Here is a 144,179-nt window from a genome sequence, read left to right as displayed (position 1 = left end):
CCCTATAGACTAATGACCTATAGCAGAAGATGCAAACTCAGATACCCTACTGGGACTGGATGTGTAACGTACATAGTGAAGTAAGCAGGCCAGGTGAGAAATGGGTAGGTAGAGGCTGGTGATCTAGAAATTTGCCTCTCAGCCCTACCTGTATGTAAGATGGCTCACCACTCTAAATTCCAAGGAATCATTGTTAAGGACAGGCTTAAGCCTACACCTCACTAACCCTGGACATGAATTTGACTACTTGTGCTGGGGAGTGGGATAAAGTCCAGTTGCACCTGTGGCATTTGGAATGATTGGCAGCAGATTACTGAATGGCAAATTTGCAGAAATAATTTTGTCAAATGGAATAGGTCATCAGTCAATCAATCATACCTTTTTTTTAAAACATATTTTTAACTTCAGTATCTCTTTGATGAGCAGGTTATGTGCAAATAATTTGGTCCGTTCTTCAGAAATCTTCCTACTTAAAAAAATGTGTTACTGAGCTTTATTTGTAATAGTGAACACTTGAGGGCAGGGGGGCCTGCCCCCAGGGTACCCTAGAGTCACCAGCAAGAGATGAAACCAATACTTAATTATGCCATTTGGACAAATTGTTTTCAATGAAATCATATGGAGTCATTATTTCCCATATCACTCTGTCCTTTCCCTCCCCCCCTCCCCCGGAAAACCCCTCTTTGGGTCTTTCCCAGGAGACTCAGAAAGCATTCGGTTGCTAGGGCAGCAGGCAGATGCCACGTAAGCAGAGCAGTTTGCCTGCGGATTACAAGCAGGTGCACATTTCAGGAATCATGGAGGACTCTGCTTGTAGCCAGAGACAGCTGACATAGGCCATCCTGGTGACTTCAGAGCTATAGAAGCTTGAGTCCTCATAGCAGATGTCCTAATACAGCAAAGACCTGTCAATGACACCTCCGATGCTAGATTGGATGGGAGGGACTGGGGGAGGAGGGGAGAGCAAAGTGGCTTCTAAACTGGTCCTTCCCCGATATGGAGTGCATCTGCTGGGGGCAGCCCACGGCCAGTGACTACTAGCTGCAGGGGTTTAAAAGCCAAACTCAGCACACTTCTCACAGCCCTCTGAGCTCCAGACCACATCTCAGCTGGACCTTTCACCCTGCCCATCTCAGCCCTTCTCCTCCACGTCTCTTCCCCTGGTGTTGGCCAGGTGTTGGCCTGAGAAACCTCCTGTGCTGCATCCTGTAACATTACTTCAAAATCAGCTTCATGACCTGATGCCATGATACTTGGGAGAGAAACAGAGGGTCAGGTCTGCGGAGAAGATGCAGGTAGATATTTGTTGCATCAGAAACAATACAACACAAAACAACACAAAACAAAAACCTTGAGAAGCCAGGAAGGGGGCATAAATGATGAAGGCACTCTGCTTCTAACCCAACAGCGAGGGACACTGTTTGCACTTGCCTGGAGGGCCCATGCACCATAAAGGGGCAGCACCAAACTCATCTCCAGCCTATTTCTGCATCAGGACTGATGAGGTCTCGTGGTGATGGTGAGGTTTGTGGGGTTTGGAGCGGACAGCCAGAAAAAGAGTTCTTGAGGAAGTCTTGGGTGCAAAAATGGTGATTTTATTAAAGCACCGGGATAGGACCTGTGGGCAGGAGGAGCTGGGCTGGGGTTGTGAAGACCGACTGGTTATATACTACAGAACTGGAGGAGGTAAAGACTGGAGGGAGGCCTCCAGAGCGACTTTGATATGCTAAAGAGGATATCCAAAGATACCTGAGGCTTTGCTATTGTCAGCCAAGGTTCATTTCCCTCTAGTAAGGCATTAACAGGAGGATGGCAGGGGGTTCCTAGAGAAAAGTTCTAGTATGTATTTGCCTCAAGTGTTTGTCAATGGGCTGCGGGTTATAAGGAAATTTAATTTTACCTGTCATTTCCTTCTTGCTTTTGTTCCCCCACATCCCTATGGAGGGGAGGGTGATATCAGGGGCTCCAGGAAACTGAGTCTATAGGTTTCAGGAGATTAGGTTATTGATAAGATTGCCTTTTTCTTATAATTTACTAAGATTTTTGTAAACTGATGGAGACTCGTGTCCTGTATGACTGTGATCTCTATCAGTTTACCATTTGTTTTCTGTCCTTTCCTTTGTTCTTGGGCAGCCAGGAGAGTCTGGGGAATATCACACATATCCCAGGGGTGGGTGGGGAGAGGGATGTGCTAGCTTGTGCTTTGCCCCCCAGCTTGCCTTATGGTCCCTCATCAAGGACCACTGATCCCGTTGTTTCCAGATCTTCTGGAATAAGAAGCCAAAACTTTATTAATGTGAAATTTTCTGATTCTTGTAAGTGTGCGGGTTAAGAGAAAGTGATCAATTTTTGTCTTCCTTTCTAATGTTTTTCTGTCCCATGGGTGGGTGGGTTGAGGGATGGTCAGAGCATGGCAGTGAGGCACAAATGTGCCCTCATCTTGCCAAGGGGAAGAGATGATCAGTGATTGTATACCAGGAGCAACGCAGTCTGATTTGCCTGTAATGCATACTTCTCTTTCTCTTTGCTGCTTGCTCTCTGAAATGCTTCAGCTCATTTTGGGATAGTGTTTGTGCAGCAAACTCGGCATGAGATGAGCTATTTAGAGGATTTTAATCCGATTACTGGCAAAAGTTGTGAGTATTTCCATCTCGCCCTTGGATAGGGTACGAACTTGGGAATCCAATATGTGGAAGGCAATGAAATATACAATTCTGAGTACATAAAAGAACGGTTTTTAGGGGAATGGTGAATTCACTTAGTTTTCCCATAAAATCAAGAGCAAAAGGATGAGAAATGGGGAGTGGATTTTCTGCAATAGTGGGAACAAAGGCATCTCCTTTGCCTGAACTCCAGGATTGTTATCTAAAAGTAGGTTTCTGGGGCGCCTGGGTGGCTGGTCGGTTGAGCGTCCGACTTCGGCTCAGGTCATGATCTCACGGTCTGTGGGTTCGAGCCCCGCGTCGGGCTCTGTGCTGACAGCTCAGAGCCTGGAGCCTGTTTCAGATTCTGTGTGTCTCCCTCTCTCTGTGACCCTCCCCCGTTCATGCTCTGTCTCTCTCTGTCTCAAAAATAAATAAACATTAAAAAAAATTAAAAAAATAAATTAAAAAAAAGTAGGTTTCTACATATTCATGAACCCGGCTCCGGGGCCAGTAGGTCCATTTGTATATTCTGTCATCCTCTGGGCACCTACCTGTCTACCTGTTACACCTCTGGATCAGACTCATGAAGGAATTTTTACTGTTGGGTGTTTCCTAGACCCCTACACATGCCAACACTACTTGCTGTGACCTTGAGGGCTTTGTTGAAAAACGCATCTGACATCCCATGAATGCGTTTCAATGGGACAAAAATCTGGGCTCCTTCCTCAACCAAAATCACTGTGCTTTTTCACACTCAATAACTTCTGTGGATCATGGGGGTTCTTGTGAAATACGCAGTTCCCCAACCATTCAGCAATTCCTTAAGCACAAAAATAACTGCGCTCTAAAGAAGCAATCAGCAGGCTTATTAAGGTTCACCTACAATTGAAGGCACCATGTTGTTTGTTAATTTACATTGCAAATATGGAGCTGGTGGCCTTAACCAGCCACTTTAATGGAGAGAGAGCTTTGATAACGTGGGGAGGAGCCTGCCCCCTTTGTGTGCCATCCCGCAACACAGAAGGGAACAAAAATAACACATACACAATGTTTTCTGAATATACCACTTCTTCAAAACATTTTTCCTTCAAACATTTGCAAAAGATTTATGCCCTCTTGCCAAACCATGTTTTCCTTTACCCCATCTGTGACTTAGGGAAATTTGTGCAGTTTCTTTTATTTTGCTTATTTTCTGTGGGTGGCATGGATGTCTGTAACATCTTGCAGATATCTTCAGGGTTAAGAAAATGAGCATTTGGGCCTTCTTTGGGGGATAAAGAGACTACTTAAGTCAAAACATTAACACAAAGAGGGAAAATTACTTTAATTCTCTTATTTCAAGTATTCTTTGTCATATTTAAGACCCCAGGTGTGAGCCTTGCCCTGCTCCCCGTTGTGAAACTGATTAGGAGTTATGAAAAGTTAACAGTCAGGGCTGCGGGAGCTGTTCTTGTGATTTTCTACTTTAACATGCTGTTTTGCAGTAAACTGGGTAGGTATATAAACAGGCATATATCATTGTTCTAATAAAACATACAAATGGAGAGAGAGACGTATTACCAAAATATCAAAACTTGAAGTCTTTAGATACCAGATGGTATCTCAACAATTCTAATCAGCCAGATACCTCCTCAGCTACCTTTTATAATATTGGGAGAGGTTATATTTGGTATAAATAAAACATTAATCATCAATCTGATCATCTTTGCTTTCACCTCAGTGGTCTCTTTTTCTGCCTGAAATAGACTTCCACTTTTTTCTTAATGCTTCCAAATAGGCTACTGATGTCTTACTCCCTTTCAATCAGATTTTTCTAGACCGATCAATTAGTAAAGCATTTATCAGATTATCAGCCACATGGGAATCCCAGGCTGGACTCTGTGACCCTCTTGGGATAGAAGATTGATAAAATAGTGTCCTTCAGATTCTTTTAGAAAAGCAATTAATTTAAATAAAGCAAGGAACACTGTGTCATTGCATACAAAAAAAAATAACTGAATTATATGGTCTAAATGGATTCATTTGTTGAGTACAGGCATTCATTTAATGAATACTTATCGAGTTCTTACTACATATCAGTCACTATTCCAGGTTCCTGGAATAGAGGGATGAACAAACCCTTCATAGTTAATGCCTACAGTGAATCAGTCTATGAAAATTTAGAGAAGTATGAGCTACACAGATGACAAGTACCTTCTTGATGGAGTTGGGGCGTATGTTGAGCATTGAGAGAAGAGTAGTTTTTATGCGTTGAATTGTGTCCCTCCAAAAGACGTGTTGAAGTCCTAAACCCCTGGTACCTGTGAATGTGACTTTTGAAAATAGGGTCTTTGTAGATATAATCAAGTTAAGATGAGGCCATACTAAATTCGGGTGAGCTCTGTATCCAATATGACCGGTATCTCTGGTCAGAAGAGGAGAAGAAACACAGAAATAAATCCAGAAATAAGATAGTTTGAGTCACAGGTTCAGTTCAAGCGGACAAAGTATTGGCATTCAGATTAAGGATGTGATTGAATGATAAATGGAGAAACTCAGATCCAGCAAATAGAAAATCATTGAGAAAAAGAGGCATGACAAAGAGACATTTTAAGAAATTAATTCATCAGCAATACACAAACCCATGATCATTTAAATAATCTAGTCATTCTAGCAACATCCACCATCCTAATGAGAAAGAGGAGAAGCTCTGAGGACATGAAGGACACGAAGAAAAGCTTCCTCTGATTGTGATAAGGAACGATTTCCTGTGACCCGTGAATTTAACAGTTTGTATGTATATTTGAATTCTAACTTTGATATTGAGAATTCTTCTATCAATCAGGCAGGTGGTACTTCAAAACTCTGATTTCAGTAGACTAAAGTAAGGAGAAAAGTGTTAATTAACAACTAATAGGCCATTTTGAAGATTTCACAATGAAATATATTGCAGCTTTCTTATCTATTAGGCATTACAGAAACAGTAAGCAATTGCATTGTGTGTTTCTGTCTTAGAACGCACATACAGTTTTAAAACTTGGTATATTTTCCTTAAGTTACTTGTGATGTAATTTTTTGTGCCTAACGTAATAGATCTGGTAAGATTCTACTTTTTAAAATATCACTATAGAAAAGCTCTGTCCTTCCTTATTTTCTCCATGTCTGCTTATCCCTATGTTAGATGTGAACATAGGTATTCCCCCAATTACTAGAAATAAAAGTAAAATCCCATTAGGTTTCACTTTGGCCTATTCATTAGGATAATTTGAAACTCCAAATTTCAGGACCTAAGTGCCTTCTTGAAGTCTGGCATACACAGTACAGGTTCTTTTTAATTTCCGTTGGATCTTGCTATTTGTGCCATGCTTGAGGAAAAGCACGCTCAGCACTTCTGGTGGGTAAAAAGCAATTCTAAGGAAAACATCTCACGGGGGGATGCTTGCTGAGAAATTCTCCTTTCCCACAAAATACGGGGCATTGTGTGTTCTTTCTCACTTACATTTTGAAATATTAATAGCCAACGCCTTACCAGGACTGTAGTGAAAAAAACAAAAGCAAAAACCTGGCACATAATGATAGCACTGGACTGTAAAGACTAGAAAAACTTTGACATAAGACTTTGCGTATATATTTATATATGTACGTACATATGTTTACATACAATCTTGCCTTCAATGCCAGACTCTCCATGGCAGTGAAAATGCTACAAGGAATCCATTAAAATGCAGTATAAACATACCAAATGCACCCCGACATCACTTAGCTGCTAATTTTCACTTACAGAATGTATCCAAGAGGTCAAAAATAATGGCAAGAAATACCATTTAACAAGGGTTGGTTTATTGTATTCTCTACTGGATATTTAATCTTCCCACCATTCTTTGAGGGAACTACCATATTGTCCTTGTCTTCTGTATGGAGTAGGTAAAGGTTAGGGGGTCAAGTGATTTGCCTAAAATCACATGTCTAGTAAGAGGTAGAGCCTGGATTTGAAACTTGAGAACCTGGCTTCTAAGAATCATACTGCCTCCCAAGGAGAAGGAAACGGTTGAAAATCAGCCAGCTTTGACGTCACACCTCTGAGAATCACACAGGTCTACTAGTCTCTTGGGATGCTTGCTTGGCTCTCCTTCACTTTCATTTGGAGATAAGAGTCACATGTTTGGCTATGCATTTTCAACAGGCAGCAAATAAGTAGACAATTTGAGGGGCGCCCGGGTGGCTCACTCGGTTGAGCATTCCAGCTTTGGCTCAGGTCATGATCTCACGGTTCGTGGGTTTGAGCCCCACGTCAGGCTCTGTGCTGACGGCTCAGAGCCTGGAGCCTGCTTCACGTTCTGTGTCTCCCTCTCTCTCTGCCCTTGCTCTCTCTCACAAATAAACATTAAACATTAAAAACTAGAAGTAGACAATTAGAAGAGTGGACAGGGGAAGGGTGATGTCAGAGTAATCTACAGTGGTGAACCCACTGACTCTAGAAGACAGTTACTGATTGGGAGGAAAGCACGTAAGTGCACTGAGGTGGGAAAGCATTTGGTACAGAGGCAAGAGGCCTTTAAAATGAAATCGTTCCCTAAACCCATCAGTCTATTTTCAAACATGGGTACAAGACTGATGCTCTTAATTTTGACTTTGGGTAGAAAAGAAGGGGACAAATTATCAACATATGTTCAGTGGGTGCTGTTTAAAAATCCAGGAAGTTTGTCATTTTCTGAAACATTTATATCTAAATAGTAATTATTTTTTTTATTTAAATTTTGTCTCCTAAATATTTCAGTCTAAGTTCTCCAGAAAGAAAGCAGATGGGCTACCTCTCTCCTTGCTAACAATAGATAAATATGGTATTACACCTTTGTTTTTCAAAACATCACCCATACCCATTTCAGAGATTTGTTATTTTCTGAATATATACCCAAAAGTGAGGGTCAGGACAACTGGAAATTTTTTCCCCACAAAGTACTTATAATCTTTGTCAGATACTCCAGTTCTGGGTCCATTAGGACTCGTTGTCTAGAATAAATCTTTTTTTTTTTCCTATTTTTTCATGAATATTAAATTTATACATACCTCTGGTAGAAATTTGTGAATATATAGAAAACCATAGCAAACAATTATAAATGAACCAAAAAAATGTATTCACTATTTGCATTTTGGAATATGTCACTGTGAAGAATATAAGTTTACCCAAATTAACAATTGTTTTATTGGCCAAATCTTGGACTGTTGCGAAACTAACCCAAAGTAACCACTTCACAGTATGGTGCACTAATGAGCTTCATTCTACTTCCTCAAATGATACTATCTTCTCTCTGTTCCTCCTCTAATGGAACTTAAATTTCTCTTTGTCACGTTAATCAACGGTAATGCTGATATTGAAATCATAAACAAGACTGAAGGAAGGAAGTGCAACTAACTTTTGTTTGATTTATACGTTATGAGTATAAATTCCACATGGGGTAGGGAAACAATATTCTACTTGAATCTGAAAGTAAAAATGGCATTTTGGCTTTTTGTATGTATTTATGTTACTTCCACAAATCTAGATTGAGAAATCATTTAGTTGGTCATGTGTGAGGGTTACCGTTTGAATGATTAAGTTACGTACCTAAAGAGTCAACATTTACGGATTTCATTCAGCTCTTTTGCCATTGTGTAGACAGAGCTAGACAGTAAATCCCATATTTTGTTTATAATTAAAATCTCCTGGTCCAGGTTTTTGGATGTATCTTTCACAATACTGAACTGACTTCCCAAGGAGAAACTGAAAAAGACATTTGCCCCAGTTGCTAATAAACCTACATGCTTAGAATGTCCTCTGGGAATTAAATGGTCTTGGAGAACATGACGCTTTATGGAATATAAACTCCTCATTTTACAGTGAGGGAAAAAGAAACCTGGAGAGGTTACGTGATTTTCTAATAAATATGTGAGGTCAGAACATGTTTATGGAATAATTCATAATTGCATGGTACTAGAGAAGCTCCATATATGTTCAGAGAAAATTTTGAGTTGAGTCTAAATAAGTTAATAAAAACCTATAGGGTGGGTTACTCTACTTTCCATAGATGTCCGAAAATGATTTTACATAAAAAAAAATGTGCCACATTTCTGTTGATTGTAGGAACGTTCTATTTCTTGTGACTTTACCCAGCAATATGTTGGTAAATGTTGAACAGGATCCTTAGGAAAAGAAATGTATGCAAATGTATATTTTATGACACACTTTTAAGTTCATTTACATTATTATCGTTTTCTCCATCACTTTCCTAAATCCAGAAAATCAAAACACTCAATCAAGACCTGAACTGTAATATTTGTGGATTTCCATGGTGTAAATACTACCATCGTGACTGATTTCAAGCTACCAATCACAGGTCACTCATTGCACAGTTGAACAGAGGTATTATACACATTCTTATAGCATCATACCATACAGATAGGGCCGGGGAATCCAAGATATAAATAATAGTAACATAAGTAAAATAATTGGGCAGTGATGAGTTTTGAGTATGTTACTTTTATCCTTAATATGATTTATTTGTGAGTTTGTATATTTAATGTTGAGAAGTGCCTGTGTTTGTGGTGCCTGAGTGGCTCAGTCGGTCAAGCGTCTGACTTCCGCTCAGGTCGTGATCCTGCTGTTCCTGGGTTCAAGCCCCACGTTGAGCTCTGTGCCGACAGCATGGAGCCTGGAACCTGCTTTGGATTCTGGGTCTCCCTCTCTCTCTGTCCCTCCCCACTCATGCTCTGTCCGTCTCTTTCTCAAAAATTAACAAACATTAAAAAAAAGAAAAGAAAATGTCTTCCCTTAAAAAAAATTTAAAAAAATAAATAGAAGTGCCTGTGTTTAACACCTATTTTAGAAACTTTCTAAGCTTTTCACAGTTGGGTGTTGCTTGCCTGTATGAACCAATTTTAACCACCACTGCCTATGTCTTTGGAGGGAAGAGTCTGTGAAAACAAACCAGAACAAAACAAAAAACACAAAACTGCACCATGCATTATGTTTCACACGTTGTATATGTCATATTCAGCATTTGTGAAGTACCTATATTATAATTGTGCTTTTAGAAGCTTACCTCCAAAGCAATACTTCTCAAAATTTAATGTAAATTACTGGGGGAATCTTGTTCAAATGCAGATTCTGATTTAGTAGTTCTGAGATTCTTTATTTCTAACAGGCTCCCAGATGTTACTGGTGCTGTTGGTCCCTGGACCATCCTTTGAATAACAAAACCCCGCATGTATTTGCTTAGAGTCTTAGTATATCAAAGAATCAATCTATGGCCTAAGTATAAAAAGAGAGGTATACATACATAATGTGCGCGTGCGTGTGTGTGTGTGTGTGTGTGTGTGTGTGTGTAATATGAAGGAGGCACCTCCATCTGCTCCAAACAGAAGAGTATGTAATTCTGTAAAGAAAACAGGAAGAAAATCAGAGTTAGAAGAATTGTAGATGGTCTCGTGGAGGAGGACAAACTGTCTCTGAGGAGAAGTAGGATCCATAGATTCGGGAACAAATTAGAAAATCAAATTTAAAGCCTTGAAGTCAAGGCTTATCCGTCCTGGTATGTATAAAAAGAAAAACGTTTAAAGAATCCCAAAGCAGTTCAAACTCTTTGAAATTTTAGGTCGTAGGGGGAATATGTAAACCTTGAATTTCAGCCAGGGACATTTGAAATTAATCCCGTAGGCATTTATGGGAACATAAGTCATTAATAAAAAAATCGTATGCTCTAGGAAGTTTAATCTGGTGCTATCCAAATTGGAGCCAAAGCAAGGCTGGTACAGAGAGGTTATTTATCATAAGCCAGGAAGGAGTAAGTGTTAAATGCCTGTGCCATGGGGTGCAAGAGTCTGGGAAGAACCTATGTCCTGGGGATGGGGTATGAAGATTCTGAGATGGGGAATCCCTACAGCGATGAGGAACATGATGGTGCAGCCATTTAAGTAACAGTCCTGGGAACAGAAGCCAGTCTCTCTCCCTCTCTCTCTCTCTTTAATGTTGAGAATAAGATGGAAGATATTAACTGTGCTTATTATTATTTTTCTCAAAGGTGAAGTGATTCAGAGGCATAACTCATGATAGGATTAGTAACATGATCACCAGGAAGCTCATAAGCTTCTAAACTCTTGAGAAATCTTCTGCATGCTGGCTTTTTGCCATTGACCACAAGACACATTGGCTAGAAGTAAATCCCACAATCAGTTGCAGCTTTAGCCTGGAGCTGGGGACATTTATTTCTAATCATTCCATTGTTTCTATTGTTTTTATTCTTAGTGATCAGATGTTAATTTAAGACTCTTCCAAGAATGATCTGGGGATAAAAACAGATGACAATAACCTGCCATAAAAAATAGTGGTCCCGAGTGCGAGGTTCAGGAAGACGCGGCCAGAGTAATCCAGGAAAGGGCACTGCAGAAACTTACTGGAAGGTGGAGGAGAAAAGTATAGTTTAAACCCTCATATAGAAAGCATTCTGTAAATAGTGGAAGGCGTGGAAGATGACTCTTCATGGACAGTTCACAAGAAAAGTGTTTGAATTGTGAAAGAAAAGAGTAAAGAACTTCGACTCGCCAAATTTGAGGTGCCATCAGGGAATCCAATCATTGTAAACAAATTAGAGATCTGGCCTTAGGGTGTTAATACGTTTTAAAATTATGATAGCAGATCTGATTGAATATCGAGGGAGTCAGTGTATTCATAGGTGATTCAGCGAACAGTCGATGAGGGGGAGCCAAAGAAGAGAACGTAAGAAATGATAGAACAATTAATGGGAAGTATGTTGAAGAGTAAGGTTTTAGATCAGAGCTTCTTTGTACCCTCTGGCCAGAAGAAGGAATTCGGTTAAATAAATCCACTGTTGTCAAATCCATTCCTTTGAATTCAGTCTAATTTGTATGGGAATTTCTAATTCTTGCAAAATCAGGTCAGTTATTCTTGATTTAAAATACAAGTTGTCCTAAATTAATACTCTACCTTAGTGCATTAGAGATACCAATGTGCTCTACTTATTAAGTGAATCTCAGAGAGAATACTTAATGAAAAAAATCCAGAAAATTTGAGCGACCCTAAATGACCCATTGGGATAGTTAAAAGGCACTGTTGCATATGCATATCAAAAGTCCCTTAATAAAACAGCATGGCATGCCAGAGGTTCAACTTTCTATGGGTTCTGGTAGTCCAGCCAAAATAATAACCTCTAATAGCTTTTTTGGATTTGTGACAATGCATTATTAAAACATTTAGAATTCCAAAACGCCATTATTTTCACTTCCTTTTTTAATCTACCAGCAATGACCAAAGGTTATTTGCTTATACAGTCACCTTGTGTATCTTATAGTGTGATCAGCATTTCCTTAAGGGCAGACTTGAGAAGATCCAGAGGTTAAATTTAGCCGGGTTGTTAGGATACGAAAAGCATCTCAATTTTATAGGATACATAATTGAATTTCATGAGATTTTCCCCAAAGTGATTTCCTTCCCCCAGTCCTGTTTTCTACAAAGTAGCTTTCTTAATGTAAAAACATTATTCTATCTCCACGTTCCTCTCTTCAATTTGTAACCAATCCCAAAGGTAAACCTACATTAAGAAATTCTAGTTCTTCACCTGTCTACGGACAGTGGTGAACTTCACCAGCCATATGCCATCTTGATGAAAAGTAAATGCAATCAAAATTTGCGTTACTTCCTAAGGAGCCCCAGACTGCTCTAAAGATGTAAATTCCCCACTTGGACAGTCATTTCTGATAGTCTGAGACATTTTTAAATTTCAGAAAATTATTTTCTGAAAGATTTATCCTTGTTAAGACTATTTTTCTTCAACAGGCATTATTGAGTAACTGTGTAATAACAATTACAGTTGTTATTGGGAAGAGTGGGTACAGATAAATGCTAGAAATTAAGTAACTATGATATCTTTGTTCTAAGATACATGAATTTATAATAGGAAAGATGGATAAGTAGAGGAAAATTCTAAAATACAACCAATTGTACTGGTAAAAATTAAAGGCATAGTAAGAACATGGAGAAAGATGGAGGTCAACCAGACGGCCTTAAGGAATACTTCTTAAGTAAAAGGGCATTTGAGCTAGCCTTTGAAGAAATGTATGTTTTCAGTAGGACGTTCAAGGGAGACTGGCAGGGGAGAGTGTGAAGTGATAATTGAGGAACAAGAACGCAGGTTTTGTAAAACGAGAAGTGGTTTGTATGATTGATACAGGATATATCGTGAGGCCATGTGTGGCAAAGTAGGCTGAGGGAATATCAAGGAGGATGTTGAATGCAAAACCGAAAAATATGGCAAGGTAGGTCCATTAAAGATGTTGAAACAGGAGAATTCCATCTCTAGGGTTGTCTTTGAGATGACTTAAAACTTATTTGGTATGACCAGAACGATGCAAAGATAATTTTTTGGCATCATTTGTTTTTTAAGTTAGAAAAAAATGTTTTAAAGAATTTGCTAGAATTTTTTAATGTTTATTATTTTTTGAGAGAGACAGAGAGAGACAAAGTATGAACAGGGGAGGGGCAGAGAAAGAGAGGGAGACACAGAATCCGAAGCAGGCTCCAGGTTCTGAGCTGTCAGCACAGAGCCGTCGCGGGGCTCGAACCCTCTGGCCCTGAAATCATGATCTGAGCAGAAGTTGGACGCTTAACTGACTGAGCCACCCAGGTGCCCCAAAAGTTGCTGTAAAGTAGCTCAATATCATGATCCAAGTAACAAGTTTCTTATAATATTATATACTATATATATAAGTATATATAATAATTTACTTATTATACTTATAATAAGTATAAGATCCAAGTGTTAACTATCTTGAATTTAGAGTAAACAACTCTCTTGTTTATTTACAACTTCCTTGTTTGATGTAATGTAAGGACTGTTATAATTCAACAAGAGACCTTCCTGTCCTCCTTACATTGACATCTCTTTGAAATTTCAGAATGATTCTTAATTTAGGTGCCATGAAATCCAAGGGAGAAATAACAGAAAAATTGGAAGATGACTACTGATCTCCAGTTTTCCTTTAACAATGCCTTTTAATCAGAAATGTGTATCAATTAAAAGTCCTGCCTTACATAATTAATCTGCTCTCAAGAAGCAATCAGGTTATCCATGTACCTCTTGTGACTCTGTTGTTTATCAACCATCAAATCTCACCATTAAGTTGGTAAGTCATGATTATTACTTTTTGTTCTCTAATTAGTTATTGTCAATTCATCTAATGATCACTATTTTCATTAGCAAATGCTTTGGAAGGAAATAACTGCCGTAAGCCTAGTGAATTAATGCAGTTTGTTGTATTTATGTTTTTGTTCTAAATTTTGTTGCTAGTTTTTGAAGTCTGAACCTTGTGATGTCCTAATAAAGAACTGAATGGATTAAGAACAGGAACAGAGAGAACACAGTTGGGGGGCCTGTTATAATTTTTCCATTTTTCAACCTCGGCCGAGGTTGGGATTTAAATTAATAGTGTTAACTTGTGAGCCACCTCTCTCCCTTAAGCAATGATGTAAAGGAGGATTTCTGAAAATTTTAAAGATCACTAGATATGACTTGTATTGCAAACCAAATATATAAACTAGAAAAGGTTTGTGATGTTCTGGTTCAAAGTGAGCCTTTAGGAAGCAAGGCCTCTCAGACATTTATTTATGTCTTCAATAAATATTTTTCATTCCCGGTTTGACCCTGCATCGTGCTAAATGCTGGAGATAAGAATGAGGCAAACACTGAAACCCTGCAGTGTGTGATTTAGTTGCAGGAGTGAGACATCAAAAGGACAACCACAATCGCACGGGTACGTGTGCGCGCGCACACACACACACACACACACACACACACACACAGATGCAATGGCAACGGTAGTAATCGATCAAAAAGGCTGGCACAGCATTATGAGAGAGTGTAATGAGAGTAAAATTAAATAAAGCAACAGTACACAAAAATCTCTTACCCTTATACGGGAAGCCTGATGCCAATTCCTATTCTATTGTGTTCTATCCCTTCCAAATGAAATTCTGATAGTGACCTACTAAATGGATTTCAAAACCCTTTAGCCTCGCTAATACCTGCAATTTGGCAGAAGAAGTGTTACTAAGGATTTTTTCCATGACAAAACATCTTTCCATCTGCTTTTGCCTATAAAAGTTTTGTTGTGCTGCCTCTAGAGTCGTTAATTGTGTGGATGTGGTGACCAGTCTGAGAGGGGAAGGGGCTGAAAACCGTGTTCCACACCCACACTGGGCACACTTGCTCTTGGCCTGTGCGCCCTGACTCTTCTGCACTGTCCCGTGGTCTTGGCCTTTGTTGCTGTCATTATGTATCATGTCAACTATGAGGCTACTTAATATCTTTCCTCCTGCTTCACTCTGTCAGCCATAGGTTAAGGGATCTGAAAGGAAGGTGGGCCTCATAATCATGGATAAATGAGCTGTTTCAATAGAAAGGTGCAGTGAAATTTCCCTGATGGTTCCAGGATACACCCCTTACCCACCTTCCTCATCCCTCTTTCCTCAGTTGCCACAGAAAATTGAACCTTCCAGAATGTTGTTTTGTATGCTTCACATGCCCATTCTCCCTGTTGCCACCCGTCCCTCCCTTCCTAGGATAGTTACTTCTTTAGAACTCAAGCTCCCGCCTCCTGGTCTCTGAGCTGGAATCCCTAAGGTGGCTCTTTTCCCCAGCCGGCCCCACCTGAGCAAATGACTTAGGTAAACAAATATGCAGTATTGCTGCAAAAAGGAAGGACAATAGGGTTGGAATGGGAGAGAGAAATGGATGAAATGCTGTATAGAGGCAGGATGAAGCCCGTGGACGCATTATTTCAGGGATTCCGTGGACTGTTCAGGACTTCTTCAGATAGCTGGTAAATATCTCATCTTCTTATCGAGAAGAAACTAGCTTGTGTTTTCCTAATGCTGTGTTGCTAGAGTGCACCTGTGTGAATTTTCTGCATTGCTAATTTGTATGCAGATGATGAGTGATGTGAAAATCCATCATTTATTTTTAATTGTTTAAAAATGAAATTAATTCAGCATTACTCATAATGTCTGCCCTGATCTGAGCAGAAATTTTAAAAAAGGAAAAGTGTGGTTTTCATGCTTAGTTTTAGAGCTATTTGTGGAACCCATAAACACTGGGCAAAAATACTGGTCAAAATAACTTCCTTTTATAATCATTTGTAAATTTGACAAGAGCCATGCACAGAAAGGGTATGAAGGGTATACAGACACATACACATGCTATTTTACATAATAATATATGAGTAATGGTATACCTAAGAAGAAAATTGCCTCTAAATAAATATTGAACTCAGTGCTCCAAATCTTTGTTAATTTTAAGTTTTATATGGATAACTGAAATGGTTTTATTTAGGTTTGAGTCACTAAAAGTTTCATGCAGAAATAATTTGATAATGTAATTGCTAAATGAGGAAAAACGTTATAGCCATTTCTCTGTTTCAGGCTCGGGAAAAAAAGTATCTTGAAAAGTGTATCTTAAATTATTTTAAATGCTATCAAGTATTAGACTCTTTCACTTAAGGAACTAGATAAATCATCAATACATGGAGGGCACTGAGGTTTAATTTGGTTTTAAATGTATAAATAAATATATTTTTAAATGAATGTCATTTTAAAAAATATTTTTTACATTTATTTATTTTTGAGAGAAAGAGAGAGAGAGAGCGAGCACATGAGTGGCAGAGGGGCTGAGATGGGGGAGACGCAGAATCCGAAACAGGCTCCAGGCTCTGAGCTGTCTGCACAGAGCCCGACGTGGGGCTCGAACTCACAAACCGTGAGATCATGACCTGAGCCAAAGTTGGATGCTCAACTGACTGAGCCACCCAGGCACCCCATGAATGTCATTTTTAAAATCAAAAGACTCACATATGCTAAGATGCGTTTGGGGGTTGTGATTTGCGAGGAAAACGTGAGAGTCTTGGGATCTCTGACTTAAGAAGCAGTGATGTTTCCTCCACCATTTTAATAAATGATCACCAAGTGTTTAGAGAAATTAGCTCTTTAGCAGGGTGCTTGATGGACCTGGGTATTCCACGTTGCCATGGGAAACATTGGGTGCCCAGGTATTCTAAGAAGCTCAGTTGTAGTGTGTAAGCGAACAATAGTTATATCGATTTGTTTACACAGTTCTTTTTTCTTAGCTCTGGAAGCGGGCACATCCTGGAGATTTCCAGAAAGGATGGTGTTCCAGTGTGTATTTTTCCAGGCCATCAGTCTCCAGTGAGCAATGGTACTGAGCTAAGAGCAAAACCATTCTCCAGGGCTCTGCCACTTGCTTCTGTGGCTTCAGGCTAGTTTGTGAATAATAAGAATTCTTATGTCCATTTGTATCTAGTGTTGAGATATCATTGATCATTTTGTAAAATCTTATTTAATTATCTCCATGACACTGTGAAATAGGTAGGACAAGTATTTTCTCTCTGTTGCAGATGAGGGGCTGAAGATCAGAAATTAAATGATTCATTAAAGACTACTTAGCTCAAATAGCGTGTCAGATAAGGAGCCCTCATGCCTAGAATTCAGGTGTTTAGATGCAGACACCCTTTACTCTGTCTACTTGACCTTATGCTCTTGCTTAATGTCGATAAGCTGAATGTTCAATTTCCTCAGAGTTATGGTTAAGGTTAATCTCGGCTTTAAAATGCAATTTGTAAATGTTACTGTCTTTTTTTTTTTTTTGTAATGTTTATCTATTTTTGAGAGAGAGACGGAGGCAGAGTGTGAGCAGGGGAGGGGCAGAGAGAGAGGGAGACACAGAATCCGAAGCGGGCTCCAGGCTCTGAACTGTCAGCACAGAGCCCTATGCGGGGCTTGAACTCACAGACTGTGAGATCACAACCTGAGCCGAAGTCGGATGCTTAACCGACTGAGCCACCCAGGTGCCCCTGAATGTTGCTGTTTGAACATGAACTTTGGAATCAAACTTGGTCAGCCTAGTCCAGTGGTTCTCAGTGTGGGGTTGGGACCACCAGTGGCTTTAGTATGACCTGGGAGCTGGCTAGAAATGAAAACTCCTGGGGCTCATGCCAGATCTATCAAGCCAGAAACACTAAGTGGAAGGCCCATTAATATGGGTTTTAAAAAGGCCTCCAGGTAATTTTGAGACCTTCTAAAGTTTAGGTTCACCCGCCTGGCCTACGTGGACTTGGGCTGACGTACTTAGGACAATGAGTTGCTGACAGGAACCATTAGGTCTGTACCTCCTTTAACCCAACAGCTTTTTTTTTTAATGTTTAATTATTTATTTTGAGAGAAAGAGAGTGAGAATGAGCACACGTACAAGCTGGGAAGGGGCAGAAAGAAGGAGAATCCCAAGCAGGCTCCGGCTGTCAGCACAGATCCTGACGCAGGGGGCTCGATCCCACGAACTGCCCGATCATGACCTGAACTATAACCTCAACCGACTGAGCCACCCAGGCGCCCCAACCCAATAGCTTTTTGGGAAAAGTTACTGCAGAAGGAAGCAGGGGAAGATGTGTCCAAGATTAACTTACTCCCTTCAGCTTTGGCTTTATGATGTTTTATGCAGGACTGTTTAAAAGCAACACAGCGATGGGAAAGTGGTATGTGTCAGGACACGGGGTGTTCTTTGGGTCAGGAAGTGTACAGAGAGTACATTTCGACTTAGCTCCCTCTAACTGAACCCCATGGCCCCCACACTCAGAGCAACACTGGGAAGGAAAAGATGGATATTTTCCAAATTGCTGAAGTGACGGAAGAATGGGCACAAAAGGAGAGTGATGATGTGTCGTCATCTCACAAAATTTCGGGAGCCCCAAGGGTAGGTGCCTGGCAATGGCACGGGGGACATGTTGGACAGCATAACTCTGCGGAGCCAGCTGTCCTATGTCTTGCAGAATGTGTACCAGCATCCCTGGCCTCCACTTGCTAGATGCCAGGAGCCATCCCTGCTGGAGTCATGACAGTCAAAAATGTCTGCAGACATTGACAAATGCTCCTTGGGGAGCAAAACTATCCCTGCTTCCATTGGGAACCTATGCCTCGTAGGGTTTGCTCTTTCTTACTTTTTCCATCTCATGGTGCCTACTTGGAACACCTGTTCCCTGCCTACTCTTCCCTGGCCAGAAGAGCCATCATCTTCTGAGCGACACGTCCTTCTCCTGGCTGTGATTTCAGGACCCAGGTAAAAAGAGGAGACCCAGATTCTTGAGAAACTTTGTTGCCATGCGTGAAAAATCCATCAGGAGTGAGACTTAGTTAGTGAAGCCAAGAAAGCATTGAAAGTTTTTATGCTCCCGGCAACAGCCCACTTTGAAAGAATAGCCAAGGATGGGAGCTATGGTGGTAGATGAGCTGAGAAGAAAACTGCCAGCTATTAGCAGATCTGTAGGAGGTAAATGTTCTGAGCTTTGATGCGACGGAGAATTCTCTGAAGACCCGTGCAAATGGCGCTGTGCAGGAGCCCGGAGAGCAAGCAGGCACAGGCACTGAGCCTTGCCCACTGCTGAGCTGGGCTTATGGTATTAGGTACCCATGATCCCTGCTTCCAAATGCCACTGATTTCCTCCATGGAGACATCTGCTTCTCATAAGTAACCTTTGAAACAACCTCTGGATTTATTTCCAGCCCCCGCTCATCTAAATTCATTATCCTCAATGAAAGCGATTGCGGCTGTATTAAAATATAGAAGAAAGAAAAAGTCATCAGAACCCACTTCGGGGTAAGCTGGATGGAGACAATACCCTCCTTCAGGCTCTGGGATGACATTTACTTGTCTCGCTTCCTCTATTTCCCTTCACAGTTGGGTGTCTCTGGGCCCTCCCTTTTAAGAACATTACGGGATAATAGCTATTCCCTCCTCTGAGTTCCAGCTGTTCCCCAGAAATCCCCACATTTATAAATTTGTGGTGGGAAAGGCCTTAGCAGCTACGGGTTAGTCAGTACTATGGGAGAAAGACAACACTGGGGTCACCAGCACCTCTGAAACCACACATAGACAAAAATCATGGAGTGCCATCTGGTAACTAAGGCCAGCCTCTCACTTCTGCCTGTGCTGCTTCCTATCCTCTTGGACACTCTCTGGGTACTGAGTGGGCTTTGCCTGGCTCACCTTCCCTCTCTCTCTGGGAAGGACAATCTTGGCACACTCCCTGCTTTGCACTGGGAGTCAGTAAACCGTGGCCTGCCCCTGGCCACTAATGCATATCGGTGCCAGGCATGATGGGAGAAGACAATCCACAGAGGCCCAGAGTGGGCCCTCACAGCTTCCCTTGACCGCTGCTTGAGCCGAGAGCCTCTTTTCTGCTTTCTCCTAGGTAACTTTCTACTTGATCGAATACAGATCTATATACAAATTTTAGTTAGCTTGGATAGACAGGTTTCATCCCACTCTCTAAGGTAACCTATGGTATTTCTGGTGGTACTGTCTATTCACAGGCATAGAAAGGTTTTTATAGCTGTCATTTTCTGTTAGTCTCCATCACCCTCCCAAACATCTCCCCCTTATAATCACACCCACAGGGACAATTCCATAGGCGGTGTTTTAAACAGATCTTCCGCTACCTTTATGCACAGTGGCACATCTGTTCGTAGCATTGGCAGAAGCGTAGCTGACATTCATTCCCAGGATGCTTGGTATAAGAGGAGAGGAAAGGGCCCACCGGGACGGGAAAAGGGATTCGGTCTCAGCATTCGCAAAGCTGTCTTTTTTCTCTCGAAAATTTTCTTTTGACCCATACCGATTGACCATCAGAGAGTTCAAATCAAAATTTGTGGATTTCCATTCCATAATCCTGCTGCTACGTAGGAAAAAAGGAACACGTTTGGCAGCATAGACATAATGAAGTCACAAGTGCCAGGAGGAGAATGATAATCCGTGGCCTTTAAAAAGATAACAGATTTTGTTTATTTAATTTGAGAAAAAAAAATTGGACTGTTCACTTTGTAAGTCCATCAGGGAAACTTAGTGGAGTTCTTATTTCATCCTTTGGATAGGCTTTTATTTCCAAACTTTTCTGGGCAGGTGAGTGACCCCTTTGTGCGCCTCCTAAGGGACACTCTTCTGGGGCATATTTCAGCCAATTTCTACAACGGCCTATAGAGCTCCGAGAGACAATTGTCATGAAATGACTTCCACCATGATGCTTGCTGAGTGTGAGTTTATCAGCAGTATTGAAACAAGGACTTCCCTTAACAGGTAACTCAAGACCACACAGTAAATAGGGAAGTACACCATCCAGGTAAGGAAACGAAGAGTTTCCGGCATAGCTTTGCTAAGAATCCAGGGGCAAGACCAGTCCCAACCCCACCTACAAAACTATTTAATGACTAGTGACACCAACCCTCGGCTGAAAGAAGAAGTTTCACTCACTCGGCTGCACACGTACTCCAAAGTCCACATCATACCTATGTTTTTTTGTTTGTTTGTTTGTTTTTTTTGCAGTAGTTTTCCTCACAGATTAGAGCTTCCTCTTTTTCTTTCAAACATGAGCTGTCCCATCTGCCAGTAGCTGGTAATGAATCATAAAATAAGACAATGGATTTCTAATTTCTGATAGACTCTCTTATTAAAGTGTGATAAATAATGTATTGTCCCTTTTAGAGATGAAATGGGTATGTTCTCAAATCCCTAACTTTTGTGGGGGTCATGAAAGCATTGGGAGGTTCAACCCTGCTGCCCATCGTGAGACCCTGGAAGGCTTTTTAAATACCAGTGCCCAGGACCTTGACCCAGACCAAATAATAGATCTCTCTGGGGATGAATCCTTACACTACCATTTTTTACAGGTCTTCAGGTGGATCCGACGTGCAGTCGGGTTTGAAAACCACTAACTACAAGTCCATTCCCCAGAGGAGGCTCATAGCTCCGTGAAATTCCCGGCAAAATAGCTTGGGAAACTATAAACTGTGAAATCTTCTTGGGCGGTCACAATACACATTTGCATGGTGTTTATCTTCGTGACCTGCAGTTAAGAAACCCGCTGAACTGTCTTTAACTTGTCTGTTCTTCATGACTTGACTGTGAAACTCTTGATTCACACACTGCCCATTAGAGGGGCTTCTATCTGTCAGAGCACTTCACAAAACACAGAACTAAGTACTCTGGGGGTTGGGGCAGCTTCTAGCTCTGAGATTCAATTTCCATTCTATTCTGTTCTGTTCTATACCATTCAACATGCGATGTTGTCCCAAAGGTATCCCTTTGATTACTTACAACATAAAGACTCTTGTTCATCTCCCTTAGCAGCAGCACACGAAACCCACAATCATTATCCTTTGAAGAGAAATTTTCAAAGCATCTCCATGAATAATGCTTTAGAGCAGTGATCTAGGATGTTTGTGGCTAAATGAAAGGAAAGACTAGTTTTGCAGAACATTGGGGATTTTCCTTGTAGATGTAAGGACATCTCCCTGACTTTCTTTGTAAATTAAATATTGTAAGTAGCACCTTCTGGGTAACAGTAATGTCCAGTAGACCAAGGAACCCTTGTTGCTTGAGAGGATTAGGTAACCCAAGACGAAGATTATCAATCCAGAGACTGAAAGGGAAGTTCACACAGGGTTGACTCTGTCAGGAGCCCTGAAAAGACAAAGATAACTGAAAAGACAAAGATGTGGATTGGAATCTTGTTATATCTTTGTCTTTTCATAAATGTGGACTTGGCAAACTTTGTCCTAAAGTTTATTATTAGACAACCTTAAATACATCTGGAAACTTGCCTAATGAGTCACATGACCAGTGTTAAGAGATGTTGAATCTCAAATTTGCCTGCCTGGAGCATCACTCTCTTGACTACTTTTGTGAGATTATTTATTTGGTCCACTATTTAATCAGTACTTCTTGACATTATTCTTGTTCCAAGTTAATGCACAAGATGATCGGGACAGAATGAGAATCAAGATGAGAGTCTTAGAGTCTTTGAGTGCAATCCAGTCTATCCAACACCCCTTCCTAAAGATGCCTGAAGAGTTCTTAACACAGGACTTAGGAAAAAAAAGTTTAAATAAAGTTGCCACACTACAGAAGGATTATTGCATATAATTTGTTACCTGTAGCATAATTATATAAGCAAGAAGTAACATATTCTATAACATACAATGCAAGAATCAAATTTCAATCAACTGTTCTCTAAAGAGCTAGAGAATTCCCTAGCTGGCTGTGGTCAAAGGAAATGTGCCATTGCTGATTAAACTCAAATCTGCTTCCTTAGGTATCTGGGTCCTACAACCTACCAATCTTATTTTGTGTTGAACACCACCACGCCCATCTGTGTTGAAGTATTTTATTTCTTTTGTTACGGATTTTACATCAGAGTTGTTTAAGTGTCTGAGTGTGCAATCTCTCAGCAATTTCTTGAAATTCAGACTTAACTATAGCAACTTCATCCCGTGTATTTCTACAGTTTTTATTACAATTATTTATCTTTGGTAGGGACTTTGTAAATTTCCTCCTCCTCCAATGCGGATACTGCAAAGCTGTCTGCTCCAAATGGCTCCTCTCCAGTGGGTTGGGCTGGGGTTCTTTACTCTGCAGTTAGTGATGTTTCAAGTCATGAGAGATGCTTAGAGTCTCAACTTTGGGCAGGTGACATTTCCAGTTGAGTATGGTCTCAGAAAGGCTTTTCTTCTCTATAAAAGTCATAGATTCTATATCACTTCCTCTAAAGCAATAAAAGAGTTCTCCAGGCTCTAAGAGCTCATGATTTAATCACTTACTTTATTTTTAGTATACATTGTCTGCACATTATCAGGTAGTAAAAATTGGGAAAGCTGTGTCCCATCTGGCTGTGGAACAGGAATAGACAGAAACAGTGGAGAAGGTATTGGTGTGGACCAAAAGGATGTTGGTTGATTCTGGGGCCTGTATGGAGCAGATAAATGTCAGAGTGTGTCCCTGAGTAGTTAAGGCCAGGAGAAGGTCCATGTTCCTATCATGTGTTGGCTGGTCCATGGTACCTGGGACTGGTGGGTCATAGGATAACAAAGTCCCTATGGTGCCCACAGCTCACAGTGACTATCTCTCTGCTTGTTGATTGTGAGAAGCATCTATGTCAGGGCCATGAGAGGCAAGCCTGTTTGAACGAGGCCATCTTGTCCAGCATATCTATATTCTAAGACACTATTTTTGGAATTTTTTTCTTTAAAAAATTCCCCATGTCCCATACATTTTAAGACTATGCAAAAGCTCTGGGGATAGGCAGGCCTGGTTCAAAACCAACTTAATTTCAAGCTGTGAGACCTTGGACAAGTTACTTAGGCTTCTTAAAGTTCATCTTTCCATCTGCAAAATGGGGACTATTATAGTTCCTAATTCATATGGCTGTATGGAGATAGTTCATATACAAGATAGTGTCTTAAACATAGATGGTTATAATTTTGTTATTGCTATCATTATTATTATTATGAGTAATTTAGTCCATACACTGTGACAATTCATTAAATGTAGTTATCTGGTGTCGTTAATCCTCCATTCAAATGTAAGTCACGTGGCATGATACAAACAGGCAGATTGTCATAGACGTGGAACATTCTGGAATTGAGTCTGCCAGTCAATTTACCAATCAGAGTGTGTTCTTTCATTGATAAATTGGGTCCAATCACACAATACTGTGTATTCACAAGGACATTGTGGTACACATATCATTTGAGGAATACAGGTATTTTGCATAAATATAAAAGACTGATAATTTAGATGTTACTTCCACGAGGTATCCTGTCAGTTTGCTTGGTGCAGAGTAAAGTAGGGACTGCTGAAATAAGTGCGCATTTATAACAACTTTTCTGTTTTTTAAAACGTGTGTTTAAGATGCATTCCCCAAAAATATATTGGTAGAGTGAGGACACTATTCCCGGTTTCAGGAAAAAGCTCGGGTTGTTGTAGAGCCATGAACTTGGAGCTGCAGAGTGACATCTGCTTATAGTCACATTTATCTCACACCAGCACAGCACCTAAGGAGAAAACTCCCTATCATTTCTCAAGCCACTCAGAGCAAGCCCTTAACAATGGCCGAGAATCGAGCCCATGCTTCCAGGTGCCTGTGATCTTACCTCCGACTCTTCTCTTTAGTTTGTGTTCCTTGTTATCCAGTTATTTAATTTGTAAAATGGGGGTATGTGTGTAGAAACACATCATGAGGCATGTATGACAACACTCAGTGCTCCTAAGGAAGAAAAAACCAAATGATTTATAAATCCAAGTTGGTGGGAACACTGGCAGTTCCCCTCATGTGAGGGAATGTGACACATAGATCACCGACTTTCATTGAGCTAGACAAATTACTCAATGACTGTGTCTCCCCACAAAACTGGATGTGAACCAAAGTTTCTGTCACCTGATTTACTGTGAATAGTCTCTGTATCTCTGAAGGGAAATGGGAAGTGTTAGTTCACTTGATTTTAAGGATGACTTCAAAAGGCAAGAATGACTCAGTCGCCATCATGCATTCAGTCACATCAAACCCTGCCCGTTGTGCAAGTTCAGTCACTAATGCTTTACTTTGAGGTGACCAGTTCTTCTGGATTCACCTTCTTGCCCCCAATTAGTCATTCGTTTCTGCTCCAGAGCCTGCTTGTGTCTTATGAAGGAAGATATCAGATATCAAGATACTACATTCCATTCCTTCCAGAAAACTGGGTCATACGGAGGGTAAAGGAGGTTTGGAAGAAATGATTTGCAAACAGGCTTTCCACATGTATCTGTCAAGGTATGGTTGTGCGGTCTTGTTTTGTTTTGTGTTCTGAACTTGGTGGTACTGTCTAAGGGGATGTTGTTTACTATTATTTACCATTCCTGCTAATGATGCTTTCGGGGTTGAGGTGGGGTGGGAAGATGTGGTGGAAAACACCGATTTCTGTTTAGAGACCTGGTGTGCACAATGCAATTGCATTTGTACCTCCCTCCTTATGGAAGAGTCTTGTTTGCCCGGATTTTGCCAAAGTTTAAATGTAACACAAGAGAAAACTACGGAACTTGTTATGACTGCTTTTCTTCTACCATTGTTAGGAAAAACTCATAATACCCACCAAAAACAATGCATTAGCTTTATCTAAACTCACTAAATGTGGCCTGAAAAATTCAAAGCACTGCCTTTGCTCATCACGCAGAATTCAATTAATGGTGCTTATGTAACTCTCCGTGGTAAAATGTTTACCTGTGCTTATTTCAATAATTTAGAAGGAAACATTAATAGGACAGTTTTTCTGAAAAGAGAGCCTCCCACATGTTCAAGACTTCATGAAGACTGTTAAAAACAAACCTACGAAACGGCACTGGTCCCCACCTCACTTTAGGAACCTTTACCTTAGTGGAGAACAAAACATTGAAACTATGAAATGAATTAGAAGAATAAAGTCTATCTTCTCTGCACTTCTGCTGGCATAAGAACTAGAGAAGCTTAGAGAAATCAGCTATCAGGGGGATTGGATTGAATGGTACTGGGGAATGAATTGGAGCTGGGTTTTAAAGAACAGGTAGGATTAGAAGAAATGGGAAGGGTAGCTTTCACCAGAAGAATGAATTAGTCACTCGATGGCATCTGAAGGAGGTTTTCTTTTCTTTTTCTCTTTCACATCACTGCTCTCTTCGTGGTATCCATCCTGATCATCCAGCTCCCACTTTGGGAAAGATAAATATCACATTCTCTGTTGAACAACCAGGACCTAGCACTCTGCCTGTGTCAAACAGGTCTTCAAGAATTAATGGGTTTAATGAATTAACTGGATATGGATTCATTAATCAGGTGTCTGTATTTTGGTGGAGGGCATCGGGTGAGAATGGATATTGATGAGTATAGAAGCAGAAAATAAGGTTGAATATGTTTGGCGTTGTCACATTATAACATATTTTTGAATCAAATGCAGCTGTGGGCATTGGAGCAAGGGGGCATCCCCTTAAATGGGCCTTCAGTAAGCTGACCTAGTAATGTTATGGCAAAGAGATGGGAGGAGGCTATGCACCAAACCTGGTGGTTGCATGGGGTCGCTTGTGCATGTGATGATGACAACCTTGCCTGCCATGCCCCTGAACCAACTGACCATGACGCCACATTTGACCGACCCGCGCTTTTCACATTAACACTGAAGTACAGGGATGAGGGTGTTGAGGGTATGTGCTGGGGAGTGATAATAATGAACTTAAGCTGTATACAGCAAGGCAATCTTTTCAGCAATTGAGGAGGAATACGGAGAAAATTGCAAAACCCGGTGGATAGGAGTTGCCAAATAAATGACAAAGAGGACTTGAGCTTAGCCAAGCAGAGGTAGTGAGCCAGAAAGATAGATGTTGGTAGTCAATAATGCAGATGTTTACATTGACTTTATGGAGAGGGCGAAGGTATTGGAAATCAAAAGGTCCAGGTCTGACCTCAGGAGTGGCAGCTGAGATAAGAAGAAACAAGGTATCTTTGGGAGAGGATATCAAGAAATTGAGTGGTCGGGGAATATGTGAATATTTAACACTGTGTCTTATGTATTCCCAATTTAATCTAAAACTTACAATATTTCATCTCCCATTTTTTAAATGAAATGAATCCAGTGAAATCTCTTTTGGTGATTTCAGTCTGGATTCAAATCCTAATATTTTTCAAGGCAAACTCTTTAAGAGAAAACTGAAACAGGTGCCCGCAAATGACAGTTACAAATGGAGGGTGGGGGGCAGGGAACTCTGCCAAGGAATCATTAAGTTAATTATGTTCCTTAAGTTGAACCATTCCTCAGTAAATAAGAAACTCCTTTTTCAATAAGGCAGCCATGAAGTCACATCTCCCTGGTCTTCTTGGATGTGCATAGAAGGGTTTATTTTAATAAGGTAGAGCTTGAATTTAAATGTGCTCTCCAATAAACTGTAAGCCCTGAGGGGGTGTGTATCTTTCACTAGGGTAAGGCACCGGCTCATTGTGCTCTCACATGCGACAAATAACAGATGATAAATATTATAATGAGGCCAACTAAGATACTGCATCCATTATCATGAGGAAATTGTTTCTTTTTATTTGAAGATGCACCGTGGGCATTAAAACTGTTGCTAATATGTTGTGATAATAGCTTCCAATTTGTTATGAATAAAGATGTGTAAGAGAGGATGAGGCCTGATCAAAGGCGAATTTTAACACCGGACCCTGAAGCCCCTAAGGGGTGCACCATAAAGCAAATAATCCAAGTGCTTGCGTTGACACAGAGCATTAGATTCAATTATTTTGTCTGAAGGAAACCAATCAGGGAAAGTGACTTGTTCCAGAAAGTCATTCTAGAAAATAGGGAGCCAAGCTTCTGGCCTCTGTGTAGGCCATCGGTAGCATCTGTCTTTCAGTCTATCACCTTATTACATTTGGGTGCATTAAGTGGATGTACAACCTGTTGGGGATAAAGACCGCACGTTGGCTACTCCATTTAGAGCAACTAATGCATCCATGAATGAGTATTTGGTTCTTAAGTAGCGTCTCTAGTGATTCACATTTACATGTCACATTGATTCGATGAATGAGGGATGGAAGGTTGGTTTTTAGAACTTCAGGCATTTTTTTTAATGGACTTTAAAAATACCAAGGAGTGCAGTTCTCAGCTTTACCAGTTTGCAGAGGTGGTATATTCAATAGAAAGGTTTGTGAAACGATTTTTGTTGTCAAACAGGAAAAAACACTTTATGAATATAACCTGACCTTGTTTTACATTCTCACTGGAATGCCACAAATATACTGAGGGATTGTTGGGTTAAGGTATTACTACCCCGTTTGAAAAGTGACTGACTCTATTTGGAAATGAATTCCCTAGTGGTCGCATGATGATTTAAGAGCAGAGCCAAAAACAAAATTTCCAAAAAAGATTGGCAAAAGCATGTGTGTGCACTATGTGTGTGTGTATCCGAGTATGTCAGTGTGTGTGTGTGTGCGTGTGTGTGTGTGTGTGTGTGTGTGTGAATGCGTGTGTAATCTATAGTGCCCTTCTCTGCAGATACATAGCTTATAAAATTTTTTTCCCCACTTCGTAGGTACTTCCTGGAAAAAAAAAGTGGTTTGACTATTCAGTTGTGGATCTTGAGTTCAGTTCTCTTTAGGAGTTGGGAATTTCTGGACAACATAATGTTCTTATTCTCTCTGTTTCACTTTATCTACTCACTTCTTTCCAAACCAAACTTCCACTAAAAAAAAAAAAATTGGTCTGCCAGACTTATTTTAGTGAAGCAAAGTTTCTAGATAGTTGTAACACTTTAATACACCTGTAAATAATGCATGAATATAATTAACAACATTTTTCTTTTAATTAATGAGTGAATTTAATTTAAATCCTTCAATATTAACCCATTACTTTTTTATGCTCAAAAAAGCATACCACATGCCATAGGATATAAAGGAATGAACAAAGTTTGATCCCTGTCCTCAAAAATTCCAGAGTCTCATGTTTGTATATAATGGCTATAATGGAAGGCAGAAAGTGACAAGTAATACCAAAGAAATTCAAGCTAAGGAGAGAGAGCATGTTGATGAAAGGATGATATTCAGGGAAGACACAACATTCAGATTAGACCCTGATGGACTTGAAATTTATTATGACTTTTTTCTTATAATTTTTTTAATGTTTATTTATTTTTGAAGGAAAGGGAGACAGAGTGTGAGCGGGGAAGGGGCAGAGAGAGAGGGAGACACAGAATCCAAAATGGGCTCTAGGCTCTGAATGTCAGCACAGAGCCCCACGCGGGGCTCGAACTCACGAACTGCGAGAGCATGACCTGAGCCGAAGTCAGTTGCTTAACTGACTGAGCCACCCAGGCACCCCTATTATGACTTTTTTCAAATGGAAATGTAGTTTGGAAAGGAAAGGCTCCCAGGAGAGAGAACTATGTGAGCGGATGATAGAAAATTGGAAAGGAGGTCGGGCCAGATCATGCAAAGCCTGAATTGCCTTACAGAGGAAATGGACTCTATTTTGCATATTTCTAGAGAAACAAAGTGAGGTGATCCTATTTCTTTTTTATAACTATTTTTTCAGGTTAATGATTAGTATTCGGGAAAACTGAGATAGAGAATCCAATTAAGAGTATCACTTAGTGGTCAATCCTGAAAGTTAATATGAACCTTGCAGATGGTTTGGAAAATAGGAAATCCAAGGAGAAGAGGAAGGATTTGTTGACCAGTTGAATGAACGCATATAAGAAGAAACTAGGTGTCAAATTGTTTGGAAGGTTTAGTTCTCTGTGACTGATAGACTGATGATCCTATAGAGGACTAAGTATCAATAGAAGGAACAGGGAAATGATGCTGAGCTCACATTGACCTTGAGTGTCAAAGAAATATCCATTTGGAAATATCCAGCATTGTAGAGGGAGAGCAAATATATGTCTCAGGCTACAAGAGACAGTGGAATATTAAATTCGAAATCATATAAATAAAGAGCGTTCAAGTCTTTAAAAATGCTATTTCTTTTGTCGGAAAAAGGAGAAATAAGGAAAACAGGACCTTGACTTGTACTGAAGCATGAGGGGTAGTAACTCAGTGAAGATACTAAGTAGGGGCAATGAAAATGATGAAAAGTAAAAAAGGATGATGGCAGGGAAGCCAAATAACAACAACAACAACGGGACATTCCAGAAAGAAGTTGTGCTCAAGAAGAGTGAAAACAGCTGTAAAGGGATAAAGAAGAATCTGAACACCCAAAAAGGAAAATCTCTGAGATTACGGAATTAGCATATTATATTGAAAAATTCTACTGAGGGAGATTGAGTTAAGACACCAGAGAAAGGGCACAGTTCACGATGTGGAGAACTTCAACGTTGGAGAGAAAGACAAAGGAGTCTCCCGTTGCGGGGCAAACTCTTCTCAGTGAAACAGACCTGCGGGTGCTCTGCTGAGGGCCTGGGCTGCGATTTACCAAAACCAGGGGGTCTTAAAACTTTGAAAGAGTCACAATGAGGTGTACACCATGGGTGAATGTAGTGCCACCCTCACTCTTAAAAAGGGTGACTTTAAGTTGAATTCAGATAATCTGAAAATACTATCTAGAAAGACATTGGGTGATTGTTGGCCTGATACAGAAGATGCAAGAACTCTGTATTTTTACGCATTGAGAGATCATTTCCACCACTGTTCTGTACAGGCATGTCTAGAGTTTCCTGATCTTTCCAAAGGAAATTTTCCTCTGTCACCCCGTAACTCTGTTGAAACTACAAACTTTTTCTGGGAACGGAGCAGACTATGTTGCAAGTGGCATTTCACTGTGCTCAAATACTCTGCATCTATAGTACTTTCCACAAAGGTTTTGAGATCTTTTATTCAAGAAATTTAGAGCATCATTCCATTGAATTTTAAGATGCCATTTTCAAGAGAGGCGCATACTACAAATCTTTGCGAGGGGTGAATGCCTTACATTTGAGATAGAACTGACATTAAAGCTTTCTTATTACAGTCTTCTCCTTTGGCTTGGCAAATCTTATCATCTCTCTTCTAGAAGGTAAATGAATGAGTGACTATGGCCTTGGAAGTTTTACAGATTCAAGGAAAACTCATTTTTCTGGCTGTGAAATGCATGTCTAGTAACTTTGGGCTATATCAATCCCTTTATGCCAATATCCTGGATAATATAGGCTCTACAAAATGAGGTATAAATTTTCCTATTTTTGCATACATTATCAGCTGCTTTCAATGATGATGTCAGATTCTAATGTAGCGACATAGGTAATGATCTAGTCTGGGAAATTCCGTAGTTTCCCAGCTACTGATATGTCACTTCTCAGAAGAGAAAATATATTGAAGTAGTACTGAAGAGCATGGAATCTGCTACTTTTCCTGAGTTGTCTGGCTCTTTCCTGAACTGACAACCTTGTTTTGCACACTATCACCGCTAAGAAAATGTGCTCTCCTTCCAGGGTCCATTTCCAAAGTGACTTAAAAATGTAATGGCTTAAATAATTTTCCACGAGTGAACTAATATTCTGCATGATTTTTGGGGGCTGTATGCAATAGTATATATCAAGGAAAATTTGATGTTTTAGAATGGTTATTTCTAAAGTAACTTCCTTTGAATCAATTATCTTTAAGTCTTGCATAATATTAGGGGAAGGACGGAGCAATCAAACCAACATTTTTTGAGACTTACTGTGCCTCTACTATCTACTATACGCCAGGTTCTTTGCTAGTGGATTTATTTGTAGAATATGAATATAGAAGGTCTAATATAATTGAGACTTGATTGAACAAAAGTAAAAAAATAGAGAAATATCAAGAAGAGAAACACATAAGCACATACAACACTTAAAAACATTTTTTTAATGTTTATTTATTTTTGAGAGAGAGAGAGACAGACAGAGAGACAGAGTCCCAGTGGGGGAGGGGCAGAGAAAGAGGGTGACACAGAATCTGAAGCAGGTTCCAGGCTCTGAGCTGTCACCACAGAGTCTGACATGGGGCTTGAACCCACGAACCTCGAGAACATGACCTGAGCCGAAGTCGGACGCGTAACCAACTGAGCCGCCCAGGTGCCCTGCACATACAAAACTTTCTAAAATTCAAGGTTGTCAATACACATCATTCACCAAATTTTGCAACAGAGTCATTCGCTTGTGTACATTTTCCCCAATTCCGCTTCTATAAAAACTTCGTGCTTAATATGTGCTCATTAGTTTTCCCTTTTTAATGTGGCTTCAGTTTCTTAAAAGCAGTGCCAGAATTTCAAGACATTTGGAAAAACAAGCACAATTCAGAGTCCTTTTAGATTTCACAGATTTACCTTAATCTCATGTCATCCATGTAGACCTTTTCTTTTTTTTTTTTTTTATTAAGTCTCCTTTTATTGAGAATCTTCGAAGCAGTCAACAGAGTTTTTCAACAGAGTTCCTAGGGAAATTCTCACTAATTATTCACACTCATATTCTTTGGTTTATATAATATTTAAAACTATATAGCTATGGCCCAAAGCACAGTAGACATAAGCAGGATTGACAGCAAACATAACTAATTCTCAGAAGCACACAGTTACAGTTTAGTCTCTAGAACATACGTGTGTGGACATGCCAGAGAGCTTGGCCTGTTGACTATGGGTATTTAGAATGCTATGGCTGTTAATCAATATGTTTTACAAAGTTAAAGAAGAATCCAATCTAACCCATGGATCTGTTAAATAAAATAAAAATTATCTACAAACAATATGACAGGTAGCTATTAAGAGCCTCCATTTTATTTTTTTTTATTAAAAAAATTTTTTTAAACGTTTATTTATTTTTGAGACAGAGAGAGACAGAGCATGAACGGGGGGTGGGGGCAGAGAGAGAGGGAGACACAGAATCTGAAACAGGCTCCAGGTTCTGAGCTGTCAGCACAGAGCCCGACGTGGGCTGGAACTCACGGACCGTGAGATCATGACCTGAGCCGAAGTCGGACGCTTAACTGACCGAGCCACCCAGGCGCCCCGCTTCCATTTTGTTTTAACAGTGAAAATACTTCTTGGATAATCTTACCTGAGTCTCATAGTGTCATTTCAGCTTTTATCCTTCCAATAATGGTTGGGGAATCCTAAGCCAAAAAAATCAAAGAAGAGAAGGTTCCCGAAAATATCAAACAATATTTCATGAGTCATATCTTTCCCTCCCTTCCATTATCCCTACCTACTTTCTTCTTTTTGGAAATAGTTGATGGTCTGTCCCTCAAGGGGCTCACAGACCAATAGAGGAGGTCCACTCACAGATGACAACTGTAGAGTGCCATAAAGGAAGGGCTCTGATATGGAGAAGCACAGAACCCCTTGACAGCCCAGACGGGAGGTAATTGAGTTCAACTTTGATAAAGCCTGGCTGATAATGGGAGCCTCCTTCGAAGAGACGACTATATCTGAATTAGATCTTAAAACATGATTTAGCCAAAGGAAGAAGTTCAGGAAGACAGAGCAGCGTGACTGCTGCCTGGGGTCATGATGTAACCTGTCTGTCTCCTCAAGACTCATTGCCACACTTGACATGTGGTTGGTCTTGAACTTTACCTTGGAGTCAACAATCTGGAACAAAGTGAAGGTGGGAACATGTTATATCAGGATAATCTTAAAATCAAGGAGGGACAATGTCGCAGTTGAGACTTAGCATAAGATCTGAATATTTGAAAGACCTTGAGTGTTATATGAAATTGCACATTTTTAGTCCGAAGAAATGGAAAAGCCATCAGGGAGTTTTAATTTAGGGAGTGACATGAACAAATCTGCATTTACAAGGATAATCTGGCAGCAATGTGGAAAAAAAAAAAAAAAAAGATCAGCTAAGAAGCCATTGCATTAATTGAGCCCAGAAATGATGAGCATCTAAACCAAAGCAGGACAGTGGAGACGGAGAAGAGGGGATTAAGTTGATCCTTGAATTCAAATTATTAACTCTTCTAACAAGGACAGGAATTAATAATGTTTGAGGACTCACAGATTTTTCCTTCCTCCTTTATCATAAATTAAGAAAATGGAGACTATATGGGAAATAGTGCAGACTGTCATTGAACAACATTATCATCCTGGGCGCCTGGATGGCTCAGTAGGTTGAGCACCCGACTTCGGCTCAGGTCATGATCTCACGGTTTGTGAGTTCGAGCCCCACATCGGGCTCTGTGCTCTCAGTTCTGAGCCTGGAGCCTGCTTTGGATTCTGTGTCTCCCCGTCTCTCTGCTCCTCCCTCACTCACGCTCTGTCTCTCTCTGTCTCTCAAAAAATGAATAAACGTCGGGGCGCCTGGGTGACTCAGTCGGTTAAGCGTCCGACTTCGGCTCAGGTCACGATCTCGCGGTATGTGAGTTCGAGCCCCACATCGGGCTCTGTGCTGACTGCTCAGAGCCTGGAGCCCGTTTCAGATTCTGTGTCTCCCTCTCTCTCTGACCCTCCCCCGTTCATGGTCTGTCTCTCTCTGTCTCAAAAATAAATAAATGTTAAAAAAAAAAATTAAAAAAAATGAATAAACGTTAAAAAAAAGAAAAAGAAAAACATTATCATCCATCCGGGTGGTTAAGAAACCCAGGAGTTACTCTTAAACTTTTCCAATCATATATTTCTGCATTCATTCATTTAATAAATATTTATTGGGTGACCTCTTTGAGCCAGGCGTCATTCTAGCCTTTGGGAATACAAAACAAACAGGTTCGATCAAGTTCTGCCCAAATACCTCTATAATTTTTTGGTTTCTCTAGATCCTCATGGTCAACACACAAATTCTCTTCTCCCCACTTCTCTCCCTTTTCTGATTAAGTTTTACTCATGCTCTGTATCAGCTGAAAAGCCACTTCCTCCATGGGACTTCCCAGCCCCTCGGTCATGGTCAGGACCTCACGACTCGTTCTTCCATTCCACCTGCTCTGTACTTCCTCTAAGGGCACATCCAACCACATGGTGCTGAAATCATGCTGGTTCAATAGCCTGTGGTTCCCTGAGGATACTGACCCCTGGGCTTTGGTCACGGCCAGAAAGTAAGTCCTCGGATACTTTTTGAATAAATAGTGAGTAAATGAATTAAATGCCTCAACATAGAGTTGTTTCTTCCTCTGTAAAAATTGTACCTTTGAGAAAGCCAAACCCATATTATACTTTAAACTGGCCTGAAGTTAGCCCTGTCTGCTGAGGAGGTTCAAGGCCATTAGATGTTAACATTCTGTATTTCTAGTTTCCACTTCTAGGTTGGAAAAAATGAGCCACATATGGTTAGCTAAACTCATTTGTAAAAAGTTGGCATGTTCTCAAACCGCATTCAAAGCTTATGTCAGTTTTGAAGACACAAATAAAATATATTTTCTAGAACCTCCCCGTCTTTGGTTGAATTTTTGGAAAAGATCTCCCACGATGTGAAGTTCTGTAAACTATGTTCTAAGTTGAATCTGAATATCATGATTTGATTTGAATTTTCCCTATACCCTTTTTTCTTCAAGCCATGACACTTTAAGAAGCAGGAAAATCTTATTTATGTACAGACATAGGAAATATTTTAATTTTAAATTCCATAGTGCCATAGATAATAACATATGTTAATCTTAAAAGCAGTTGTCATGTCTTAGTAAAAATAAGTCTCTGAAAGATGCTCTGTAAAATGTTCTATGCCTACTCTTTAATAAGCATATAACTTTGATGAAGGTTAACAATCTCTATTCTCTGCTCACACTTCCTTTACTTTTATTATTTTTAATTATTAATAATGAATTTATTATTATATCTTGGATTTTATTGTTATGAATAAGCATCAAGTGAATCATAGCATGATCAACCTCAAACTATTGACAATAAGTACTTTGTGATTAAAAATGTTACATTTGTGGGGCACCTGGGTGGCTCAGTTGGTTGAGCATCCGACTTTGGCTCAGGTCATGATCTCAGGGTTCATGATTTCAAGTTCCATGTTGGGTTTTGTGCTGACCGCTCAGAGCCTGGAGCTTGCTTCAGATTCTGTGTCTGCCTCTCTGCCCTTCTGCCACTTGTGCTCTCTCTCTCAAATTAAAAAGATTTTTTAAAAGTTACATTTTTTTCAAGCATAACTCCCTAGCCATGATTGCCCTGAACCCTAACTTTCATAAAAATTTTAAATATTATGAAGTTTGACATAATAACCATAAATGTATTCAGTAGATTTGCCAAACTCTATATTGTACTCAACCAATAATTATGACAGAAGAAAATGAATTATTTTTGCTCTTTTTTCTTTACTTTGGAGCAATTTGTTTTTTCTGGATTTGGAGGTATGTCGTATGTCAATCACTGTCAAAGTCCACTTATGGAAATAAGCAAATTGTATTGATATTCCTTTATGGTGCTGTGGGCTGGAAACTGATCATTAAGATGTTTATTTTATAGTTGGGTACCGAGAGACAAAAAGTGATACGGAGTTGCCTGGTAAATTAATGTTTGTCCAACTTCCATTTGTACTGGCCACATTGCTAGGTGACTTTGAAATTTTTAATCTTCTTTTAATTTCTTACAACAACCCTGGAAAGTACTTCCATCATTATGAAGATAAAGGTAATTGAGGCTCAGAAAACATGTGCCTCCTACCTAAAATGAGAAAATTAGTCACTGGTTGATTAGATATGTCATACTCTTTCTGAAGTATCAAATTTGGGGCAGTGCTGAAATATTCTAGCAAGGAGAAATAACAGATTAGATGCTTAAGAATATCAACTTTAAGTATAACATCTGGAGCTAATGGAAATTGCGTGTTATCTCTTTGGGGCAGTTTTTTTTTTTTTTTCTTTTCTTTTCTGTTTTATTCTGTTTTGTTTTGCTTTTCCATAACCATTCACCATAGCAGTTGACAAAACAAGTGTGTAAAGATACCATTTTTAACACTTGGCCTTAAGATCCAAGAAGTGTCAATAAATAGCCAGACACAAGAAGTTAATGTCTGAAAAAAAATCTAAGAGAGTTAAGATATTAGGGGCACAAAAGTAGAAATTAGGTATCACTGAGGACATGAAGTGCTGAGAATAAATGTTAGAGCTTAAGGCAAGAAATGCATAGCTTACAGCTTCGAATGAGCAACTGAGACTCAGAGAAGACATTAAGGGCGATGGTGAATGAACAATTTGAAAGAAAATATGAACACAGTTTAATTTTACTGGAGCCAAGTTTCCGCATCAAAGTATACTGTGTGATTGAAAAAAAATATATATATACATATGGGACAAACATACAAGATAGTTTATTACTCCCACTTGTAGTGTTAAGTAGGAAGAATATTTACAAGCAAGAAATAAGTACAATACATTAATTTCCTGCTCCCGATTGCATCGGCTGCATTTTCTGACATAAGTTAGTCAATAGCATTTATTTAGTAACTGGTTCACTTTGGACTTTTTCCAAAGCATGTGTCAGCAAATCCAACTATTATTGCCTTTGACACAACGGAATTTAGTGGACCATATAACTGAAGGGTTTTAGGGTTGACCTAGCTGCGGGCATAACCCGATCCAGGTCTTCTACAATGCCACGGACCTGGTCCAACTAATCTCCCTTCATGGTGGCAAGAGGGATGAGGGGCGTCTGAGCTTGCACACAGTGCCCGGGATTTCCTCTGGTTGGGCCTACCTGAGGCATTTGTCAGTCCCTACAACAATCTTCGTGGCCACAGGGATCTGGTGGTGGATTGGCTGGGTCTGAGTAAAGAGGACTGGTCCCCACCCAGGAATTTTCCATCGTCAGGAGTAGGGAGAATGGTTCCCTGGGAAGCACAGATGACAAAACTCTACCAAGCTCCCTAAGCCCTCGATCTGACTATCCTCACAGAGGACTTACTTCCTTGGTTCATTGTTCCTTCATAAAACATGTGTTTGAGCACTTACGATGTGCTAGTGACTACAGCAAGGAGCAAGAAGACAAGATACCTGCCCTCACAAAGCTCAGGGTGAGTGAATGCGAACAGTCCCTTGTAGTCCTAAAGGCCCAAGGGGCTTGAGATGAGTTCCATCTGCCAAAAATGGAGGCAAATATAATTAACGATGCCTTTCAAAGTCTGACATTTGGTTGAGGCACATTACCTGTCAAAATAGAAAAAGGTGTAACACACTAACCTCTTGGTCTATTTTATGGCCAACTTTTCTTGCACATAGATTACTTTAGCTGGAAATGATACTCAGAAAAGGCCAATGTTGAAGGGGAAAAGGATCAAGTTCTGAGGCAGGAGTCCCTTTGGTAGGGCGAGCAGCACAGGGTTATTGGCATTTAGCCTTGTGTATCTGAAGAGAAGGCAAAAGGGAAGTGACATCAAATGCAAACTTTTAAAGTCATAATATTAATGAATGAAGTCCAAATATTAATTTTCTTCTACAATGCCTGACATGAAAGATTTGAGTAATTAACAGATGATGGCAGTCAACTTGCCCACTGGCAAATTTTATTATCTCCTTTGCAGCAGTTGCCTTCATTCTCCTTTCAGGTTTCCCCCCATTTACTTCATGGCTGAATGTGCCCCTTTTCTGGTACCAGATAAATACATCTTGAAGAATCAACATAAAAAATTCCAGGTGGTTCAGAAGTTTGTGAAGGTAGAGAAATACTAGATGATGCATCTGTGTCAAACATGAATTTTTGAGCTCAACTCCACAGAATGGTTCCAGGAAAAAAAAATCCAAGCAACAAACTCTTGGGTGATCCTTCAGTTTGCTTGAAAGAGGACATAGACGGATGGATGGATGGAATGCGATACTGTTTTTTTCCATTGGTTCTCAAGGAAGGCTCTGCTATGAAATATTGGCATGTTGGCTTCAACATCACACAGAGAAGCAAATACCTCTGTCACTTTGAGAGCTGACATCTCACCTTGCTAGCTCACCCTTTTCTAGGGTTGTGTTTTCATCTCTGAAAGGTGACAGTTCTCAGAAGGAGACACAAAACATTAATGCTGATGGATTTTCAAGAAGACAGCAAGACAAGTAACAATCTCTGTTGAATAGCATTGTCAAAGCAGTTTTGAAGTTCTTGTTTTGTACCTTTGTTTGTCTGTCACAATCAACAGGTGCTTTGAAAAACAGAAGCAACTGTTGAAGGAAGTTAAGAGAACATGAGGACTATATTTGTCTAGATTATCCTGATACCTTGAGTTGAATGCAAGATTTTGCTTTGACTTTGCGTGCAGTTTCTTGAAGCTACATGGTGTCTTATGGTATTCTTTAAAAACAGTCTTACCAGGTGCATGATGATTCTACAAACCAAATTCAGGAGGACAGGATTTAAAAGTAAGACTTCTAAAGCCAAAATAATTAAGTGCATATTTTAAGTCAGACTCTGGCCTAAGAGCTTCATGTACAGTATCTCAGGTAAACTTGGTAACGATCCGTGAGGACAGGATTATTATTTAACAGATAGGGAAACGGGATTAGGGATCAATAGCTACTATTGTTTGGTTTGTAAATGATGGCACTGGGGAGGGAGCCCACAACTCAGTGGCTCCAGAGCACACATGTCCAGGCCTATGCATTAGCCAATAACTTGGTTGGGGGAAAAGTTTGTAAATATTTTATCAATTACTTCCGGGAAAATGACCTCCCTTGATTCAAGCAATACTTTTGCTTTGCTTTGTTTTCTATTGGAAAAAAAGTAACCTACAACTAGATCTTGCAGCATTGTCTTCACTGTGTAAGAAAAAGCATACTTGTTTAAATTCAGGATTATGAAACTTATTTTTATTTTTGTAACATGAGATGTGTCAGGCTTCATCTATCTTGAGTGTTACAGTCTTATTGCAAAAAGACTCTGCTTTCTTTAGCTCACATTACTTTCACTTCCAGCCAAGTATTCCTACAGTGGAGATGGTCCTACCTCCCCATCCACCATTGAAATGAAGCAAGAGATTGCCCTATTTTCACAAGCATTTATTATTTCTGGGGTCTCACATTCATTTTTAGGCTTTCCCTTCCCTCTTCTTTGGTTTCTGAATTTCATTGGTTGCATGAGTATTCCCACATAAGTCAGTTAATGCCCTCTCCAAAGCAGGCACCAAGCTAGATGAGGCTAGAAGTGTGAGAGATGTATTGAGAAAGATGCCTGGGATGATGGGAAGGGAGCAGGAATAGGCAGGGCTGGCCTCTGGGTCACAATGCAGTATAACATCTGCTAAAGGAGGAGGAGTGGGAGGGGAAGAACCTCCCACCACAGTGTAGCTATGGGAAATTCTCAGCCAGCCAATAGGGGAGCTCAGACCCCCAGACCACCCAGAGAGGACTCCCACATGGGGTAGAAACAGCCAGGCCCCAAATCACATCATACTCAGCTCTTGGCCAGGAGCTTTCCAGGGACAGAGTGACCTTGACTAAAATACTTCCCCAGATTTGATGACCTTGTACAAAGCTGGTGGCCAACAGCTGCTGTCCTTGGAGAAGTTTCTCTTGAAGAAGATCTAAGCCACATTCACCCTTTGCCCTCAGCAAAAGTTCTCCTACAGGTTTGGAAAACAGCTGTTTCATGGCTTCCTTAGGACTTCTTAGGACTTCTTCCTTAGGACTCTTCCTTTTCCTGAGGGGAGACTTACAAAGGAACAGTTAGAGCAATAAACTATAGCCCTCACCATTGCAGTTCATACGGGGGCTGCAAGTGATACTCATTTTCTGTTCCCTCCACCATTTATTCTGAATTCACCTCATTATCACTCTCAGCTAACACTACTCCTGGGCTCAGTGGCTTACTTGGTGAGCCTAGTCCTTCCCATGAGACATCTGAACCCCTGGTAACCAAACCCTTCTTGGGCCAGGGTTGCTGCATGGGACTGCATTTCAAAATCACGATTGGGCAAGGGAATACCAAAAGGGGTTCCACACATTTTTCGTTCTGCCCCATAATGTGGCAGCAGCCCTGCCACCTCCTGCCGATCGAGGTGTAAAACGTGTTCCACAATAGAGACGTGTCTTCTGGCCTACTGGCTACTACAAAGGGAGTTCAAGTTACCCAGGAAGCAGTTATGGCTTGTTGCTCAATGGAACCCTTCCTGTGTCTTCTAGAAAGAGTGTGCCTCCTTTGGAGAACAGAATCTCTAACCCTGTAGAGCCCAGAATCACAGGAACAGAAAATACAAATTCCCCATAATAACCACTGGGCCATTGGTTGTTGGATGACTTCATTTCTCATGGCAAGTTCTCTCTTTAAGGGAGATCTCAGTGGCCTATACTACAGCTGCTGTACCAGTATTTGGTCTCCTACCTTCAGATGATTATGTATCCCCACATATTGTTATGTAACTTGTAGTGTTTTCCTATTGAAGGAGAATCTATCCCCACCCCTTTGACATCAAGCTTGGTCATGAGACTGGTTTTAGCCAATGGAATGTGAATGAAAAATTTTATGTCATGTCTGAGCAGAAGCTTTAAGAGACACCACGTGGTTCAGTGAGTCTTTTTCTCTCTGCCACAAGAACATATCCCAGTAGGGGCTAGATCTTAGAATGGAGAAGATCCATAGAGCAGAGCTCTACACAGCTCATCCACAACCAACCCAATTAATGCATGCAAGAAACTAACCTTTTTTGTTTTAAACCACTAAGAATCAGAGGTTATTTGTTACTGCAGGATAACCTAACAAGATATGACTAATAAATTGTACATTTTTTTAATCTGTGATACTGTGCTGGTCTCTGGCAAGTTTCCTTTGTCCCACTTTCTGATTTTTGTGTCTCCCTGGCTGTTTCTAACTAACAGATGTCTGCTCATTAACGCCTCTAACTGTTGTTCTTCATGTTTCTGAGAGGTCTGGATTGGCTACATCAGAAGCATCTGGATATAGTCTTTAAAAACACACGACTCATTGGCTGCATGTACAGAGGTTGTGACTCAAAAGATGTGATTCAGTAGTTGTTTTTATTTAGTATGGGTTCTAGAATCTGCATATTTTTAAACGTATGCATGTTTCAATAAATTCAGGAATTAGTTGTATGCTATGGTCCAAACTTTTCAATTTGCTGTAAGCTAATCATCTTTATTGGTCTCTTGAACTTAAATATACGATAACCTTTATTTCTTACCCTTAACCTTGCGTTGGACAATAGCCTTTGTATCCAGATTATTTTAGTGCCATTCCTTTATCCTTCATTCGCAGCCTGGTCAAATTAAACCAGCAACTCAGACCTACTATTGTTCGAAGTATGCATTGAATTTCTCTTTGAAAGAAGTGTGTGTGTGCGTGTGTGTGTGTGTGTGTGTGTCCATACATGGACATATATGAACAAAAACATTCATAGTTTAAGGAAATTGTTTTCTGCTGAAAAAAATGTAATTTTGAAATGAAATAGTAGAGCTAATTATCTGGCTGGAAAAAGGCGCAGGCTCGATTTAGGTCAAAAGTAACAGAGAAATTACTGATACAATTATTCCTAGTAACTTTCTCATAAATGCCTACTCGCATTAACACATGCATAAATCCCCTCACGTGACTATGTTACTTGGAATGAGATGACTGTCTAAATAAATCCTTAAAGCACTCTTTGTTCAGTGATATGACAACAGAAATAAGGAAAATGATTGAAGGCAAAGTTACATGAAATCAAACACCTGTGACAAAAATGAGGGCCACCGTCATCACAAATCAAAGATATACCTTCCTATTCCATCACACCCATCCCCCCACCTCCACCACTCTTAGTCTGTCTTAAATTCTTAATGATTTTTCATAAACCATGCCATTTGAGTAAGCTTTGTTTATTTTTTTTTTTTTTGATTGATGTGCTTGAAGAAAGCACAGAGAGTAAAATGCTTGGAAACACTGCACAGGCTTAGGATGCTTACTACTATGATGTGAAAAGCTCCACCCAGGCAAGCCTTTGCTTTCATTCATGTTTCTGGATATCTCTGCTCTGGTTAGTGCCCTGAGTTTCCAGGTATCTTTATTTTGTTTCACAAAGATGGTATATGCAGTGTCTGAATGTCAACTCAAAATATTCAGAAAAAAAGTAATAAATGTAAAAAAAAATACTTTTGACTGAGTGACAAGTTGTCGATGGAATTAATGCCAGAATCAGAGTCTCATGTTCTGTTGGATGCTTTCTGGCTCTATCCACTGTGGTCACATAATTGTCCTAAGTCCTCAACTGAAGAGGGAAAGAAAAAAAAAACATTCCTTATTGTTCCTGCTGGAATGTCAAATTTGTGACAAATATAATGCTATAAAAGATATGGCACAGAGAATTATGAAACCTTACCTTGAATTTCATTGTTATAAAGGCAATCCAGCCAAAATTAAGGTTAAAAAAAAAGTTTAAATAAACATGTCTGGAAAGGTAGACTAAACAGTCTCCGAAAATTCATATAGTGAAAGATACATTTTTGTCATTCATATCAAAGAAAACCAGTGGGATATTTCTAACAATGTTTCTTCTATTGATGAATGAACATAAATGGGGAAAACTCTAGAAAAATCTCTTTTAAAAATTCTCATTGACATGTCCTTTTTCTTCAGAAAAGAGTCACCATTAACAACATAGAAAAAGGCCCCAGAGTCATTTCCTATATGATCCATTGAGTTTCAAAACTGAGATTTCTTCTATTTTAAAACGTCTGTTCAAACTTTCCTACATAAAACTTAAGAACCTTACATTTAAGAATTTTACATATTCTGGGGTGCCTGAGTGGCTCAGTTGGTTAAGCCTCTGACTCTTGATTTCGGCTCAGGTCATGAACTCAGCTCAGGTCATGAACTCATGGTTGGTGACATCGAGCCCTGGACCAGGCTCTGTGCTGACAGCAGGGAGTCTGCTTGGGATTCTCTCTCTCCCCTTCCTTCTGCCCCTCCCCTGCTCATGTTCTCTGTCTCAAAAATAAATAAATAAACATGATGTGCCTGGGTGGCTCAGTCAGTGAAGCGTCTGACTTCTCAGGTCATGATCTCGCAGTTCGTGGGTTCAAGCCCCGCGTCGGGCTCTGTGCTGACAGCTCAGAGCCTGGAGCCTGCTTTGGATGCTGTGTCTCCCTCTTTCTCTGCCCCTCCCCCGCTCATGTTCTGTCTCTCTCTGTCTCTCAATAATAAATAAAGATTTAAAAAATTAAAAAAAAAATAAACATTTAAAACCTTTTTCTCTTAGTGAGGTATTTAGAACTATCCCAATATCACATGATATTTTAACTGCATCTCTTTAATTATCATTACCCTATTTTATTCTGTGAGGCAAGCTTATCAGTAGAACTAAGTTTCTAGTACAACTGAAGGTTTCTGGAGAACGAACAGAGGTTGGCAATTCTTTTCTCCATCCCTGCCTCCCTCCCTCTTTTCCTTCCTTCCTTCCTTCACCTCCTGCTCCCTTCCTGTCTCCCTTTCTCCTCTCTCTCTCTCTCTCTCTCTCTCTCTCTCTCCATCCCATATTTGGTAATGGTACCTCTTTTGTTGCTGTTTGCTTTGTTTTCCCCACGATGCCAATCAGGTCAAAGTAGAGATGATTTTGGTGAAGCGGAGATCTCGGGTGCTGTCCATCTGACCTCAGTCATGTGTCAAAAGACAGTCTGTGAGTCACTGTCACGGACTTGTTGGCTTTTTCATCCACCACCAAGATTTCCTTCAAGAGAAGCAATTGCCCCTTAAATGCACTATGCGGCATTTTCTTTTCCTCTAGAATACTATTTTGAGAACATCAGGAGGCCGGGGTGCTAGGATGGCTCGCAATAAGTGTCAGGGTTTCTGGTTATAAACACGTTATACCTGCTTTCCCATCACACTTCAGGCCGAAGTGTGACGTTTGTGCCAATGGACACGTGTCTTCCGCAGTCTAGCGTTTCAATGTGCGCTCGGCCGCTCGCTAGACGCGCGCGCGTCCGTGACCTTGCCCTCCCGGCTCCCTTCACCTTCACGGATTTGGCTCTGCTTTCTTTTACAGCATAGGTGGCGAAGTGGGGCGGGGCCACGAAGGCACTTACGCGGGCAAACATTTCCGCATGGGATTCATGACGATGCCCGCTCCTCAGGACAGACTTCCCCATCCCTGCTCCAGCGGCTTTTCCGTGAGGTCCCAGTCCCTGCACTCGGTCGGGGGCACCGAGGACGACAGCAGCTGTGGCTCCCGCAGGCAGCCGCCCCCCAAGCCCAAGCGGGACCCCAGCACCAAGCTGAGCACGTCGTCCGAGACGGTCAACAGCACGGCGCCCGGCAAGAGCGGCAAGGCCGCCGAGCGGCCCGAAGGTAACACCTGGGCCCACTCCCCTGGGGACAGGCCAGGACGCGTCCGGGCAGCACGCTGACGAGCATGTGCCTGCCCATTCCTCCCCCCCCCCCTTCCCCCCCACCCCGGGTCTCCCAGTCCTGCTCCCGTGTCCCTGAAGTCCCAGAAAGGAGGCATGGAGACCAGGAGGCCACTTAGTAAGGTGTTGACAAGTGACACCCGGCAAGATGTATTTATGTTATCCCAAAGGGAAGGCGGTGTGCGTGTGTGTTTTGTCGTCCCCTAAAGCCTCGCATCGTTAGGAACTTGTTTTGCCTGGAAGATACCTAAAGTTTGTATGTTCTTGCTTTGATTAGTATTCCTCGTATAATTACAGAAGTATGATATGATTATTAGGGGAACATTGCAAGGCAGAAAAATACACAGAGGGCAAATGGTAACCCTTCTTAGAAATAATGATTTTGGAGGCGCTGGGGTGGCTCAGTCTGTTGAGCTTCTGCCTCTTGATTTCGGCTCAGGTCCCGATCCCAGGACGCAGCCCGCATGGGGCCCGCTCAAGATTCTCTTTTTTCCTCTGCTTCCCTTCCCCGCTTGAGCACCCTCTCTCGCGCGCTCAAATAACTTAAGACAAAGAAGAAGAAATAATGATTTTGTACATTTTGACGCACTGCCTTCCAGTGAATATGAATTTATGCACGCACATGTGTTTGTAGGAAACGCTCACTCACACATGCTGTGTATATATTTCGGTGTCTGCTTCGATCTTTACCTCTAAAGTCTACCTGAGCCTCTGTTTTTCCTCGGCTGTGAAATGCACAAATCTCCCTCCGCCTCCTTGCTGGTCTGTGAGTGTGAATTAGGTCAGGTTAACCATAGATCTCACCAGATCTTTAGCAAGTTTCCGCCTTCCTGAGTTTTTCTTGAGAGTCGGCAGGAGGCAGAGCAGTCTCCAGTGCGCGTGGATACAAACCCATCCAGAGTGTTGGGATACAAGCCCACCCAGAGTGTTGTGTGTAGTTGTGGAAAAGGCTTCCAGGTTCCCAGGGCCGCCCACGACCAGCTTGAGAGCACGGCTCTGCCGGGCCCCTTAGTGTTTCTCTTGTCTGGTTTGTCCTTGACGTCCTCTACAGCAGGCTTCCCCGGCCCCCAGGGTACCAGGTTCTGCAGTGGTTTGCAGCTGCCGGTGGAAGCTGGGTGGCCCTCTCCTCAACTGGGAAAGTATCTTTTGTCACATGGGCTCCCCAGTCCTTCACGAACGTTCCCTCACCTTCTGGTCTACCTCCTTCCACAGACACTCAAGTTTAGCCCACGAGATGGGGCGTCCGTGAGGCACGTCACACCCCCTCCGTCCCCCTCTTCTCCTTTCCCTCCCATTGGTGTCCAAGTGCCTATTTGGCCAAAAACAAAAGCTTCAGTGCATACTGAAGAGTACAAATCAATGCCCAGAGGTGGAGCTCATCCACGCACTCTACAAGGAAAATCCGCCTTTGGGCTCGGTGTTTCCTACTACACGTATGTGCAAAAGCATGACTATGTGCATGTGTCTGAGAGAACCTGGGTGAATGACATGTACGTGAATGCAGATTTACGAAGTCGAAACCATGATGCGTACAGTTTTGTACTTGATTGTTCACTTATTCTCTTGTGACTATTTTCCATGGCGTTCAGTTTAAGAAACACCATTTCGAAGAAGAGAGGTGTACATCACAGTACTTTCTTTAATCAGTCCCCTTGAGAAATGCTTAGGCTGGTCCAGCTTGTTTTGCTGTAATGAATGCCACTGACATGTGACTGCACGCGCTGGTGTTGGTCTGTTCGTGCAACTCTCCTCCTTGTTCCTCTGCTGCCTTAAGAGGAGATTAGAAAGTAGACCCCTTTTTCTCCTGATCCAAAGGCATCGGTATGTCCTTCAGCTCGTAACACACTGATGCTTATAGAAACTAGTCAGGTGTTTCATTTACTTGTTAATTAATATGCTGAAGGGCCCTGGAGATCTGCTTTGGTAAGTTTTAAATCTTGTGCTTAGGTTTTCTCCGATGTTGATATGCAATGTCTTTCATTTCTCTTTATTTTCCGTGATCTTATTTCCATAACTCATCCGTCTCCCACCTCTCGTGCCAAAACACTACGTAGTCAACGATGCTAGATTGTTTATAAAAGTAGTTTACTGATTTAGAGCGGCAATATCTGAGTGTTGAGGCTCATCTAGAAATATTGAGGAATCAAAGGGAATAAAAAAAAGAACCCCCTGAAGGGGAGGGGAAAGATGAAACAGAGGAAGAAAGTAGTCAGTCAGGAGGGCGTGATCAAGCCATGAAATGTTGCTGGTAACATCCCTGGAAGCAGTGTGAAATGCATGCCTCAGCATAGCCACCGCCCCCCCCCCCCCAGCTCAGGAGAGGGTGACCTTGGGTCTTGAAAGCGAACGCATGTAGAAATACATGATGGTTGTCCCACAGAAGAAACATTTGAGTGGTGATTCAGTTGTCTTAAAAGTACAACCGATTGCCAGTCCTTTAAGATGCTTTAGGTACCTAATTCCTGAGGTAGAGCCACTCTTAACTCTTTCAGATCCCCTCACCATCTAAAGATCTAGGGTTTCAAATAGCTACGTATCAAACAGAAGAGAGTAGCTGTATTATGTGTTTTTCTGAGGGTAGAAGAGGAGAGAGTAGCTAAGTCACAGCAGCATGAAGATTTAAGTTAGATGTGGAAAACTACATCTAGCATGAGACTTGATCGGCATGGAGACTTGATGAGCATTGATCGGCATGAGCTTCTTAAACTGGAGGTCCAAGTTCCACACCTCTCCTCAAAAGGAGTAATAAGGGCGGATTGAGGAATCTTCAGCTGTAGCACTTCTTTGTGGATGTTCGGTGGACCAGATGGGTTACTAGGATCCAGCGCAGGAAAGGTCAGCTTCTCCAGAAGAGTGATTCTCAATGCCAATTTCACCTCTTCAGAACACTTCATAAAAGGCAATCGCAAAATTGGATGCATTCGAATCTCCTCTCGCAAGTTTTGACTTCATTAACAAGAAAGAATCAGGGCTCGGTTCAGAGATGGGGAAAAAAAAAATCTCGGGTCCGAAAGCACGCGTGAGTATGTGTACACACAAAGCCAAAATCATATAAATATGTAGATTGTTCTTTTATGAATTCGCAGTTCTTTATAACCGGGAGTTAACTGGAGCTCATTACAGAGCATATGTTTTCTTTACAAATTTTTCTAGCTCTCACAGTTACAACGAAGATGAAAAGTGACTTCTGTGAATCTTAGTCTGTCTTTTCTTTTTACATTAAATGTCAGCAAAATCAAAATATTGATTCAGTGGCATTAGAATGATTTCCATGGTAACCGGCTTCTATTTGAGTAGGGGATTATGACTTCCCTGGGGATAAACGTAAAAAAGAAGTGGACTTTGTGGCGAAACAGCTTTTCAGAGTGGGAAAAAATAGCTTAACGATGAGCACACACAAAAATTACACACCGAGAAAGTACAATTTAATTTTTTTAAACTTGTAATTCTATCACGCTGAAAATAAATATTTGTGACTGTATGTTAGGGTCTTCTACGATAGTAACACCTTTAAAAAAATACACAGTGGAGAAGAAATACTGGCCACAAGTATGCGATAAATATTTTAATTGCTCTTTTTTTTTTTTTATTGCTTCGGTGCGGTATCTACTTGGTTTTAGGGATAGATTAGATTACATCAAGGGAGCTAATTGGAAAGGAGGAGAGGCCCTACCAGCTGTGTCTCATGTATGATCCAGAAGAAGCATGTATAAGCTCACATTCTTTGCCCCCTGCTGCTCAGGTACACATTCGTTCAGTTCCTCCATAGCGTCATAATTTGAGACACTACGTGGGGCAGGCAGAGACTATACCTAGGACCAACAGGCAAACATTGACTTTGGGCAAGTGATCCAATGAACCTGTTTTGTTACCTTTAAAATGAGTATAGAGAACTGAACATTGATGGTGACTGTCTCCCTCACAGCCTTATGACAACCCACTGGACTAATGCCCATGATGGTGCATCGTAGGAAGAAATTGCTACACAGCTAGAAGTTAATACTGTTTTAAGACATACTTACTGACTATCAATAGGCCTGAATAACATAAAATTTGAGTTTGGTTCAACACATGTATTAAAGACAAATAGGAGAGGAAAAGGAAGCCCCCTCCCTGCCCCCACTCTACACGTTGGGCTGAACATTTTGTATACAACAGCCCAAATAACAGGGGAGTAGTATCCAGGTGTAATCATCTTTTCATGGTATCATGACATTAGTATAATATTTAGTATAATGGGGGAAACGTTTCTTTAAACTTGAAATACTTCTACATGTTGGAGTCCTTTAAAAAAACAAACTAAGAATGCTTTTTTTTTTTTTTTAATTGAGGGATAATTGACATGTAACATAGCAGTTTTAGGTGTATAACACGACGATTCAATATTTGTGTATATTGCAAAATGACCCACGCAATAAGTCTAGTTAACATCTGTCACCACAAAGAGTTACGGTTTTTTCTCTTACGTTGAGAATGGTAAAAAAACATTTTGTGAAATGTTTATTTATTTTGAGAGAGAGAGAGAGTGAGACACAGGGTCTGAGCAGGGGAGGTGCACAGAGAGAGAGGGAGACACAGAATCCGAAGCAGGCTCCAGGCTCTGAGTGGTTAGCACAGAGCCCACAGGGCTCACACTCAGACCCAGAGATTGTGACCTGAGCCAAAGTCAGACACTCAACCGGCTGAGCCACCCAGGCACCCTTCGGGTTATTGGGTTATTTTTCATTCTTAATTTATAATATTCGTTTGTGATTGTCCCTTTACAAAACAATGAGAAGATATTTTTTTGGAATTGGGGTCGTTTTCCTGGCTTCTGATTTTACCTCTTATAGAGATGTTTAGTGGAGTCATATCTGTGAGTCAAAAATTAGAGTATCTGCAGAGATACTTGAATCATGACTGTCCTTAAAAACTTGAAATGTGGGAGTGCCTGGGTGGCTCAGTCGGTTAAGCACCTGACTTCATTCAGCTCAGGTCATGATCTCCCCATTAGTGAGTTGGAGCCCTGCATGGGGCCCTGTGCTGACAGCTCAGAGTCTGACCTGCTTCAGATTCTGTGTCTCCCTCTCTCTCTGCTCCTCCCCTGCTCATTCTCTCTCTCTCTCTGTGTCTCTCTCTCTCTCTCTCAAATAAATTTAAAAAAAGAAAACTTAAAAAAAAAACAAAAACAAAAACAAAAAACTCGATATGTGTAGTCAAGCCAGCACCAAAGGCTAAATTCACTGTAAAGTCACTGCCTTAAAAAAAAACAAAAAACAAAACAAAACAAAAAAAAAAACGAATTCCTTTTTCAAGTTACCAAATGAAGAAAGTTACATTTCACGATGCTGGTTTTCGTGCTTCCGTTTATTCAGCCAGTACTGCGAGCACCTCCCTGTTGGAGTGGGGATCCAGAGGCGAATGGAACAAGTGGTCTGTTCCCTCATGTCCCCTTGTAACCAGTTTTGTTCCCAGCTTGGCAACTCAGCCTTCCGCTGTCACATCACAGAGCAAGCACTGACTTAAACTCCTTTCTAGAAACCAGAAAATCTGGCATGAGAGCCATGGGGGCTTCCTCTATGTAATTAGTTGTTTAGCTCCGAAAGGAGCAGTTTAACACATTTTAATAAAGTGCTTGTTCCTACAAAGAATACTTGCTGTTCTTTCCTTGTTCAAGGCTGACAATGGAAAGGTGCCCAAATCTGATTTTCCACCGAGAAAGCTTCAAAAGCGACCCGAGGGCATTTAAGGAGAGAGGAGGAGAAGGTTGAGTGCTTATTATCTTGGGAGAACTTTCGGGTTTCAGAATTCTGGTTTAGGGGCGTAAATCAGCACCACTCAGGGCCAGCCATATACTTGTTTTTGCTCAGTTATAGACCTCAGACGTTTATAAGGTACTCTGACAAAAATTTGAAGACTATTCCGTTTACATGTTAAAGAAATAGGGTCTTTAAAGGCAAACAGGCATTGGTTTCACATCAGTGCTGGCAGCATTTAACCCTCTCTCTCAGCCTTGGTTTCCTCACCTGTAAAATGGGAATAACAATAGTGATCTTGTGTGGTAGGCAGAATGGTATCCAAGAGGGTGTCCAAGGGTCCACACTCCCTGGCATACTCACCCTGTGTATTCCCTGGAACTAACATACCATTGGTGGCTTGAAGATAGACGAGGTCATGTGGCAAGGAATATCAGTGGCCTCTAAGAATTGAAGGTAGTCTCCAGCTAAAAGCCCGCAAGGAAACGAGGACCTTGGTTCTGTCACTGCAACGGACCGAATTCTGCCAACACCGAAAGTGATCTTGGAAGTGGATTTGTCCCCGGCCTCCCCAGACAAGGATACAGGTGGGCTTCCGTGTTGATTTCAGCCTGTGGGACCCTGAGGAGGGAGCCCAGCCTCCCGGGTTCTGGCTGTGCCCAGACTTCTGAGCTAAGGAACCGTGTGAGCTAAGATGAGGCTATTGATTCTTAAGCTACTGTGTTTGTGATCACTTGTTGTCACAGTGGTAAGTAATCCATCTTACCGAGTTGCTAGGCAGAAAACCTGAGGTAAGGCACATTAGCAAAATGGAGGATGTGGCCCTTCCTCTCAGCACTGGGCTGTTTTCGCAGGGAGTGAAGGGGGGTTCAGACAGTGCCAGTGGCTTTCCAGACTTCCCAGGCCAGACCTTGAAAGTAAACGAGATGACAGAACCTCAGGAAACACTGACATACCAGGTAGGGCTCTTGAGTATCTGCTCAGCTTTTTCTGAATTTGCTTGGATCTTTTCCTGAGAGGGTCCTTCCTTTCTCACCCACAGGTTTTGTTCTTTCAAAGGGCTCAGCAGTGGCTTTTCGGGTGGCTTCTTTGAACCACTCATTTTGATGGCTGCAGCTTGCCCGCTTAGGGCCTTTTCCACATGACAAGTGGCACTTGTGCTTCACAGTGTGTGCCTAACGAGCGCTCGAGACCCCATGTAGCCCGGCACTAATAAAACACAATGAAAGGGGGAAAGCGAGCTCTCAAAATCTTCATAGTTCCGGCATTGGCGAGTGTTCTGGTGTGAATTCTTGTTTGTTTTATGGGATGCGATGTGGGAGATTGTCATCAGAGTCCCACGTTCCTGGATTCCTCTTTCCAGGTTGACGGAATCAGAAGCTGCTAGGTTTCCTAGTGTTAAAGCCATCTGTCGAGCCAGGCTCTGCTCAGATGGAGACAGGGTTATACATCCACGGCGTGTGTGATCTTTCTCCAAACGTGCCCCGAGGCCCATGAATGAAGCAGTTTGCAAATCAATCATCACGTAACGCATCTCTCTCTCTCTCAGTCTTTGCCAAAGAGCTACCTTGCCTCCAGTGGTCTCACCCAACATCCTTCTATTAAGAATCTGGATTTGGCCTCAATTACCTCAGTGTCTCAGATTCATAAGAGGATTTTTGTCCATGTTGTCGACACAGATGGATTTTTCCCTGAGAGACCAATAAGCTCAAAGTTTCTGAGTGTGGTGATCGGGACATTCATTTTGAGGGTGTTCACTTGCAACAAATTGGCACAAACTTACTGACTTAAAACAACATACCTTTATTCTCTTACAGTTTGTATGAGTCAGGAGTCTCCTCAGGGTCTCCCAAGGCTGCAATCCAGGTGCCAGCTGGAGCTGGGGTCTCATCTGTGGCTCAGAGTCCTTTCCATGGTCACGTAGTTGTTGGCAGAATTGATTTTCTTCAGGTTGAAGGACACACAATCGCTTACTTCTTCTAGGACGGGAGTGGGGTGGGGGGGGAAGAGAGGGAGGAAGAGGGCGACTCTCTCACTTTTATTCTTTCCCTTCAGGGAAGGCCTAGATCTTCTTTTGAATAGCTCATCTAGGATAATCTCCCTTTTGATGAATGGCATCCACTGATTAGGAACCTTAATTACAATGGAAAATCCCTTCACCTTTTCCCATATACTGTTAACTTAATCAATGGAGTTAAAAAAACAAAAGAAAGCGAAACAAAACAAAACAAAACAAAACAAAAAACATTGTATTCACACTCCTGCTTGCACTCAAGGAGAGAGAATTACGTAGGATGTAAGTCACAGAGGGAAGGGGACTTTGGAACAGCCTAGAATTGTGGTTGCCTACTCAGAAAGATACAAAAGAGAATATGTACACATAGCCTTGTTAGAAACCATCCAGCCATCTGGTTGAATACTTCAGAAGTCAGTGTGTGGAAAATTAATTAGCAATGCGAGCAGTAAACAATAATTCACCAGAATAGTACAAATATCATAACATAATCAAAATAATTGGTAAATAAATAAGACATAACTCCCCTCTTCATTTCTCTGTCTTTCCTTTATCCCATATCAGAGAAGCCACTCCTGCTGCAAAATGCCTGGATTGTTTTGCTGAGTTGAAAGTGGAAAAAATCTCATTTCTTTTGGCTTCAGTCTTACTTGAAAGGCCTGATAAAATACACTCCTCAGTCCCATAGTCTCCATGCTAAAGGACTTCTAGCACATAATGATCCGAGTAAAATAATGACACCAAAATGGTGCAAATATTTAAAATTGTGGTGTGTATAAATGTCAGTCTATTTGATCTTTGCTGCTGATTTTCCTCATTGGCGAACTCTCTTGTTGACCCACTGGGCTAGTTTCACCCAGCACGAGTCACTGTCTCGCGAGTCACTGTCTCGCGAGTCACTGTCCCCTAAAACACCATATGGAGGTAGGTCAGGTAATACACAGTATCCTTGATATGCCAGCGGTGCTCTCCAACATTTTCGACTGTAGTTTTCCCTAGAACCTCAGGACTGTAGGGATTAGTGGTGTTAATTTAAGCTATTTACCTTCTTGTCTTCTGCCTACCTGTTGAATAGCATTTTGATGACAAATAAAGATGAGACTGTGCGTTCCCAAGTTATGCAACTTCTGAATTAAAACAGTTTCATCAATTTCCATTTATGGGTACATGGACATACAAAATCATGCATCCACCAAGGAAGTGGAGAGAACTAGACATAACCCACATTGCAACTTGCCCCATGGTCTCTGTTTTTGTCTAGTCTTGAGCTTGGGTAGGTATTTGTCTCTTCTTTGCAATTATACGAAAGCATTAAGGAGTAATGTAGTCAGTTATTAAATTACTAATTACTAAGATTTTGTCAGACAAATGGAAGAAAGGGGTTTATAGATTGCTTTCCTTAAATAACATCTGCCTCTTTTATTTCCTCCCTGCTCTGCAATGTTCTCACTTCTTCTGTATTTCTTTAGACTTCAGCCTGGCCCCTAAGGCCTGAGAGTACCATCACTTCAGAGTCTCCTTGCACTTACATAAGCATATTCCCTGGACATTAACCCAGCTCATTACCCCAGTCAGTGTCTTTTGGAGAGTGTTTCCGATAAAAACATTTCCTTCCATTTGATTACATACAGCATTTGATATTTTACCAAACAGCTATTATATATATAATTAAATTTAATGTTTAATATTAAATTTAATATTAAAATAATTATAAATTTATAGTAATTGTGCACATATGTATATGTATAGACAGATATATATGTGTATATATATCTATATCTATACATATCTACATATATGTGTGTATATATATATATATAATTTTAGGAAAATGGTGTGTTATTTATCTCAACATTCTCCATCTCATGGATAAAACAAAAATGGGAAGGAATCTTTAGTCCAGTAGTGGGTGGGCTTCCTCCAAAGCATGGTGGAAATGGGATTAGCTCATTTCAGACTAATCTAACCTTGACTACTAATCTAACCCACTTCCAACCTTGACCCTATGACCTCTTCAAGCCACCATCTTGTATGTCTCCTTGTTCAGTTGGTTTCTCAAAGGCCTTCTGCAAGTGCCTGCTCCACTGAGCCAACTCTTATTTGTTCCAGATGCATAACTCATTAACCGTCTCCACCCTCACCGTGCCACTGAATCCAGTCTTGGTTCCCATCTCAGTGGCTTCCTCCTGTGCCTATCCTTTGTTATTTCTCTTCAGCATTTTAGACATTGGTAACTCCCATGTTGGTAACCCTGCTGCTCCATTGTTCATGCACCACCCTCTACTGGTTTTCTTCCTGACTTCTCTCTGAATCTCCTTTGATGGTGTCTCTTGTTCTGCCTGATTCTTAAATGATGATGTCTCCAGATTTTGCCCTTGGCTCTTATCTTCTACCATGATAGATAGTTGTTGAATAAATAAGTGATGAATCCACATACTCTCCAAATGTCTGACTGAATCTCTGGACCCACTTCTATCTATAGACATCACAGATTCTTCAAACTCATCAGGCCCACAACGAACCAGCCAATTCCTCCGTGTTTCCTCTCTCGATGTCGAGGTCAGAATGTAAGAGACTTATCAGATTTCTTTCCTTACCTTACCCTGGCCATCTAACCCATTATCAAGTGTGGCCAGGTTCTGTCCCTCAGATGTCCCACGTCTGGCTCTCTCCATCATTTATGCTTTTACTCTCCCATCTCAGACCACCGTCATTTCTCACCTGGACAGCTGCCTGGCCTGCAGTTTCTTCTTCTCAAACCTACCCTCTTTACTACTGCCAGAGAGGACTTTTCTCATTTGCATATCCAGTCATATCATTATCCAGCTCCTGACTTCTCTGGGCCATTTGTTACCTACTTCCTCATTTACCCGATGAAAGCACATAACATGATATGGTCTTCATCATCTTACTCCTGCCCGGCTCCAGAGCCACATCTCCTACCATGCATGCCCCTCGTAGAGGTTCCAAACTACATGATTTTCTCTGAACAAGCCAAACTTGTTCCTGATCCCGGGCCCTTCTGTGCATGTGAAATTTCTTCTGTCTGGAATGCCTTTTCCAAGTTAGTCTCCGTAACAAGTTTCCACTCATCCAAGACCCCAGAGCAACTGCTACCCACGCTGTCCACCCATCACTCAATCCCAGCTTGGTTTACAATAGAGTCACCATTCTGAATGCAATACAGTGCAATACAGTGAGGTTTCATTAGGTTTGTGAGGCCTTATATTTTCTCCACTGTTTTACATTTCTAAATCTTGGTAGGCACAGAAATTAATTATGGATAGTGTCAAAGAATACTGTTTACAAGCTGTAATGTGTTATTGGCACTGTAGACCTTTTAAGTTTATCCTCACTTTATAAGTCAAAGAAGGTTCAACCTGTGCCATTCAGATAAGGTATAAGAAACAAGTTTCTCAGTTGAGATGCTCTAAATAGAGACATGAGATTTCTTCCTCTTCAGTGACTTTGGAAGTCAGTTTTCGTCTTCCCTATTCTCATATATTTTGGGGTTTCCCCTCACCATTTCTGTTGTAGTCTTAAAGACCAGGCTTATCTTACAAATTATTTCTGTTTTTCCATTATAAAGGCATTCAGCTTCCGAGTGGTTCCTCACTCTACCTTCAAGAAGCGTGTGTAAAGCCATTTTTTAAGGCAGAGTGACTTCAAGTGTGCATAAATCTTGCCTTTAATTGACCTTGGTGAAACATCCACTTATTGAAGAAAGAGTGCTTTGGTTTTATGGCTGTGTGTCTGTACTGAGAGTTTCTATATTATGTATTGCTTTCTGTGATTTTTCTTGATAAGTGGGAGGGCAGTGATTTAAGACAAGCTTTTCAAATTTCTTTCTTGCCACAATATGTATTAAATTAAGTTGATTACATGGAGCAGAACATGGGAACACATCACCCTTTGGAAACCTCTGCTTTCTGACAACTTCATCGAACGAGAACAGCTAAAAACTATGAAGAATTAAAAGAGAGAGAGCTTACTGGAGCTAAACTCCTTCTAGCACTGAGGCTTGTGAATTTTACAGAATGGCAGTTGCATGTTTATTTGTCTGTTTTTAACTTAGTATACATTTGTTTGTAGGTCTTGTTTTCACACCCCCATAGCATGTTAGAAACAATGAATAATCAGGGGGAAAAGAACAACAAGGATCGTTTTACCTAATACTAAGAAGAGAGAAACAAAATTCAAAGAATTTGTAGAGTTTATGTCAAGTCCGAGAGCATCACCTGCTCAAAATGCCTTGACTACTCTCCCCCTGTATTACTTTCAGTGTTAGTAGTGATGCCCCTGAGGTTGTCATCAGTCAACAAATGTTTTTTATATTTTTTAATTTTTTTTAACATTTATTCATTTTTTGAGAGAGAGAGACAGAGCGTGAGGGGGGAGAGGCAGAGAGAGAGGGAGACACAGAATCCAAAGCAAGCTCCAGGCTCTGAACTGACAACACAGAGCCTGACGCGGGGCTCGAACTCACGGACCGTGAGATCGTGACCTGAGCCGAAGTCGGACGCTTAACTGACTGAGCCACCCAAGCATCCCAGTCAACAAATATTTATTAAGTATCTGCTATGTGCTTGGCACATATGAAATGTCCCCTAAAGGACATTACAACCCAGGGAGGGCCACTGACATTTAAACAGGTAGTCATAATGCAATGGGATCAGTGTTCTGGTCGGCGAAGTACGGGATCTGTTGTGAGCATAGATCAAGGGCACCCACTTCAAACTAGAAGAGGTAGACACAGCTTTTCAGAGAAAGTATCTTCAACTGCTGAAAATAAAGATGCAGTATATTTTAATTTAATTTAATTTAATTTTTAAGTAAACACTGCATCCAACGTGGGGTTTGAACTCATGACCCAGAGATCAAGAGTCACATATTCTATCAACCGAGCCAGCCAGGTGCCCGGAAATGCAATACATTTTACAAATATTCCATGTAGAAATGCTTAAAATGAAAAAGTGTACTGCTTCTGAGTGAGAATGTTCTTATATCTCTGGAAAATGTGGCTAACCAAGCTGATTTATATTCCCGTAGTTCCAAATAACCAAAGTTCTTCTCTCCACGTATAATCTTTATTTGAGGAGTTTAGATGTCTATTGTATCTCATAGAGCCTTTCATCTTTATGAGATACAAAGGACTGGGTTATCTTTCAAATAAAGCTAAGAGTACACAGAGATGAACTTCACAGAGATGAACTGGGGATACTCACTTCCATAGAGGAAATCAACCTTGTATCCATATGTTAAACAGCAATGAGAAATTAAAATTAGATGTTGCCTGTTGTTACCTATTTCAATTGTATTTTTTCCCCTAACTATGTCTGGGTATATTGGCCATGATTATTTACTGGATATATAAACTTTGGAAAAGAAAAGGATATATATATATACATACTATTTCTATCTATCTCAAGGCTATATAGATCTATTCTTCAGATGTTTTGCTCTCTCTTATATCCTTAATCAGAAGTCAGGTGTCAGTGACAGTGAATATCTTTGTTTTAACAACATGTGCACACAGCTTGACAGTGAACACAAGCAAATTAAATATAAAACCAATTGCCACATTCAAAAAATAACAGAAGAAGGAGTTACTGGTTTAATTAACATGGTTAGATGCATTTGAGATGCTGGGACCACATTCTTCTGTGGTATCTTAAGGACGATACCTATAGCAATAAACAACTTCTATAATCTGTAATCTAGGACAAGTGGAAGGATTGGCACCTCTCTCAGTCCCCAAAGGATACAGAAATTCTGACATGTTAAGTTCCCCTCATATGGGACGGTATATTCAGAAAGGCAGCTGCTTGTGATCTGTTGATTATTCCTTCAACAAATATTTACTGACCATCTACTATGTGCCACTTACTGTTCTAGGAGTTTGAGATACATCCATGAACAACCTTTGGAAAAAGGTGCATACCTTTGAGGTATTTCAATTCTAGTAAGAATAAGCAGTTCATAAACTATAGACATAATAAACCCATAAACTGGCAAGGATGCTGGAAGGTTATAAATGTTATGGAAGAAAGAAAAATCCGGAGCAAGACCAAGGGGTCCAAAAGGCAGGCACACTTGAGTAGAGAGAGAAGAAAAGACTTCATCCTGATCTTTGAGTTAAGATAGTGATTTAGTCTAGACCCAATCAGGAGAAACCATATGGTAATTTGAATAAGGAGCATATACTGTAAAGAGTCATTTAACAGAATATTAAATTAATAGGAGATCAACTAGTAAGAGGGAAAGCAAACTGCAGAGAAAGCAGGAACATATGAAGATCAGCCCCTACTCCTAGGATTGAGATAGTGCCCTCCAGCCAGAGCTGAGTTCCAGGCCTTGCTGGGAGGTGCAGTTGTGAATTATTGGATGGCAGAAACATTCCTGTGGAACAGTGCTCTTGCTGGAAATCCACCTTCTGGAACTTGCCAGAGAACCTCCCTCTAGGGTGGGGGAAAAACCGTGCAGAGAAGTTTCTCATCAGAACTACTCCATCACAAGAGCCTCTGGGGTGGGGAGAGTTGCTGTAGGCAGCTGATGGCTTTTGGGTGTTTCCGGAGCCCAGGATAGAGAAGCTGTGTGCTCTATAGGAGCTGGACATAGGGAAGCCACTTGCACGGCAGGAACTTGGCTGGTGAGCTGTTGGAACCAGGAAGCAAGATCTCACTTTGCTGCAGTGTTTTTCCAGCATCTTCTACTGACAAAGCTTAACATTGTGCCAGCTGGCCCAGGAGAAGATATTTAAAGAGCCTAGATCTCCTGTCAGAAGCAGGAAGAGGATGAGTTTAGAAGTGAGAGACAATCAATTGATAACTTGCAAAGACAGTAAGGAGATGGGGACGTGCGCTCGGTGGATGTCTTCAGGGAGAATGTTCCAAATAGAGAAGACAGTCGCTGCAAAGACCCAAAGGCAGGAAATACATAGGTAGGAGGTCAGTGTGGGGGGAACATTGTGGATGAAAAAGACAAGGCCAAGGGGCACTTGGATGACTCAGTAGGTAAAGCACGCAATTCTTGATCTTGGGGTGACGAGTTCAAGCCCCACATTGGGTGTAGAGCTTACTTAAAAAAAAAAAAAAGGCAGGACCAAGAAAGAGGTCAGAGAGGAAAAAGAAGGTGAGACCCTTCAGGACCTGGGCCATCCTAGGACTTGGCACCCAAGGGAGCCAGTCAAAGGGTGGAGTGGAAGAGTGGCATGATGTCTGAAAAGAATCATTGTAGTGGCTGCAGTGAGGACAGACTCATAGGGGTCAGATATAGAATCAGATCAGTTAGGAGACTTTTGCAGTAATCCAGGTGAGACGTGACGGTGGCTCAGAGCAAGGTAGGAGCTGTGGAATTGATGAGAAGTTGAAAAGTGTTACCTTTTTATTTGGAGCAGTTACTCATAGTCCCGCCCCATTCCTTCCTTACCAGGGATATAGCTCTAGCTCCAGATACAGGCCTAGACATTGGCATTGACATAGGTATAGATACTTAGGTGTAGATATATAGACGTGTTTAGGATATACAGGTCCTATCTGTAAGAAAAGAATCCCAGAGCTCTGTGTAGATGAAAGCTCATTAAATGTATGCTGTTGATTACATTTACATATTTTTCTTGCAATCTGGAAGGTTGTGAGTCAAGAATGAGTTGCAGCAAAAGATCTATAGGTGTTTAAATTATAAACATAGCAGTCACAGCTTTTCATCATTAAATAAATGCAAAAGGTTGTATTTAACTTTTCATGTTTACCAAACACAAATCTAGTTTAGAACATTATCTGAAAGCAGAGACACTTTCTATGCAGACCCCAGGCCGTCTCCAGCTGGCCCTGTTGGCTTACTCAGCCTCCCTTCTTCTGCTCAGCCCAGGCTCTGCCCACAGCTTGGAGCTCAGTGTTCCCTCCTGCCCTCCAAATGCACTCGCTCCCTGCCCCTTGGCATTCTCGTAGACTTAGCTATGTTCAAATGCTGGCCTACTTCCCCCCTGGCCCCTGGAAAATTTATCACATTCTTCATATTCTTTAAGTTTCCATTTTAATCCCAGTCCAGAATTATATTAGTTTCAGGTGTACCATATAGCGATTCAACACATCCATACATTCTTCACATTCTTGCTTCAAACCTTCATGAGTGAACTTACCCAGCTCCTCCCAGGACTGTATTTTTCCAGAACAAAGTATTCTTTTCTATGTGCTCCCTTCTGTACTCTTATTGCCACGCTTGGCATTGCTGGGTTTTTTTTTTTTTTTCCCCTACAAGACTGTCTTCTCCTTTAAGCTCCTTTAAGCTTCAATTCTTGAAGGTCTTAGTCTTTCTAATCTCCCTACCGAATTTCCCGAAATATGCTATGTTTAATAAATATATATCAAAGCTGAACTTTATGTATTTGGAAATGAAGTTACAGAGATTAATGTTAAATCTACTAATTAGAAAAACATTATCTAATAATCGTTGAGATCATTCTTGCCAATTATTTTTCACCCGTATGTACCAACTTGTGTCTATTACCGTGAATTTCTTACTCCACTGGAGTATTTATTGAACTGGGGAGAAATTATTTGCGATAGTCAATCTTACCTGTGGCATTTCCTACCCCTACAGGTACAATGAAATCCATACCGTATTAATACTTTAAAATACTTCAAAAAGTTTTCATATGAAGCACGATAATTTTCTTTTAAACCTTGCACTTCCAGAGACTATCACGTTAGACAGAGGACAACTACTCATGATTCTTAATCTTCTAGCATGTTCTGGGTGAAGTATGATATATGAACTATGCATGTACTTTTATTAAGATTCATGTTGTCACCAAATATAAGTGCTTAAAATAAAAAAAGATCTGTGTATTAAGCAATGCACCTAACTGTTTAATTACATAATGCTCATGTGTCTCTGAGAGTAGGAGGTTTACTGGGGTTGTCAAGTTTCCTACCACTCTAAAATTATGCTAGATTGGAGCAAAACAAGAAGGCAGAGAAAAAGAAATGAAGTGGGATTTATAGCCACATAAATGAAACACTGAGGGGAGAATAATTCAAAGATATTTGATGAGAGAGGGACCAATCCAAATCCAAATCACCACTCAGGACCACAGCTTGACAGAAGTTCTACATTAGGAAAACATTTATCTCAAATCTGAGAACCCTTTATCTTAAGGGATACATAATTTGTGATCTAACTTGTATGGTTAACTTGAAGTAATAAGCCAAACAAGAAACTGAGCAGTTCCTGTAATGAGAGCAAAAGTTCTCAGAACTTGGCTATTTGAAATGTTTTCCTCTGTTTCCCAGAATGGCACTTGAATACTATCCCTTTGCGTGTAGACGTATTTTACCTATTCTCTATTACTACATTTTTTCCAGTTGTATTGTAATTATCCATTCACATCTGTTGTCAACTCTAAGCAGTGACAAGAATCATGTTAATCTAGTGTATGTTTGGTGGTAGTAAGTGTTCAATTAAATGTCTGTTGAAACAATAAGTAGTAGAATTAAGCATAACTCCTATGGTTTTAGATTGAGCAAGTGATTTATGATGGAGTTATCACTGAGATGGGGAAGATTAGGAAAGGGCTGAGTTTCAGATGAATGTGCTTAAGGTGCTTGTCAGATATTTAAGTGGAGGTAAACAGTATACAGGCGGATATAGTTCTCTAGAGAATTGGGCTAGAGCTATAAATTTGGCTGTCATTGTAATAGATATCATTTAGCCACTGAATTAGCTAGAATCACATTGGGAGAGAAAGCAGAAGAAAATCATAAGGTCTAGAAACAACCCACGTGCAACTCAGATTCAGTCAGGTGTGAGACGAGAGGCCAAGAAAGAAACCGGACAAAGTAACCAGTAAGCTAGGGGGAAGACAGGAGGTACTTTAAAAGCCAAGAGAAAAGAAGGTACCATGTGATATAGTGATAAATGGTGACAAGTCTTTGAGAACTTAACGTAGGTAGTGGGTGGAAGTCAGTCTGTTAGATCTGGCAATATAGAGGCCATTTGTGATCAGGACAAACACACACACACACACACACACACACAGACATACACACACACACACACACAATTGGGGAATGGTGGAAACAGGAGGCAGATTTGAAGGGGACTGAAAAGAAAATGGACTATGAGGAAGTGGAGAGAGAGGGCAGATGTAATTTTTGAAAGGCTGGCCATGGAAAGAAGCAGCCAAATGGGGTTATAGCCAGAAGAGATAAGGGGTCAGAGTAAGACAGCTACATCCATACTTGTATAAACTATGGGAGGAACAAGAACAAGGAAGGATGGTGATGAGAAGGATTCGAAAGAGAGGGAGAGGAGATGACCAATGGAGGGAAGTCCCCATCAAATGACAAAGGCCTCTGACAGGATGAAGGTTTCTTCTTCTTCTGTGTTTGACTGAACACAGTAAGTAGCCCTGTTCCATACAGTGTAGCTGAGGCCACTTACGCTATTGTTTCCGGCTGGAAGCTTGGCTAGAAGGTGGTCTTTCAACCTCTAGCAGCTCTCTTCATATGGGTTCTCACCATTCGGTAGTGTCCATTTATGCATGGCAACCACTTTCCAAGAGCAACCATTTCTAAGAGAACACACCTGATATTCAAGTATTTATCAAACATTTGCATCCATCATTCTTGTTAATATTCCTGTTGGCCAAGCAAGTCACATGGTCAAAGCCAGAGTCGAGGTGGGAGAGACTATTCAAGGTTTTGCATGCTAGAGTTAAAGTTCATTGGGGGGCCACTAAAGTAACCATCACAGGTTGCTTCTGTTTTCTGTTTTCTTTAGAAATTTTTTTTAATGTTTATTATTTTTTATTTAAAAAACATTTTTTAATGTGTATTTATTATTGAGAGACAGAGAGAGACAGAGCATGAGCATGGGAGGGGCGGAGAGAGGAGACACAGAATTCGGAAGCAGGCTCCAGGCTCTGAGCTGTCAGCCCAGTGCCCGACGTGGGGCTCGAACCCACGAACCGTGAGATCATGACCTGAGCTGAAGTCGACGCTTAACCTACTGAGCCACCGAGGAGCCCCTTTAATGTTTATTTTTGAGAGAAAGAGAGAGACAGCGTGAGTGGGGAGAAGGGCGGGGGGGGGGACACAAAATCTGAAGCAGGCTCCAGCTTCTGAGCTGTCAGCTCAGAGGCTGACACGGGGCTCAAACTTGTGAACCGTGAGATCCTGACCTGGGCCGAAGTCGGACACTTAACCGACTGAGTTATCCAGGCACCAGCTTCTGTTGTCTTAGTGCTTTGCTATGCCTTAAATGTTAGTCGGAAAAGACATACAGAAAGCAAGACTATCATTATGGGAATTGGAAATACATAATAGTATTTTGGGTAGGGTTGAATGCCTGTATGAGCTGTGTTTATGAATGTAATAGCAAATAACATCAATCTGTTATTGTGGATTTCTGTGATATTCTTCAGCAGCTCTCCCAGGCACAAAGGCAGCAGACAGATTGGCAAGATCATTTACAAATGTTTGACTCTGGGAGAAAGTATGTAGATAGCAGAAAAGTGTCAATGTATACAATACCTATCCTCTTGTCTTTTATGGACTTTCTTGTTCTTTTCCTTTAGGAATTACTGGTGCATCGCAATCAATTTAGATATTTGGTATATTCAAGTCAATATGTTAAGCTCTCAGAAGTTCAAAAATAAAAGCTATCAGATGCTATCATTGGCATCGACACATTTATTTTAATAGTTGAAAATTTTATGAAATAGTTGAAGCCCTTTTTTCCATCACATAGGCCTTTGTTCCTTTCCTACTTTTCATTCATTACACATACAGTTTTGCTCCATTTGCCCTTTTCAATGAAGGATAGATTGTCCAAAATGCCCTCACATGTTCAAACTTTACTTGGCTCTTATATTAGTCACTGTCCAGTCACAGATATAGAAATTACAGTTGCTATTTAAACACAGAGTATTTCATATAAGGAACTGATTCAACAGATATGGAAGCATTGAAAAGGCAAAAAGAGGATGCAGATAATAACCCAGAAATAGAAATTGCAGGAAGTGACGACTGTCTTTTGGGAGCCAACGGAAGAGGTTTTTAAACCCCAGAAGCCTGGAGGAAGAGCCCTAAGTACAAGTCATCTAAAGTTCCGAGGAGAAAGAACTGCCTTTGAGACAAGATGAAGCTAGCTCTAGAATTGCTAGAAAAATCTGGAGACTGCAATCAAATGCCATCCCAATAGTGAACAACAAGATGCAAAACAGGAAGAAATAAATCCCTTCTCCTTCCTTCAGTTGTTCAGTCTTCTTGTCTTGCCTCCTTTTGGAAGACTGTAACGGGGAGCACCTGGCAAAACATGAGCAAGGTTTGCGGAGACATTACCCCAGCACCACAGAGCTGACCAGGGAGGGTGGGATTCGAGCTGATTGATGGTGTCTCAATGACCAGCACAGTTGGCCTCCACCATTTTTGCCATCATCTCTTCAGTACCGTGACTGGGAGGGAAAACGATAAGCATAGCCCAGTGGATGGCGACTTATTATACCTTGATGCTTGGCCTTGGAAGTACTTTATTACATTGGCTTCAAAGAATACTTGGACATTTTTGGGAACCTAACCCTTATTTAAAAGGTTCCAGTAGCAAAACTGTGTGTATGCCTTCCATTTATGGCTTAATAACGAGGTGGACACTCGATCAAATTTTATCAAAGATTAAAAAAGCAAAAAAGTGTCTCCTAAACATGAAAAAGAACAAAACTTAGGCATTTAATGAACCTGTAACAGTCTGGCCCCTTGGTGTCCATTGCTAATCCTTTTTGGTACCAGAATTTTCATTTTTCAGTGGCAAGAAAAACAGTGAGCTATGCAAGACATATTGTTGTTTTGTTTTGTTTTTTCTTGTGTCCTCTTATGGGCTTGCTGTAAACTATTTGTATTACGGAAAAATTCCCAATCCATAAACATCTCTAGAACTGTCATTCAGAAAACATTTATCTTGATAACAGCTAATGCACAGATCATGGGAATTTTGAACAGCATTTGTGAGATAATCACAGCTTTCTCAATGTAGTTATGATAGCAGCTTACAGAAACTGCAAGTATTTTCCAGTTTCCCTTCACAATTTTTTATCTTTATTTTCTATACAAAGTATGTTAATGCTTTTGGAATGATTTTTAGAGGATAATTCGTAGACCGAAATAAGCATGTTCAAGCTTCCTCCCAGAAGGATTTGTGTTTTGACCAGCCATTTGGAAGGAGGTGGGAGCAGCCAAAATAAATATAGGATAGGTGGGAGGGGAAAAACAAGCATTTTGTTTCATTCGTTTTATAAATACATTTCCTGCACCTGAGTTGAGTTTTTATTTTATTTCTGTTTTCTTCTCTTTTCCAAATTATATGTAGGACATATATTTTATGTCCTTTTTCTTCCTTTATCTAAATGATATGTAGGGTCAAATTTTAGCTATTCAATGAGGAACCTTCTCTTCCCTTCCTTGGGCCTGGTCTTTTAGTGTCACCATCATAACCGAAGATTCTATGTTGTTAAAATCTTTTCATCGCAGTCTTAGGTTAATAACATCTTTGATCTTTAGGGGTTGTTAGAGTCCCCAGACTTAAGATTTATCCATCTGGTTAGCAAGAGTGACTGGTGTGACCAACAGGTCTGGTGTTGTGTGCCAGTGGTTCCACAATACGGAAGCACGCTTCATCCCATCCACATGGGACCGTTGCCACACAAACCACTTGAGCCTGAGTAGTCCCCTCCTCTTCCTCTGCCCAGTAATAACATCAGCCAAAATCATGTGGTGATAATATGAAGACAATGGGAACTCTAGAATTTCTAGAATCACTTGAGTGGTGGTGACGGGTACGAATGGAAGAGGTTGGTTGAGGGGGCTCCTTCCTTCCTCCATTTCCACTCATCTCAGGCAAGAATCAACTACATACAATGAACTTGTGCTTCCTCATCGCCCCTCCCAAATCCTGACACCACAGCCTGATATTCCTTACCCAGCTCTTTGTTTCTAGCAGCAGTTATTACCTTAAAAAATATTATATAACTTATTATATGGTCTTACTCCTGCCACTATATAAACTCTGTGAGAGTGGGGGATCTTTTCACTGATCTTTTTCTTATCAACTAGAACACATGAAGATTTCTTAAATTTATTCATAAGAATTTAAAATGTTACCACATTGAAAGCTAGCTTTTTTTTTTTTTAAAGTGAACATTCTTTTTTGGGGGAACATTCTCTTTTTTTAAGTTTATTTATTTATTTTGAGAGAAAGAGAGAATGTACAAGCAGGGGAGGAGTATAAAGACAGAAAGATTGAGAGGGGGAGGGAGAGAGAGAGAGAGAGAGAGAGAGAGAGAGAGAGAGAGAGAGAATGAATCCCAGGCAGGCTCCCAGCTGTCAGCACAGAGCCTGACACAGAGTTCGATCTCACAAACCACGAGATCATGACCTGAACCGAAATCAAGAGTCGGATACTTAACTGACTGAGCCAACCAGGCGTCCTGAAGAGCATTCTCTTAAGCAAACATAAACCCTTTGTGATCCTTAAATAATCCTGTGGAGATAATTTCATAACTTTGTAATATATACAATTTTGTTACATGTCAAACATATTGCATAGGCTAATGGGTGCAGCTTCAAATTAAATTTTAGTAGTTAAGAAAATAGAAATTCTGCTCTTGCTCATGTAACAGTCCAGGTGGGGGTGTTTATGGTCTGCCGTGGCCTCTCCCTATGTGATTTATCAAACTTCTTCGATGTTATGACTTTCTCTTTTGTGGGTTTCCTCAGCCATCAGCATCCAGCTGGCTGAAGGGGAAAGATATGGCTTCCTAATCATGTTGGCCTTGAAGAGACACACATCACTTCTATTGATTCCATTCCCTTGATCAGAACTGTCATATGGCTTCTGCCCATCGTTATGCAGTCTTTAGTTGGACAGCCACTTTCTAGGCACGGTTCTCTACTCTGCCAGGGGAAGGATAAATGGTGATGAGTTGTTAACTATCTTTGCTGCATTTTGTGACCAAGCTCTCCTGTAGCAAGCATTCTCATCAGGTTTTACTGTTATAATAATGCCTACTAACTAGAATATAACGTTTGACATCATTATCACTGGCAGTGTTCAGCTTTAGAACAGCCCCAGCAGAACTTGGGATGGTGCTTTTCTCTTAAGCATGATTGACAGAGGCCAAGTCAACCACGCATGTCTAAATCCTCTTCATAGACATAAAATATATGAGATCCGCACTAGTTTCATTGGCCAATGCAAGTTACATGGTCAAGCTCAACAAAATGAGGAAGACAGTTCCCCCCATGGCATATATGGGGTTCTGAGAGTGTGAATATCTGATGATATGTAAAATCTCCCACAGGCTTACATTGAATAGATTCAGACATAGAACTGCAATTCAATATGGCATCTCAAATGGTTCCACCTGAGAATATAGGAGCCACTGAAACGAGAGAGGCTCAGATATTAAGAGGCCGTAGTGAAAGAGAGCCCATTTTGAAATACCAGTCTCCGGACTCAACTTCCTATTTTCCTTTCTTTATTTTATGCCCATTTCCTGGGCAAAGCTGTTTGATCGCTAACATGCAGCAATCCCAACTTTTCTTCCATCAAACTCTGCCTTAGTGCTCCAATCTTGTTGACTAGTTTCTGTGCTTTCCATACCACCAAAGTTATGCTCCTTTCAGGGTCTTGGATAGTGTTATTATCTGCATGTAGAATGTCATCTGTAATCCTTCCTTCTCTCCATTGAAGATTTATGAAATGTCACCCTTTTGTGAAGATTTCTTGATCTTCTGGGCATTAGCTGTCTTTTTTCTTTCGTCTATCCATCCCATCATCCATCCATCCATTATTCCATTTATCTATCTGCCCATCATTTCAACAATTATTTAATGGTTGCCTAGTAAATATCAAGCATTTTACAAAATGGATATTTAGCATGAATAAGATAGATAAAATCTGCAATTAAATAGAGCTTTATATTTTAGTGTAGAACCTAGATATATGAACCAAAATATAAAAACGATTGCAGATATTGTGAAAAAATAAAAACAGGGAAATATGATGGATGCTGATGAACTATGTTAAAATATGTAGTCATGGATGGCCTTCTCAGTATTTGAGCTGAGAACAAAATGACGAAAACAAAATAGCCCATGAATCTTTAGTCAAACGTATAATTCAAATCAGAGTCACCATACCAAAAGAACCTATAAAGCTTATCCTTTTTTCCCGTTATTCATTTATCATATTTATGTTTTTGGGTAAATACAAAAAAGACTAAGTACAATAGGCCAGGCTGATTGCCAGGACCTATAATTTGCTCAATTATTTTAAGATGAGGTGAAATTACATTGTTAGAAGGGTCTTTATTTTTCTAACAAAGCCACAATTGAGCAAAATGGTGGAATAATATTGCCTAATGCATTAGAGTACTAGATTAAAAGATTCAGGGAAAAATGAACAAGGGTTCTTGGAAATATGACTTCCTTATTTTGGTTTTCCTGCCCTGCCTATACTACTTTGGGTACTGACTGGTTTGATCTCACAACGTGACCCTCCATAGGGGAGTGGTCTGACTGTGGAGGAAACACTGACTTTGTCACATTGACTTTTAAGATATTTTGGTTTATATTAAGAACTAGCAATAGAGGTAAAAAAGTGAGGCTTGAGATTTCTACCCTTGGTGTCATATTCATTTCCTATCATTGATGTAACAACATGCCATAGATGTGGTGGTTAAAACACAAATTTATTTTCTGATAATTCTGTTGATAAGAGTGTCACTGGTCTGAGATCAACATATCGGCAGGGTTGTATTCCTTTCTGAGGCCTGTAAGGAAGAATCCCTTTCTTCGACTTTTCCAGCCTTTATAGACCACATACACTCCTTGGTTTATTACCCCCTTCTTCCATCTCCAATGCCAGAAATAGCTGGTCAGGTCCTCCCATGACATCTCTCTGTCCCTGCCTCTATTCTCACCTCCCTTCCTCTGACCACCGCCTGGGGACAGGTCCTCTGTTGTAAAGATTCATGAGATTGGATTAGACTCATCTGGATAATTCAGTCTAATCTCATCATCTCAAAGTCCTTAACCTTAATCACATATGCAAAGTCCCCTTTGCCTTGTAAGGTCAGATATTCATAGGTTCCAGACTTTAGCACATGGGCATCTTGGGGTCTGCCGTGATTCTTCCTACCATAGCTCCTCTTCAAATTTATGACTGAGGGAGCATTTGGGTGGCTCAGTCAGTTAAGTGCTCAACCCTTGATCTTGGCTCAGGTCATGATCTCACCGTTTGTGAGCTCAAGTCCCATATTGGACTCTGCACTGATAGCATGGAGCCTGCTGAGGATTCTCTCTCTCTCTCGCTCTCTCTGCCAATTTCCCACTTGCGTGCACAAGCACATGCCCTCTCTTTCTCTCTCTTTCTATCAAAATAAACACTAAAATCTTTTACATACATACATACATACATACATACATACATACATAACTGTGACCTCTATGAATGTGGGAAGCCTCTGGAGATAAAGTCATTCCCTAATGAGACTACCCTGATTCCTGGGAATGGGGAAGGAGAACAAAAATGTCATCGTAGCCCTGTGACACCACTCAGCTTCTGACTGAGAACTCAGCTCATCTGGGGGCTGAGTACTGTTTGCAATGTGTTACTGGAATGCCCCAGCCTGTTTGGTTTTTGCAACTGGAACTTGAGTCACTTTTTGAGGATGTTCTATGAGAACCTGGAAGGGTTGTTTTTATTATACTGGGAGGTGGAGGCCTCCTTTCCCCCCTCACTGTTGATGTTTTAGCATCATGTTCTGTCCTTTTGATGGATTCCAAAGTGTTCCTGGGAGGAAACTGTGCTGATAATTCTGATTTTAGCTCCTCTTGCTCTGGGGACTGATTTGGGCCTTGTCTTTGATATTTCACTTCTCTAATCATTACCCTGATTTTTTGAAATACGAGTGTCAGTAGAGAAAAGGCTTGCCAAGTCTGTTACTCATTTATCACTGAGAGGATGCTTTTAAGGAACGTCTTAAATGAAGGCATTGTACAAATGCCAAAAAAGAAAAGAAAAGAAAAGAAAAGAAAAGAAAAGAAAAGAAAAGAAAAGAAAAGTAAAACCACTATGTCTAGGGATTAGTAAAAACTTCCCATTGTCTGACCTCAATTAGGAAAAGCAGAAATATTTCTAAGGATTGCTTTCAAGATGCCTGAAGTGTCTTACCGGATGTTGGAGTTAACAATCTCCTAAGCTGAAGCTCTTTGCCATTAGTGATCTAGTAACCTCATTTCTTTACTTCTTTTCAGAAACTCCTCATAGATTTATGTAATGCCCTCCCCTCGGTGCCAATGGTTGGATTTAAACCAGCATTTACTGGAAGTGAGAAGTCATTATGTGCAAAATTAATGGAAGGAACTTAAAAATCTCCAAAAAGATACATAAACATAAGATTAAAATGTTTGGACTGGAATGAAATGGGCTTTCTCAGCCATTTTTTTTTTTTATTATTACACTTATAAGGAGCCCCTTAAGATTTATTTTTTCCTAATCGCCCTCCTGTGAAAGAGTACCACTGCTATCCTGTGTATCTGTTGATGTGCTGGATATATATCTTTCACTTACAGGAGGACAATAGTTTGCCCCTGATCCAAGAGTCAATTTCCACCCCGTTATGGAAGATATCAACCCACCGGGAAAGCATGCTATAAATTGAAGGGGCGTATTTTATCTTCTCTGTGCTTTAAAGTTACTTATTTTCAATGTGAAACTGAATTATGATATGAAACTCATAAAATAAACATACACACAAAAATGATAAAGAACAGCGATTCTCCTGCCAGTCACAGAAAATAAATATATAATATACAATATATAAAAATATAATTTTGTAAATCCTAGCCATCTTTCTATGTCAATAGGCATATTATCACAACACCATTGATATGTTTTCAGAGTACTTCATCATATAGTTATAATGTCTCATAATTCAGGTACAAAACTCTTTTCTCTGATATTTATGTTATGATACCTTATCTCCAAGGTAACACCAACGTTCCTATTCCTTATTTTGAGAGAAACAACACTGGGATACAGAGCCTTTTATGTATCTTTTCCTACATGACTGAGTATTTCCTTGAGATCCACACCTACAAGTGCAATCTTCCAAATGTACTTTTCAGGGTCCTTTGATGCATGATGCTAAATTGCTCACCAAACCAGCACGATGCCTTTCAAAAAGCCATCATCATAGCAAAATTTGGATAGGATCTGGGTAACCGAGTGATTTCTTTCCTACCAATAAAATATTGTACTTGCATCTAGATGACTGGGCATGTTTTTAGAGGCTGTCATTGTTCAATTGGACTAGAAACTCTCGGGAGCAAGCAGGAACCAGGAGATTTGTGATGTGTTCCGAATTTGACACGTGTCACTCGGCTTAACAGAACTTATATGGGTTTTTGTGGAAAAGGGGGCGGGAAAAATGGGTATCCGCCAAGTGGCTTTTGGTTTGACTCATTCTCGTTTCCTTTCTTACTTTTTATTTTCTGAAAACCATCCGCACATTCCATTCTAGCCTCTGCATGGATTTGCTGTAGAGGTCTGAGATGGCAGAGAGGCAGGCCGCAAGGAAGCACCTTCCAAACACTGTTCTTATGGCTTCTTGTGAATTTCACAATGCAGCAAATGTTTATTGAGCCATTACTAGATGGCAGGCACTGCTGCAGGCCCGGGGGGGATATAGAAGTGTCGGGAAGCAAGTCCGGGCCATCATAGAATAAAGGTTCCCATCCGGGGAGGCAAACAACAAGCAAGCAGACATAAATAAACATGCAAGGTGATGGCAGTTAGTGATGAATGCTATGAGGGTAGAGAGTGGATGGTAGGGAGGAGGAGAGGCAAGGGAATGACTATGTCAGAGAAAAACCCTTGGAGCAGAACTGAAATGAAGTGACGGAGCGAGCCAAGCAGATCCTGGTGGCAGAACATTCCAGACAGAGGGAAGAGTAAGCAAGCAGGCCCTGAGACTGGACCGTGCTTGGCAGTCAGGAACGAGAAGGAGGCTAGAGCAGACTCAGCGAGGAGGAGAGGGAGAGGAAAAGAAATTGGGAAGACAGATAAACAGTTAACGGGTGGCATTATAAGACGCAGTAAGGACCCCACAGCATCTCCAGTTTTGAATCATTGTGTTCAGTCATTCGGCGTGTATCTTAAAGCTCCTGGTATGCCCCAGGGCCCAGAGCCTTGGCTAGACACTGAGTTAAGAAGGAGATGAAGACAGTCCGGGCTCTCATGGAGCCAGCACTCTGGGGAGGACACCGGAAGCACAGAGGCCAGGGTTTATCTTCCATAGTACTATCACGGCGGACGTGGAGGCCATTAGCTGGAACACAGCAACAATTCACCTGGATAGCTGCAATCTAAAAATCAGTTTATTTTTAATAAAATGATAGTTTTCTTTCAGCAGCTCACATACATCATTCTATCATGGCGTGCATTATGTTGTTTTGCAATTAAACATCAAATCATCTGCTGACCCCCATGGATGGGGTTCCGGAACTAGGGGCCATATCTTTTCATCTGTTTTCTTCAATCCAGCTGTGTCTGGGGCTGGCTTTCACCAAATTCATGGCAGTGAACATAAGGATGTAACAGAAATAATTTAGTGAAGGTCTGGCTTCCTGTGTTTGGAAAAGTTCAGGACCCCGCTGGACCGTAGGTAAAGGATTAGAATGTTTCCGAAAAGCTCACTAGAAACCCAGGAGACAGGGCAGGGCAGGAAGGAGTGGGGGCAGCGATTTGGATTACTGGTGCTTTTCCTACGTGTTTTGTCAGTTGTGAGTCTCACTTGCTGGTAAATAGTTAGAAATTATATGTGTTTTGTTTCCCCTTTAAATGGTAAATGCACCAGGGGAAAGAACAGGTTCTGCTCTGGCTTTGTGTGGGTGTATGACAAATGATACATAAATGAGGGAAACAATTCTTCTCATTGGAATCTGTACAGAGAAATACACAGAAAAATTCGTGAAATCCGGGGCATGTGGCTTCCTGCTCATTCTAAGGGCATTTACCACATGTGTCCAATGTGTCAATTATCTCCCTGACTCAGGAATTTCTGTTATTGTTTCAAGCAGCTTGCTGGCATAGCCCATTGGAAAGCTCTTATGCTCCGGTCTAAGTGCTGTGCACTGGAGGGTGATTGTCACAGGTTTTTAGGACATGGGTTTGATCGCAAAAGATCCTTATCTCCAAGGTAACACCAACATTCCTATTGGCTGAGAACAGTTTGTCTCCCCTGTTTGGGTCTTTGTGCTATTTGAAAAGCATTGTAGGGGCAAATTTGCTTGAGAACGTTCAGAGTCTTGGAAATGAAAGAGGCAGTACTGTTCCCAGTTACCTTCTGTGCTTGTCCTGCATAGCTTGTTCCTGCTGAACAACCGAGGACAGCACCCTAAAACTAGCCCCTGTCAACTTCCTGTCCTGTGCTGTCCCGACTTGTACATTTTCAGCACCGCACTCTTTTGTAGTTATTTTGTCTCTACCTAAACTACCAGTTTGACATGGATAAACTTGGGCTGCATCTTTTCTCCTATTTTAATTGTGGTGAGATTTTGATGCTTCTCATACTATGATGTGTTCTTTATACATGGATCAGATAAGACGTCTAATGCTGAGACGAGGTCTTCAGACATGGTCTTCATTGCAAAATATTTCCGATGAAATTAGTAAGGGCTGTTTGGAATGAACAAGCAACATGAAAGCTTACACATTTTTATTCGTACCTTTGCAAAAATTCTAATTTTATTCCAACACAGGCACCGGTCTAGGAGCTGAGGCCTACAAGGTGATGAAGACAAACATGATATTCCTGTCTAGGGAGGAAGAAAGATATTCAACAACCAGTAACATGAATAAACATGCACCTAGAAATGGAGGTACAAAAAAAGAAGAGGTTTTCAGGGGAGATTCTTTGTAGATTGAATTTCTGAAGAAGAGGTCCCTGAGTGAAAATTAAACCAAGATCTAAAAGTTAAGTAAGAGGGGACAAGGGGAGTGAAGAATTCTAGGAAGAATTTGAGGAATTCTATGTATCGGGAGCACATGGCAGGAGAAACTTGAATGGCAGGATCACTTTTTTGGTCTCAATCACTGGAAGAGAAGCCTGTGCCTGCTGGGAGTTATCACAAGGAGGAGCACTGTAAGAAGATGTGGAGAAAGATCTGGAAGCCATGACATGGAACACCTTATTTATCCTAATAATTATGAGGAGGTGTTGCCAGGCTTTGAGTAGGAGTGGGAGAGTAGGCTCATGACATGGTCAGAGCTAATTATGATTATAATAATTACAATTGTATTTATAAAGGATCTGATCAAACATACTGACCATTTTCATTGTCACAAAGCAGGGCATTTCTAGGTATATAGAAGATAGATGGCGTCCCTGGGTGGCTCAGTCAGTTAAGCATCCAACTCTTGATTTTGGCTCAGGTGGTGATCTCATGGTTCATGGGTTAGAGCCCCTCATCAGGCTCTATGCTGACAAGGTGGAGCCTGCTAGGGATTCTGTCTCTCTCTCTCTCTCTGCCTCTCCCCTGCTCTCTCTTTCTCAAAAATAAATAAATAAACTTAAAAAAAAGAAAAGAGATGGATAAACAGATAAATGAACATATACATAAACATGTTAAACATACATGTTTGTACACACACACACACACACACACACATATATATATATACACACACACACATACCCACACATGTGCCTGTGTGTGTGTGTGTGTGTGTGTGTGTGTGTACACAGACATAGGTGTTTATGTACATACAAATTCAAATTTGAGTTTGAAAATATACTTTGAGATTTGGTTTAGAGGTTTTCTCTAAATTCCCATTACTATTACTTTTACTATGACTCAAACATCTATGAGTTCAAGTTTATCTTTTGGGTTAGGAGTCCAAGCTGATTTTGAGTTAGATGTTGGAGGTATGACTTGGAAGTACAGAAAGAATCACAGGGAATAATCTGAAAATAATACAGGTTGGGTAAACCGTAATGGCCCTCTCTTTCCTTATATTTTAGGCTCAGAATTCATGTTATCCAGATTACTTTTATTATAACTAAAGCTAGCCTAAATCTAAAAATGAAACCAAATAATAACCTCTGTGGTTCCATTTGAATAATGGAAAGCCTAGAGTCACAAATAGCCCCGTGACTTCATCCAGGGTAAGGAAGGGCTGCAGCATCCTTGGGATGTTGCTTTGTGTGGCCCTCCATTGGCCCCACGTCTGAGCTTTCTGTGGATTGAACAGAATTGCCAAATAATATGAGAAAGAAAACAACACAGCTGGTCGGACGCCCCGGGCTTGACAGTGAAGGCTTCTGCTCTCCCATCGTATGGCACTGCTGGTGTTTGCATTGTTTGAACAGAGCCCAAGAACTTAGAACCAGAAAAGACCAGTGTCTGCTTCTTTGGTCAGTGAGCTTCTGGCTTGAGTCAAATCACTCTGGGATAGATGGATGGGACCATTGTCTTCATCTTAATTTAAAGAACGGTAAATGGAATTATATACAAAGCCTACGAAAGAAGAATTATGGGGTCATTAAAGAAAAACTATGCACACGCAAAAAAGGAAATATTTTCCCCTTCCAACCCCACTCTGTAAGATGAAGGGGCACACTACACAGGGATAATGGGATATCCATAAAACCCAAAATGGAATCACATGAATATAAGAAAGGCTACATGTTTATTACATGCATTTGGCATAAAACTTTAGGATGTCCTTGAGATGAGCCACCTCAATTTTTGGAAATATTCTCCTTCTCTTTTTTTTAGAATCTAGTCACACTTTTCCTAAATTTGAGAAGCATGGAAAACAACCCCCAAATGTCATTTTGCAAAACCTAAGGGGCATATCTATGGTTCAGAAAAAAAAGAGTGTTTCAATAAGAGGTGTTAATCTGCTGAAGTTTTGGCTTTGCCAGGCATATGCTGTGATTTACATTCTTCATTTTTCCTTTTGTTTTGATTTTAATTGCATTATTAAATTAAAACTTACCGAAAGTGAACTTTCTTTTTTTTTTTTTCAGCTTAAGCTTCTAAGAAGCTAAAAAGGCCAACACTGAAATGGCCATTGTCCCCCAAATTCCAATGCCCACATAATTTTAAAGGAAAGATTACAGCTTTCAAAATAAATTCACTTCTATTAGTGGATATACATAGGCTATAAACCTAATACAGAAGGAAACTGAAATATTGATCTCATACTTCAGTGAACATAAAATCTATATTTATTTAGGCAATCATTCATTTTACAATTTCCCAGAACTGGTAGGCTCTCTGGCATTGGCACCATTAATTTTTATAGCTCCATGCTAAATAAGTGGGAAGTATGTGTGAAAGCATATGCTCTCATTACATATCTTCCAATGTAGTCAGAGACTCTGATTTTTTAATGAATGCTGATAATAATTGATAGGGATACTGCTTATACTTTTCTTTGAGACAGAGAGAGAGAGCGAGCGAGCATAAATGGTGGAGGGGGGCCGAGGAAAAGACAGAGAGAGAGAGAGAGAGAGAGAGAGAGAGAGAGAGAGAATCGTAAGCAGCCTCCATGTCCACTGAGCCTGAAGCGGGGCTCAATCTCGTAACCGTGGGAGCATGACCTGAGCTGAAATCAAGGGTCAGACTCTTAACTGACTGAGCCACCCAGGCGTCCCAATTGCTTATACGTTTTAAGCCATCCTAGGGCAGTATGCTAACAACTTCTAATATAGTGTCTTTTTAAACCCTCACAATATCCTGTAAATAAGCATCATTATTATATCCATTTAAGAGTTGAGCTCAAGAAGGCTTAAAGAGGCTAGAGTTTAACTCTCCCAACGTTACCCAATGACTAAGTTGGAATTGGAGTTCAGGCACCCCTGACTCATAGATGAGTTTTGGTGATGTTGAAAACATATTTACCTATATATTTGTAAAACAAATAAGCACCATCATCTCTAAAGGCAAATTATTCTTGGACGGTATGGCAACTTGAGTCATATCACCTGGGTTCAAAGTCGGTTTCTACTGAATTTCTGTATAACTAAGTTTCAATGTCTGTAAAATGAGATTTATAATAGTATCACCATATAGGGATGTTGGGGGAGGATTAAATGAAGTAATCTTTCAAAAGCATATTGCCCGATACAAATAATGCATGTGACATATGGTAGCTATTATTACTACACTTGTTGTTATTATTATCATCATCATTACTACTACTATCTTTCATCATTAGAGGTGTCAGCGTACATCAACACAACTTCAGTGAAGCTGAATGAAATGTTTTATGGTTCTCTAATTCCATGCTGCTTCCTTTGTGATCTCAGATACTTACAAAGCTCACAAACATTTCTATCATTATATCTCAACCAGGACAGATTTACAAAGGATAAGCCCCGGTAGACTGGATCTTTGGAACTGCCGGGATTCAGCTTCTATAGAGTTGACTTGCCCGAGGGAGAGGGGGAATGTTCCAATCGTTAATCGGATTTTCCTCCCAACTTACTTTCCCCTAACATAATATCCTCCTGGGTTGAATCCAACTTAATTGAGTTTCTATGGGGTGCTCACCACTGTGTATTTTCCATGGCTACTTTTTTGTTGTCACATTTTTCTTTTTCCCCTCAAGACTCAGGAAATTAACTTATTTAGTAACTTCTTTTCTCCGCAGGTAGAGATGCTGTAAGAGATAACCGATAGCCACGAACTTGTAAAACTGATGGCTTCAAAATATTGAGGCAAAGAGATAAAAAGCCACTATTAAACCAGTGGTTTAATAACACAACTATCCCTAAGTTTTAAATACGTGTACTGTTTTGACAGATCTCCATGAATTATTTGATTTACTACCAGGTGGAGGTGATGGCATGCGTAGATAAAACCACCCAGTGAGTTCTTATTTGGGGAAACCTGTAGAGATGTAGACACATAGCTTTAATTAGTTAGGTTCTTTTCCTAAATGAAACAAATCTTTAAGATAAAGTAGTCCTCAAAACTCTAAGGAGATCAATTTTCACTAAAAAAAAAAAAAAAAAATGAAAATGGATGGAAGAAGGAAGAAAATCTGAAGGAAAGGATGAGAAAGAAAATTGAAAATTTTGAAACATTATGCATTGGTAGTTTTTTGTCCAGTATACAAGTATCTATAGGAATGGTTGATCAAATGCCTATGGGGGGTAAGTCCCTCTGTTAAGTTTGTTAGTTTTTTTTAAAAAAGATGAGTTGTTTCTGTCTTTGGAAAGCTCATAATCTTTAGGAGAGAGAAGCCAATAACCAGGTGCAAGGTAGGAAGCGAAGGAGGTAACAAGGAAGAAATACGTGAAGCACAAGTAAAAAACAAAAACAAAAACAAAAACAAAGACAAAAAACACCAAAAAACAGAAAACAAAAAACAAATCAAAAAAAAAAAAAAACTAAGAGGAAAGAAAGGAAGTATTGACGCTTGAATTAGGGCTTGAAGGATGGGAGGATTTGTGTTTCAGGGAGATAGTGGGAGAGGAGCAGAGGAGAGTGTCAGGGCAGTGTCTGAACACATACACATCTGAGAACTGTGGTCAATAGTGGACGTTTTCTTTGGCCACAGTGCAGAGTATGTGAAGAAGGCCAAAAAAAGCAAGGATGGCCATTATGTTTGGTTCTCATGGGAGGTCTGGTGTGTTGCGAAGTGAAAGCATACTTGTGGCCTTGGTGGGAGTCGTTCTCTTGCTACTACGGAAAGATCCTGCTATGTGCAAGATGGTTAACCCGTAAGGGGGTTTCTAGGCACTTTTGTTTCCTATTTCCCACATCTGTGACCCTGTTTCAAATGGCCTTGCTATATTAAGTTTTGAATCCACGAAGAAAGTTTTTGTTTTTTTTTTTCAGGGAATGACTGCTATAACCCCCAAATTCATGGTCTAAGATAGTGTTTACAAAGTCATGAGACCTTACGTGTCTCTACTTTACATTGCAGGATCTAACTTGTGAATTTGGTCTACCCCTCTGACCTTTCCTTAACATAAGGCAATGGAAAAAGGACTGTCTTAATCCCTCAGCTAATTTTTATGTTCTTCTGTTCTTCCTTTTTGGCAGGGAAAAATATTTAACCTGCCTCAGTTTCTATACATGGGCATGGTGGAATATTCCTCCTTTAATCGATCCTTCCATCACCCTTATGTTCATCTGTTTTGTCACTATTATTATTCTCCACATGCATCATCATCTTCCTGCCTCATAATTCAAATAATGCCTAAGAAATGGCAAAACCGAGGGTTGTTCATGGCTCTTTAGAGCCACTGGAGAATACCAGAAATCCTGAATGCTGACTAAGAATGTCAAAAGTCTACTGTTCCCTGACTAGTGAGGAGATATTTACTAAGAACTTCTGATGTTCCAGTCAGATGATTTAACAAAGATCAGGACAGATGGGGACCCACCTCCATCTCTCATGAAGATTGTACTCAAGCGGGAGAGAGGAAAATATATACACAAGCTTGGAAGCTTACATAAACCAGTTGAGAAATAAACAAGAGAAATATCTAATGTGATGTGTGCTGATTGAGTGGTCATGAAGATTTCTCTGAAGACATGACTTCATGCTGAAATCTGAATGCCACAAGGAAGCCAGACATGTATAGTTTGTGGATGTCAAACAAAAACCAGAGCTGAACAGTAGTTAAAGTGGCAAATATAAATTTTATTTAGGACTATAATGAGAGGGGAAAAGAGACCTCATACAGAGGTTCTTTTCCATCCAAACACAGCATGGGCAAGTGGGAGTTTATAGCCAAAGAACAAGGTGGGGTTTGGTGGATGGAAAATTATAACAAAAGACATCAGGGGTAAAGGGGTTTCTGGTTGAATGGACTTAATAAGATTTTTGCTGAAGACAGGCTGGGGTGATCAGATATTCCCTGGGGGGTGGCAGAGAATGAAGAACCCAATCAGATATCGAAGATAATCAGATATTGAGGGTGGGGGGTTGGGATTAAAATGATTTTAGCAGGGTTATGTAAAATTGGATTTTATAAGGAAGGGCACAGGTAAGCCTAGAGAAAGGTTCAGGAACCTGACTACTGTTTGGTCACACAAGAAATTTTTGTCAGCTATGAAACCTGCTAATCATCCCCAACTGGGATGATCCCTGCAGAACAGTCCTTCTCCCTGATGGATGCATTGCCTCCAGTTCCTTTTAATTTTTTTTCTAGATTTGTGTAAAGTATGGAATGTCAGGTGGAATCTGAAAGACTGCAGTTGTGAGGCCAAGGAAGTGCCCATAGCTCTGCACCATTTCTGTTCTTTACAAGTGGGCTGTGTCTACAAGGCATCCAAGGACTGGAGCAAGAGAACAGTGATTAGGAAAAAAGATATCGCCCAGGGGTGGAAATATCAACTATACGGTTGGGATAAGTATTGTGAACACAGGGTTGTGTCTCCTTGGAAATGCTGGCTGCCTTCCTGGACAGATTCCCATGAAATGGTGATACTGTGGTGAATGTTTTCTGGTGCAGTACTGGCCTTCAATCTATAATCTCAGAAACCCCACCATCAGTTATCTAGAATACCCAAGATGTCATAGTAACCAAGCTCAAAAGAGATGGGTATGTGTCGCAGTCTGTTTGGGCTGTTGTATAAAATACCATAGATGGAGTAGCTTATAAACAACAGAAATGCACTTTCACAGTTTTGGAGGCTGGAAGTCCAAGATCAAGGGGCCAGCATGGTCATGTTCTGGTCGGGTTCCAGGTCTCCACATGGTAGAAGAGGCTGGGGGGTTTGTGGGGTCTCTTTCATAAGAGAATTAATGCCATTCACAAGGGCTCCACACTGGTGAGCTCATCCTCTCCCAAGACCCTACTTTCTAACACCATAACACTGGGTGTTAAGATCCCAACATGTGAATTTGGAGTGGTGGTGGGGGGTGGGGGGAGGAGGGCAAACATTCTGACCATAGCAGTGCATGAAACTTGTTTTTAATGAGAAACAGATGCATAGTATTTCGGAACTCAAAATTCTTACAAAGTTTCTTGACAAGTCTGAAGTTAGGAAAAGAAAGACTCACGAGAATCACATATATAGTGGCTTTAGGTTCTACGAGCATGCTGAGTCCATCCCCACAACAGAGATATAATGGAGGACCAGATACCCAGGGCACTGCTGTGGGGTGCCGCCATGTTTTCCTCTCTAAGCTTCCTGGTTTTATATTCCCTGTGGGTGGCAAGATCCCCTCTGGTTGTTCTTCCTTTAATATATTAATGCCTTCATTCTGATTTCAATCCAGTCTTTTTCACCAGAAAATTTGTAATCTCTTTTTATATCTCTTCTTTGAATCATCCTGTGGTGATTTTGTAATACTCAGAATGCAATCTTACTTCCTTAATTTTTTCTATTCTGGAAAGATGCTTTCTGTTTCCTCAGGGTGCACACTGTACTCTAGTTCTATGAAAATAACAATAGCATTTTCTATGAGATATCTACACCAACAGGAAATTAATTCTGGGATTTCTTTCAGTTATCTATTGCCATGCAATAAACCAACCCAAAATGCTATGGCTTAAAAAACAGCAACAGTTTATTACTTCCTGTTATTCTGTGAGTTGACTTGGCTTCTTTGAGTGATTCTTCTACCCTATATAACATTGGTTGGGGTCTTTCATTTGGCTGCATTCATCTGGTATTTGGGATGGGTTGGAAGGTCCAAGAACATTTCACTCACATGTCTGGGCTTCCTTCCCCTCCACGTGGCCCCCTCACATCACCGGGTTGACTTTCTTCGTAACGTGTTAGTCTGAGAGTTCTTACATGGGAGTTGGCTTTTAAGATAGAGGAAGTGAAAACTGTCAGTCTTCCTAAGTCGAAGATTCAGAATATCACTTCTGCCACATTCCAGGGGTCAAGGTAAGTCACAAGGCCAGCCCTGATTTGAAAAGGGTTTGACAGACTCCAACCATTAATAGGTAGAAAGCACACAAAGTGGGAAGGAATTGAAGGTAGCTATCTATGAAGACTGTCTACCACAATTTGCCTTTCAGCTACGATATTCCCAGTAGGAAAAATATTCTCACCCTCTTGCCCAAACATTTCCTTACATGACAACAGCAGCTTGAAATCTCGGATTTCATGATTTCAATCATGCCCCTGTGCCATGAGGCTCTTTGAGTGCATTTCCTCATATGCAAAGGTCTTTAAGCTAAAAGTGCAATTTATCTGTCTTGCAAAACCTGACCGAGACTGGCAGCTCAGGAGCAGGAAAACTGCAATGCTGTTCAAAAAAGGGGGGGCTGGAGGTTGGAAGGGCACATAGAAGTCACTGGCTCATAGTGATTCTGAAGTCCACTTCCACAACTTGCACCCGGTTGCCCCTAATCTGATGGCAGAAAATATGTAACGATTAGGTCCCTGCTTTCTCTGGTTTTGGTTCTCTGTGGCTCTTTGTCTTACTCTCTGAGTCCTCACATCTGTCTTCCAAGTCATCTTTTCCTGTCCAGAAGAAGTGACCTGTCCCTCAAGAGACTTCTCAGCTCTCTTCCTGCCCTGAAAGTTTGGGGGCCCAAAGACTTTTTTTTTTAATTTAAATTTGAACAGCGTCCCTTTTAGTCAAAGTTAACGAAGTGCCTTTACAGTGTTTGTGGTCTTCGTAAGAATCAAGTTATAGGCTATTCCATTAGACAAAAGACAAACACCAATTGTTTTGAGACAGACCTGTCTTCTCAGGGTTGTGGTCAGAGCGTTGTGGAGCAACACTTGTAAGATTCTTAAAAGATTATTTCAGTTCTCTACCTTAATCTTTCAGAGATTTCAGTAAGGGGTCTTATTTGTAGATTTCAGTAAGGGGTCCAAATTAAGGGTCCACCCTTAATATGATTTTTACCTCAAGACCACCTTTTACTGGAAGAGCTCTGGATTGACCTTTGCCCTGACGGCCATTTTTCACTTTGAAAACCCTTTGCTGATCTGACAAGTCTTCGTGGCAAGTCCTGCGTGCAATGATTTCCTTTCATTTTGCTTGAGAATGGAACACTTCCTTCCTTTGTCTCTTTCTTTCTCACACAGCCCTCTACCATACAAGGCCAAACAAGCCAGCTGACATTTCCACATCCTTCCACAATTCTCCTTACTCAGGCTCACCCATTCATTAGGTACACTTTATATTTTCTACATCACCACAGGCAACCGTCTTGCCAACTTTCCACCAACCTATAACACCGTGTTCTTTTATTATGGCCTCTAATAGCAATTTTCTAACCAAATTTTTAGTCTTCCGATGGCTTCCTCACTGTCCTTCAGGCCTCTGTCACCATCCCAAGGCCAATGGATAAGTTTTAGATTTTCTGTTAAGGCAGCTCCATACTTCTGGTACCAGTTTCAGATATATGCATACATATATCTCCCCAAATTTAGAGACATAAAAGTAATGGTCATATTTGCTTATAATTCCGTGGGTTGGGAATTCAGTGGGGTGCAGTGAGAATGAATTGTCACTGATTCAAAGTGTCTGTTCTCTCACCTCAGATGGTTCAGATAGTACAACGGTCACCAGAACTGCTTGACTGGGGTCATATGGCCAGGATTTCATTTTCATTATTGATTGTTTTTCTTAGTTCTTTTCCCCTAGGCTGGCTTGGGCTTCTTCACTGCATGGTCATCTCAGAGTAGTTAGACTTCCTTCATGGTGTCTGACTTCCTTTGGAGGAAAGTGAAAACTGCCATATTCAACGGGAGAAAAGTACCTCACAAGGGACAAAAAAGTATGCACAGTTACTAGAAAGGAGAGAGTTGATGGAGCCCTCCCTGAAGGCCATCAAGCAGCAATTGTCTGCTTTAGGACTGTTCAAACATCCCTTATCATAACTTATGAAAGATATGTGAGTCCTAGGAAATATCTATATACTTAAATATTGTTTCAACCAATAACCTCTACTCTTATCACGAGATGTACTCATATTTTCTAATCTGATTTAATTCATTTCTTTTAAAATATTGGTGACAAACTCCGGTTTTATTTTATAATTACTGCGTTGAGATGAGTAATTAAAAAAAAACAAACAGTGGTTCTGATTAAAGTCTCTTATTATCTATGACAAAAGTGAGTCCATATAATAATGCACTTCAAAGTAATTTGCCCAAAGTTATGCAGCCTAACTGAAGCAAAGAAGTGATTAGAATCATGTCTTCTAGCTTAAGCCAAGACAGTAAATCCCATTCAACTTGAAAACCATGCTTTGGACCAGTTCCATGTCTTACATCGTTTGTCTCCATCCAAACGATCCGAGTTCTCTGTTTTCCAGAAGAGTAAGTCCTACAACTCCAATTCCGATCCTTTTTGCACATTAATCATACTTTCCTGGTCTTACAGTAAACAGATCAAGGGCACTTGCAACTCTCATTCCTTTATAAACAGCACCTTGATTTAAAATAAATGAGGGGCGCCTGGGTGGCTTGGTCGGTTAAGCATCTGACTTCGGCTCAGGTCATGATCTCACAGTCTGTGAGTTCGAGCCCCGCGTCGGGCTCTGTGCTGACAGCTCAGAGCCTGGAGCCTGTTTCAGATTCTGTGTCTCCCTCTCTCTCTGCCCCTCCCCTCTTCATGCTCTGTCTCTCTCTGTCTCAAAAATAAATAAACGTTAAAAAAAATTTAAAAAAAAAATAAATAAAATAAAATAAAATAAATGAATAAATAAATAAATAAATAAATAAATAAATAAAGTAAAAAGGACCAATTTGGTGGATGGTATTGTAAAGCTTGTGACTGTGGAAATAAAAATATCCCTCAAACCCTTGGAATTTTGAGTTGTGAAAAGAGAGTTATTGTGAGCACAGTTCTGCCGAAAGTGGGAAATGTGTCTCTCACCTTCCAGAATCAGCCAGTTTCAGGATCGCACAGTGTGGACACTACTTCTCATCACTGGACTCTCTTTTCCCAATTGAATTGCCTGCGTAATAGATCTCTATAACTGGAGGTACAGAGTTAAGGTGCTACCATTATGGCGTAGGCTGGGGAGAACTTTTATTTTATTTTTTTTATGCTTTTATTTTTATTTCTGAGGAGACCTTTTAAAATGATATTCTATGCCAAATACCAAATACCAAATTACAGAACTATCCACCCCTGTTGTTTTCTTTTGTTTGAAAATGTATATGAGATTGAGGTGCCTCGGTGGCTCATTTGGTTCAGTGTCCAACTCTGGGTTTCGGCTCTGGTCTTGATCTCACGGTTCTTGAGTTCGAGCCCTGCATCGGGCTCTGCATCGACAGTGCAGAGCCTGCTTGGAATTCTCTCTCTCTCTCTCTCTGCCCCTCCCCTGCTCTCTCTGTCTCTGTCTCTCTCAAAATAAATAAATAAATAGAATAAAAGATTGAATTGAAATGATGAGATTTCGTTTTTTTTAAGTCGTTGGTAAGGAATTTTTGTCTCTTCTTCAGTAATGTACAGCCCTTGGGCTGCATAATTTCTAAGAGCCCCCTTCAAATTCTGAGATTCTGTGGCCAGTCGGGGAAATACTGACATGACCTGTGTTGTGTCTTCTTGGGACAGGAACATCCACAGATACTAAAGCATGGTTTTACATTATATTTTTTTAATAAGGGAAAATTATTTCAGAAGGATGGGTTGACAAAGGACACGGTGAATTTCCAAAATTAACTGTGAAAGACGGATCATCTGGGCATGACTGAAAGCCGTGCATAACCTTTGTGCTCTGATATTTCATTTCAAAAATGTCACTTTCTGCTTATTCAATGCTACTGTCATTATACTATTTTAAGCATTAAAATTTGTGTTCTGGAGCTGAACAGGAATTATTGCCTCTATCTTTGGGTTTATTAGAAATAATTTAAAATTCATTCAATAGCAATAAAACTCACCTTTTTTATTATGGTTGAATTCGGTTTAATGTGGAAATTTGCAAGCAATTTTCATTGTCTTTTATTAGCAGTGTTTCAGCATTTATGTATCTAGATCAAGACTGTTTTGAAGTATTCTCTAAGGAAATGACTTTTTAAACACGATTTTTTTTCTTTAATTTTTAATGGCCTAGAGTGAGGTTAAGGTAGAATAAATTATGTGACAATGTTGTTTAAAATTTCAGACTTTGCCTTATATGGGCAAACTTTAAAAAAAGCGTATATGACAGTTAAAACAAATTTTTATTTCTCCATGAATTATTTACTCAATTGCAAGGGGGATATGGAATGGGAAGCAACTACTGCCTGGGAAAAAAAAAAAAAAAAGAAGTCTCCAGCTATCAAAGGAGTGAATCTGTTTGTTCATCCCTGTCATCTGAAATTTACTTAACACTTTACTATCTAAATAAACCTCAATACGCTCATTTCAAATTTGGATCAATACAAAGAAAGAGAACCAGGAAACAAAATGTGCTTGCATTATATGAATCTGCCTGCATTAGGCTCTTTTTATCACACAGGGTAACGCAGAGGCATAAGGTTGCCCAGATAATGAAGTATTCCTTGGGCAAGGCCGGCTGGGGAATTACTTGAGCTGGTGGGCAGTAGAACAATGTGGAACAGGACAGAATGTGCCGAAGCAAACCACAACAACCAAAAAGCATCCAGAAAATGGGTTGGGATCAGAAGCACGTGCCCTGGCACAAATTAGAGATCGGCGAGTCAGACTGAGAAAAGCAACCGGAATTACAGGCTGTGGGTACCAGGATGGATAGCTGGGAGGAATATTTCTGTATTTAGGTGTAATTGCTCTTTGTGACATGACTCCAGGGGATAAGAGGATACAAGGCAGAGGCAGGTGAAACGTACATTTAAAAAGGCTGGGAGAGAGTTGTATTAATTTTGAAAATAACAAAGCTATTTCAAGTATTTTAGTGCCAGAAGATGGAATTAAAGTGAGTGCTTAACATTCAACTGTACAGGGTCTTTATGCCTAATGAATACACTATTATCCAAGTCATTTTGGGTTTCCATAACAAAATACCATAGACCAGCTTAAACAATAGCTTAAACAATAGACATTTATTTCCTCTCGTTTCTTGAGGCCAGAGGTCCAAGATCAATGTGCTAGGATAGCTAGTTGGTTTCTGGTGAAAACTCTTCCTGACTTGTAGATGGCTGCCTTCTCACTACATACTCACATGGTGGACCCCTCCCCCCCGCCCCCCCCCCCCCCCCCCCTCCCCCGGCCATGAGGGCCCAATCCTCATGATCTCATCCAAACCCAATTATCTCCCAAAGGCACCATCTCGAAATACCATTAGATTGGGGGTTAGTGCCTCAACACGTTACTGTGGGAGGGATGCAATTCAGTCCATAGTATAAGTGAATTTTGATTATCTAAGAGTCACCGTAAGAGTCACATATTAGATTTTATTCCCCTGGTAAGACAATATCTGTGTTTAGTTTGGTACTGAAGTGGTCTCATAGTACCAATGGATTGCCTATATTCCTTCCTAATGAATAGTTGCTCTACTTTAATTCTATGCTGTGTTCTCGAACAAAACCTTTTCTTTCTTCAATCATTTCATAGATATGAAGTATTTTTACTTATTTTTTTTTCTCTTCCTTTTGGCACGCAGAATGAGTGTCATCTGCTCACATTTTGAGTATAACCCAAGCATTGGTCGTGCCCATTCCAAAGGCCATCTTCTAATCTATGTGGGAAGAGGGACGTTGGTTCCAAGGTTGTTCGTGAGGCTACTGCCTCCCTAAGTATCAAGTCATTACCAGCCCTACCACTGACCCCTCCCTGCCTGGGAATCCTGGGTTATAGTCTTCCCTTAGTGTAGTCTGCTTCCTACTCTTGGGCTCAGATGCTTGAATTCTGCCTGTCCTGTTATTTCTTTCCATACAACTACCCAAGTCTAGGCAGGGATATCAGACTTTATGAAAGGTTAAAGAAAACAAAAGCAGATTATAATTTAGAAGGTATAAAAAGGCTAATCTTATTCTACATGTGACCACTCCCATATAATGAATTATCATCTCATGGACACATTAATTCCTAGCTTTAGGTTTACCCTCCATTCACAGAGCACCTCGCCAATCAGACTTCTCTCCTCTAAGGTTTCCCCTTTAGCCCAACCCACTCAATATCTAGAACCCAATAATCAGTGGCAAATATTTTCCCAGAGTGTGAGTTACTTAGCCTAAATAAGACTCTGAGGTGGAAAAAGGCAGGAAACAAGCTTCAGAAGAATAGTCTGGATAGGCTTTTGTTCCTCTGCGTATTAACTCCCTGGCCCTCAAGTACCAAGTCAACTTTATTCAATTATGTATAATTTTACTTTATGCATCGGGCTCACATTTTTATATATCATCTGATGGGTTTTTTAATTCATGAAAATTAACATACACAGTAGTCTTTAAAACCAGTAAACTTTAAGACCAGTGAGAGATACAGAGAGGAGCTACTGGTCCACTTTGAGTCCCTCCTAAAGAATTCTCTAGGTATATTTCACCCAATTGTGTCTCTCGGCTTTTCCCTTTTGGCACTAACAGACTCTATTGCTATAACCCCCTGGAAATCAGCATCTAGTTTTTCCCGATATGAGTTAAAGGAGAAGCCCAGATACATTAAGAAACTTCCCTTCAAAGAGGTGTTTGATTGTAGTGAGTAAAAACTCACTCATTAGGGGCACAGATGAGTAGAATATTTGAAAGAATGACCCAGAAAAGTGAGAGACATAACCACTTCTAGAATGTTTGATGAGCTTCCTCCCTCTGAAGCCATGTTTGATGTGCAGAGCAGCCTGCTAACTAATCTTTAAGTGCTCGCTTCTCCTTTAGTAAGCTTTAGAAAAACTCCTGTGTCATAGTATGCTAATGGAAAAAAGCAAAATGATCTCAGGTGTTTCCTGATTTGTGCCTTGAGACCCCCCGCCCCCGCCCTTAAGGCTGCAAATTGTCGGGAAGCCTGTTATTTTCTCAATCGTTTTACACCTATAAGCTATACTGTCACCTTACATTATATGCTACTATTTACCGCAAGTAACTGCATTCCACCACACCGCATAATAATGATAATCATTGTAATCATATATCAACACAATGAGCTAATGAGATAATAACAAGATGCCAGTACCTTCCCTGCATGCTAAATAATTTATTTCAGTCACAGACAAGTTGCCAGCCTGTTCCACCCCACTGTATAGTGTCAGAGTTTACGTTTCACTACAAGGGGTGCCCGCAGTAGGCTGTTGAATGCACTAGTACGTATATCTGTTGTGAGTTTCCAAAAGTTATTCTTGAAGCTTACACAGCATTCTCTGGTTTATTTCCTTGTAAGGCGCTCGAGGAGGTTCTGATGTCTCAGTGCAACATACCTAATAAATTCATTCCAAGATAGCATTTGGGATATCAAAAGAGATCTCATGAACAAAAACAGACAAATACACCCTAATCAACAATACCTGGAGATTCAGAGATTAACTTGTCTAGCCTCATAAGATTTTCACATCAATTTCCCTTGAAATATCAGACCCATCTGTATAGAAGTTATTTATCTGAACCAAGGCAGAGATTAAGTCTAGCAGGCTAGGACATTTTTATCCTAAATGAAAGCGAGATGCGATCATGTGCAATAGCCACAACATTAAAAGGGCTCAAATCCCATGGTATTTTTGTGACCATTTGTGCTCAAAGAAACTTGATTTTGTCCTCCTGAGTTTCTCACTTAATTCTTGGAGGTTAATCTTTATGAAGTTTATGATCATTTTTATGGAACATGTTTCATCGGAAGGTTTCTCTTTAGAAATTCTAAGGCAGAGGGACGAATTGCCCTGGTTAATGCATTTGTCAGTGTCGGATTATTAATATTAGTTTGAAGACAAATATTAGTACTGTTTTATCAGGTTTTCCTACGTATGGAAAGTGCTTGACTTTTTTTGAGTTTTAGTCTAAGCCTCAAACTAGAAATGAAGCAGATTACCACCTCCCACGCTGATCAAAAATTCATAGCAGTAGGGACGCCTGGGTGGCTTAGTCAGTTATGCTTATGGTTTAGGCTCAGGTCATAATCTCGGGGTCCTTGAGTTTGAGCCCCACACGGGGCTCTGTGCTGACAGCTGAGAGCCTGGAGCCTGCTTTGGATTCTGTGTCTCCCTCTCTCTCTCTCTCTCTCTCCCTGTCCCCAGCTCTCACACTGTCTGTCTCAAATACAAATAAACATTAATTAAAAAAAAAAGTGGGGGGGCGCCTGGATGGCTCAGTCGGTTAAGCATCTGACTTCAGCTCAGGTCATGATCTCACAGCTTTTGAGTTCGAGCCCCGCGTCAGGCTCTGTGCTGGCAGCTCAGAGCCTGGAGCCTGCTTCGGATTCTGTGTCTCCCTCTCTCTCTGCCCCTCCCCCGTTCATGCTCTGTCTCTCTCTGTCTCAAAAATAAATAAAAACTTAAAAAATAAAGTTCCTAGCAGCCAACCCGAGTACAAGTCATTTTCGAAGGCTTTCCTATTGTACTAATCTATTTTACCTTTTTTTTTTTTTAAATTTTCTCTTTTGCAGTGTCCACCAAACCGAGACCCCACAGTGATGAATATTCCAAGAAGATCCCTCCTCCCAAACCCAAACGCAACCCGAACACTCAGCTGAGCACCTCTTTCGATGAAACGTACATCAAGAAGCACGGGCCGCGGAGGACGTCGCTCCCGCGCGACCCCTCCCTGTCCCATGTCAGCAGCCCTGCGGGCGACCCCGAGGAGGAGGAGCCCGTGTACATCGAGATGGTGGGCAACATCCTCAGAGACTTCAGGAAGGAGGACGACGACCAGAGCGAGGCCGTCTACGAGGAGATGAAATACCCCATCTTCGACGACTTGGGCCAAGATTCCAAATGTGACCTTGACCATCACAGTTGCTCTTCGCAGTGTGCTACTCCCACTGTGCCTGACTCGGACTTCGCCAAGTCCTCCGTGCCATGTACTCCAAAGGGTTTGCTCTGTGACATCCCCCCGCCCTTCCCCAACCTGCTCTCCCACAGACCCCCGCTGCTGGTGTTCCCCCCCGCACCGGTGCAGTGCTCCCCCAATTCCGACGAGTCTCCGCTCACCCCGCTAGAGGTCACCAAGCTGCCGGTGCTGGAAAACGTGTCTTACATGAAGCAGCAGCCGGGCGCGTCGCCGTCCGCACTGCCCTCCCACGCCTCCGGCCATCCCAAGCTGGACAAAGAGCAGGCGGCGGCCCTGGGCCCGGGCCCCGCGGCCTCCGCGGCCACCGCGCTGTCCTCGTCCCCGCCCCCGCCGTCCACACTGTACCGGACGCAGTCCCCGCACGGCTACCCGAAGAGCCACTCGGCCTCGCCGTCGCCGGTCAGCATGGGGCGGTCCCTGACCCCGCTCAGCCTCAAGCGGCCGCCGCCCTACGACGCGGTGCACCCGGGCAGCCTGTCCAGGGGCTCCCCGGCGGGGCCGCATCCGAGCGCCAGGCCCGTGTCGCAGGACGGGGCCAAGATGGTCAACGCGGCGGTGAACACCTACGGCCCCGCGCCGGGCGCCTCCCGCTCCAGGACCCCCACGAGCCCCTTGGAAGAACTGACCAGCCTCTTCACCTCCGGGCGGAGCCTGCTGCGCAAGTCGTCGTCGAGCGGCCGCAGGTCTAAGGACCCCGCAGAGAGTAAGTGTGTAGAGTCCACGTTCCCTTAGAAGTAAGGCGAAGCCCCGGGGGTGCAGGTGAAGCCCCGAGGGCAGGGCCTTGGGTCCTTCCAGTTGAAATTCCAAAGTGGGGGTGCGCCTGGGTGGCCCAGTCGGTTCCCGCGGCTGACTCTGGCTCAGGTCGTGACCTCACGGTTCATGTGGAGTTCAGCCCCTCCTGGGGCTCCTCGTCAAGCTCAGAGCCCGGTGCCCGCTTGAGATTGTGTCTCCTTTTCTCCCTGCCCCTCCCCTGCTTTGCACCCTGTCTCTGCTGCTCTCAAAAAAACAAACAAAAAAAAAAAAAAAACAAAAAAAACAAAAAAACAACAAAACACACACAAAAAAACATTATGAAAAAAAAAGAGAGAGAGAGAGAGAGAAATTTCAAAGTGGGTTATTTAACTTTTGCCGTGCTGAAGGACACAGGGCGTTCTGGAAGCACTCCAAGGGACAGCGGGCCTAAGGAAGAGATGTTATGAAAAAGAAGAATGACTTTTTGCGGGACGAAGTGTAAATTCTAAACGGTCACAGTGGCTCTGGGAAAGTGGAACAAAGTAAACAGGTCACTATGGAATTTTGGGGTAAATGTCTTGATTTTTTGAGAAAAAGGTAGACATTCAAACATATTGATAAATGTTAACATGTATCTTTCTGTTTACATTAAAAAACCCACTTGAGCAAATGCTAGTCCCATGCTTTTGCTGGAAGCATAGAAATTAGAATGGAACTTAGTATTTCTCTTAATGCAATGAACGATTCTCCTTGCACACTTCGTGTTGTGATATTCTTACATTCACCCTAAACTGGAAAAGGCTCAGTGCTTCCCTTTTAACAACTCTGGTAATTAGAATCTTATGCCTATGTTACTCTTCCTAGAGACGCTGATATATAAATTACAGAAAGACCACTAAGTGGTGAATGGGTGGCCACTGAACTCCGAAGATGGGGAAATGTCTCCATATGAATGACTAATCCTTTTGTGAGCCCCAAATCACTTCATAAGTTTACAGTAAAGTCCAAACAAATCCCAGTTTTCTCAGTGTCCGTTTCATGAAATTACACTGCTTTCCCTGGCTTAAAAATGCCTTAGGTACCTAAACTGGTAATTAATCATTTTCATCTCAGATCATCCCAATGCAGGATTTTATATATCCTCTCCCACAGTCACACTGAGTTCCTTCCTTAAAGGAAAAACAAAAAATCAATACTTCTGACGATGGAGATGATGACGGCATTTCTTAGAGTAATTAATATGTATTGGTAGTTAGAAGCCACTTATCCTGCCTTTTCTGCTTGTTTACCCAGAGAGATTTACGTAAGTATTACTGCTTAAGTAATCCCCTGCCCCCCAAATCATTTCATTTACCTGACTAAAGGGAAAAAAATTTCTAATCTATTAGACATGTCTGAAGTTAAATACATACATGCATTTTTAAAATGATTTTTTAAAATTTTCTGAAGTTTATTTATTTTGAGAGAGAGAGAGAGAGCGAGCGAGCAGGGGAAGGGTAGACAGAGAGAGAGAGAGAGAGAATCCCAAGTAGGCTCCACATTGTCAGCGCAGAGCCTGACATGGGGTTCAAACTCACAAATCTCAATTTCATGACCTGAGCTAAAATAAAGTCAGACACTTAACCTGACTGAGCCACCTTGACGCCCCTAAAATTAGTGTTAAACTGAATTGAAAATAAGGAGCAATTTATTTCTAAAACAGGGGTTCTTGGGGCACCTAGGTGGCTCAGTTGGTTGAGCACCTGACTCTCGATTTCAGCTCAGGTCATGATCCCAGGGTCGTGGAATCTAACCCTGCATCAGGATCAGTGTGAGTGCGTGTGGAGCCTGCTTAAGATTTTATCCTTCTTCCCCTCTCCCCCACTCACGTTCTCTCTCTCTCTCTCAAATAAAACAAAAAATAAAATAAAATAAAATAATGGTTCTCAGTAAAAAACAATTTGGGCCCCAAGGACTTTCGGAAATGCCTGGAGACATTTTCAGTTGTCACAACTAGGGACACCACTGATATCAAGATAGAGGCAGAGATGCTGCTTAAAAGCTGAAACAAAAAGATGATCTGAGCCACCATGTCAGGAGAGGCAAGTTTGGTAAACCCTGACCTAAATAATTTATCAAAGTTTAAAGTTTCTTCTAGATGATTGATTTGGTTTAAGCACAGATCGGTTAAGATTTTTGGAATAAGCTGGAGGAAAAAAATGAACGAAAAAGATTTTACTTTCAAAATATGTGATGGTTAGTGTGAAATTAATGGACGTTTCATTCTAGAATTGGTGAAATTATTGGATTTTCTCCCTACCTACCAGTTTCTTTGGAGGATCCTTAACAGCTCCAGCTGGCAGCTATACCAATTAGCTAGAAAAAGTATATGTAAAAGAAATGATTAACTAATGAAGTTATTTCAAGAAAAATCCATCTGTTAGAATTCGGCTATGTGCTATATGTCACAGACTTCTTCATTCGAGTCCAAAACGAGCTTTGTGTACTTGTGAAACAAAGCTTATACATGGAAAAGTGATCCAGGCTCTTTATAGCTTTTAGGGATCTGAAGATTGAATTTCTTCCTTTCGTGTGCTATTAACCGTGTATCAACCCTTCCGAGAAAAGGCATGTCTTGTGCTACGTTAACTTCGATATCTTAACTTTATGTGAAGGGACGGGAAGAAAAATGCAGACAGTGCAAAGAATAATTTCATATTATTTACGTTGGACTCCAGAAGAAAATAGACACTATCAGAGGCTAAAAAAAGCATTGTGGCTCTCAGGATCTTTCTGTAATTCGAAAAGTAGATCCGAAGTTGTTGATATTTGAGAATTAACCTATAATCACTGTTGTTAGTATATTCAGTGAGGCAACGCTCACCTTTAGTCTTGTCAGGTAGGATTTATAGACACCTACTGATACCATAGGAACAGAATAAATGGTATGAGGTAGTAGACATTCATGACTCCTAAATCTCAAGTATTTTTTGTTTTTTACATTTAAAGAACATAATTAAGGCTGGTATTTCTATCCTCCATACCCTCTGGCTTTCCCGGAAGTGCCGATTATGATAATTTAATAATATTCAATTCACAGAAAATTTAATATTTCTGTTTTAACTTGAAAAGTCTATGTTACATAAAATATGTGCCTTCAAATCTTATCTTAATAATCTATAACGTGGGCCGCCTGGGTGGCTCAGTCGGTTGAGCTTCTGACTTCTGTGAAGGTCATGATCTCGCGGTGCATGGGTTCAAGTCCCGTGTAAGGCTCTGCGCTGACAGCTCAGAGCCTGGAGCCTGCTTTGGATTCTGCATTTCTCTCTCCCTCCCTCTCTCTCTCTCTCTCTCTCTCTCAAAAATAAAAATAAAACATTGAAAAAATTTTTTAAATAATCTGTAATGATACACCTTACATTACTTTCATATCTTAAAAGCTTTACAGCTGTTGATATGGATTGAGCAATAGAAAAGAAAGAAATTCCATTTCACTGCATGATTTTCTAAATAAGGCCTTTGTATTAATTGTTCTAGGAAGTTTTTTCCCCTGGTTGATGGGACATTGTAATGTTGCTTTGTTCTAGGTGAGGACACTTAATAGTCTCTCTCATGATAATAAGTTTTATCTCAATTGGTTATGATTACTATTTCTTAATTTTGCACGGAGAGATGGAATCTATGAGGCACGTAAGAGGTGATTCATTTGTATTTTATTGCTGTAAATTTTTGTCTTTATGAGAAGTAGGCAAAGTACAGATATGTTGACAGTGAATTTGGAGTATTCACCATAATAGTATTTAGAATATTTTTCTCTTCAAATAAAAATATTTTCTTGGGGAAGGTGGTGCCTGGATGGCTCAGTCAGTTAAGCATCTGACCCTTGATTTCGGCTCAGGTCATAATCTCATGGTTGGTGGGATCAAACCCTGTGTTGAGCTGTGCCCCGAGAACTGGGAGCCTGCTTGGGATTCTGTCTCAGCCCTTCCCCGGCCCTCTCTCTCCCCAAAATAAATAAATAAACATTTAAAAAAAAACAATAAATATTTTTAAAAGAAAGATTTTGCCTATGTTTAATATAAATGCATGAATATATGTTCCTATAAAAACATTCAAGTCACAATGAAGAATATAATTAAATTCTATAATACCCCCGAGGGAGAGCATGAGATAGGAAAGGTATAAGTGGAGAGATGTTAATAGAAAATTTAAGGAAAAATTAGAAACATAAAAAAGCAAAGTGACTAATTCAGAGACTAAGGCACCAAGAAAGATACAAAAGAAATGCAAACACAGGATGAGATAGACATATATGGACACCAATATATGAAGCACATGGAAAGGCCCACATAGAGACCATGGAAGGACACAGAGACATGGTGGGCCTAAAGATAGAGCAAAGAAAAACAAAGATGTAGGCCCACTCATCCGGTATCAATATTAGAAAATCAAAAGAAACCCAAGATGTTGAGTCGGCGTTGGTGAAGAGTTTCATTATCCACAACAATATGCCACATTAACGGAGATGTACAATTTTGTACTGTTACATCTCATCTTTCAGCCTCTTGAAAACATTCCCATTTAAGACTTTTACATGCCATGTTATATTTTTACAATTGTAAATATAAATGGATCTTATGGGTTTGATGAAATAAACCTAGGAATCTAATGCAACCTTTGCCTTTCCATTCACTTTCTTAACATACACACACACACACACGCACACACACACACACACACACTTTTATCCTTTTGTAAGTTGTCTGAGGTACAGTAATGCTAAAATATTGGGCATTGCTAGTGAAGCAACGTTTCCAACTTACTCTTACTAATTTAATTTTAAAAAGAATTTTGAATTAAACAAAGAATGATTTTGGAAGGCAACCTTTTAAAATATATTTCTGGGGGCCCCTGGGTGACTCAGTTGGTTAAGCATCCGACTTTGGCCCAGGTCATGATCTCACAGTTTGTGAGTTCAAGCCCCGCGTCAGGCTCTGTGCTGACAGCTCGGAGCCTGGAGCCTGCTTTGGATTCTGTGTCTCCTTCTCTCTCTGACCCTCTTGTGCTCTGTCTCTGTCTCTCAAAAATAAATACATGTAAAAAATAAAAGTAATTAAAATTTTAAATATATTTCTGTATTTATATATTATACCGCTTTTCAGGAAAAAGGGAGGGTATACTAACATAATGTGGCCATCTTTATGATTCAGGGTCATTGTTGTGACCATCATTGTATGCTTAACTGTGTGATAATGCACTTAAAGTGTCTAGCAAGGTGACCTGAACAGGAGACACCTCACGCAGTGGTGACTATCATTGTCCCCGGCCATTTGTAATAACGGTGGCACAGTGTTGATAGCTTAATAATTACTGGGATGTCTTCAGGGGCTATTTGAGTTTGTAGCTCTGACTAACCCTTTACTGCTATATCATTTCAAGTTATTTCAATTCTTATGTCTGTTTCTTGTGGTCTTCTGGCTTCCTACCTTTCTTTCGGCTAGTTTTATTGATGTAGATAGGCTCTCTTTCCCTCCCTCCACCTCTTCTGTTATCCTTCAACTCTTTCCTTCATTGTCCTATCACACCATTAATCAGTTGTAGGCCAAAGAACAGATACACAACTGTGTCTTAGAAGCCTCTCGTCCAATGTAAGTGTGTGACCTTCAGTGTAGGGACTCTGTGACCTTTACTTTCAAAGGCCACTTTTACCAGTTCACTGTCTTGAATGACAAGTTCTTGGATTCCCATCTGAGCTGGTAAGAATATCGACTTCCCAAGAACTAGGCTGTCCTAGGAAACCTGAAATGAAAGCTAGTTATTTTAGGAGAACCTACACATTTGGTTTGGTGTGTTAACAATACTTTCTTCTGTAAAATTCAGAGTGCAAAATAATTCAGGACTTTATATCTCCTCCTTTTCATTCCTGTGAAAGCAGGGGCTGAAAAGAGTGGCTAGGGCAAAAGCAAGTATTGAGAAGCCAAAGGGGATGGCAGAGAAGAGAATCTATGAGTCTGGGTCTCTCACTCGCTGTGAGAGTGGGTGAGCCCTCAGCCTGTGACTTTGGCTAGATCTTCTGGATGCCCGGTGACTTGGAGCCTCCTGACCAGAGTTGGGGGCTGGATCTGGAACTTGTAGAATTCTTGGATTCTTCAAAGCCATTTGGGACTCGAGCTACACTCAGAACACCTGAAGATTATCTCAGACTATTCCAGAAGGACTGGAAAGACCAAAGCCTATAGTTTTCATTAAACATCTTAAATAAAGACACGACCCTGGTCAGGTCCCTCTCCTGCCGTTTGTTGGTTGCACCCCTCCCTCTGCTCGGAGTTCCGTGCTGTGGCCTCAGACTATTTTCTGCCTCAGCAAGTCTCCTTCCAGCTACTTAGAGGGGAAGTTGAGCCAGGACCCGAGTTATAATGATGCACTTGAGCCAAGACGGTGATGACCTACCAAGGCTTCAGAGAAGGTACTTGGGTGGTTCGAAGTATGTAGGTAAAGACATAGAAAGCCTAGGCGAGTGGTCCAAGAACTTCTTGCGGCATATTCACCTGAGTGTTTTCAAAAACACAGATTCCTGGGGCACCTGGGTGGCTCAGCCGATGAAGCGTCCGACTCTTAGTTTCAGTTCAGGTCATGATACCATGGTTCCTGAGATCGAGCCCCGTGTTGGGCTCCGTGCTGACAGCGAGGAGTCTGCTTGAGATTTTTTTTTCTCCCTTCTCTCTCTGCCCCTCCCCACGTGTACACACGTGCTCTCTCTCTCTCTCTCTCTCTCTCAAAATAAATAAATGAACTTAAAAAAAGAACACAGATTCCTGGGCCTTATTAGAGACTCATTCAATGAGAAACTCTGGAGGTTGGGCCTGAGATGTTGATTTTTTTTAATGAAATCCCCAGTAATCCTGCTCTAACTCAAGGATATATGGCTATAATTAGCATTGCCCTTTACTTGTATGCAAGGGAAACCTATAAACACTGTTTTCCTCTAACAACGTCAAAAACATAATTTTTATAAGAGAAGGCAGAGAGAGGGGAGAGCTTAAAATGAGTGAATGTTGTTTTCCTTTCGTTGAGTAATCTATGGATTGGTTGGCAGTTTCAAAGAAGACAAGTCAGGGTCATCTGGATGGATCAGTAGGGAAATCCATTTTTGCTCTGTCTGGATTCTCCCAGAGACCTTGGGAGTTTCATAGTGGGGTATGTGGCAGGTGATCTGTGAAGAACGTCCATTCTGGTTCGTTAGCCCATCCATCTTAGTCATGCCAGGCCTTTGCCATTCTCTTTATCAGAATTCCTCAGCACTTCGGTTTGAGAACCACCAGTAAGAGCTACTTCAGGCAGGAGCTGGTGCTGTTGGTCAGGGAGGCAGGAGAACTCAGGCCCGTAGAGGTCCCTACCCCAGAGGTCTGCCGAGATGGTTCCAGGCCACCCAAGGGGGAGGGCTAGCCAGAGCAGAGGGGGCCCTCCGATGGAGCCTCGACCCAGAACGAGGGTGTGCTTCCCAGAAAGGGCACCTAATCACATGATCTAGTTGATGTAGGACAGTAATATGACAGAATAGAGGTCTTCCCTGGAAAGACAGGGAAAGAAGGCATTATGAGGGCAATGAGGAAGTCTAGCTGTCATGACGGAGGATCCCAGGCATCAGAGCTGACGGCGGTAATGGAGAATGAGGTGGCGAAGTTCTAGGAAAATGCTTCTACGTCACACAGGTTTGTCTTAGGAACCGTTTCAAGACCGGATTTCAAGAACTATGGCCACAGCGGGATGCATCAAAGAAGCGAGCGGTGGGGACCTGGGAAAAGTGTGTGGTGCCCAACCTTTTCCTTGAGGATGCTTCTGTGATAATGGTAGCAGATACTTTTACGTGTTTCCTCTATGCCAGACGCTAGTCTAAGCGTTTTCCATGTATTCCATCCTCGCTGAAATACTCTGAGGCAGGTGATATTAACATGGCCATTCTAAAGATGGGAGAAACTGAGGCACAGCCTGCCCAGAGTCACATACGGAGTAAATCTGGGACTTGAATCCAATTTTGTTTTTTGTTTTTTTTTTTTTTTGCTCCAGAGTTTTTGTTTTGTTTTTTTTTTTTTTTTTTTTAGAAGCAAGCTATTTTATTTATTTATTTTTAACATTTACTTATTTTTGAGACAGAGACAGGGCATGAATGGGAGAGGGTCTGAGAGAGAGGGAGGCACAGAATCCGAAACAGGCTCCAGGCTCTGAGCTGCCAGCACAGAGCCCGACGCGGGGCTCGAACCCATGGACCGCGAGATCATGACCTGAGCCGAAGTCGGCCGCCCAACCGACTGAGCCACCCAGGCGCCCCCAGAGTTTCTGGTTTTAATGATACTTTATGTACTCTTGACCAACACCCCCAATGTCTTTCCCCTCCCTATTGCCATTAAATTACAGCAGTTGTTATCAAATCTCTAATGACTTAGAGTGTTATCACTCCCAGGGGTATCAGCTTACTAAGAGAAAGCCGAATGTGTTCCTCAATGGCATGTGCAACTTAACGGTTGTCATCAATTTAGGAAGGGGTTAGAAAACCTTTTCAGCACCCTCCCAAATTCACTTTGGAAGATCGTAGTCACTGTGATGGGCTCTTCTGTACAGCAGACTTCTGCGCTGCCCCTCAGGGAGGACATGTGGTCTGCCCAGTGGGCCTCATGTGCCGAGTGGACCTCAATGACCTGGGCAAAAAGATGTGAGTGCTCACCTCCATGCCTCTAAGTATAACTAAAGGGTGTACGTGTATATTTCTTTGGTCCATGAGATTTTCAACACTGAGCTACCAACTAGATGATGCTACTTCCAGGTTATCAGGGCTTTTGTCCTCGGCTGCTTGCTTCTTGTCCATAATTAGGTCATAGTTTGATTGCCTGTAGCTAGCACAAGGGAAAAAGTAGCCTCTGGATCAAAAACCCCAGCCAATGCTCAAAGGCGCTGAGGGCCGTGGCCTCACTAGTCTAGAAACTGATCTAGGAAAGCAAACGCTCCGAAAAAGCCCTATGCAACACGTAGCTCTGAATCACCTCTCTTCTCTTTAGATTTGTATTAATGTGCGGATGACAGAATCAGACACGTATCTTTGAAATTAAAATGAAAGAAACATAGTTCTTCAAGAACATACTGACCTACTTAATTATTACTATTTTTTAAAGCTCAAGAAATTTCTTTTCGAGATGATGAGGTTAAAAGAGTATAAGTAAAATCCCTTGATTCTGCAAATGCGTGTGACTTCTTGGTTAATTGGGACCATGACATTGTCTGTTTTCCTCATTCAGTTTCTTCTTGGATTGCAACATACAATCACTGAAGAAGACATAATTTCATAAATAATTGCTCACCTTTCTGGGGGTAGCCGGCAACTGTCTTTGATTGATGCAGGCAGACGTGTTTATCCCCTGTGTTTATATTCTCCAGCTGCTGGATCTTTAAGTGCACTTTCTCGTTGGCAATTTAATCAACAATTTTCTCCATTAAGAAGAACCCTCCCTGCTTTACATTTATAAAATGCAAAAACATTTCAATTCAGAAATAAAGCTACACCAGTCTATTAAAACAACAACAACAACAACAACACAACATTCCCTTAGCTTGTATTTAATATAGTAGGAGGACTGATTTCTTTCCCTCCTATTGAATTGCCTCAAAGAAAAAATCCAATTTCTGATTTTTATTTAATATCCTAGGCTTTCAACACTTTGACATCTATAAGTAATAAAATATTAGTTCTAAGTAAAGGCGTGCCTGTCGGCCCTACATTTGTCTTAGCTCCTAATTATATATGATCTAGAAGGCTCAGGCAGGGGCTGGATGTCACAAGAGATGGTTTCCATCTTGGCTCAACCATTAAAAAGCTTTGAGATTTTGGGTAAGTCAGTTCATCTCTTAATGCCTTAGTTTTCTCACTTTTCAAATGAAAATGTTAGGTGCTGAAACTGTGTGTCTTTTCTGGCTCTGTTGTTTGATGCATCTGTGGATTACTGGATGATGTGTACATCCCTCAAAACATGATTCTCTTCCTCCCTGTGAGACGGTCTGTCTGATGTTGTTCTCTCTTTCTGGAAGGGCTTCCTCATAAGTCCATAAAACAAAGTCTAATCCTTGAATCTCTGCTCAGAGCCTACCTACTTCTTCACAGAGTTTTTCTTATGCTATTGTCTACAAATAATCTCGTTCAAACTCCAAGAGCACTTTGTACTTCTATAACAGTATGTGTCTTATTCTGACAAATTGTGAAGTTTTTTTTTTTTTTTCTTCTTCCTATTAAGACATTTGGCCAAGGGGGTCAAGGGTCATACCTTTCCATCATTTTACTTAAGGCAGCCCTCAACCCAATACAATTTTTCTCAACGTTGATACACAGTAAGTATTTATTGAACTTGTTGAATTAATAGACATAGTGACTTAAGAGGGCTGTTATACTCGAGGAAACAAAAGACATATGAGAAATGTTTGACCATTCAGTAGAAAGAAAAAGAAAAATCAGATCCTATGACTTAGAAAACTCCACACTGAAATCAATATAGTCATTCAGCCCAAAATGACCTATGTTGAATGCTCCGTTTGTCGCTTTTGCTCTTAAGTGTCCTGTTTAAAAGAATGTCTGTCCCATTCTAGGCAGATTTATTAGGAGAAAGATGTAAAGAATATAGCCATAAAGCATTTAAATGTGGACCATTTTGTAGATGTCAGACCGTCATCAGTTTCTGTATAAATGAATAGCTGTGAAAATGGATCACTTCTCAGCATTTGGAAGGAGAGAGAGAGAGATGCATTTTTTAAGAGAATCATAGAGATCAACATTTTAAAGAAGGACTTCTAATCTGCTTAACGTTATGCATTATTGAACTTAGATGGTAAGGAGGATGAAAGCACATTCAACCAGGTCATTTAACCTCTTTGGCAGAAAGGTGCTGCATAAATCCAGGTAGCTCTTATCGTGTGACTGGAAGTCTTGCCCATATGTGCTGCCAGGTGAAAAGCGGTTCAAGTTGTAAAATCTTTGAAAAGCTTTTTTTTTTTTAATTTTCCAAAAACTCTGTTTTTCGGGATTCAGTAAATGGATGGCAATTCCAAATTTAACGAAGTGTCTGTAGTGGTGGATGGTGCTTCTCGGTTGAAGCGAGCTCATTATTGTCGTTAGTTGATGGGAGCTAGGTTAATTACATGTTCTACTTCTAGTGGAATAACCAATCAACTGGAGAATCTGGGCGTTTGCTCTTCCCAAATGAAAGAAGTGAAAATACTAAATAGAATCTAACAAGGAGGAGGGAGTGTTAGTAACATGAATTTTTGAAGCAGCCTTTCCTGTCTCACTAGGTGTGTCCAGAGTAGATGAACTTAAAGGATATCAAATATTTTTTCCTATTGTTTGCATGTATTTCCTTGTTGTAGATGAAACCTATGCAATTAAGTCGGGAAAGAAAAAAGGAAGAAAGACAAAAGGTAGAAAGGGTCAGCAAATAAATATTGGGGGAATCCATGTATTGTTATGGGTGGGCAATCCTGAGGTAGGTTTTTTTATTCCCATGACTCAAGTAAATCTGGATTCCCCGGGCTGTGTGTGTGGCTCAGTCGGTTAAGCATCTGACTCTTAATTTTAGCTCAGGTTATGATCTCATGATTTGTGGGATCGAGCCCTGCATCGGACTCTGCCCTGTCCAGCCCAGAGCCTGCTTGGGATTCCCTCTCTCCCTCTCTCTGCCCCTCCCCTGCTCGTGCGCTCTCTCTTTCTCAAAATAAATACGTAAACTTAAAAAAAAAAAAAAATGAAATCTAGATTCCCAGGACCTAGAAGATTTAGTCGGTTTCGGTGTTAGCCCCCAACAGAATGATCAGAACTCAGGTGAGGTATTGCTCTCTCAAAGCTATCCCATTCTGAGTATCAAAGTTGCCCCTAGATTCACAAACTAGTTTCATTCTTTGATTGATTAGTTATTAACTACTTACTAATGATTAATGACAAGAGAGGTATGCCAAAACCATGAAGGCTTTTTGTCAATGTGGGCCCAAGAGAAATTTCAAACCTACGAAATTAAATTGCCTCAGGTTGGTCCTTGTTTGGTTGATTGATAATGTTACCTGAAGCCTGTGAAGAATCCACTTTGGCCTCTAAGCCCAGCTAGGTTTATGAGTTCTGAATATGAAGTATAATAAAACTGTCCATTGATGTTTCAGAGAAAAACAGCTTGATTGTCTATCCAGCCATGATTCTCTATTTCCCTTTCACGGCCGAACCACTCAAGTGAATGCTGCGCGTTTGCCGCCTCCAATTCTTGACCCCCTCACCCCATTTCCTCCAGTCCAGCTTCCTCTTCCGCTCACTCCCAAGTCACACGGGGCCGATGCCTAATTGGTCTCTCGCTCTGGCCTCTGCCTTCTTTTGGTTCTCTTCGACTTCACAGAACGTCTGACACTGTTATGTATTCCATCTGAAGACATTTCTCTTGATTTTCATGCAAAGTTACATCCTCATTAGCAATCCTTTTTGGACTGTGTCTTCTGCTTTTTTGGCAAGGGCCTGGGAGGTCTGCTCCTCCATTTATAAAAGAAAAAAAAAAACAACAAAAAAACTCTTTTGACACATGCCTGACACAGTGTTGTGATTAGCATTTAAGTGTTTGCTTCCCCAACTAAATTGTCAGGGCCCAATACTGTGAGACTTTTTCATTGCAGCAACTAGCACATTTTCTGGCCCAAAGTACATCTTCAATATGTGTTCCTGAAATCATCAAATGGCTATTTGACTAAAGTGAATGAATGTGTATCCAAGCTCCACAATTAAATGGTAAATTTTTGAGAGCAAAGACTATATATTTTGTTTAAGTGCCCATGGTTTCTATGACTATGATTTGCATGCTCAGTTTATACTTATGGCTTATTTTTCCAAAGCTAACATGTTTTAAATAGCAAAGCCCAATGGGATTACCCTGATTACCAAGCATTGATAATAGTCTGATTTTGCACAGGATGCACAGATCGAGACTAGTTAATATATTTCAGAATCAACTGCTCCAAAGACTATCAATGGGGAACCCAGGTTTAGTTCATTTTTATATGGAATGGTCAGAAGGGGATCAGGCCTGTTACTGATTAGGAAAACTAGGCAGTACTCAGCAAGGAAAATGAGAGCAAGTACCCATAATCTGATCTAAGTAGTTTGTTTATGTAGGAAATAAAGTAGGGTCCATTACAAATAGCATCGCATAGAGTTTCACTGAATGATTCGGGAAGCAGTATTAAGATATTATGTTGTAGATAGAAAATTATCACCTGGATTGTATGTGGTATACATATGGTCCATTTACTATTTAAATTCCAGCATTTCAGGGAAGTAAAACATGTATCCCCGTTTCTATACGTTTGTTGGATTTAAAAAAAACTCCTTTGCTTGACCAGCTTAAAAAACAATCTCATTATAATGGAAAGTAGTGTGAAGAGTTCCTTAAGATACACATATGGGCAAAGACACAAGAGTCAAATGTCCTGCGGTTGAAAGATGGATTTATCACTGAACAACTGTGCTTTTAGGGCATGTCCAACTCTCCATGTATCAGTTTTTTCATATTTACCTCAGAGGATTGTGAAAAAAGGAAAATTGGGCTCAAGAAAAGACCCCGTAAAATGTAAATTGCGTGCAACTCTAAGGGGCAATCGACTTTTAGCTATCTGTGGAAAGAATAAATATTTTATTAAAAAAAATGAAGTAAGGTCAAAAATGAATTAAATTTTCAGAGATTCCATATTGTTTGGGTAAAGGATCTGACATCTTAAGTGGTTCATCCAGTAGCTGATGTGAGAAGCATAAAGCATCGGGGAGCATATAAGCGGTTCTCTGTTCCCACAGGGGGCAGGCTGTTTTCTGGTTGCTGGAGGATATCTAAGCCTTGAAGGTGGAGGGGCATCATACCCGATGCAGTGCACTCACCCCTATCCTATAAAGAACAGCCCTGAGAACAACGAGGCCATCTTCATTGTACAAAGGGTCAGGCAACCTGATGCGATTGTGAAAGGTGTTTCATCAGCGAAAGAAAACAGTCACTCTAACTGAGGGGGCTGACACATTTTTCAAATATGATAATTTTTTTTTTTCTGGTTGAACCTGGTTTATCTTTCAAAAGAAAAGCCTTGCTTCCACAAAAGTATAGGTATTAACCAATGAATTAGTTGGAAACCAGGAAGGTCCAAATTGCTTCATATAAAAAGTATTTAGTATGTAAATGGGGGCTCTCAAAGTGTTTTTCTAAGCAGCTTCAGTAGAATTGCTTTTCCTTTTTTTTTTTTTTTTTAAGTTTTTTTTTTTTTTTTTTTTTGACGGAGAAACAGAGTGCAAGCAGGGGAGGGGCAGAGAGGGGGAGACACAAATTCCGAAGCAGGCTCCGGGCTCTGAGCTGCAATACAGAGGCCTACGTGGGGCTCTAGCCTATTAACCGCAAGATCATGATGTGAGCCAAAGTTGGATGCTTCACTGCCCAAGCCACCCCGGCGCCCCTTTAAAAAATTTTTTTTAAGTTTATTTGTTTATTTTGAGAGAGACAGAGACAGCAAAGCCTCAGAGAAGGAGAGGGGGAGAGAGAGAGAGAGAGACAGAGAGTTCCAAGCAGGCTCTACACTGTCAGCACAGAGCCAGAGGCAGGGCTCGAACCCACGAAACCGTAAGATCATGACGGGAGCTGAAATGAGAGTTGGTCACTTAACCGAGCGAGCCACCCAGGCGCCCCATATCGCTTTTCCTTTTAAAGTGGTTAGTTCATAGGCAACAAAATTTTAAGGTTAGCATTTGAAAAACTGTGCCAGAAAACAACAACACGTAAATCTTGTCTAGAAATCTGAACGTAACCACAGACACAGAAGGAATGCTAACCTCCAAAATACAGATTAACGAACGTTAGTAGGCAATGCATGAAGTGATCATCCGTAGAATGTCTCATAAATGGAAGGTTGACACAACGATAGCTATTGAAATGCTTCCTTGTCAATTTCCTTATTTTTTTATTAACTTCCATGGCTTTCCTGGTAAAGTCTTTATCTAGATGCTAATTAAGCAGAGGTTTGCTTTGCGCATCAATTTTTAATATTCGCTCCTTGTGGTTAAATGAAACCTGCAGCGGACAGCTTCTCCAGTTAAAAGCAGTCCTGACCTACTTCCACGGGAAATCAATGGAGGACTCAGGAAACTCACAAGTAGCTGGCGTTTAAGGAGCCCAGCTGCTTATTCATATCGGTGTAAACCGTGTGTTTCCCTGGGCTCCAGCATTCTCTGTCTTTACTAATTTTCAAAGTTTTTCTGGGGCCCCTGGGTGGCTCAGTTGGTTGAGCGTCTAACTTGATTTTGGCTCAGGTCAGGATCTCACAGTTCGTGGGTTTGAACCCTGGTGTCCAGCTCTGCACTGAGAGGGTGGTGTTTGCTTGGGATTATCTCTTGTCTCTCCTCTCTCTGCCCCTCCCCTGCTCAAGCTCTCTCTCTCTCTCTCAAAAATAAACACTTAAAAAAAAAAAGTTCTTCTAACAATAGAGAAGACCCTAGAAGCTATTGAGCCATATAAGTGAAGCCAGACCTGCGTTTTGTGCCCCTGGGGACTCAACAGAAACCCCTGGGTCTGGGACTGAGGCAGGGAAAGAAGGCCCTTAAAAGGCACCCGCTCAAATTCAGATATAATCTACAAAGGAGTCAAATCCAATCTACCAGAGTAAGGTCTTCAGACACCTGTGTTCCAGGGTTTTTTAAAGACATATGAGATATAGCAAACTTTTTTGAAGGCTTGTATGTTAGATATCTGAATTGAAGGGCACGGAATAGGAACAAGAATCGTACCCAGCTAGACAGCTGGGCAGTCATCATGAGGACAAGCACGCCAGGGCTCTTTCTGGTGAGGGGATCCTACGGAAGATCCAGTAAATTCCCTTCAAAAGTTAATGTGCAGCCACATAAGGGGTCGTGTGAAACCTGACAAAAACGGGAGAGTCGGCCTCATGCTAAATTCCAGAATAAAGGCTAGAGGAGAGGGAGCCGGCAAAGTTGATGGAAGAAATAGTGTTTAGTGTAAGTAATTTTTACTCCCTTGGTTAAGTTTATTCCTAAGAATTTGGGGAGTTTTTGATGCCATTAATTCATAAGTGTTTTAACCACATCTATGTGTTCATTCAGTGTTTCATTCATTCAGCGCATGTTTATAAAATACCTGCTGTATGCCAGACACTATTCCGGGTGCTAGAATCTCTATTTTGAGGGGTGCCTGGGTGGCTCAGTTGGTTAGGCGTCCGACTTCGGCTCAGGTCACGATCTCGCGGTATGTGAGTTCGAGCCCCGCGTCGGGCTCTGTGCTGACAGCTCAGAGCCTGGAGCCTGTTTCAGATTCTGTGTCTCCCTCTCTCTCTGACCCTCCCCCATTCATGCTCTGTCTCTCTCTGTCTCAAAAATAAATAAATGTTAAAAAAAAAATTAAAAAAAAAAAGAATCTCTATTTTGAAATGTCAGACAGTAAAACCTAAGAATTCAAATGAAGAGGAAAGGTACATTTATTAGTAGGGAGGGTGCCTTATGAGGGAAGACGTGGCAGTCAAACACATTGTTACAAAGGTATAAAGAGTGAAAAAGACAAAAGGATGTGGAACAGAGCATTCGAGAAAGGCACTGGGCTTCTCTTTCCCCCTTGCCTCTACGTTGTGCTTCTGACACCCCTGGTCCATGACGCATTTCCTTAGGTTCTGAAGTTCGCAATGGCCTGGGCATCCTTGATCCACTGGATCTGGTGACCCTCAGCTAACAAGTGGTTTTGTTTGAGGCTTAATCATAGCCTCAGTTGAAGAATCTTGCACTGCAAATACTAATCTCTTGTTCTTTTCCTTCTATTCCTTTGGTTTCTTTCTTTCTCTTCCTCTTTTTTAACCCCTAAGCCTAACCCCATGCAATGGCCATTGAAATTCTCTAAGGCCTTATTCATCATTCAGATGATCTGGCCACAAAGAAGTCTGCCAGCAGATAACTTATGAAACAAGGCATCACGGTAATAAAGAATATTGGGAACATCAGAAATAAGGAATAACATGTAATCCAGGTCCTGTCTTATTTGCATTTAATTAATAAACAGGTGAGAAATAAACCCCTTATTCCTGAGGAACTTTGTGATTAATGCAATTCATATGTGCATTTTGTGTGTGTGTGTGTGTGTGTGTGTGTGTGTGTGTGCATGAAAAAAAAAAGTGATGATGGCAAGGTGAAAGAAGGGAGCAGGTAGCATGTACCCAACCTAAAAGTAAGCTGAGAAAGAGAGACAGAGACAGGAGGGAAAGAGAGAGGGGAGGAGGGAGAGAGAGAGAGAGAAGAAAGAGGATGGAAGGAAGGGAGGGAGGGAGAAAGGAAAGAAGGGAGGATGGAAGGAAGGAAAGATGGGAAAGGAAAAGGAAGGAAGGAAAGATGGGAAAGAAAAAGGAAGGAAGGAAGGAAGGAAGGAAGGAAGGAAGGAAGGAAGGAAAAATAGGTAGAATAATATTTTTATATATGATTTTCAGGAAACTCTTATACCCTACCTTCCTTGACTCCAAAGAGAACAAATGGTGGATAAGACCCTTAACTTCCTGCTCTCCATCCTTAGACCATGAGTCACACAGTGGGCACTCAAAAAATATTTGCCGGGCCTTGGAAATAGTCTTATTTGATTCCCTCATGTTATAGACAAACTGAAATCCAACGAGGTTCAAATATCAGAGAAAAAAATAGGGTGTTATATAAAAGCACAAGCTATAGGGGTGCCTGGGTGGCTCAGTCAGTTGGGTGGGCAACTACAGCTCAGGTCATGATCTCGCAGTCTGTGGGTTCGAGCCCCACGTGGGGCTCTGTGGTGACAGCTCAGAGCCTGGAGCCTGCTTCCAATTCTGTGTCTCCCTCTCTCTCTGCCCCTTCCCTGCTTGTTCTCTCTCTCTCTCTCTCTCTCTCTCTCTCTCAAAAATAATAACCATTAAAAAAAATTTAAAGCACAACCTATAAAGACTTGCAGCTCACCTGAATGGCTTCTAAAAATTAAAACAGCATTTAGATACATTTCCATTGGTTTTGCCCATAGCTTCACATGAACTTCTTGGCTGACTGCATTTAAAATACCATTTTTGGGGGGAAAACAAACCTAGTTAATTGGAGACTTTTCCTAAGCAAGGTTTGGGTTTTCTTTCCCCTCCGTCTTCAAATTTATATGTGTAGTTTTTCCACAAGAACGCTATGAAGAATTCCAGATTGGCCAACAATGATTGGCCAACTTCTCTACTCTAGCTATATTTATCGAGAGAATTGGTCAGTTACAGTTAGCGAGAAATGTAATGCCTTATACATTCAGGTGTGCAGTCATCAGTTATATTACCCCTAAAAGGGTTAGAAATTCCACCTTGCTTTGCTTATGAAATTTTAATAGATCTGACTCTTTTAAGCCCCCAAATATGGCCATTAGTAACTGTGATTCCGACAATCTAAGTTTTGCATTTGCTTTGATAGAATTTAATTCTTTTCACCCTTTGTGATGAAGGGATTGTTCTTAGCATTTAGTGTTTGCTTCAGGAACATTTATGAATGTATTTTCAGAATTGCATCTTTCAGGAAGAATGTAAATGATATTTTCCTTCCCATGCATTAATATTTTTAGTGCCTTAATGCCTCTGTTTCTTTTAAAGAAGATTGAAGCATTTTTCCATCTGCCTGTTAAAATGATTTGAGTCTTAATTAAAGTTGATTGCACCTGTGCATATATTCGACTACCCACACACCTCCCACCTACTAGTGGAAAAGCTTGTCTTTCCTTCGAAAATCAAAAGAGAGCACTATGACCTTTAAAAAAAAATAGGCATCGAGAACAGACAACAGTGAGAAGGAAGTATGATGTTTTCTGGCTACCTTACATCATGACTTTGTGTCTCCTAATGATTGTTTGGCAGGTGATGGAAATCAGCCAGTTATTTTCCTAAAAGTGCTCGTTTCTTTATCAATTATAAGGCAGCCTAGCTGAGGAAGCTATGCAAAAGAATCAAAATGCAACAACAAATTCTTGCCCAGCCACTCACTGATTGTGTGTGTTCTTAGCTTTAACAGCTCCATTTCCCCTTATTTGTGAAGATAGGCAATAAATAAATAAATAAATAAATAAATAAATAAATGATGGAGACCATTTTAAAATTTGATGTGGTCAAACATTTTTCTTCTCCACCTATAACATTTTTTCACAGAATTTTAATAAATTTAAATTGATTAGCTTCTACTTTTTTTTCCTTTCTCTTGGGTAAGGAAGGATAATTAAAATGCTTTCAGCTAAAATAGAAAAAAACCAGGGAAATAACCCACCCAGTCTACAAAAGAGTAATGAAAAGTATATTAAATATTGCTAAAAATGTTCCATTAAGCGTACAAGAGTGATTGTGAACCGTGGCTTTACTTCAGAAAGTCTTGGGAAGCTTTTTAAAAATTACCAATGTCAAGGCTCCAGCCTCAGCAATCTAACCTACTTGTGGCCCAGGCCTGGCTATTTTTTGAAGGCTCCCCAAAAGTTTCTACTATGCAGTTAGGACTGGGAATCGTTAATATAAAATGTATTCTGGTACTTATCAGTAGAATCCTAAAGTTGAAGACCCTTGAGTCCAGATGCCTCATTTAAAGAAAAGCAAATGAAGGTTCAGAAGGGGAAGGCGATTTGCTCAAGGCCTCACAGTTAATTAGGGGCTAAGTTTGAACTGGTACCCAGAGTCTCATAACCCCCCAAACAGCTCTGTTTACACTGTACCCTGTTGGGGTTGGGACTTCCCAGATCTTGGTGTTCAGAGGTATGAACCTTCTGCCCTTGGTTTCTAAATTGCTGTAGGAATCCATGCACTGCGTTATTAGCAACAATTTTATATCTTCCAACAACATCGAAGCCATTTCTATAAAAATGTGGTAATAACCCATGCAAGAGGAACATCAGTTTTGATCCCAAATGCCTAATAGTAATTTCCTGTGCACATTAACTCAGTCTTGAGGATACATAAAAATGTCCTGCATTACCCAAGTCTTTCCAATCTATAAAACGTCTAGTAGCAGAATATTGTTTTGATCTTTCTAGGTATTCCCTTTCTCTTCCATTGTTCAACACGTTATTCTGACTTCTGCTTAAGAAATAGACAAAAACAGAAATGCTGTAGAGGCATTGGTAGAATTCCACATTTTTTTTCCCCTGTAGCAGAAAAAGTTAATTTGGATTCCTTGCATTCGATAGATAATTGGTCTATTTTCTCACAATGGTCTTAGTAAGCAGTGATTTTGCTCACAAAGCCAAATCCTCGTGAATATCTCATATAAGGGCAACTCAAGTTATAGCCATGTTTTGTTTTGTTTTGTTTTGTTTAATTTGCTTCATACTATTGTTACTTCTCCTTGGGCTTGGCATCGTTTCTTCTGCATTTTGGCTGTGGAATTGCTCATGATATTGGCAGCATCTACGGATAGCTTGTATGTAAAACCACCTCTCTTTTGTCCTATGGTAAGGTATCATTAATTAGTTTGAAAACTCCTTAAAGCAAGCCAGAACTGTAATTTTAAGAACATTGGTCTTCAGTTGGTGGCTCTTTCATCAAATACCAGTTCTGTAATGGATTTAGATACACATAAATCCCATTTCACTTCAGAAGTTTAATTTTTTTTAATGTTGATTACTTTTTTGAGACAGAGACAGAGGCAGAGAGAGACAGAGCACGAGCTGGGGAGGGGCAGAGAGAGAGAGAGAGAGAGTGGGAGACACAGATTCCGAAGCAGGCTCCAGGCTCTGAGCTGTCAGCACAGAGCCTGATGTGGGGGCTCAAATCCACGAACTGTGAGATCATGACCTGAGCCAAAGTCAGATGCTCAACCAACTTAGCCACCGAGGCGCCCCAATTCCATTTCATTTTAAACTGAGGAAACAAGTGTATGATTTCAAGTTTGGGCCCCTTCTTTTTTTATTTTTTTCCCATAGAGTTTCAGACCCAGAAAACATCTTAAAGATGCTATGGTCTAAATCCCTTATTTGAAAGATGAGTACACAGAAGCACAGAAAGTCAGAAAAACGTGCCCACTGTCACCCAGATAATGGCAGAACCGTTCCCAGGGTCAAGTTTCCCAAACAATGAAATCCAGAGTTCTTTGTGCTATGACAGTCTGTATCCAGCATTGCTGTGACTGGGGCAGTAGAAAGGAGGAGAATGTAAAAATCACATATGTTTGAGTCCCGGTGGCCTCCTTTCTTCAACATGATTCTTTTTTAGATTGTCTGCTTTATGTTAATTTGCTGCCTTGTGTCCTACTTAAGAATGACTCCGTGTCAGGTCTTCTATAACCGTTGGCATCTAATTTTGGAATTTGTCAAAAGATGTAGATGTCTTAAAACATCCTAAGTCAAAATGTGGGCCTGATCTAGGTTACAAAGATTTTAGAACCTTGAAACTATGTTTGCCAAGTATCTTAGAATTCCATTTGTCCCTCTAAAGAGATTTTTATCAGTAGTTTATCAAATATTTGAAGGCACTAGATGTAGAGGGAGGGAGATGAGCTTCGGAATGCTTCCAAATGTCAGGTCTTAAATGGGGGGGGGGACTAAAAGCCCACCATTGGTATTATAGGGGGTGCCAGGAGCTGTGGGCATAAATATTTCATGTGGTAAATTATAAGGATTCATTTGCATTTTTATGCACTATTTTAAAGTAAAAAGAATTGTTGAACAATAAGGGCACTTTCCATAATTATGTTCCATTTTTAATATGCAGAGAATTGACTCTGAGTTCAGCGTAGTTATTTGATGAATTCTCAGTATAACCTTGTCTTGTGTTTTGCTCTCTAAATTTTGACATCAGATTAAGACCAGACAATGAGGTTGGCTAGTAAAAAAATGATTATCTTGTCATTAAACATATGATGGGTTTTTGCAGTTCAAAAAGTGATCTTCATCTGGTAAATAGTCACAAGTTTAATCTACTTTAAAGGTAAACAATGAAAAGTGTTTACAAAAAGATATACTACAAAATATTATATATTTCTGCAACATTGCATCTATGTTTGTACACCCCCATTGAAAAGGACGCCTAAGAAGTTGATGGCATTATAATGTTAAGACGGTGATATCTGAAGTTCTGTAGATTTCATGTGCCCGGAGATTAGATGATACTAATAATGCGTCTCTGACCTGGGATCACTGCTCACACAACTTCCCCTTGGTCCTTCTTGCATACTTCCCCAGGGAGAATCTTCCTTCAATGCTGATGGCGTCACCATACCCTGCGGTCACAAATACAAACTTTACCCTGTCATTCAAAACCCTCCTTAATTTGTTTCTTTTCCATGTAAATTCGGGTCCCATTCTTTCCTAATATAAAGGCTTTCTTCCAGACAGGCTGAACTTATTAAGGAGTCTGAACCATTCAGTGTTCCCCTCCACCCTTCTTTTTTCAAGTGTTGGATTTGCCTGTGCCTTTTTTTGCCAAGCTGGAAGTTTGCTATTAGGTGGGATCAGCTTTTAGGAGGACAGACCCAAGGAAAGACTGATTGTGTTCAACAATCAGTTTCCCCTGGCTGCAAAACTCATCTAACCCTCCCCCCGCCATTCTTTGAATCACTAATCAAGATTTCTTGACCTCTCAACTAGGAAAAATCATCTATTATACTTTCATTGTACTCTGCCATCTCTTTTTACTCCTCTTATCAGAGCTCTAATACTGTATTAGCTCATGTAAAAAAAAAAATTTTTATCCTCTCTCTTAGAAAAGGAGCCCCATGCGGGTAGAGGTCATGGTGTTTTGGTTCACTGTCTTAGTCTCTCACTGTCATAGTTCCTGACATGCAAAATGTCTATACATATAGCAAGGCGTATGCATTTTACTATTGATTGAACATAAGAAGAAGGATGTGTATATATATATATATATATATACACATATATATGTATATATATGTGTATATATGTATATGTGTATATATGTATATATATGTATATATATACATGTATGTATGTGTATATATATACATGTGTGTATATATATACGTATATATGTATATATATGTGTATATATATGTATATATATATATGTATATATATTTTCATTTTGCTTTTTTTAATCAAAGCAATCCCCCCCTCCAAAGTGTGTCAGAGTAAACTACTAAAAACAGTCCTAGAAAATGCATGTTCTTTGTTTTCTGACTTGCTTCACTGTTACTGATAAATATGTTAATAGCTGTGCTTTGGATTACATAGTGTGCTGCAGGAATTTAATCCAGTCTGCATCCCATCTGAAAACTACTATGGACTTGTATATAACTTGCATAGATAGTAAAGTGTCTTAGGAGCTGAGTTGTGCATAATTTATGCTATCTAGACTGACAACTAATTTCTCCTAAATCTCATTGCATTCATTTTCCTGTATATAGTCTTCAGATATCTTTAAAATGAAGGTGGGTTTAAAAATTTTTTATTACTTTTTAAAACAAGGTAAATAATCCTCCTGAAAAGAACCCCAACAGAAGAAAAGAAAGCCAAACAATGCCTCACTGGTGTGGCTATTTGTTCAGAGAGACCTGAGTTCAAATCCTGATTCCTCCAATTACCCATCTCTGACTGGCGTTGGGGAACTTATTCACCAGCAGGACCCTAAGCTTTCCCTAACAGTGAAGGTTATCACTCTACATGCCTCCAAAAGCTATGCAAAGATTAGAAATATTATTTGCAAAGAGTGTAGTTCAACATAAGATACATGGTCGTCACTGATTCCATGAAATTGTCATCACAATGCTGCTGCTGGTGTTATAAAACATCATTTACAAGGGCTCCTGGGTGGCTCAGTTGGTTAAACGTCTGACTTCAGCTCAGGTCATGGTCTCGCGATTCGTGAGTTCAAGCCCCGCGTGGGGCTCTATGCTGACCGCTCAGAGCCTGGAGCCTGCTTCCGATTCTGTGTCTCCTCCTCTCTCTGCCCCTCCCATTCTCAGTCTATCTCTCTGTGTCTCTCAATAATAAATAAACATTAACAAATTTTAAAAAAAAAGACATTGTTTAGAGCTGGCATTCTGCTTTCCAGTAGTAACTAAGAGACAAACAGGGGAAAAAAAAAAAAAAACATTGTAGGTATTCTCTCTCTATTTTCTAAAACCAGGACCCCTGTTTATTTCAAGTCTCCTAATCAGGTGGCAGGAAAAGAAGTTGGATGTTAGGTGTGCCAGTGATGCTACACAACTCATTAATGTTTTTTAAGAGCTCCCTTTCTTAATTTCTTTTCTAGTTCACTGGGATTTGATTGGAAGGGGAATTAAACTAAACTACAAAAAAGTCACCTTGACAAATGTAAAACATTCTGAAGTATAAATAGAAGTATATTTTGGAATAGAAATAATAATACTGTTGAATCTTCATGAAGTATTTTGCTTTTTGTATGAACTTTGGCATTATAAAAGTAGATGACTTGGGGCACCTGGGTGGCTCATTCGGTTAAGTGCTGGACTTCAGTTCAGCTCATGATCTCCCAGTTGGTGGGTTTGAGCCCTGCATCGGGTTCTGTGTGGACAGCTCAGAGCCTGGAGCCTGCTTTGGATTCTGTGTCTCCCTCTCTCTCTGCCCCTCCCCCACTTGTGCGCGCGCGCGCGCGCTCTCTCTCTCTCTCTCTCTCTATCAAAAATAAATAAACATTAAAAAAGTTTAATAAAAAAAGATATATGATTTTAGACCCAGGAGGATGCTTAGAAATAATTTATTTTATTATATAATTTTATCTGAGGAAACTAAGGCTCTGGAAAGATGTTTTATTGAACCAACCTGATCATGGACTGTAGCTCATTTCAACCCCACCCAGAATGGTTCTGAGAAATATTTTTTAAATTTATTTATTTATTTTTTTTTTCTTGGTATTTTTATTTTTTTATTTATTTTTTATTTTTTTATTTTTTATTTTTTAATATATGAAATTTACTGTCAAATTGGTTTCCATACAACACCCAGTGCTCATCCCAAAAGGTGCCCTCCTCAATACCCATCACCCACCCTGCCCTCCCTCCCACCCCCCATCAATTTGTTCTCAGTTTTTAACAGTCTCTTATGCTTTGGCTCTCTCCCACTCTAACCTCTTTTTTTTTTTTTTCCTTCCCCTCCCCCATGGGTTTCTGTTATGTTTCTCAGGATCCACATAAGAGTGAAACCATATGGTATCTGCCTTTCTCTGTATGGCTTATTTCACTTAGCATCACACTCTCCAGTTCCATCCATGTTGCTACAAAAGGCCATATTTCATTTTTTCTCATTGCCACGTAGTATTCCATTGTGTATATAAACCACAATTTCTTTATCCATTCATCAGTTGATGGACATTTAGGCTCTTTCCATAATTTGGCTATTGTTGAGAGTGCCGCTATAAACATTGGGGTACAGGTGCCCCTATGCATCAGTACTCCTGTATCCCTTGGATAAATTCCTAGCAGTGCTATTGCTGGGTCATAGGGTAGGTCTATTTTTAATTTTCTGAGGAACCTCCACACTGCTTTCCAGAGCGGCTGCACCAATTTGCATTCCCACCAACAGTGCAAGAGGGTTCCTGTTTCTCCACATCCTCTCCAGCATCTATAGTCTCCTGATTTCTTCATTTTGGCCACTCTGACTGGCGTGAGGTGATATCTGAGTGTGGTTTTGATTTGTATTTCCCTGATAAGGAGCGACGTTGAACATCTTTTCATGTGCCTGTTGGCCATCCGGATGTCTTCTTTAGAGAAGTGTCTATTCATGTTTTCTGCCCATTTCTTCACTGGGTTATTTGTTTTTCGGGTGTGGAGTTTGATGAGCTCTTTATAGATTTTGGATACTAGCCCTTTGTCCGATGTGTCATTTGCAAATATCTTTTCCCATTCCGTGGGTTGCCTTTTAGTTTTGTTGGTTGTTTCCTTTGCTGTGCAGAAGCTTTTTATCTTCATAAGGTCCCAGTAATTCACTTTTGCTTTTAATTCCCTTGCCTTTGGGGATGTGCCGAGTAAGAGATTGCTACGGCTGAGGTCAGAGAGGTCTTTTCCTGCTTTCTCCTCTAAGGTTTTGATGGTTTCCTGTCTCACATTCAGGTCCTTTATCCATTTTGAGTTTATTTTTGTGAATGGTGTGAGAAAGTGGTCTAGTTTCAACCTTCTGCATGTTGCTGTCCAGTTCTCCCAGCACCATTTGTTAAAGAGACTGTCTTTTTTCCATTGGATGTTCTTTCCTGCTTTGTCAAAGATGAGTTGGCCATACGTTTGTGGGTCTAGTTCTGGGGTTTCTATTCTATTCCATTGGTCTATGTGTCTGTTTTTATGCCAATACCATGCTGACTTGATGATGACAGCTTTGTAGTAGAGGCTAAAGTCTGGGATTGTGATGCCTCCTGCTTTGGTCTTCTTCTTCAAAATTACTTTGGCTATTCGGGGCCTTTTGTGGTTCCATATGAATTTTAGGATTGCTTGTTCTAGTTTCGAGAAGAATGCTGGTGCAATTTTGATTGGGATTGCATTGAATGTGTAGATAGCTTTGGGTAGTATTGACATTTTGACAATATTTATTCTTCCAATCCATGAGCAGGGAATGTCTTTCCATTTCTTTATATCTTCTTCAATTACCTGCATAAGCTTTCTATAGTTTTCAGCATACAGATCTTTTACATCTTTGGTTAGATTTATTCCTAGGTATTTTATGCTTCTTGGTGCAATTGTGAATGGGATCAGTTTCTTCATTTGTCTTTCTGTTGCTTCATTGTTAGTGTATAAGAATGCAACTGATTTCTGCACATTGATTTTGTATCCTGCAACTTTGCTGAATTCATGTATCAGTTCTAGCAGACTTTTGGTGGAGTCTATCGGATTTTCCATGTATAATATCATGTCATCTGCAAAAAGCGAAAGCTTGACTTCGTCTTTGCCAATTTTGATGCCTTTGATTTCCTTTTGTTGTCTGATTGCTGATGCTAGAACTTCCAGCACTATATTAAACAACAGCAGTGACAGTGGGCATCCCTGTCGTGTTCCTGATCTCAGGGAAAAAGCTCTCAGTTTTTCCCCGTTGAGGATGATGTTAGCTGTGGGCTTTTCATAAATGGCCTTTATGATCTTTAAGTATGTTCCTTCTATCCCGACTTTCTCAAGGGTTTTTATTAAGAAAGGGTGCTGGATTTTGTCAAAGGCCTTTTCTGCATCGATTGACAGGATCATATGGTTCTTCTCTTTTTTTTTGTTAATGTGATGTATCACGTTGATCGATTTGCGAATGTTGAACCAGCCCTGCATCCCAGGAATGAATCCCACTTGATCATGGTGAATAATTCTTTTTATATGCTGTTGAATTCGATTTGCTAGTATCTTATTAAGAATTTTTGCATCCATATTCATCAGGGATATTGGCCTGTAGTTCTCTTTTTTTACTGGGTCTCTGTCTGGTTTAGGAATCAAAGTAATACTGGCTTCATAGAATGAGTCTGGAAGTTTTCCTTCCCTTTCTATTTCTTGGAATAGCTTGAGAAGGATAGGTATTATCTCTGCTTTAAATGTCTGGTAGAACTCCCCTGGGAAGCCATCTGGTCCTGGACTCTTATTTGTTGGGAGATTTTTGATAACCGATTCAATTTCTTCGCTGGTTATGGGTCTGTTCAAGCTTTCTATTTCCTCCTGATTGAGTTTTGGAAGAGTGTGGGTGTTTAGAAATTTGTCCATTTCTTCCAGGTTGTCCAATTTGCTGGCATATAATTTTTCATAGTATTCCCTGATAATTGTTTGTATCTCTGAGGGATTGGTTGTAATCATTCCATTTTCATTCATGATTTTATCTATTTGGGTCATCTCCCTTTTCTTTTTGAGAAGCCTGGCTAGAGGTTTGTCAATTTTGTTTATTTTTTCAAAAAACCAACTCTTGGTTTCGTTGATCTGCTCTACAGTTTTTTTAGATTCTATATTGTTTATTTCTGCTCTGATCTTTATTATTTCTCTTCTTCTGCTGGGTTTAGGCTGCCTTTGCTGTTCTGCTTCTATTTCCTTTAGGTGTGCTGTTAGATTTTGTATTTGGGATTTTTCTTGTTTCTTGAGATAGGCCTGGATTGCAATGTATTTTCCTCTCAGGACTGCCTTCGCTGCGTCCCAAAGCGTTTGGATTGTTGTATTTTCATTTTCGTTTGTTTCCATGTATATTTTAATTTCTTCTCTAATTGCCTGGTTGACCCACTCATTCGTTAGTAGGGTGTTCTTTAACCTCCATGCTTTTGGAGGTTTTCCAGACTTTTTCCTGTGGTTGATTTCAAGCTTCATAGCATTGTGGTCTGAAAGTATGCATGGTATAATTTCAATTCTTGTAAACTTATGAAGGGCTGTTTTGTGACCCAGTATATGATCTATCTTGGAGAATGTTCCATGTGCACTCGAGAAGAAAGTATATTCTGTTGCTTTGGGATGCAGAGTTCTAAATATATCTGTCAAGTCCATCTGATCCAATGTATCATTCAGGGCCCTTGTTTCTTTATTGACTGTGTGTCTAGATGATCTATCCATTTCTGTAAGTGGGGTGTTAAAGTCCCCTGCAATGACCACATTCTTATCAATAAGGTTGCTTATGTTTATGAGTAATTGTTTTATATATCTGGGGGCTCGGGTATTTGGCGCATAGACATTTATAATAGTTAGCTCTTCCTGGTGGATAGACCCTGTGATTATTATATAATGCCCCTCTTCATCTCTTGTTACAGCCTTTAACTTAAAGTCTAGTTTGTCTGATATAAGTATGGCTACTCCAGCTTTCTTTTGGCTTCCAGGAGCATGATAAATAGTTCTCCATCCCCTCACTCTCAATCTAAAGGTGTCCTCAGATCTAAAATGAGTCTCTTGTAGACAGCAAATAGATGGGTCTTGTTTTTTTATCCATTCTGATACCCTATGTCTTTTAGTTGGCGCATTTAATCCATTTACATTCAGTGTTATTATAGAAAGATATGGGTTTAGAGTCATTGTGATGTCTGTATGTTTTATGCTTGTAGTGATGTCTCTGGTACTTTGTCTCACAGGATCCCCCTTAGGATCTCTTGTAGGGCTGGTTTCGTGGTGACAAATTCCTTCAGTTTTTGTTTGTTTGGGAAGACCTTTATCTCTCCTTCTATTCTAAATGACAGACTTGCTGGATAAAGGATTCTCGGCTGCATATTTTTTCTGTTTAGCACACTGTAGATATCGTGCCAAGCCTTTCTGGCCTGCCAAGTTTCAAAGGAGAGATCAGTCACGAGTCTTATAGGTCTCCCTTTATAAGTGAGGGCACGTTTATCCCTTGCTGCTTTCAGAATTTTCTCTTTATCCTTGTATTTTGCCAGTTTCACTATGATATGTCGTGCAGAAGATCGATTCAAGTGACGTCTGAAGGGAGTTCTCTGTGCCTCTTGGATTTCAATGCCTTTTTCCTTCCCCAGTTCAGGGAAGTTCTCAGCTATAATTTGTTCAAGTACCCCTTCAGCACCTTTCCCTCTCTCTTCCTCCTCTGGGATACCAATTATGCGTATATTATTTTTTTTTAGTGTATCACTTAGTTCTCTAATTTTCCCCTCATACTCCTGGATTTTTTTATCTCTCTTTCTTTCAGCTTCCTCTTTCTCCATAACTTTATCTTCTAGTTCACCTATTCTCTCCTCTGCCTCTTCAAGCCGAGCCATCGTGGATTCCATTTTGTTTTGCATTTCGTTTAAAGCGTTTTTCAACTCCTCGTGACTGTTCCTTAGTCCCTCGATCTTTGTGGCAAGAGATTCTCTGCTGTCCTGTATACTGTTTTCAAGCCCAGCGATTAATTTTATGACTATTATTCTAAATTCACTTTCTGTTATATTATTTAAATCCTTTTTGATCAGTTCATTAGCTGTTGTTATTTCCTGGAGATTCTTCTGAGGGGAATTCTTCCGTTTGGTCATTTTGGAGAGTCCCTTGCGTGGTGAGGACCTGCAGTGCACTTCCCCTGTGCTGTGGTGTATAACTGGAGTTAGTGGGCGGGGCCGCAGTCCGACCCGATGTCTGCCCCCAGCCCACTGCTGGGGCCACAGTCAGACTGGTGTGTGCCTTCTCTTCCCCTCTCCTAGGGGCGGGATTCACCGTGGGGTGGCGTGTCCCGTCTGGGCTACTTGCACACTGCCAGGCTTGTGGTGCTGGGGATCTGGCGTATTAGCTGGGGTGGGTAGGCAAGGTGCACGGGGGCTGGAGGGGCAGGCTTAGCTCGCTTCTCCTTAGGTGATCCACTCCAGGAGGGGCCCTGTGGCAGCGGGAGGGAGTCAGATCCACTGCCGGAGGTTTGGCTCCGCAGAAGCACAGAGTTGGGTGTTTGCGCGGAGCGAGCAAGTTCCCTGGCAGGAACTGGTTCCCTTTGGGATTTTGGCTGGGGGATGGGCGGGGGAGATGGCGCTGGCGCCTTTGTTCCCCGCCAAGCTGAGCTCTGCCTTCCGGGGGCTCGGCAGCTCTCCCTCCCTTTGTCCTCCAGCCTTCCCGCTTTCCGAGCAGAGCTGTTAACTTCTGACCTCCCAGACGCTAAGTCGCGCTTGCTGTCGGAACACAGTCCGTCCGGCCCCTCCGCTTTTGCCGGCCAGACTCGGGGGCTCCGCTTGGCCGGCGAGCCGCCCCTCCGCCCCGGCTCCCTCCCGCCAGTCCGTGGAGCGCGCACCGCCTCGCCGCCCTTCCTACCCTCTTCCGTGGGCCTCTCGTCTGCGCTTGACTCCGGAGACTCCCTTCTGCTAATCCTCTGGCGGTTTTCTGGGTTCTTTAGGCAGGTGTAGGTGGAATCTAAGTGATCGGCAGGACGCGTTGTGAGCCCCACGTCCTCCTACGCCCCCATCTTCCGGAACCTCCTTTTAAATTTATTGTACATGTTTCCTGAACATATCTAATTTATAGCTAAATTATTATTATGCTAAAGAAATAGTTGCTATTTTGTTTGTGAATATAGTAGAAAGACCTTGTTTGAAAAATTCTTTCTTAGGGATTTTGTTCTCTGCTACTATTTTGGATGAAAAACTATTTGGGAAAAAAAATTGGGGTGGCATTATCTTCATTCAAATGAATATAAATGAAATATACTGCTGCTTGGATGATCATTTTAGAGGCCCACCCACTTGTATATTCAGCAAATACTTATTGAAGCCATAGCATTTAAAATATTTATTAAATACTCGATAAAAACGTGTTTGTTAGTTTTATAAAGCTTTTTTATTCCAACTAGAACTGAGAGAGAAGGTGTGTTTGCCAGATTCTTACACCGTATTTGGCAATTTAATCTCTTTGCCTCTCATTTTTCTGCCGGTGTGCCAATAAAACTATTGTCCTCATTAGAAAGTCAAGGGTTTCATATTAAACTATATTCCACAGGAAGGAAAGTAAAAAGTAGTATCAGTTGAAATCTGCATGAAGGTAGTCCAATCGCTCTAACCTGATAACTGTAAAACCTCAGTGGCTTTAAATGACACAACTTCCCTCCTGTTCACGTCATAGGACATGATATATGTCACTGGCATGTGATTCTCAGTTAATGGGTGTTCCGTGAAAGATGGGAAGGTCTCCCCACAGTTACTGGGAAGTTTCCATCTGGTGGTCCCACTGGCACCAGCATCTGGGACTTCAAAAAACTGCCAGCCAGCAGGAGGGGAATCTTCAAGAGGAGGAGGGATTTTGTGGGAAGTTTGATGACCCGACCTGGCGGTGACCTACATCGTATCCACCCACATTCTAATGGCCAGACCTCAGTTATGTGGCTCTCCCTCACTGCAAGGAATGCTGGGAAGTATAGTTTAACTGCATGCCCAGAGAGAACAGACTTGGTCGTCTGGTTGGACTCTGTCCACGGGTCCTCGTGGCTGCCGCATTCCCAGAACAAACAAAAATATAGATTGAATTCTCTGAGTAAGTTTTCTCGTATTGCCCTGCAATACTAGAATTTCTTAAAGTATTACTAAAATGTGTCAACATTTGAGCTATGCCTGATGACTTCTGTGAAGGTGTTTTGTTTTTTTTTTAAGTAGAGCTAATTTGTCAGTATTTCTACAATCCTCATACACCTTGTTAAAAAAAAAAGTGAATAAATCATCTGGATGTTTAATTGAGAGTTAAAATGTTTTTAATGTTTTAATTATTTTTGAAAGAGACACACACACACACACACACACACACACACACACACTACGAGCGGGGGAGGGGCATAGAGAGAGGGAGACACGGAATCCTAAGCAGGCCCCAGGCTCCAAGCTGTCAGCACACAGCCCGACGTGGGGCTCAAACTCGTGAACTAGGAGATCATGGATCATGACCTGAGCCAACGTCAGACACTCAACCTACTGAGCCACACAGGCCCCCTAACTGAGAGTTTTAAAAGGCCAAACATGGTCTTTGAAATTCTATTTATTATCACACTCTATGATAACTGTTATTCCTTGCAACCATAAACAACAACTGTAGAATATGAATCAGCATGTGAATTCCCCTGTCTTCTGGTGAGAGGTGCATGCTGGGTAGTGGCCAGGAAACCTGCCTCTTTAGCAGGCCTTTGCTAATTGCCATCTGTGTGACCTTGAGCAAGATGTGTAAAAGCTCTGAGCTGTTTTTACACCTGTCAAATGATCCGGATTATTTGCGTATTCAATCCTACGTCAATGTGCCTCATCTATTTTGTTATTCTGTTAAGTAATGCGCTTCATCTATCTTATTACAATGGAGGTTTTACTTTCTGTGCCTTCTTTATACAACCTGGACTTTCTTTCCAACTTTATTTGAAACCATGTAATCTGCAGAAGCCTGAGCTATTGTTCTTTCTCTATTTATATTTGAGGAGCTGACATCCCTGAGATGTTGGAATTGACATAACTGACACCTAATGACAGAATTCACATGAGACAGGAGCAATGATAATAAATAAATAAATAAATGGCCCTGCTCCCTGGTGCCCTTTTGTTGTGGAAACATGGGAGCCTGTGCTCTCTTTTCCCTGGAGACTCCGGAGATGGAATAAGAGAAGAGCAGGGAGAGGACCCCAGTGCTCCCTTAAACTCACAAGAAAACCATGTCTAGCTATCTGGCTCTGACCAGCTCCAGATGGCAGTTTTAAAGGACACCAAGACACGCAATTAGTGTCCAGGCCAGGGTGCCCGGAAGAGTGAGCATTCTAGACTTGTACTGTGAGGAAGATGTGACCAGAGTGCGACAGACTGCCTCACTCTGGATTCTAAAGGGTGTCTGCTTTAAAACAGAAATAAACTCATTCTGAGTTGCTTCAGAAACAGGACTACCTACAACCAACAAATGATGGTGCTTGGAGGGAGGCCCACTTGGGCTCAGTATGAGAGCTTTCTAGCAATTAAAGATGTTCCAAAGGGAGCCAAACTGTCCTGTGAGGTGGAAACTCCCCCTCCCTGGAGCTCTTCTCCCAAAGGCAGGATGGCCAGCTCAGTAATGGCTATGCACACCTTGCTTTTCCTGAGCTGTTACAACTGTGATTTCAAGGTCTTTTTCAGCTTTAAGTCTGATGATTGAATCTAATACCCATCTGATAATGCAATTTAGTTCAGTGCCTCCTTCAGCACTTCCAGTGTGCTGCCTTTTCTGCCTAATTAATCTGCCTTGATCACCTTTCATTATTTCCACTGTTCAGCAGTTGGAATAGAATGGAGGGACTTTGATCCTGCTGATTATGCCAATAGGAAGGGACAATTCAGTAGCGGGTTTTTTTTGTCCATAGGAACCTCAAGGGCTCATCAACTGGAGCCTTGGTCTCTTTGTCACCAGATGTAGTGTCTGTATTTTGTAACCAAGGGATCCCTATGTGAGAGGGTGAAATTTCAGGAATAATGGCAGTCACAAACCCCAGAGATAAAAGCCTCTTGTGTAAATCATTTGAATCATCTACATGTTCATAGAAACAAGGGATATGCAAGTTAATCCTTATATATTGAAATAAGAAAGACAGAAAGGACAGAAAGAGAAAAAAAAACCAACAGAAAGAAAGAAAGAAAGAAAGAACAAAGAAAGGAAAGGAAAAAGAGAAAGAAAAAGAAAAGAAAGAAAGAAAGAAAGAAAGAAAGAAAGAAAGAAAAAGAAAGAAAGAAAAGAAGGAAGGAAGGAAGGAAGGAAGGAAGGAAGGAAGGAAGAAAGAAAAGAAAGAAAGAAAGAAAATAGAAAGAAATGGGATCTTAATGTTCCTCCGGGAAAATGGTATGACTGGTCATATTTACAAGTAATACTAATTTTCCAGGCAAATAACTTATTTTCTGGCCAGTAAGCAAGTCAGTTAGAAACATGTATGAATTAACAAAAATAACTGTAGCTAACTTGTGTTTGTCACTGAGGGTTGTTAGTTCATGCCAGGGCCCATGTGCTGGGTGAGATTGGAAAGGAGGGAGGGAGAAGCCATGGGTCATGGCCTACGTGGAGTAATATCCAAGAATGAAGGCTAATTAATTAACTGACCTGGGAGAAGTGTGCGTGCATTCATTCACCCTGTCTGTTCTCACTGAGGACTCTATTAGACACTAAGGACCAACATGAAACGTAGTCTTTGGTCTTAAGATGCTGTGTATAGTCTGGTGAGGGAACTAGACATATAAATCAATAAGTACATGATCTTCCTGACCAGAAAAGAAGCAAGTCTGGAAAAAGGATAATGCTGTCAGTTTTCATGTGTGTGGTCCCCAGATGGCCATGTGGAAAGGTTCATCAATGCAATAATGTTGTCTTTGTTTCTAGAGTTTAAGAGGGATTTGGGGGGTCTGGAGACTGACAAGAATCCTCTGTACCACTTCTGTTGAGAGAGTAAATGCTGATGAGGAAGAGTGGGTCAGAGATCTTGGGAAAAGTCAGTATCTGGAAGGGGACAGACTTGGTGGGGAAAGCCATCAGACCTGGAAACTGAAGTCTTTCTAGGTGACCTAGAGCCCCTGGGCAGGGACACAGAGGGAGAAGAGTGAGGTAGAACTGAGAGACAAGTGCAGACCCACTTGTCAGGGAAAATTCTGAGAAGGAGCCTCAGAATTAGCAGCGTGAACTGTGATAAGATTGGAATCCTGGAGAAAATATTCTGGTCATGAAAAGGTTGCTTCTAGTCTCTTATCCTTCTCTGTCCTTGTTTAACTTGAAAACCATAAGAAGTTTAAGACGAGAAAGTGCAAAATGCACAGTCTGAAAGACAAATGTGAAACATAACGTGTATTTCTCACAGCAAGATTTCAACTCAAGATCAGATTTCAGTGTGAGAATCAGATTTTGAAATATATGGATAGTGATAAATACCTCTTTATTCCTCTGAAAAGATTTCTTTGAGGTTTCAATGTGTCTTATTGTGTATATTTCTTAGTGTGATTGTCTGCCTTCTATTTCTTTATTGGCAACAGCTATTTGGAAGATTTTCAGACATATTTTAATTAGAAAAATGCATTTTATAGGAAGCTTTTTATGACTACATGCAAGAAACTAGATTTATTCCCAAATAAAATGCTCAAAGGTACATTGATGATTTTCTTCCAGGTTTTTCAGCTTCGCCTTCTGTTTAGGAGGCAGATGTGAAGGTACATGGGTGCAAGTCTGAGTAGCATGATTTCTTCAATCCTTTTGTTCAAGTTTCTCTAAATACATCTGCCAAAATTCACTGAAGACTGACCTCTGGGACTTGAAGACAAAGAAGGAAGAACGAAAGGGGGAAAAAAAGACTCCTTTTTGTTTCCAAAGCTGTACTGGGCTTTTATTTAGTTGAGGTTTGAGACCCAAATGACACTTCCCCAGGATGTGTATGTGACTAATTTGAATGAGAACAAAGAAACTGATGTAGGTGGAGGTGCTTTGACACACATCCTCAGCCTTTCATATTTAGAATGTTATCCAAACCTGCAGGAAGGATAGATGCTGGATCCAATGTTCTGTGTAAGCATTTTTTAGTTTGGTTAGTTTCAGTTCCAGTGTTAGTAGATGCTGTGTGTGTGTGTGTGTATGTGCATGTACATGTGCATGTGCGTATGTGTGAGAAAGAGAGAGAGAAAGAGCGAGAGAGAGAGAAAGACGGAGAGAGAGAGAGAGAGAAATAGTAAATTCTTAATGTTGCTATTGGAAAAAAAACACAGAAGTTGATAATAAAAGCAAGCATCTCAGTGTTTTGTTTGAAATCTGGAAGAGGAGGTAAAGAGAAACAGATGGGTCATTAGGCTTTGAGGCTGTGACATTTGGAAGCCAGAGTTGCATTTTCCTTGAAACTGTGAATAAACAGCTTGGGAATAGTCTATGATGTTCTTTTCTGATACTGGTTTTATTCCATGGGACGCAGGGCACCAAAAAGCAAGTGTTAAATTGTCTTGCTGTAACTATGATGCTGGAATGTATTACTTTTTCAATACTTTTACTTCCTATATTTGATTTTAGTGTAACTGAGACTTAGGCTTATATGAGCCCCACTTAAAGGCCAGGAATCTTTCTGAGGTTTTTATTATAAGATGACCCTCCTGGTTGAAGTTTTATCTCATAGAGTAATACTCATGACATATGTTTACACAACTGCCTAGCTTGTTGGAGCTGGAAGGAACTATAGCAATGTGCATACAAATGAAGACCAAACAAATGAGAGCAGGCAAAGCCTATTCAGAGCTTGCTACAGCCAGCAGTTACCCACCATCACTCCTAATCGAAGAGATTCGAAGGCAGGGCGAAGAACGAGAAAAGTTGGTGGGAGAAACTTAATGGCAAACAGGCAAGACTTCAGATTTGCCCCAAGTGGAGGCTGTTGGCATGGGGTAGTTGCCCGCAGACCAGCCAGAAGGAGGGCGTCCTATGTGATTGGATAGAGGTGCATATTTGATTTTCGCTGCTGGTCTTACATTAGAAGCCAGGGCAAAAATCCAGGAAGCTATCAGTTATTAATCAAGTTAATTATCAATCAACCCTGGTTGTTTGGGGCCAAACAGACTGTTGTTTGGTTGCCTGGATTGGTTGTTAGAGATCGTAGTCTGACTTCCTGTAAGTCTGACTTAGGGAGGGTACCTTGGCTTTCTGGGCTCATTACTGTAGATGATGGGTTGGAATTCTATTTTAATATGTGGTCTGGCAATTGTCCATTTGTGTTTTCAATCTCTCAGTGATGATCTAGTCCAAATGTAGAAAGGTTACATAAATTCATAAAGGACAAATGGCTATGGTAAATTTTTTAAAATTTGTTTGAATGTCTATTTTTGAGAATGAGAGAGAGAAACAGAGTGCAAGCAGGGGAGGTTCAGAGAGAGACACACACACAGAATCTGAAGCAGGCTCCAGGCTCTGAGCTGTCAGCACAGAGCCCGACGTGGGGCTCACACTCACAAACTGCAAGATCATGACCTGAGCAGAAGGCAGACGCTTAACCGACCGAGCCACTCAGGTGCACCTACAGTTCATTTAAATTAATAGTATCTTTTACATGTATGACACTGCTTAGTTTTAAAAATATTTTAAAATAGAGGTGCCTGGGCGGCTTAGTTGGCTAAGCGTCAGACTTCAGTTCAGGTCATGATCTCGCTGTTCCTGAGTTTCGAGCCCCACGGGGTCTTTGCTGCCAGCTTGGAGCCTGGAGCCTGTTTCAGATTCTGTGTCTCTCTTTCTCTGTCCCCGCACCCCGCTCATGCTCTGTCTTTCTCTCTCAAAAATAAATAAACATTAAATTTTTTTTTTTTTTAATTTTTTTTTCAACGTTTTTTATTTATGTTTGGGACAGAGAGAGACAGAGCATGAACGGGGGAGGGGCAGAGAGAGAGGGAGACACAGAAGCGGAAACAGGCTCCAGGCTCCGAGCCATCGGCCCAGAGCCCGACGCGGGGCTCGAACTCACGGACGGCGAGATCGTGACCTGGCTGAAGCCGGACGCTCAACCGACCGCGCCACCCAGGCGCTCCATTAAAAAATTTTTTTAATGTAGAATATCATTAGATCCTTCAAATTACATTGGAGAGGTTAGGCAGGGCTGATATTATCTTTACATGGTAGTTAGGAAAAATGAAAAAAAAAAAAAAAAAAAAGAAAAATGAGGCTCCAGGAGGAGAACCTGAGTGCTCAGTGGCATGGATTACTAGCCCATGACCATGACCAGGGCTGCAAAACTGGGCCACTCAGATGACCTCACCTAGGACCTCTTACTCTATTATAAACCTCTTCTACCTCTGCCCCACAGATTCTGGTAATATGGAATCAAAGTGGGACATTTGTCCCACATTGCTGAAAGTGGATGAGTATTTGAGCCTAAACATAAAGAAACCAAAATACAGATTCCCTGAACCATTTCTGTGATTTTTTTTTTTTTTTTTACTGCAGTCTTTCCCAAAGATTCCTCATGTGAGTGATACTTCCAACGTGGTGACTTTTAGGGACACCTGATGGCTCAGTCGGTGAAGCCTCAGACTTTGGCTCAGGTCATGAACTCACATGGTTCCTGAGTTCCAGCTCCACATCGGGCTCTGTGCCGACAGCTCGGAGTCTGGAGCTTGCTTCCGGTTCTGTGTCTCCCTCTCTCTCTGCCCCTCTCCCACTCGCTCTCTCTCTGTCTCTCAAAAATAAAGACATATTTAAAAAAGTAAAAAAAAAAAATGGTGAATTCTACAACTGTGATTTTTAGAGAATCAGATTTTTGCAGAACACTGTTAGCTGTGTGCCACTTTGATATATCTATAACACTTGCCTGATCCTCTTATTCCATTAGGAACACTGAATTTCCACACACATCAGAAAGATGCCCGAGGAGTTGAGAAACCTATTAAACAAATAAATAAATTAAATACTTATTGAGCAGCATGCTAGGTGCTAAGGACACCACATGGAAAAAAAAAGAAAAAAGCAAAAAACAAAACTCAGTTCCTGCTTCCAAGGACTCAGGGCCTTTTGAGAAGAACAGATCCATCGAAAGATGATATATGACAGTATCAGTGCGGAGATGACCGAATCCCAGCCTGGGGTGGGGATATGGGTGGAGGAAGCTTCGGAGGATACTTAAGTTGAATAACCCGGTCTGAGGGGCCTTCCCCAAGGAAAGACAAGATACAGAGGTATTTGAAGCAGGTGAGGTCGAGGACGGTGGCGCTCAAGACAGCCTTGTTTTGGTGGCAGGTGGAGGGGGGAGGAAGAAGGTACGATCAGTTTCGCGGTGTTTCTTGAACACAACGTTCAGGTGGGAAGTGATGGTGTGGAAGAGGAGTGGCAGGGTTGGGAGTCTTTTGGGTCATAGGAAAGAGATTAGACATACTTCTGTGGGTCACAGGAGGCTTCTGGAAAGATGTGAGTCAAGAGTACACTGTAAACAGGTTGTGTTGTTTTGTTTGTTTTTGGCTTTAAACACTTCTCTATAGGCACTATAGAAGGGCTGTGGCATCCATTCCCTGAAACAACACTGTTCTGAAAGTAACAAGCGGTTGTCGCTCATATTACGACCTGTGTGTTTATTTTTTTAAGCTTATTTATTTTGAGAGAGCGTGTGTGTGCGTGTGTGCTAGCGTGAGCTGCAGAGGGGCAGAGAGAGAGAATCCCAGGCAGGCTGGGAGCTGTCGGCACAGAGCCGGATTCGGGGCTCAAACCCACCAACCTTGAGATCACGACCTGAGCTGAAATCAAGAGTGGGACACCTAACCGACCGAGACACCCAGGTGCCCCTTGCTACGTGTGTTCTTGAACACTTCTGTACATGGGTACCAGAATGACAATTATATCCATTCCCTATAAAATACACTTGGTTCGATTTGCATTTTAAACAGGTCATTTGGGAAGTATATGGAGTTCATGCTTTGGAGAGGGAAGGATAGATGGAGACTAAGAGAGAAGCTGCAGTAATGATTAGAGTTGGAACCAAAGTAATTGAGGTAGATATGATACAAAGGGCAGCAGAAGAGAAAGCAAGATTTTCATAAATAAAACCGGTAGAATATGCTACTGATAGATTTGGGGAGTAGCAGTTAAAGAAAGGGAGAGACAAGCTTCTAGTTTGGGTGGTTGGCTGGACAGGACAGGAGGGACTACTGGCTTAGTAAGAAATAGCGTCAGTCCAATATCTGAAATGTTAAATTTGTAATACCCATGGGGCATCCAGAGAGACCCAGCTGGCGGTTGGATAAAGGGGTGCAAAGTTCAGGAGAGGGGCACCTGGATGGCTCAGTTGGTTAAATGTCTGACTCTTGATTTCGGCTCAGGTCATGATCTCACAGTCCTGGGATCATCCAGCCCAGTGCTACGGTCTGCCCTGGGCATGAAGCCTGCTTGGGGTTCTCTTTCCCTTTCCCTCTGCCCCTCCTCTCTGTGTATGCATTTTCTCTCTCTCTCAAATAAGAAATAAATAAATAAACAGATAAATAAATAAAGCAAGCAAGCAAGCTCAGGGCAACGATCCAGGATTGTAGTAAACTATTTAAAAATCGCTAACAATCCTGGAAGGTAAAATCACAGGAAGAGTATATCTAATAGAATGAGAAGAATAGCAGCTAACTTAGCATCTTGGGGACAACATATAAGGGATGGGTGAAGGAAGAGAACATATGAATGACATGGAAATGGTGTTGTGTGTAGAATACAACCCAGGAAGATGAGCCATTCGGGAAGCCAAGAGAATCGAAGATATAAATGAGAGTAATAAAGGAGTTGTCAAATGTCTTAGAAGTGTTTTCTAAATTTGCCAACTAGAATAGGAGCTCTTAGCACAAGCAGTTTTACGAGAGCGGTGGGCTGAATTCAGGAATTCACAGGGGGTAGCAGAATGAATGGAAGATACGACAGTAAAGACAGTGAGTGTAATATGCTCTTTAAGAAGTTTCCTTGAAGTTGAGGGGAACCTGGGAGGCTCAGTCGGTTAAGCGTCTGACTCTTGGTTTCAGCTCAGGTCATGATCTCACAGTTCATGGGATCAAGCCTGCATCAAGCTCTGCATTGTTAGCGCTGAAATTGCTTGAGATCTCTCTCTCTCTCTCTCTCTCTCTCTCTCTGCCCCTCCCCCCTCTCAAAAGTAAATAAATAAACATTAAAAAAAAAGAAGTTTCTGGGGTCTCGGGGTGGCTCAGTCAGTTAAGCCTCCAACTTCAGCTCAGGTCATGATCTCACAGTCTGTGAGTTCAAGCCCCACGTCCGGCTCTGTGCTGACAGCTCAGAGCCTGGAGCCTGCTTCGGATTCTGTGTCTTCCTCTCTCTCTCTCTCCTCTGCTCGTGCTCTCTCTCTCTCTCTCAAAAATAAATAAGCATTAAAAAATTAAAAAAAAAAGAAGTTTCCTTGACAGTGAATGCAAGAGTTACTAAGAGACGCACGATTCATTGAGGTTTTCTCTTCCAATGAGAAAACTATTTCCCAGTGATATTAAGCTGCACACGGTGATCTCCATCCCTGTTATATTTAAACGGTGTAATCTCCAACACATTTCCAAGTTCACAAAAATAGATTGAAAGCATATTAGAAAGTCATTCTTTAATGTTTTAAAAGAATATGGGAAGAATTTGACTTATGTTTAACAGAATGTAATTCTGGTTAACACACAGAATCGACAGAGGAACTGAAAGTCCGAAGTCACAGCACGGAGCCATTACCAAAGCTGGAGAGCAAAGAGAGAGGGCATCACGGGGCATCTTCCAGAGAGCCTATCAAAGCTCAGGAATGGGATGGAACACCAGGACCGCCTGTAGTCACCAGCAGACTGGGAAGATGCTCTGTAAGCCCCACCTTGTTAGCAGGAAACCATAGCTCAGGTAAGATCATGATCTCTCACCCGGTGATTCCTTGTTTCTCCAGAAACTACTTTTACACAACTGTCGCTTAGAGAACCATAACCACAGATATCACTGTCTCGACCCATAGAGACAGCATAAGTAGCCCTCCACACAAAGGGTTGAGACAATATATTGTCTCGGTTGGGGAGGGGGGGCGCATTAGTCACAGGGACATAGAGAAGTGAATAGCGCTTCTTGGAGCTGTATAATGAGGCAGCTCTGACAGCGTGAAACATCTTGTATTACGTTTCTTTAAAAGCATGTAGAGGCCTCATCTAAAGCAGTTTTGTTCTGTTTTGTTTTTTAGAGAAAGAGCAAGCAAGCGGAGGAGGGGCAGAGGGAGAGGGATGGAGACAGAATCTCAAGCAGGGTCTATGCTCATTGCAGAGCCTGATGCGGGGCTCGATCTCGCGATCTTGAGATCATGACCTGAGCTGAAATCGAGCGTCAGATGCTCAACCGACTGAGCCACCAGGTGCCCCTAAAGCAGTTTTAATTTATAAAGTTTAAGTGATTTAGAGTTTATGTCTCCTTTGTTTCAAAATAGATCTTAGGCAACCGGGAGGAATTCAACAGAAAGTGAAAGTGAGGATTCATAGGTAACAAAAACTATCTGAAGGCAGTGGAGACAGTCTAGATCATGAAGTATGTGCAGTGATGAGCTGAACTCTGTAGCTGGACCTTGGGCATGCCACTAAATTTCCAGATCTAAGTCAACCGAGTTAGAACACTTTAATGAAATTCACCTTTAAATTTCCCAAGCTGCAATTCAGATCTGCAGTGTAATTTTGAATTGTTGATAGATAAATATTATTAAACATCAAGTTTTTAGAAGCAGCGTATGTTTGCTTTAAAGTGATTAGTCTTCATGAGGGACTCACCTAGAGCTGTCGGTGTAGGAGTCACAAATAATCAAGTGACCTCCCGTAGTTTTCAGGTTTCTACCCGTTAAGAATGTTAGAGTTCTGAAGAAAAGACCAATCCTTTAGTGTTCTTTTCAACTCTGATACTCATCCTGGAAACCAATTTACATGTGTTCAGCCTGTGGTCTCTCTAGTAGTCATGCACAAGTTAAAATTGGAACAGTATGAATGACCTCTGTATTTGGGAAGGGATGTTTCTAGAACAGGACCCAGACAGAGACAGAGCAGTAGCTTCCCCAGACTTAAAACGTAACTCACAGTGTTGGTGATGGAGCCACAAAAATCTCGGGGAAGAAACAAATGAATTTAGCAGAAAGTAAAAATGTATTTTTGTGAGTAGAGTATAAATAGCTATAGGTGTTTGAGAAGATGCATGTATTTTGTCAAAAAGAAAAGAAAAGTAGGGAACAAATTAGATTTTGTAGAAAAAACAACACCTCTCCCAAAGAAGGTTGACATCACTATCCAGTTGGGACTTATGATTAATTTTAGGCTTATTACTAGTATTTTTTTAATTATTTAAATTTGTACCAATTCTAGGGGCGCCTGGGTGGCTCAGTCGGTTGAGCGACCGACTTCGGCTCAGGTCATAATCTCACAGTCTGTGAGTTCGAGCCCCGCGTCGGGCTCTGTGCTGACAGCTCTGAGCCTGGAGCCTGCTTTGGATTCTGTGTCTCCCTCTCTCTCTGCCCCCCCCCCCCCACTCATGCTCTGTCTCTGTCTCAAAAATAAATAAATGTTAAAAAAATTTAAATTTATACCAGTTCTGTTTTAAAAAAACATGAATGATATGTACTCTTACTGGGACTAGAGGTCTAAAAGCAAAAACATTACCTGAATGTTTATTACGTGACAGCCACTGTCCTAGTGTCTGAGAGCACAGTGATGAATAAAGCATCCTTGCATTTAGGTGCTCAAAGTCAAGTGCAAGACAGACAAATACAACCATTACAATATAATGTGTTAGATACAAATAATGCATGAAACAAAAGAGAAATCAATTCATTTCTCCTGGGAGTGTATGATTTGGGCAAGAACAATCAGGGGATTTTAGTGGGTAAAATAATAACAGCTTGAGGATGTAACATTTGACCTAGTAGAGCTTGAATCATCAAGAGCTGCTCACCAGGAGGATGCTGGAGAAGAAGTCGGCCGTCTGGATGAACACCTAAAATGCTGTAGGATGAAACAGAGTGTATTTGGAGTGAAACGCAGGGGAAGACTGACAGAAGAAACTACAGAGTTGGTTGGTTCCAGAGAGCAAGAATCCTGAAGGGCCTTGTATATTACCTAGAAATGCTTTCAGCAACAAAACGCCAATTACGTGGCTTAAGTAATAATGGCTTCTGCTAACCCCCATTGCACTGCCAGCTCCAGGTATTTTCCAACTGTTCACTGTTATCATTGAGGACACAGGGACTTTCTTTTTTTTTTTTTTTTTTTTTAACTCTGCCCTTCTGCTACCCTTGACGATTTTTTCATGATCATGAGCTGACATTTCTGGGCATCGTGCCCCAGCAAACAGTCCCTTTCATCTGGTTGGCCTAAACTGGGAAACATGTCCTCTGGACCCATCATCACTCAGTGAAGGGAATGGGATCTCCATAAGTTTACAGAGGGCCCTTCTTTCTCTTAAATCTCTCAGAAATGAAAGCAACAGTCTGTTCTCAGGGATAAGGGGAGAACAGCGTTACATGAGCAATGGACAGTCTCTGCCACATCATGGTCAGGGTTGGAATATTATGCGTAGCTATTTTGTACTCAAATATTTTTAAGATAGGTATAATGCAATTCCATTTTCATCATGAAAGGTTCATGATGACTCCAAGGCTTCCGGAAGTGGTGACTGCGTGGCCGTTTATTAAAATAGAAATTGTCCATATGAGTTGCGCACCATAGTTTAGGTGGGGAAGTCAGGATTTCATTTCTGACTATGCTAAGTTGAAAGCACTCTGGGACATCTAGTTAAGAAGCTAGTAGACACTTGGAATTACAGGTCTGGAGCTAAAGAGACTCAGCAGTATGACAGACTGAAGTTAGAGACGTTTGGAGTGTTTAGAACCCTAAGACCAGATGATTGTAAACTATAGGAAAAGGCCATGGAGACGGCAAGGAAAAGGAGTGTGGACCCTTGGCAACCAAACATTTTTAAGTGTGGGCAGAAGAAGAAGAATTTGTGCTATAAATGGAGGTGAAACAATTAGATGGTCCACAATTAAACTTTAACTGAACCTTCGGAAGGGTGCATAGAAATGAGTACAACTGTGATATGTTTTTGACACTTTGACGTGACTCCTCCGAGAAATTTAGAGTGTAAACAGGATTTATAACACACTTTCACTTTCTTCAACTGCAAATTCCTGAAGCGTCTCTTCTGCTTGTTGACATCTCAAATCTGCCTTCCTGGGTCTTTCAGCTCTGTTTGTAGGGCAGCAAACCTTCTGCTGATCGGAAGAAATGACATAAATATCTTCAGTCCTGCACCCTCTCCATCTTACGTGACGAAAGAAGTAGATAAAGGTGGAAAAAAAATATTTTTGGAACATTTTGATAAAGACCCTTTTGTGCCTATGTTAAAAGAAATGTGAGGGGCGCCTGGTGGGGGCTCAGTCGGTTAATTGTCCAACTCTTGTTTTCAGCTCGGTCATGATCTCATGGTCCATGAGATCAAGTCTTAAGTTGGGCTCTTGCTGACTGCACAGAGCCTTCTTGGGATTCTCTCTCTCTCCTCTCTCTGCCCCTCCCCCACTTATCCTCTCTCTCTCTCTCTCTCTCTCCCTCTCTCTCTCTGTGTCTCCCACTCTATAAATAAATAAATAAATAAATAAATAAATAAATAAATAAATAAAAACGTAATGAATAAATAAATGTGAAATGCAGGAGCAAATGTAGAGTCCCACAGACAACAACGTCAGTGCAAGTTAGGGTTTCTTATGTACCAGAGAAACCATCACCATGAGCACTCAAAAGAGCATTACGATTACTTGAACAGTGAGATGGCCTTTGTCCATCATAGGCAAATAACCAGTGAAGGGAGCATTTTGTTTGGAACAGAAGTTGGTATTGACTCTTCTCTTTTTGTCACACTACCTCTTCATTATTTTCTCCTCGCCACTGGGCCACTGAGAAACGAATCCCTCTAGCAGAAACACCTGAACTGCGACCCATAATCTTTCTCCCTAAACAACAGAGATACTCAGGTCCACACCTAACGCTAGAGAGGAAAGAATACTTCACCTGTTCCACCTATCAATACCCACCTCTGCCAACTGTCTTGCCTCTGGTTTTCTCTCTCTCTCTCTTTCACACAAGCACACACACACACACACATACACGCGCGCACGCGCACGCGCATGGACGGACTGCTACCCGTCACAGTCTATCGCTTTACCGAAAGTAGTTTAGCCACTTGGAATGGTTGCTTTTAACAACTCTTTTGAGGAATAGAAGAATTACCGACATAAAGCAAAGGAACGTGTCAGGAGATCTCAATTCTAATTAACATTGCCACTGGTTGCTGTGTTACTCTATTAAAGTCACTGCTGTTTAGTAAATCAGGGATTCCCCAGAGGGTGATTCCTGAAGGCAGTGGAGGATGGGGACCCAAATGCTCATGAAAATAACGGGAAAAAGTGGAAGTTATACAAGTGAATATAATCACAAAAATTCAAATTTCAATCACTGAATCAATCAACAAATAGTCTCTAAACAGCTTGTATCCAGCTCTGTAATGGTTTCTGCGGGACAGATAATCATGTCTGTGCCGGTGCATGTGCACTAACAGGCAGACACACACACGCACACACACAGGTTATACGAAACACGGTCTCTGCCACTCAAAGATCTTGCTATGCTTCCTTACGGCACAAAATGACGGAACATAAATTAATTAGTATAACTAAGTGTATTTTTATGGTCACCTACTGTTTACTGTACATTAATATCATCCAAAGAAGAGAAAACTAAGGCAGGCTTGAAAAATGATGGAGGGCTTAATGAAGACATGGAGTCTTAAACCAAGATTATGTCAGGTATTATTTTTAATCAAGTCTTTTTGAAATAATGATAATTATTATTAATTGAGTAGAGATATAGAGAGAAGTTTCCACATGGGGCAAAGAGGCTGAGTGAAGGTGCAGGCATACCTGTCATGGCTTATCCCTGCCAAGCCAGACTGACTGAAGAAGCATTTTTGGAAGTAAATACAGAAGGCCTTGGCTCAACTCTATATGGAACAATCTTGAAAAGGCCTCAGTTTCTAGGGTCACCTAGGCGGCTCGGCCCGTTAAGCATCCAACTTTGGCTCAGCTCGTGATCTCACGGCTCATGGGTTCGAGCCCCGTGTCAGGCTCTGTGCTGATGGCTCAGAGCCTGGAGCCTGCTTCAGACTCTGGGTCTCCTGCTCTCTCTGTTCCTCCCCCACTCGTGCATTCCGTCTCTCCCCCTCAAAAATAAATAAACGTTGAAAGAAGACCTCAGCTTCTATGTGTACAACGATGTGTGTTTCTGCCATTTTGAGGAGATCCACCACGGGATGCAAACTGACGTGCCAGGAGGACCAGCTGTAACATTAGCAAGTAAATGAGAAGACGTGCCTCCTTCAAAACAGACGTGCTCTGCTTATACATTCCATACGTGGGGATGTTCCTGACTCCCACAAAGCATTTTCCCCATCCTTCCGGAAACTTGAAGTTTTTTTCTTATAAGTTATATATTCCCACATTGGCTAGAATCTTAGACATGAAAAAAAAAAATATTCCCCCATTGCAAAGAAAGTCTACTGCGTACTGATGAGCATCAGGACTGAATAATGGACATGCAGGTGACCTGGAAAGCACAGGGGCCTCTCAAGGGGACAGAAGCTATTCAATGCCAGCTGATGCTCACCATGAGAACCGTTTACCCCAGATTTCAAGATTTAATTGTTATTATGTCGACTCTCCCAAGTTTTAAATACGGCTCAAATTTCAGGAGAAATTGAATCGAATAATTCACTTCCTCTGGCTGGGTAAGACCTAAAGCTGCCAGTTTGCATTTTCTGGCTTGTAAATCAAGCAGTGACCATTCCATGAGGCATAGAATTGACCCTGAAGCAGAGAGGTTGGGTCATAGAAGAGGCAGCAGGTGCCAGTAGACACCCTGCCCTCTTGGCTTTCATTTTTCAGAAGCTGTACCTCCCTGAGAAGGATGTGCTGAGGGTCTGAGTGGGGATCAGAGAATGGCACATGGCTTTTGATGAGCAAGAAGGGAGGGGGGATTTCATAACTTTAGAAGAAGAGGAACTGAGGTATGGCATTCTGTGAATAGTAAGGACTAGCAGCTTATCCCTTCACAACATCCTGCAACACTGGCCTGGCCTCTGACTGGGACAGGTGGACAGGTGGGTGTCATAGAGTCCGGATCTGGAGTTCTCTCTTGTTCAGCAAGAAAGCAGGATGCAGGATTAAAAATGCGAGAGAAGCTAATGTCCGGGAGGAGGCAAGAGCCCCGAGTAAGGGCCTTTGCTCCGTTTTTATTAGGATCAGAAGACTTATAAGCATGATGGACGTGCACAAGGAAACAATGAAACCATGAACATTAACTCACGGGCATGGGGAAAAGGGGGTTTTGGAGATATGTGGTGTTAGGGGTTTGCGTCAATACAAAACAAGATTCTGGTGCTGGGCGAAGGTTGTTTTCAGCAGACATGGGGCACCACATCTGTTTACCTAAACTGGCCTAGGGGACAAGAAAGACAGAGCATGCTACCTCAGGGTCAACAAGGCACCTGTCTTTTGCTAATGAGCTCACCTCTGGGCAATTTTGTCCACTGAGGTCCATAGCCCTATTTACCTGTTTACCTAATTTGGTCCTTCCTTCCTGTGAAAGCTGCTTTCTGCTATTGTACTTAGTTGGGGGTGGGGAGGAATTTCTGCCCTGAATACCTAATCTTGTTTACCTCATCTTGAATATTTTCATCTTGAGATTCCCTATTCCTGTACCTTTGTCCTATACTGGGGACCTTTGTCCCGCTTGTCCTATACTGGACCTTTGTCCTATACTGGGGAACTTTGCCCCGTTTACCTATTTTATTTACCTAATCTTGTTTACCCAAACTTGGATGTGTACATCCTATGGCTTTCTAATTATTTATGCTTTATTAACCCATCGGTGTAGGCTCAGGGAATTCCTAAGCTTGTTCCCCACAGGTGGGTAGAGTTCACATGAGGTTTCCAGTGAGGCCAGACTTCATACTTTATGGTTCGAAATCCCCAAATAGGAACTCTGCCCTTCAAGGGAAAAAGAGACTCCCTCATGATGACCAGTATGGCCTGAAGACTTAAAAAGCCATCTTGTAGATTCTGCTCTAGAGAACAGTTCTGGGCCTTTTTGTGACCCATTGCAGGGAAACATTTTCCACCACCGTTCATGAGTCAGTCCTTCACGTCCAAGAAGAGTCCTGTGCACACAAGTTCGGGGAAGCAAGAACACACATGGTTTTGGTTTCATTGAAAGAAAACAAAGAAATGTGCCAATTCTCGCACGCCACATTTGTAGAGTAAAATTTATGCATAAAATATAAGACAGTGGTTGAGCACTGTGATTTGGCCATCCAGTAGATCTGGATTTGAATTTTAAATCTGTTTTTTCTTTGCTTTTTTTTTTTTTTGTATTATTGATAGCATGGGGAACATCCCATCATCTCACTGAGCTTCATCATAAGGGATAGACAGTAATAGTATCTAACTCAGAGATGCTGTTGAGAATTAAAGGTGAGAATTAAGTGAGATAATGTGTTAACACACTTAGTATGGTGTCTGTAGCACTACAGACATTAAGTAAATACTAGTTATCACTATGACTCCAGATACCTTTCCAGATATCTTTACAAGAGAGCGCAGAGAAACCCTGGTACGGGGCAATGCAAGAAAGTTTCTATAAGTGGTGGCATTTGAGCTGGGCCTTGAGCTGAGACAAATTTAAACAGAGACGGAAGCAAGAGAAGTGCAGCCAGAGGGATCTTGGGTTGTTTTGTTGGGGACAGTGAGAGCTCCAGTTCCGACCTGACCACTGAGCGTACCCATTCCCCAGACTCTGGTTTCTAAGACATTAGTCACTCTAATTCATATTCTAATCATGTCTTTGAAGAATAGGAAGATTACAAAGATGTTAGGGTGTCAACCAAAGGCCTAAGATTGGATATCTACCAAGGAGATCTAGCTGAATGGGAGCCATTTAATACAAGCAACAGAAAACCAGGGTTCAGCAAAGGGAATGATGATTGAATTCCAGAGTGTAGTCTTTGAATACCGAATTTTTACCAGTTGAATTTTTTAAGCTTATTTATCTATTTTGAGAGAGAGAGACAGTGAGCATGCACACGCACAAGCGCACACACGAGCAGGGGCGGGGCAGAGAGGGAGAGAGAGAATCCCAAGTGGGCTCCACACTGTTCATGAGGCTAGAACTCAAGAACCATGAGATCGTGACAGGAGCTGAAACCAAGAGTCTGACACTTGACTAACTGAGCCACCCAGGAGCCCCTTTACCAGTTGATTTTTAAGAAAGATGCTTTCTTCTTGAAAATTCCAAAACCCTTTTACTGATGATGCTGGAATCACTGGCAAACTTTGCTAATAAACCTCTTGGCAGCTAAAGCTCAAAAACATTCATGATCCAGCCCTTTATATCCAAGAAGAGTCCTAAGTACACAAACTGAGAGAAGTTGACCAGTGTCAAACTGGGCAGCAGGACTGGGAACTGTGGAATAGTATTTATGACAGTAATTCCTGGCAAAACATACCAAACCCACATGGTTTTCTTCTCTCTCTTTTTTAGTTCAGGTGAACCATGCTTTGCAACAATGTTAATAAGTTAATATTTTGGTGGGAATGACTTGAGGAAATTACATCACACTGCTGTGCCCCAGTTTTTCTATCTTTATAGAAAAGATAAAGGAAATCTCACTGTGTAGGTCATTGTAAGGATTAATTTTCAAAACGCATAGAAATGCCTGGTATAAAGCTGGCTTATAATAGCTAGTAGGCCCACAGTTTATTCTGCTACCCTTCAATTTTACTTAAAAAATCTGAAAACTTTCAGGTTTTTTTTCTAGGACCAAGACTGAATGTTTCCTTGGGAAAGCAGAGCTCAATGCAAGTGTGACACAGGGTTTTCTCTAGATACACATGAGGTAACTGGCTACAGGACCACTGACGGCCTGTGCTTTTGTTTGTGGATTTTCCAACAAAGATTTTAGGTCGTGTCATAGCCATTTTTGGGTTCCCCTGAGGCTACATTTATAATATTCGGGGAAAGGATCAGGTGCAGGCTTTAAGACTTGGTTGCTGCATTATACAGAATCATCATAAAAATCTTAATCTCTCGCAGTGTTTCTGTTCTGCTTAGTAGCAATGAACGGGATTTAAAATCATGCTGTCGAGGATGTGCAAATCACAAGAAAATATTGATATCTCCAAATGTAAACATATCTTTTAATAAACACCTGACTTGACTTTCATTCATTCATTCATTCATTCATTCCTTTTATATTTATTTTCTAACAAATATTTCTTCAGCATCTACCCTATACCATTGCAGGGGCGAGGTGCAGAGGTGCAAAGTGTGCAAGGCAAGGTCTGGTAGACCAGACCCACATTCCCAAAGGGTATAGTCTAACAGGGAAGACAGAAATAAAATAAAACATTCTCTTTTTTTTAAGTTTTATTATTTTTTTTGAGAGAATGAATGAGACAGAGCGTGTGCAGACAAGTGGGGGAGGGGCAGAGAGAGGGAGACACAGAATCCGAAGTAAGCTTCACGCTCTGAGCTGTCAGCACAAAACCCAACGCGGGGCTTGAACCCACGAACTGTGAGATAATGACCTAAGCTGATGTGAGATGCTTAACCAACTGAGCCACCCAGGCGCCCCTAAAATAAGAGT

General features: G+C 41.1%; 1 protein-coding gene across 1 annotated transcript; it reads left to right on the top strand.

The window, feature by feature from the left end:
* The first annotated feature begins 44,899 nt into the window (after window positions 1–44,899).
* NYAP2 (neuronal tyrosine-phosphorylated phosphoinositide-3-kinase adaptor 2) lies at window positions 44,900–109,389 on the top strand. The gene is made up of 3 exons (XM_049614485.1): window positions 44,900–45,189; window positions 91,497–92,603; window positions 109,328–109,389. Exons 1-3 carry the CDS (start codon window positions 44,946–44,948, stop codon window positions 109,387–109,389), a joined length of 1,413 nt encoding a protein of 470 aa, XP_049470442.1. The 5' UTR covers window positions 44,900–44,945.
* Window positions 109,390–144,179: the final 34,790 nt, after the last annotated feature.

Source organism: Panthera uncia (genome assembly GCF_023721935.1).
Source record: "Panthera uncia isolate 11264 chromosome C1 unlocalized genomic scaffold, Puncia_PCG_1.0 HiC_scaffold_3, whole genome shotgun sequence".
NCBI classification, from domain to species: domain Eukaryota; kingdom Metazoa; phylum Chordata; class Mammalia; order Carnivora; family Felidae; genus Panthera; species Panthera uncia.
This window is presented reverse-complemented; position numbering and strand designations above follow the sequence as displayed.

Excerpts from the sequence above, each read along its gene's own strand:
- NYAP2 (XM_049614485.1), top strand. The coding sequence starts at position 44,946 with ATGGGATTCATGACGATGCCCGCTCCTCAGGACAGACTTCCCCATCCC. Across the intron at positions 45,190-91,496 it reads GGCCGCCGAGCGGCCCGAAG|TGTCCACCAAACCGAGACCC; the intron begins GTAACACCTGGG and ends TCTCTTTTGCAG. Across the intron at positions 92,604-109,327 it reads GTCTAAGGACCCCGCAGAGA|GTTCTGAAGTTCGCAATGGC; the intron begins GTAAGTGTGTAG and ends GCATTTCCTTAG.